Below are 144,179 nucleotides of genomic sequence, written 5' to 3' on the forward strand. Positions count from 1 at the left end.
ACCCAACTTGAGAAAATTACTAACGTATATTGTGAAAACATGAAACCCCACTTGAAAATGAATTATTTAACAAAAAGTTTCACTTGGAAATTCACTACCCAACTTGAAAAAATTTCTAACGTATATTGTGAAAATATGAAATTTTACTTGAGAATTGAATGTTTAACAAAAAGCGCCACTTGAGAATTCACTAACTAGACTTGAAAAAATTTCTAATGTATATTGTGAAAAAATAAAACCCCAATTGAGAATCAATTGTTTAATAAAAAGTGACTTGTACAAATTGATGTTTTTTATTAAACAATTGATTCTCAAGTGGAGTTTCATGTTTTCACAATATACGTTAGAAATTTTTTCAAGTCGAGTTAGTGAAATCTCGAATAGCGTTTTTTGTTAAACAATTGATTTCCAAGTGGGGTTTCATGTTTTCACAATATACATTACAAATTTTCTCAAGTTGGGTTAATGAATGCCTAAGTAGCAATAGTGAATTCCACCTCACAAACTATATTTTTTTATCACAATTAAGGACCATGGTTCTTAACTGAAATTTCAAAATTTTATGGTCTGTAATTGAGATTAATATTCTTAGAAGGTCCTTAATTGTCATTCTCCCTATTTAAAATGATTGATATGCCAAAATGACCAAGTTGATATATGTATTAGGTTTTATCCACCCCTTATGTAGTTGTGAATTGGGGTTTTAATGGTCATTTTGAGTGTGAATGCTTAATTATGTGTTATGATTAAATTGTCATGTTTGTGTGGTCCATTTGTGGTGATCAAAGTGTCTCTGGGACTAACGGCAATTGACATTATGAGTTGGACACCTTTGTGTGTATTTTGAGGTGAAAATGAACCATTTTGGGTACGGTGTCCCATCTTTTAATGGATGATTGTTTAAGTGTGAGTGCCATTAGCTAGAGGCTCAAAGAGTTTCGTGTGGACACTTGAATTGCTTAAATCAGACGTCGAATGGTGAAACAGTGCACTCCAAAAGTTTGGAGGGTTGTCATGACAGCAATCTACTGTCATGACAGTAAGTGATCGCCTTGGCGCAAGCGGCCTTCAAGGGACTTGTCTCTCTATGCCATCTGCCGTGGCGGACGAGCCAGAATTTTTGCAAAAAGGCTTGTTTTAGCTTGTTTTGAAGTGATTTGATTTCCATGCTTCCATACTTGTTCTTAATTAATTTTTAATTATGGTTTGAGCTCAAACAATATTTTAAAAAGGGTTTTCTTGGGATTTCAATGTTTTAAACTAATTATTTTTTAAACCATTGAGTTGTGATAACTTCCTTATGGGATTTAATTTAATCCTAGTTATCATAATGGCGTGTATGGTTGTTGTCCTAGTAATGTCGAGGCGGACATTACATCAAATACTGATGTAACTTTGCCAAAGGTAAAGAGCACCTTAATGGTGATTTTTTGTGCTATTTAATTTCATATAAAACTCTTCTTGTTGTAATAAGAACCTAAAGATGTTGAGAAATTTTTCTTGTCTGGCAATACTACATCAGGTTTACAAGAATATGACAAAGGCTATTAACATTAAAATGTCATTGGGTGTTGTGGGTGTGAAAATTCAATATATCTTTCCAATTGACAAAAAAGACCTCAAGGAGTTTCTAACTTTAAAGGGGTTAGACATCTCATTTGTCAAATCAAGAACCTTGTAACTTTTCTATTTACTTTTCTCCATTTTTCTTAGTTTTCTTTCATAGCACTAATGTTTTGATCACATTTCAATGATAGACACCTTTGTAATGTTTGCTGTGAAATTGGAAAAAAAAATGAAAAGGATTTCTATGCCAGAAAGTTTTGTACGGGAAGAATAACGCAATACATTGGAGGATGACATACATGATAAATCAAATAGCAAATATGAAGTTGCCATGTTATCATATGGTATTTATTTGGTTTTGTAATTTTATGTTAAATTCTTTCAATTAACATCTTATAGTATTATTTTGATTGATTTATTATTTAGATTTTTTATAATTTGGATCCCTATAATGACAAGGATATATCATATATGTTTATTAAAAAGAGCACTTTTTAATGTGCAAGGTTGCCAAATTGTTAGTTGAACATATATGTATATTGACTAGATTACATACAACAGAAAAATATTATGCTAGTTACAATTTGTTGACCAAATAGCTAGATTGATTAATTTAGATACAATGGACAAATATTATGCTAGTTGTGTATATGTCTAATTTAATTTTTTGTATAGTAATTGATTATGCTTTTTGGTTGGCTATTTTTTCCTACTGGATATTTTGTATAGTTTATAGGTTTAAATTATGGATGCACAAGAAAACAAATTGCATATAAAAAATATGGACTTTCCACGTCCATTCCAGACACAACCGATGTGGAAAGTACACATTTGTGAAAATAATAAGACAACATGGAATGTCTCGCATTCCACATTGGTTGAGTTTGTAACAAATGTGGAAAGTCCTACTTTCTATGATAGAATTTCTAGCGACTCCCTTTAAACTGACATAAAAAGTATAAAATAATCAACATAAAAATACTTCCAGTAGTAGTGGCACAATCAACTTTGGCGCCATTGTCAGGGGGAGCAATTGTTAGTCTTAAGATATGAGTTCTTAGGTTTATTTCTTTTTATCTTTCTTTGATAATTTGCATTTTGCATTTTGATTGATTTTTCATAAATATCTTGTCAAATTTCCCTATTTTTCCCTAGAAAATTCTGATTTTTGGTATCCTAAGTTTGCTAATAAATTGTGGTATACCTCTTGCTACTATTTGTGGATTAGGTTTGCCACATTCAGCAGTTTTCATTGAGTTTCCCAATTCTTTTTATTTTTTTTTTCAAATTTTCTTTGATTTTTTATTTTTTTCCAAGGTTTTTTAGTTTATTTTTTCTGATTTTCCGTTTGTTGTGCTAAGCCTTTGGATATCTTTATTAGTGTCTTTTAATACCACTTTCAAAGCTTCGATGGTTGTTTGACATAATTATATTTAGATTTTTGGTGCACTTTCTTTCTTTTCTCCAACACTTTCGTTGAAAAATTCTAGAATTCGTTTTTTAATTTTTCTTTGAGCTTCTTGAGTTTTTATTCGGTATTTGTAATTTTTTTAGTGAGTGACCAAACCTTCTTTTGAAAAATTGTTTCAACTTGATCCTAAAATTGAGAAGACATTTCATCAATGAAGATGGATTCAAGTTGTTGTTCAGCTTGTAGATAGTAGCTATTTTCTTAATTCATCTATAGATTCTTCTAATTATAAAGTCAAAATGGAAGGGGACAATCAATTAAATGTTAATGTTAAAGCAAATTCTAATAATAATCTTCCTTTTTGAACCAATAAAGAGTTAGTTTCATCTTATTTACATTTTCAAAATTGGTGCAATAATTATCTTGACATTGATGCTGAATTCAAATCTAGATTCATATACTCACTTCCAAAATTTAATGGCCTTGCAGGTGAAGATCCATACAACCATTTAAATATTTTTTCATATGATTTGCATAGCTACAATACATAATGGTGTGTTTGAGAATCAAATTAAGATAATGCTTGCCTTACAAATTTCTTTAGTGGGGTCTACTAAAAATTGGTTGCTTTGGTTACCCCTTGGATTCATTACCATAACATGGGATCAATTTAAGAAGTTGCATTTGGAAAAGTATTTTCCTATATCTTGCATGCACTCCCTCAATTAGGAAGGACATATGTGGCTGTCGACAAATATTTGGGGAGTCCCCCTATGAGTATTGGGAGCAGTTTATGATATATTCTATAACAATTATTCATTGTAAAAGATGTTATTGGAAGAGGTATCTCTATTTAAGGCCTAATGACACTTTAATTTGACATGTAATACTTAATTTACTTTACAATGTAAGTTTGTAATCCACATTAAATTTTGTTCATATTTAGTGGCAATGTTTTAGGTAATAATTTACCATCATTCAACTCAATTAATAGTATGAGCAAATCCAAATCTATTTAAATATGTGGTATTCATTATATACATATTTTTATAGGAGACAAATATAATAAAATATTGTACCCCTAATTTTGTTCATGTTTAGATTAACATTTGAATGGTTCAAATTTAATCATTTAAAAAATTCTTTTTATGTCTTTACTGTAGTTTCAAATTGTCCAGATAAACTTTCAAGTCATTTGATAATTTTGAAAATAAATAAAAAATAATAATAATAATAATAATAATAATAATAATAATAATAATAATAATTTCAAAGAGCTAGACACCTCCTCTTTTATGTCTTTTTCAAAATTTTCAAGATTCTATACCATATAAAAAAAACTAACGACAAAAGATTTTGATTTGAATGAAACGATAATAGAGATTTACATATCATAAATGATAATGATATTACATGAAAAGGAAAATAATGAATGATTATGATTTAATAAAGATTAGAAATTGATTGAGTCATTAATGGAGAGATCGCTAATTGTGTGTATATGCATGAGAGAATAGGAGGCAAAGACAAAAAAAAATAGAGAGAGAATAACAAGAAGGAGGAAAAACTGCAATGCAACTTTTTCTTCTTTTTAAATGAGACTCTATGTCCTAACTCTCATCATAAAGTGTAACATCCCAAATTTTTTAATAAGCCTGCATTTAAATTAATCAATTAAATTAAGGATAATTTAGTAATTGGAAAAATTGGTATTGGGAATTAAAAGTTGTGACAGATGCCCTTAATTTATGGGCATGTTTTAAAAAGAATGTGATCAGTTATTTTAAAAAAAGGAAGGACCAAGACAAAGAAAGAGAAGGGAAGGAATAAACAAGGGAGCATGAGAGAGTGAGAGGAGTCTAAAGAGAGGGAGAGTTCAGCGATAAAGGAGAGGAGGAAGGGAGGGAAGTTTGGGCTTAGATCATAGAGGTTTTGTAGTGTTTTGAGCTCAGTTATAAGTTAGGTAAGCTCCCTACTTCAATCTTCTTCCTCTCCTCTTATTTTTCTTCATTTTTTTAAAAGAAGGATTTCTAGATTTTGGTCCCAAGGGCCTTGTTCTTGTGAGCTTTGGTTTCCTTGTGTCCTAAGGAGATTCTTGAGTTTCTATATGGTGTTTTGTTACTTGAATGATTGGATAAAAAGAGGGTGATTTTGGACAAAAATAAACCTTTGGAGTTTGGGTTTTGCTCTTCAATGGTTCAAGCCAATTGATTTGATTATAATTATACTATTTGAAGCCATTAAGGTTTAAATTAAGCTTTGGTTATTATCATCATGGCTAATTGTGAAAGTTAGAAATGCAAAGTGTTAGTTTTTGATTGAATAAAAGCTGTATGGTTTAGAAATTGTTCTAATAGTGGCTTATAAATGGTTTTAGTGGTTAAGTGATACTATGTGAATTGTTGGTTTGATATTTAGACCATTGGGATAGATTATGTTCTTTTGATCCAAGTCGTGTAGTATGGGTCATAGCCTTCTTTATGCTATTTGCATTATAAGTGATTTGGATCATTTATATGTTGTAAGAATTGTTAGTGGAACCTACTTTGAGCCAAAGAAACAAGATAAGTCTTATTCTTATATAGGGGGAACCCTTTTAGTACTAAAGGGTTGAGGTAATAGGAAAATTTATATTTCTTATTGCTTTGTTTAGCCATTTTTGAATAAATAACACTATCTAGCATACATTACGTGTTTTAAACAATTGAATGTAATCAAATATGTTTTACGAGGGTTTATAGGGTATTACTTTAATAATAATACATTTGTATTTTTATTTGTTTAACAATGGTGTTCTTTATGGATATGATATTGTTAGCACAAATTGTGATCATAAAGAGCGAAAGTTGCCCTTAAGGAAGTGTAACTGAGTTAGGTACCTTAGATAGGCTAAGGAACCGGTTAAGGGAGAAATTATATGTCTAATACTACCTTAGAGTATTAAAGTAGTCAATACTTGGGAAAGGTAGAAAAGAGTAGGAGGCATGATCTTGGTGAGAGTTCACCAATGGGGAGATGTGGACTTGTGATATTCTATGGCACACTACAAGTACTCAATGTTTCCTTACTTATTTGTGACCTCAGTGCACTAAACGGTTCAGTGGATTAAGTATTTGACACCTCTTAGTAAAAGAGGGAATTCAACATGTGAAGTGTGAGGTTAAGTACCTAAGCCAAGGTAGCCCTCACATGAAGAGTAAGTCGAGCTGGCTCTAAGAAGGAGTTAGCTTCTATAATAACCTAGAAAATAATTATAAAGATAAAATGGCATTAAGATAAAATTTATTGTATTTTTATCATTTGTTAGAAAATATTTACAAGGTGTGTTGGTGGCCTTATGGTATTCTTCTTGGCTTTCCTTCAACTAATCGTGTGTTTGAACCCTCTTAGAACCAAAGGAGGAATTTTAATTTTTTTGCTGTAACTTATGGTAAAATTTACCATTTTGTCCCTCTAGTTGCATTAGAAAATAGAGAGCTTATGCATGTCACTTTTCCTTATTCCTTCTTCGATCTCTCTAGAACTCATCAAAAGTAAGAGAGCTCTCATCGTCTCACCACCCTTTATCATTTCCTTCATCCTTCTCCATCATCATGGCATCGCCAGCGAAAGCCTCAAATTTGCTTATGTGAGCAAAAACTTCGGCCATCATCATTGAGCTTCCTCCCTCTTTATTTGGCCACTGAGGTTCTCTAATCCTTTCGAGCAATAAGAAGATTCAGGTGCATTGCCATTTTGGTGTGGCTATGGGAATGCGTAGACATTTTCCCCTCCTTCTTAAGCTCACAGCGGCTTCTATTTTCTCTGCTCCATCACCCCTTCTCGTCCGTTCAAGCAGTTGTAGGGGTGTGTGAAAATCTTCCACTCCCTTATGTTGTGTCACCATCGTTCACTACTATAAAAGCCTCATCGAACACCCAGCTTCTTCCTTCGTGACTTATGTTGTCACTATTCTTCTCCCATGTATTGTTGTTGCTCATCTAGCTTGAAGGAGGGATCTAAAATTTTCTCCCTGTTCTGTTATATTGCTTAAAGGTGAGGATCTTAGAACTCTATGATCTCTTTTATTTTGTTGTGTGTGCTAAAATGGGGGTAATTGTGATCATTTTCCCCTTGCTCTGTTGTTATGTATGTTTGAACAAGAAAGGAGGGGTTTGAACAAGCTGAAACTTTTTAGTTATTGAGTAAGATGAAGTAATATGGCTTTGAATTTTATTTGAATTTATATTGATTCTGTTGAAAGAATGAAAGTTAAGAAGTTGGGTTAATTCAAATATAGATATTGTAGAGTTGTTAGGATGAGATTGAAGAGAAGAGCTTAGTATTAAAATTATAATATTAATGCCTACAAGATGTTCCATAAAATGTTTGTTAGGGAAAATCTTGTTTGTTATTGCACTTTAAGAAATTTTAGTAATTCTCATGAAGCATATTTGGGGCGGATATTAATTATTTGTGAGTTTAATTTGAATATTGTAAGAGATTTTGTCAATTATGGAGCTAGTATGTTATTAGATGAATTCTTGAGAATTGTGTGATTAGATAGAGAAGTGAGTATGTAAAGTATTGAAAGGATTGACGAGATTGAGGTTTGGTTTTCCTTGATCTCAAATTGGTTTTTAATGAGAAATTGATTCATTGGGAAGCATGGTAAATTTATATGCTGAAGCTTAAAAATATTTGAGCTTATGGTAGGTTTGATGGAAAAATAAGAATGTATATTTTAAATATGATTGGGGTTTTAGGGACAAATCAAATTTTGTCAAGGCTTAGTTAAGAAATCGGGTTGCTGAATGATTGATGTAGATTTGTGTGGTATAGTTATTGCTAAAGAAATTTATTTGTTATCTTGTCTAGATAATAGAGGAGTTTAAAGATAATTGAGAGGTTTATAAGGAATAAGTTATTATCTTGGGAGTTTATCACGTAAGTGGATAACGTCTCAATTAATTTATAAATTAGAAAATTTTCTTTATAAAAATATTGATTTAACAATTTTCTTTAGATAATTGAGAGGTCTATAAGGAATTAGCTCCTTTTGTTAATTAAATTGTTTTACCCCTCGGAGTCATGCCTTATACTTTTCGAATTGACAGAATACTTTAAAAAATTTTAGTAGTCTGTTATTTGATAAAGCCAAATATAAAAAATTAGTGAACAATTTATGAAATATTAATTATGAATTTTCAAATTTAAAAAGATTGATGTTTCACATGTTTCATGCGAGTTTGATACTTAGAAGAAAAATTATACTTAACAAGTAATAATTTTCTCACATGTTTGAAAGTGGATTTAAAAAGGAACTTTATACAGAACATTGGTTGCTAATAGCAGTTTCATTAGCCCTTGGCGTGCCATGGTTCACCTAGCTAGCAAGGTGCTTATAGGAGGTGCTAGCCCCATGCGATGGCCAATGCACGTGGAACGGAGGGATGATTATTCGTGAGCACTGTACTCACATTTGTTTCGTGGCTTCGGCCGCATTTGTTTAGTTACCTTCATGGATTGTGTGTCTATGTTTATTTTGTGGCTTCAGCTGCATTTGGTTACTTACCCTCGTGGACTATGTGTCTACATTTGTCTTCATGGCATGAGCCACATTTAGTTATTTACCCTCATAGACTGTGTATCCATGTTTGCTAATTGTTCTGATAAGTCCCTATGATGAAAAATTTGATAATTTGGTGATTTTACATCTCATTGGTTTTTTATTTAGTAATTTATATAGAATTATTTATTTTGTTAATTTGCTTTCTTGAAACGACGTGACACTAATATTTGATCTAATAAATTAACGATTTAAAATTCTATTTAAAGTTATATAAAGCCATTTTATTTTGAAGTTTATTAAATTTTTATGAGAATTGTTATCTCTAACTTATAGAATCATTTTAAATTTTCCTTTTATTCATGTTCAATTGTTTATTGTTGGGATGTTATTCACTGGAAATATTTTTAGTCTCAGATAGCATAGCTGATGACCTATCGCTTGTTGATCTTTGAGGGGCTCATTGTTGAATTGATGAGGAAACTTTTTGAGGATACCTTCCTTTTGATGTAAATGTTTAATTATGCACTATACTTTAAAAATCATGATTAGGTGCTCCATGTTAACTATAAATAGGATTTGATATGTCATTTATTTGTCTATTGTAGAGAAGCAAAGCTCTACATTTCTAAGTCAGATTGTACCTTGGTGTTGTAAAGATTTTGGTAAGTCCTATTTACAATTAAGGTTCTCTCAGAATTTTTTTTATGAAAAAAAAAATTTAATGATCTTTTATTTATATAAAAATATTATAAAAACTTTCCATCCTATTTTTAATTAAATGAAAATATTAGAATAAAGTTTCCTTAATTAAGGCTAAAAGGATGTATGTTTGTGCATATATCCCATACTAATCACGTTTAATTTTTAAGGCGTGATAGCTTTAATAGCTCAATGTTCACATCAAAGGGGCATAGGCAGTTTGACAGATTAAATCATGCCTTAAATTATATTTTGTTCCTATGGAGGTACAAGTAAATATAAGGTTTATTTACCAACAGAAAGTTCTAGGGGCATTCTGTTAGTCAAGAAAGGCTACATCAGCCTATATTATGCATTCATGTATTTTAAATGACTTAGTTATATGTTATGTTGAATCTATTATTTATTTATTCAACTATGGCTTTCTTTGTAATTATAAATATAGATTTCTCTATTACTAAGACTGTAATTATTTCACCCCCTTTTTTTCAATATTTTTGGGTCTTGGTGAGGGATCTAATAGTGGACGGGGAAAAAGAGCCAAGCTAGAGATTTGTATTTGTGGACTATAAAAATAGCAACCCCTTTCTTTTGAGCATGTGTATTGTAATATATTTAGATATAGGGTGCCAATAGAATGTGATTGTATATATATGTAAATATGTGTGTGGATTGTATGCTTGTGTATGGTGTTTGTTTTCTTATAGGCTTGTGGCTAGGAAACTTGATTATGGTATGTGTGTTTTTAGATATTCATATGGCAGACTAAGTTTACACTACAAGCAAATGTTTTATTTTAAGATATACATATATATGGTTTTACAAGCAGAAATGTAAAGTAATTGTATTGAGAATTATATGGTATAGGCAAACATATATCTTAGATAAGGAGAATGGCTGTGTGGGCCCCATGAGGATCTCTGAGCCAAGTGAGAATATTTAGCATGTATATTTATATGCGTATATGATGTTGGAATGGTTTCTAGCCACCCTTGTATGTTTTTTTGTGAATTTTGGAGTTAAGAGTCCATTTTAGAAAATGGCAATTGGGTGGTCAAATTTTAATATAAGAAATTTTTCTATCACTTAACTATTCTATCAAGTATTTCTAGTCTTATTTGATGTGTCCAAGTATCCCACAAGTTTGTAACCATTAGGATGTGATTTAGACAACTTTGAAAATGGTTTTTACCTAAAAGTAGCACTTTTGCATCCGGATATCCAAATCTCAATACAACCGTTGGATTTTCTTAAATTTTGGATCACAAGTCAAACTTTTTATAGGCTTCATGTCAGCCTTAGAATCACCTTGATGGATGTCAGATGGAGAAACAGTGTACTCTAAAAGTTAGTCCAGAAGTATTGTCATGATAGTAAGATAAATTTGTCATGACAGCAACAACAACTAATGTTACAACATGCATAAATTCCAAGTTGAATATTGGATTTTCTTGAAATTTGGAACATTAGTAGTACTCTTTAAAAGTGATGTGTGGACTTTAAAATCACCTTTATCGGAGGTTAGATGGTGAAATGATGTCTTATAGAAATTGGCTTAAGAGGATTGTCATGGCAGCAACTTTTTGCCCCAGTTTCACCTAGTTTTGCTTCCATACATAAATGTTGAATCTTTATACTTTTCTAAATTGTTTTACATGTGTATTATACTATGGTTGGATAGTACATTAATTGATATGGGTTGTCTTCTAAGTTGGTACTAGGAACATCTCCTTAACCCCACTTTGCTTTCTTTGTTTTTTATTTTAATTGCGATGTGCTTTTACTAATACTCAGGGAAATTGTTACATAGAGCATCCATTTAAATGTATAGGTAACAAGTTTTACCAATTAACCACAAATTGCAAGTGCAAGTGCTGTGATAAGAGGTCTTAAGTTTGAGTGCTGGAAATGAGCAATATTAAACACATGATGCTAGAGCTTTTTTGTCTTTTATGGATTAATTTAGACGTGTAAATAAACCATTCAATTAAAGTTAGGTGCACTACTATAAAAAATAGTTTTTACCATGCTAATTTATATCACTTAAAAAATTGAGATGCACAAAATATGATCAATAACATTTTTGTAAATAACTATTAAGTAAATAGAGCAATTTACATTGCCTTATAAAAAATGACATGAATAGAGAAAGCCATGTCACTCTGACATGAAAAGTTTTTTAAAAAATTATTTTTATTTTTGAGAATTCATGTCCATCTTTTTTTTAAACGATGACATTGCTTTTGTTATCCACATCACCAACAAAAATTCAAACATGGATCCTTGAAATCTAGGGCACACAAGAAGCAACTCATGTTGAAGAATCAGATTGCAACTACACTTGAGAAAACTTCTTCACCGCTTTTTCGTTATAGAACCTCTTTTCCATTGGGCATGCATACCTCTACTTTAAGATTCCTCTTCACTCCCATTCTTGGCATCATAGTCCTTCAAGTAATAACAATGAAGTGAAGCTTCCACCATCATGTTTCTTCTTCATCCTTCTTGCTCTAGGTATTATCTTCCTTTCCTTCCTACAATTTAGTTTTGGTTTTTCCTGTGAAATTTCTCTCTAGTTTCTTTCTAGACCTTAATAAATTTATATAAACTGAATGAATCTAGTAAAGAACTTGATTTGTTAGGTCTTGTACAATGGGTTGGAGGATTTCTCATTGGCATCAAGAGCCTTTTTTTTATAATATTTATGATGTTAAGCACATGATACTGGAGTTTCAAAGTTTCTTCATTCCAATGGGTTTTTTATTATAACATTATTTATGGGTTTCCAAATTTGGATTTTATTTTTATAGAAAAATTGCTTAAATCTATGAGGAAGATGAAGCATGATGCCATAGAGTTTGTAGGTTTTTTTTTCCTTCTATCTTTTAAAATTTTAGGGTATGGTATTTCATTTAAAGATATAATGAGATAGCAAAACAACTATTAGATCTGAACGGTTCAACCTTTAACATGAAACCTGTTAAGGCTTGCTCATTGAAATATATGATGTCTAAGAGGGTTCATAATTGTTTTGTTGGATATTTTTGTGTCCCTACATTTATTTCTCATTCTACTATTTTGATTTATTTCTAATGTATATGTTATGGGAATGCCTTGTTGAGGAAGTGTGCATTTAAAATTTTCTTAACCTCGTGTAGACAATTTTTTTTTCAATAAATATTAAATTCCAATATGAAATTTAACATTTGTTGGGAAAAATTATAAAAAATTTGATAACACCAAAAAGGCTTTTTCTTGTGCTAAAATAGAGAATGTTAAAGCAACATTTCAGTAGGTGGAAGAGTTATAAGTGTAATGTCCACTTGCTTGACATTACTAACTTATGCACACATACTAAACTTAGGTAAACAGAAATCCTCAAGCTTCTAAACTACCAAAACCGCCAATATTAAAAGTGTAAAAAATTATTCTTATTATAAGGTAGGGATCCCAATAATCTTTTGAAAGTTTTTACTCTCAAATATACACATTTATGTATAATGGAAGCATTTGGACTGCATAAATACTATAATTGAGAATGCAGGGGTAAAATTGTAATTTTAGGCAAAATGGGCCATATGCTGCAGTATGTGGTACAAAACCATAAATCCTCACTCTATGCCAGTTGTCGCGGCATGCGCACCATGCATCATGGTACACATATCAGTTTTTGCTGTCAAATTAGCTCAATTGATAAACTTCCAACGTGTATTGTTTCTATATACAATGTCCAATTGGAATGATTCAAGTGCTTACACAAAGATTATTTCATAATCTAACTAATAACATAGTTTTACCTCAATTTGATATTTTATTGGAAAAGTGGACACCCAAATGCCAAATGACCACTTAATGATATTTTTATCCATTCAAGAGTCCAAATCCAAACGATATGTCATTAGCTACTTTTAGGGCCTTGACCACATCCAATAAAACATTGTCTACCAATAAATTAGACCATATACATCATTAATGATATCATCACACATAATTTTGGCTAGTAAACTGCCCTTCTCACACGATAGGGCTTTTTGCACACTTATACACAAATCCATATTCACTTGGCTAGAAATTCATATAAATATTTTAAAACACACAATCATGTACTTGCACTATAATTTAGCCCTCCTAGCCTCAGTTCACATGATTTCACACACACACACACACACACACACACACATATATATTTTAAATTTAACTACAAATATGCCCTTTACAACATAGTAGGGCTACTTTTTCTCAAATTTACATAAAAACATATACACATGGCCGAATTCCACACCAACAACACATTATCACACACAGGGCTATAATACACACACTCATACAAGTATATTAAACACTATATATGCATGCATTCCTATAACAACCTATAAGCATTAATTTACAATATTACTAATTCATTAGACAAAACTTAGGGTCTCCAGAAATCTCACAACTCATGGCCCGACCCTTTTCTCTTGCTACTACTAGTCTCAAGACCTATAAAATGTTAACCACGAGGTGAGATAAGAATCTCAAAAACTAAGATAATTCAAAACTATCTATTAAAGAGAATAACCATAAACAAGTAACTATAATTGTGTCTGTTTAATTTCAAAGTATATATATAATATGGAAAAAACATAACTTTGGGTCCCTACACTTTGTTTATATTTAGCTTTAGGCCCTTATACTTTTATAGGGACCTTGAACACTAAAACAAAAGTATAGGGATCTAGAATATTTAAAAAAAGTACATGGACCCAAAGTTATGTTTTCCCTATAATATATGTAAATCTATTTTCACCAAATTATTTTCTCACATATGTGATCATCCTAATTTATCCATCCTCCTGACATCTCTGATTGAATTCATATGCGACTCTGATTATCTCCCAAGAGATTAGTCCTCACTCAACCTTTTATTGGTGAACTATCAAGCTAAGGTGTTCGATCTTACATTAGGACTATGAATTCTCCCTATTACGAGTAATTCAAGTGTCGTTGACTCCTCACCGCACCCTTAGGGGCATTAGGGAGTTGCCAGACTATTCAGATTTTTATAGTATAGTCCCCTAATAATTTGCTGCACCATGGGTCCCCTAGTGTCAGCTAATCCATATGAATTTCACATGCTTTTCTCTATTATAGGGTGAACTCCCACCCTCTCTAATGCAAGTGATGAAAATATATGCATGTCATTTTCCACCTACCCACACACACATACACACATATATCAATAGTTTACTTTTAAAACTATTGTCACAAATGAACCACCTTGAAAATAAATTCCTTTCCAATACAAAATCATGCAAGTTTACAAGTCATGATGAAGATTAAAATCACATGCACCATATACAAATTCACTTATAAACATTTGAACCAATTAACAGGCAAAATGAATTAATTGATTACCTCAACACTTATATTACTAGAAAGGTTACACATAGTACTCTTTACACAATCATCTTCCTCTTGGTTAGTTCCACACATATGCCATATTAATCCACACAATTTAACACTATATGTCAATTATTAAATTAATCATAAGTACCAATTATCGTAGTTAATTTCACTTAACAATCTTAGGTATTAAATATTCCTCTTAAGCCTTCTATCCTTTCTATTAACTTCTTTACAATACAAACACTTTATCTCCCTTTTAAACTCCATAATTTAGCTTAAATTGAGCTTAAAACCTCAAAGCTCAACTATTAGACCCTAAACCAGTCACAAAAGCTTAATTTAACTCCCAAGAATCTTTTAAATATGAAAGGTGAGAAAAAACCCCTTAAAACTCCCCAATTCAATTTCTCTATATTTCAAACCCAAAGAAATTAGTGTTGAATAGGAGCATAGGGTGATAGGAAACTTAATCGGCAAGCGATAGGTCGGAACTATCTCCCAATACTTCGAGATCGCAGGCCCTAGTAGAGCCTTGCACCTTTTCCTCTCCTCTATCATTCTTTTCTCCTTTTTCCTCTTCCTTTCATGAGCCAATTCATGCAATACTTATCCAAATTATGTGTCACGTCCTACGACACATAGTACAGTGAGAACATTCTCATTGTAGCTCACACGCATCAAGTTGAATCATGATTCTAACACTTGATCCTATTTATTCAATATTCCAGTAAGTCAAAATGTTAATTCACCATCTAAAATCCTTATAATTTAATTAATCTACTAATTTGCTAATTTACCCCTAACTAGCAATTATTTTTTTTGGATTAACAATTTAAGATGTTATATTAAGAATCTAAGAGAATATCTTGCACCACAAGGAAGTAGGTTAGTCTATGTTCTTGATTTTTCTATGAATCATAACTCCTACTACCTCCATGGATTTATAGCTCAATTCCAAGTACCAAATCTAATCCTCATATGGACTAATTTCTTTAGTTGTTCTTGTCCAGAATAACATGGCAACCCTTGATCATTTAACACTACATTTAGGCACCAACACAATAGCTCTAATTTACTTGTCACTATACTTGAGCCATGCAACACATTCCTTATAGGCAACAACCTAGCATTAGCATGAAAACATCTATTATCTAAATCCATGTTAGACTCAAAAAAGTTTTATGATGGTTGTTGATGACCTAACACAACCCTCCTCCTTTACCCAGGATTGGGATTGGTTAATAACATAGGTGGAGTTTTTTTTATAAAAATCTCAATAACCTAAAATTATTTTATAAAAAACGTGGACTTTCCACATCAATTATTGACATAACCAATGTGAAAAGTCTTACTTTCCATGAAGGAATTTTTGATGACCCATTTTAAAATGACATAAAAAGTCTAAAATAACTAATGTAAGAAGTACATCATACAGTAATGGCACCATCAATTTTGGTGCCATTGTCATGGGAGCAATGGTTAGTTTTAAGATTTGAGTTCTTAGGTGTTTTTTCATACATTCCACTTGCATTTTCATGCCTTTTTATCTTGCTTTGATCATTTACATTCTGCATTTTTATCTTAGGTATATCATTTCAGTTGATTTTTCATACATATCATGTTCTAGAAAATTGCCATGGTTTTGCCTATAAAGTTCTAATTTCTGGTATCTTAAGGTTTTCTACTCAATTGTGATATAACTCTTGGCACAAGTTCTAGGTTAGATTTGTCAAATTCAGCTGTTTACATTGAGTTTTCCATTTTGTTTCAAATTTTTTTTTCCCAGGTTTTTTTTTTTTTTATTTTCTTTTTGTTGTGCTAAGGCTTTGAATGTGTTTATTAATATGCTTTAATACCTCTTAAAAGCTTTGATGGTTGTTTGACTTAATTTAGATTTTTGGTGCATTTTTCTTTCTTTTTTCCTACACTTTGTTGAAAAATTCTAGAATTTGTTTTCCAATTTTTCTTTGAACTTCTGTAGTTTTTCTTCGGCGTTTGGTATTTGTTTAATGCATGACTGGATCCTTTTTTGAAAAATTGTTTGAACTTGATCCTAAAATTGAGAGGACATTTCACCAATAAAGACGGATTCAAGTTGGTAAGCTTGTAGGTCTAGTTATTTTGTTAATTCATCTGTTGATTCCTAATTCTAAACTCAAAATGGAAGGAGATAATCAATTGAATGTGAATGTTAAAGAAAATGCTAATAATGATTTTCCTATTTAAACTATTAAAGAGTTGGTTTCAGCTAATTTATATTTTTAAAATTGGTGCATCAATTATCCTAACATTGATACTGATGTTGAATTGAAATCTATATTTATAAACTTACTTCCTAAATTAAATGGCCTTGCAAGTGGAAATCCATACAACCATTTAAAGGCTTTTCATGTGATTTTCACTACTATAAGACCTAATGGTGTGTCTAAGGATCAGATCAAAGTGTGTGCCTTCCTATTTTCTTTAAAGGGGTTTGGTAAAAATTTATTGCTTTAGTTAACCCTTAGATTTATTACCACATGGGATTAATTTAGGAAGTTCTATTTGGAAAAGTATTTTCCTATATCTCACATGCACTTCCTCTATTAGGAAGGACATATGTGGTTGCCAACAAATATCTAGAGAGTCTCTCTATGAGTATTGGGAGCGATTTAAGACATTGTTACTAAGTTGTCCACACCACTGAATCCCACACACATTATTGATACAATGTTTTCATGAAATCTCTTGCCTCTTAAGAGAGATTTATTCAATAATGCTATTAAAGGTGCTCTTCTCCACTTGATTGTTGATGCTATGTGGGAACTAATTGAGACGAAAGCCAAGAATAAATAGCAATTTTGTTTTAGATAGCAATTAATTCAGTGTTAATGAAGTTGGCTCAGATTCCTTACTTCATGAGTCTCACCTTGAGAGTAGGATAGAAAAGCTTGCATTTGCTATGGAAAAGATGGTTATGTTCCAACTGTAAAATTCTTCATGGCTAATTCTATAGGTTCTTCTATCTCTTTTACACTACAACCTAGCTCTATAGCTCTAGTTGGACCACTTTGCTCTATTTATTTATTGGCCATCCACACTATAAATGCTTTCCCATTCTTGGAGGATAGAGTTAAGCATTGCAATGCAATATTTTCCTATAGATCTATGCAATAAGAGCAACGTAAGTACAACCCATTCTCTAACACATATACAATCCATGATGAAAATTGAAATCAAGGGTTTAATGTTGTGGATCCCAATAATCAATAGGTGAGGCAAATTATTCCTATTGAGGAACCAAAGAAAGAAAGCAATATGGAAGCAAGTTGTGGAAGGCAATGTGCAAATTCAACAATAACTTCAAAGCATTGATCAAAATAACATACAACTATAGAAAAAAAGTTCAATAAAATGAGTTGCAACATAGGCAAGAGATACAAAATCTTCATACCCAAATTGGACAATTGACCAAGACAATAAATGATATATAGACTTAAAGTTTAGGAAAGTTGCCATCTCAAGTGTTAGTCAATCCTAATGTTGAGACCCAACAATATCCTAATATTGGTAGAGTTACTTATATATCTCTCAGAATTGGAACGATAGTTACCTTTACAGATCTTGTTGACACATGTTATTCTAAGGGCAAGGAAGCTATTATTGATGATATTCCTTCCTCCTCCACTACACAAGAAAAGTTTACTTTATCAAAAACACAAGTGGCAACACAAGAAGATCAAGAAAAGATAAAGAAGATACGAAAGTAAGCAAGTCTTACACTTTGCTGATAGGGTAGCCAAGGTTGAGAGAAGGAAGAAGAAAGTTGAGATGTTTAAGGAGCTCTATGATATCTTCAAGGAAGTGGTGATCAATGTTCCATTAGTTGACCCACTTGTTGCACAAATGCCCAAGTGTATCTTGATGGGAGGAGATTTTCATTAGATTTTATTTCAAAAGGAACCCAAGATACTATTGTCAAAGCATGCATTAATTTTTACCTCTCTTTGATAATTGCACAGTGTCAAAAATATGAGATTGTCTTTGTCATCAAAATAGCGATTGTGGAAAGTTGCAAAAATTTTCACAATGGCTTTTAGACATTGTTGACAATAAATGATGGCAACCACACGATGGAATATTTGAGATTTAAATTCCTCTAGATTTATTAACATCTAACTACACTAAGCAAATGGAAGCAATTGTGATATTCACTTATCCAGATCATATGGAACATTTTAATAGCTCTAAATTTATAATGATAGATAAATTCTTGAACCCACAATAGAAACTATTGCAAGATAAATGATTTCATATGTTCTTTATTGCTTGATCACTCTACGGATTACTTTAGTTGCAACTCAGTTTGCAAGTCCATGTAGGACAGCGATTGCTTTAATCATTTTCACACAACTAAATTCTTAAGCACAATTAATAGTTTTGCTATGCCTCCTCACAAACTTAGGTTGAAGATCAGAGCACCCGTCAAGCTATTACATAATATTGACAAAGCCTCAAGTTTGTGCAACAAAACTCACTTGCACATTACTCGTCTTAGAAAAAATGTTATCAAAGCCATCACAATTAATGGGTCTATGCCTAATCAAAAAGTGTTGATCCATCAAATGGATATGAATGCATCAAAGAGTTGATGGCCCTTTGCATGCAAAGGAGATAGTTCCATGTCACTCTTTTATATGCTATGACAATCAATAAAAATCAATGATTATCACTTAGTCATGTTGGGTTTATTTCTATTCAAACTAGCCTTTACACATGGCCAATTATACACTGCACTCTCAAGAGTTAAGAATATAGAAAGATTAAAGATTCTTTTGCATCATGAAGATGACAAATCTAAGACAACAACACTAGTATTGTTTATAGAGAGATTTTCCATAATCTATGCACACGAAAGGGATGAATCATGATCTTCGTATGCACGTTTATCAGAGAAGCTACATAGGGTGAAAACGTGGGATATTTTGCATTTTAATCAATGGTCGGTTGACTTGCTTTCCTTTGTTAACTGCCACCTACCTCAATGGTTTTTTATTTTCATTTATGAGTTATAGCGCATTACTGATGTTATTGGCAGTGTTAATTTTGGAGGAGTACCATGCATATTGTATTGCTCTTCATCACAACTGTACGATGAAATTTGCAAGGATTTTGTATTCAATTGAAAGATAGCTTGCATGCTTCACATGTTAAACTTGGAAACTACTCCCTCTAGTCCTTAATATAAGTAGAAGTTTGAAAGTTTTTTTGGTCCTGAATATAAGATGATGTTAGAGTAATAATGCTGTTTTTTTTTTTCATTTTACCCCTTGTTTATTTATTGTCATTTGAATTTGTAGAATACAATTTATTATAATTATTAATTACAAAGAAGGGAAAAATTTGAAGTAAATTTTTTCTATTCATATAATTTCTTTTCACCCATGCAACACGTGAAACAAAATGCTAGTTTATTTTCTCAAAACTATACTGCATCGATTGTCAAAACATATTTTTCATGTTTAGCAACTTAATTTTATGATGTGCGCTAAACTATATAAAAAAAATTTTCCATATATCATGCAACATTTATTTCATTGTATGCAATTTTTCTTTCTTATGCTATTTGGTCTGTCGTTCACATCATCATATCAATTGCCATAACATTCTCTAGCCTCGATTATGATTCTATAACAATCATTCAATGGAAAAGATGTTATTGGAAGGGTTATCTCCAATTAAGGCCTAACGACACTCGAATTTGACATGTAATACCTGAAATTCTGGATACTCAATAAAAATGATACTTAATGTAGTTTGTAATGTAAGTTAGTAATCCACATTAAATTTTGTTCATCTTTAGCGACAATGTCTTATGTAATAATTTACCATCTTTCAACTCAATTAATAGTATGTATATTTCCGAATCTATTTAAATATGTGGTATTCATTATATACATATTTTAATAGGAGATAAAAAGAATGAAATATTGCACCCTTCAGTTCGTTCATGTTTAGATTAACATTTGAATGGTTCAAATTTAATCATTTATAAAATGCTTTTTATGTCTTTACTGTAGTTTTAAATTGTCCAGAAAATTTTTAGCCATTTGAATTTGATTATTTTTAAAATTGTCTAGATAAACTTTTAAGTCATTTAACAGGTTCCTTGCAATTTAATTTTGAAAATAAATAATAATAATAATAATAATAATTTCAAAGAGCTTGACACCTTCTCTTTTATATCATTTTCAATTTTTTCAAGATTCTATACCGTATAAAAAAAACTAATGACAAAAGATTTTGATTTAGGTGAAACATAATAGAGACGTACATACCATAAATGATAATGATATTACATGAAAAGGAAAATAATGATTGATTGTGATTCAATGAAGATTAGAATTTGATTTAGTCATTAATGGAGAGATCCCTAATTGTGCGTATATAAATGAGAGATTAGAAGAAGGCAAAGACAAAAAAAAAAAAAAAATTGGAATAACAATAGGGATGAAAAGCGTAATGCAACTTTTTCTTTCTTCTTTTTAGTGCTACTTTATGTCCTAATTCTTGTCATAGAGCATGCTTTTAAAGATATAGGCAACGAATTGCACCAACTTAACCACAGTGCTGCGATAAGAGGTCTTAAGTTCAAGTCTTGAAAATGATGGTAGAGCTTTTCTGTCCTTTACAGATTAATTTGGACGTATAAATAGTTTTTATTGCATTAATTTATGTCACTTTAAAAAAAGGTGATGTAAAAAATTTGACCAATGACATTTTTGAAAATAACTATTAAATAAATTGACCAATTTACATTGCTTTACTAAAAACAACGTGAATAGAGAAAGCCAGATCGATTTGACATGAAAATTTTTCAAAAAATTAATCTGATTTTTTAGATTTCACGTCCCTTATTTAAAAGATGACGTCACTTTTGTTATCTATGTCACCGACAAAATATCAAACTTGGATCCTTGAAATTTAGGGCACACGAGAAGGGACTCATTTTGAAGAATCAGATTGCGGCTGCACTTGCAAGAAACTTATTCACTGCTTCTTTGGTGTAGAACCTCTCTTCCTCTCGACATTGCATCCCTCTGCTTCATGATTCCCTCCTCTCCCTTTCTCGGTGTCACAGTCCTTCGAGCACTAACAATAAAGTGAAGCTTCCACCTTCATGTTTGTTCTTCATCCTTCTTGCTCTAGGTATTATCTCCTTTCCTTCCTTTAATTTATTTTCGGTTTTGCCTGTGAAATTTCTTTCTAGTTTCTTTCCGGACCTCAATAAATTTATATAGATAGAATGAGTTTGGTGAAGAACTTGATTTTCCAGGTCTTATCGAGTGGGTTGGAGGATTTCTTGTTGGTATCAAGCGATTTTTTTTTTAACAATGTTCATGATATTAAGCACATGATACTAAAGTTTCAAAGTTTCTTTATTCCAATGGGTTTTTCATTGTAACATTATTTATGGGTTTCTAGATTTGGGTTTTATTTTTATTGAGAAATTTCTTAAATCTAGGAGGAAGATGAAGCATGATACCATAGAGTTTGCAAGTTGTTTTTCCTTCTCTCTTTTAAAATTTTAGGGTATGGCGTCTGGTTTAGCGATATGATATAATAGCAAAACAACTGTTAGATCTGAACCCTTCAACCTTTAACATGAAACCCGTTAAGGTTTTGCTCATTGAAACATTTGATATCTAAGAGGGTTCATAATTGTTTTGTGTCTCTACATTTATTGCTCATTCTACTGTTTTGGTTTATTTCTAATATATATGTTATGTGAATGCCTTGCAGAGGAAGTGTGCATTTGAAATTGTCTTAATCTCGTGTGAACAATTTTTTTTCCAATAAATATTAAATTTCAATGTGAAATTTAACATTTATTTTGAAAAATTATAAAAATATTTGGTGACAGAATAAGGGCTTTTACTTGTGCTAAAATAGAGAATGTTGGAGCAATAGTTCGGAAGGTGGAAGAGTTGTGTGAATGTGAGAGCATATCTGGAGCCACAAGGAAGCAGGTTAGTCCATGTTCTTGTTATTTAATGGTGAGAGGATTTCAATGTTTACTTGTTTGGTAATGATGAATGAATTAGACTTATTCGTTCATGTTTGACTTTATTTCTTTAAGATAGGTTTATGGTGGATATATGCAACTATTTGTTTTACTAAATTATCAGTCATGCGATGCTTAGACCTTTAAAGGGCCGGGAAGGGGAAATGAAAAAATAGTAAAGTTCGATATGAAATTATGGTCCAGTTAATGAAATGTCTTTTGGTCAAGCTTCTGCAAGAATCTAAGGATGGGTGATGATTAAGGATGATGTTCTACGTCTCTTGGTAAATCTCCTTCTAACTTTGATTATCCTTCTCCTTGGAATCATTACTAGTAGGGTTAAATAATATTATTACAGATACCCTTATTTCAACTTTTAAGTCACTTGCAAATAACTTGAATTTTTAAATTTTTAATAAAAGACAACTATTAGAAGCATACTTCCCTGAGATAACATTTACAAATACCTATATTCTGTATTGTGTTTTGATTATAGGTTGTATTCATAGAATGCATTTTATTTTTTTTTTGGCTAAAGTATACATTTAGTGTTTTAACTTTATACAAGATTTTATTTTAATTCTTTAACTTTATAAATTATCTTTTTAGTCCTTTAATCTTAGCATTATTAGTTTCATCCTAATAAATTTTTACATTGAACTTTCAAATATTGATAAGACATTCTTAAATGTTGACATATTAGGTTTAAATTTTTTTCAAAATAATTAGAATTGTCATAAAAAATAATCATTTGAAACTAACGATATTAAGGTTAAAAGACTAAAAAGATATTTTATAAAATTAAGAGATCAAACTAAAACCTTATCTAATGTTAGAGGTTGTACACTAATTTTTTTTTATTACTAAAATATCTCTTTGTTGACAAATAATTTTTGAATTCACCTTCAGTAAAATCACCTTCAATTAAAAAAATGTCCTTATTTAAAAAAAATGTAAGACTTTTTTCATGACTGTTTTTGTATAAAAAGTGATGTACATTACTTTTTAAGAAAAAGTGAAGTAGAAAGCCTTATCTATGTTGTTTTTAAAAGTGAAGTAAACAAACCAACTTTCTACGACACCTAAATCTAAGTCCCCAATAGCGACGTAAAAATCCGATTAGAAATGTCATAGAAAGTCTCTTTTATTGTAGTGATATAGATCCACAATACACTAGGTGTGCTCAACCTAAAAAAAGACATGGGATAGTTAGAGTTCAATGCAAATTTTTGTTCTGTTCTGCGACTTGCCTATTTTCTCTCTCATCCTCCTCTACTTTTTTCACTTTGCTACTACATATCATAACTCTATAATATAGAATTTTAGATGAGGTTTTGTTAGAGTTTTTGGATTTACATGCCTTGTATCAAGAAAAACTCACTCTTTGCATATTGTTTTTCCCTCACGTGTATTGATCCCACAATGCCTGTGCTCAAGCATTCATCTTGCAGTGAGTCCTTACACTCTCACTAATTTTGTTTTGTATTTTGAATATAAATCTCTTGATTTTCTTGTAACAAAAAGAAATTTGTTGACATCTTTATATATCTAGAATTTGTTTAATCATAATGTTGAACAAAGCATTTCCATACATTATGTCTAGAGTTGCCAGAACTGAACCAAACTAGTCAGTTTAACTAGTTCAACTAGAAATTGACCTATGGTTTGTCCAATCAAGCCCATAACTATTGAAAAAGTAAACTGATTGAGAACTGGTGAAAATTGGTAAAACCGATAGAACCTGTTTTTCATTTTTTATAAGAATATCAATAACCTAAAATTATGTTTTTATTTGTATTATGCCATGTTTTTCTTTAGGGTTGTGTGTGTATGTGTGTGTGTGTGACGATTTTTTAGTGATTTTATCTAATAATGGAAGCTTTTGTTGGTTTGTAATGTCCACCTTGACATTACCAGAATAGCACTCCAATGCAACTCCATTATAATAGCCATGATTAATCAAATTCTTTATATAAAGTTATCACAACATAAGGGTTTTAGAAAAATATATAGTTTAAATATTGGGATCCTAAAAAAACCCTTTTTGAAAGAATATTTGAGCTCAAACCATCGCTAAAAACAAGTTAAACAAGGTAGCATAAATATAGAAATTAATTACAACTCTTAAAGGCATCAAATGGGCATTCTAGAAAATTCGAGAAAATGCCTTGCCCGCCGCGACATATGTATCACCCATTGCAGTTGATGGCACAGAGGGACTATGTCCCTCTTTGTGTAGTATGCCGTGACACACCTGCCTTATGCCGCAATGAACTCCAACTATCATGACAGCTCCTCCGGTCAACTTTCGGAGTATGCCAATTTGCCATCCAACATCTAATTTGAGCAATTCAAGTATCCACACATAGCTCTTGGATCTCTCTAGCTATTGACATTAGATTTACACCCAAGCACTCATTTATTTAAAAGTTGGACATTCGGACAAAATTTTGTCCATTTTCCATACAAATCAACCACTAGAGTGTCCAAACCCACCAACCTAATACCAATAACCTTGGAACCACTTGAATCAACTCAAATGGATCACAATCAACCTAATTAACAAATCATACAATAACAATTACATTCCACACATATATTGGCCATTGAAAATCCCAATTTCACATAAATTAGAGGGATGGCAATATCTTCATATAATAATTCTCTTGGCCATTCAAATACAAACAACACAATATCATCACTTGTATTTGTACCTCGACCTCTTATAACCATTTCATCATAGTTACAACACTCTAGGCCAAGAAACCCATTTTACACAACAAATCTCATGCAAGCGACCTCAAAACAATACATGACCCTCAGTTGGTATTGTTGGAAATTGTGCTTTAGTACCAATCATTATACTATGCGCATTATTATTTAATGAATTTCTCTTTTATTATCATATCAATTGCATGTTCAATATGATAATTGTATCTTGGACAAACTATAGTGGTTGTCCTAAATGTCCTTGGTCGGTCATCTATGAGGGATCATAGATGAAATAAAACTAGTATAACTTTCATTAATTATAGAAATACAAATCAAAGTCATAGGCAATTAAAAGAGTATAAGGTGCTGGACCGACCCACTATGAGAAAGCTGCATAGTACAAGTCATAAGCTTATCTCATGCGTAATTATATCACTAAGCCCTTTGACCTGAGATCATTGTGGATTCCTATATGATGACAACTAAACTTTGACCTAATCAAAAGTCACCTTTAACTCGGTGATCATAAAGGCTATGATTGAGTTTAGTGATATTCATGTAAAGGAATATGAGTGGTCAAGATGGAATTTGTCCCTCACATTAAGTAAGAGATATTACTGGGCCCCTTGATGAGTAAGACTGAAAAAATATATGGCCATACTACAATGAAAAGGGTATTTACATTTCTACAGTCAGTCTACTCAGAGATTGATAAAGTAACGATCAAGTAAAGGAGAATGATAATTTCATGTCTCACAATTGACCAAAATATCATGTGACAAAAGAAATGTGATACAGTTGCATGATAGGTTATACCGGATCATCAATCTCATGTGAATTGAATAGTTGCAATGTCTTGCTAGAGATCACTTATGAATTTTGGGCTAATAGTGTAATTAGCCTACTGCCAATTTCATATGAGTTTATAGGGTCGCATATAAGAACAGCTCAACTTAAGCTATAATGTCTAAGTTCATTGAATCTGAAATATGTCTAGATTCAATGAATGTAATATAGGGTGAATGAATATATATATATATATATATTTGAATATTTATTTGATAAATATATATATATATATATTTATATGAAATATAAAATTTGAGATATAATTATATATATATTTATGCATGTGTGTGTATCTGATATATCTATATCTATATATATATATGTATATGTATATGATGTATAAAATTAAATATATATGATATAATAAGTATATGTGATATATATTATATTATATTATGTTAGTTTTAAATTTAATTTTATATGATAGATTAAATATAAAATAAATTCAAATTTATAAGATAAATTTGAATTAGATATGATATCATGGATTAAATTTATGAGATATATTTAATTAAATTTTCATGAGCTTTTAAGTGAAAAACGAAAACCCTGATCATATACTAAATATAGATAAGGATGTCCTTATGAAGGAGCAGAGAGTTAGAAAAGTTCTGATAGCAAAAACATTTTGAGAACCACGAAACACCCTAAAAAAGGAAAACTAACATTCAAAGAAGATCGGACGTTGGGAGCGCTAGCACACTGTTCAAGTTAGAGAGCTATTCATGTGGATACCCATAGAGGGAGCAACTCTATGTTATTAACTCCTGAGATCTAAACTCTTAAAGAGAACGTGCACCCATTTGAAGAATTAAAAGGTAACTCTTCTATCCACCTTGACTTAAATGAGTTCTTTCGATCCATATTAGGATAAAACTTTAAAATTTTGATCTTCCGCTGCGCTTCCCTATCCAACAGGGATAATCAATACAAATTCATTACATTACAAAAAGGGAGAAGAGCTATACAAATTGAAGCTCTTCAGAACTCGATAGCCCCTTCCTTCTCTTTGCCCCTATTGAAGCTTTTACTAGTAAAATATAACCACAAGGTGAGATAAACATCTTAATAATAGAATAACTCACAGCTATCAATTAACATGCACACCTATAAACAAGTAAAGTTTATATATATGAAAACACCTTTCAACATATTCAAACATAAGCATTTCTATATCTATAAGTCATTTTCACACTCTAAGATGATCATTCTACCATCCGAGCCTTCATATCACCTCGATTAAAACCAAAGGCTCCTTTAGACTAAACACACATACACATTGGCCTGAGTACACCTTCAGTAGTAGAATCACTTGATCAAAAGTGTCCTATCCCACTTTTGAACTATGATTTACCCTATCAGACATAATTAGAGTGTTGTTATTTCGACGACAAATCACACTAATGCTAAGAAGCATAAATATCCAACACCGCACCCCACATGGGCACTAAGGAGTTAATCTCCAATACCACACCTTACTAGATACTAAAGAGATAAATGCCATATGGACTTTTACTACTCCTCCGTACGGGTGAACTCTCACCTCGTATCATGACCTTGCTTACTTTTCTCATACAAATCACATACTTGTACCAAACCATAAATTAATCATATAGATATACTTTCATAAATTCATTGTTTTAAAAGTTATTTTCCATGTACAATATCCTCCTCTTCACAATATGCAACACTTTCAAAACACATGTTTGCAAAATTATATATTTACTCACAAACAGTTAAATACTTAATCATATAGAGTGAACTATTTGGTTACCTCAACCTTTTTATCACAAAAAGGGTTACCGTAGTCAATTATTTGCTCCACAAGGTCCACTTGCATAACAACACTTGATCAATACTTAATCTACACAATTAAACAATAATTGTCAATTATCACTCAATTAAACCCTTTATCACTAGATTTTGGGTACCCTCTATAACTAAAAATCCTACCTTAACTTTATTTAACACCTAAATAATTTTATTTAGGTGCTAAATAAAGTTTCACTTAGGGTTCATTAATTTATTTAGCACCTAAACACTTGAACAAATATCAATCTTTATCCTCATTGCTCAAATAGCTCAAATTTCACTTAGGTTCATCCAAACCCTAACCAAAAATCTCAAATCACTATAAAAACCTTAAACCAAGGTCTATAAACTTGATTTAACTCTCCAAAATCTTAACTAAGCTAATGGGTTTGGTTACAACCCAAGAAAAATGAAATCAAACCCCACATTACCCAAAACCATAGAAATTTTGCATAAATGAGAAGGGGAAAGGGAGAGGAAACCTATCAATAAGTATTCCCGATACAAAATGCATCCAAAGTTCTTCTAAGATGAAGCCCTAGCACCCACGAGTTTTCTCTTTGTCACCTCTCTCTCATTTCTTTTCTTTTCCTCTTCTAAAATCAAACAAAACTCGTGTCTGATTTTTTAAAAAAATAGGCCATGCGCTGCTGCACAAGGTGCATGTGCCACAGCACATGACACAGCAAAGGCCATATGCCATTATGGCCATACTCTTGAGCCCAATTGGCTTGAACACCATCCTAGCTCATTTCCAACATTGTCCAAAAGTTCAAAAACCTTATTAATGTCCCAAAAACATCATTAATTCATAAATTACTTATTTTGACTAATTTACCTTCTTAAGCACTTGAATTTCTAGGTTTTAAATTACATGATGTTACATGGTTTGGTTAGACAATTATTGAGGCATATATACTTGATGATTTTTATTTTTTTGTAATTGATAAGAAATAGTTCTATTATATTGTTGGTGCAATTGACTATAAATTTGATATGTATGATAAGGATATAGTTAAATGTTAGCTAAAATATTTTTATTTTTCATATATGATGTTTAAATTTTATTATTTTAATTGGGACACATTTTCATTACCTGTGTAATTATATGCATGGATAAAATGACAAAATAAAAAAATGCAAAAAAGGTATTGTATTGGCAATGAGAAGAATTAAAACATTGTGAATCTCTTTAGCACAAGGCCCCTATTTTTAAATGAAGAAACTACAAATTATTCCTTAATTTTTTCTTATTGTAAAAGTTACATTAACTTTTTTGTTTTTTTCTTTTGCCCCCTAAATGAGTTCATCAATTGCTTTGAAATTTTGTCGGCTAGTCTCACACCTATTTTACAAACATAGGTTTTTAGACATGTTGACTCAATTGCATCTATTACAATGATTGTAATTATGTGTAGGTTTTATATTTATATATATATATATATTTTTCTCATCATCTTGTACTTATTAAGGTTTATTATTCTTGTTATATGTAAAATCTACATATGATGAATAATTATCCATATTGTAATTTACTTATAAATTGTCGCATGGAGCATTAACGTTGCATGACCAATAAAAAAACATTTATACATGTAAATTTATTGTGCAATGTAAATATGACTTTTAAATTTTTTAAAATAGTAGTAATGCAGTATATAATCTCAGTGAGAAGCTTACGGAGGAAGGAGGAAGAATTGGAGACATGAGGCCACAGAAGCGGCAGGTGACAACACGATGTACAACTTTTAATAAATATAGTTATAATATTAAACTCGAACCGTATTCTTAGATTATAAACTTGAGGAAAAGTTTATTTCATTTAATAAATAATTATAAAAATAATATTTATATAATTAAAATATAAAATATGACTCTAATTTTAATTAAATACAATTTAAATCACAGTAATTTAAATTAAACCAGATATCATTCCTTAATTAATTATGCTCAATATAAAAATTTCAATTTCAATAATATATATAAAGTGAATAATATTTCTGGAAGTATTATTTGTAATGTATCCTTACACCTTTGCCTTTACATTATATTATTTTCATTTTTATTATAATATTATTTCAAAGGTAAAACACAAAGAAGACGCAACAAAGGTAAAGTTATTGCTTTGTTATATAGAGTCTTCTATTTTCATGTTTCAATTGAATTAAAATATATGCACATTTCAAAAGAAGGGGGGAAAGCAGGTGGTGTGTGGCACATATGGTAATAGTTTGAGCCCTTTAAGTATCATTACAGAGTTAGATTCATGAATGTGTGTATAGTGAGCATTGCTTAGGAGATGACAACTCCTTAAACTGTGCTCAAATTTCTCAAGGAATTAGTTACTGCCAGCTATGGAAGCATCTTGGTATCCAAAAAAAGAAAAAGAAGCAAAAAAAAAAAAGGACAGATTTACTCTCTAAATTAACTATATTATAACTAGCTCTTCTCCCCTCTAATCCTGTCTACTCAATACTTAGTTACTCCTAAATAATCCAAACCTTTCTTGGAAGAGTCAGGATCGGGTAATCTGCATCCTGAGGCCTAGAACAGTAATTTGCTCAATTTGTCTCTAGCCCTCAGCATGCAGATTACCTCTTCCTTACACCAATTATAATATCAACTCAGCTGTCACACATAATAACAATAGCAACTTCAATTTGTCTCTAGCCCTCAGCATGCAAATTACCTCTTCCTTACACCAATTATAATATCAACTCAGCTATCACACATAATAACAATAGTAGCTAGCGTTATGAATCAAGAAGAATATAGAAGATGGGGAAGATAGATACTCAGAAGTTTTTTTTTTTTGGGTTTCCCAATGTAATATTCCCACAATCGGCAGTCACGAGACTAATCCTTTGAGAAATTTGAGTGCCACATTAGAGTTTGTCCTCTCTTAAGATATTCTTTCAATGTATACCTTTAGGATTCAAACTCTAGAATGATGTTTAAGGGGCCAAGACTGCTACCATATGTCTCACACCCACTTTGTGACTCTTAAGTTTATTCTAAGATATATATATATATAGAGGGATGAATTGGATGGGCCAAGTGAAGGATTGGTTTGGAGATGAAAGAATTGGGCTAAGAGAGGTTAGTGAAGAGGATTTTGAATAACATAGTGTCTATTCAAGCATATAGTGATGTGTTGTGAGAAGTGTGTATAACACCTAACCTCTCTTGTATTTAATTTCTTGTTTTAAATCTTAGACTAAATTAAGTTGCCTTATAATGGTTAGTATAAATATGCTTCCTATGTATTGTTGAGTTTAGTAGTCAATTAAAAATAATAATATCTCAATTAAGTTGAGATTGTTCTCTTTATGGCTGGTGAGTTAGTTACAAAAATCTTAATTCTGTTGTATATGTTGGAATTAATCGTGGATATACAAATACACACACACATATACACACATCTTGAGAGTGTAGTGGAGGAAGAGATCAGTGAATTAAGTTTAGTGTATGTTTAGTATATGGAAAAATGTTTTCTAATTTGGGAAAAGTGAAATATATCTAGAAAGACAATTCATTTCTTTTTTAGAAAACACTTTTTTACTTTCCAAACAAAAGCTTAGTGTATGTTTAGTATACGAAAAAAGTATTTTTTAAAAATGAAAAGAGAAATATATCTAAAAAGAACATTTTTCGTGTTTTAATTTCATAAATTATATTTTTCTCATTTACATTTTAGTATAGATATCTAGCACTTAGTTTTATATCTTTTTTTATTATTATTTTAATATCTATTACTAACTTAAGATAACCCCTAAATTGCTCCTTAAAAAGGATCTAGGGTAGGCCTATGTTATGTTAAGTCAATCTTAATTCAGTAAAGTGCCGACACAACTAAGATACCATCAATTTTGGGAGGTTCTCGTGAAAATTTCTTTTGTGCTTGAATAGGCATATTCCTGTTTAGGAAGCCGGTGATTGCAGGAGATACCTTGGTTATGGGAATGACACTTATTAAGCTGCAAAAGCGACTTGGGATAGCCAAGATGGAAGGAAGGCTTATGTTGGTGGTGAAGTTGTATGTAAGGGCGAGTTCTTGATGGCTACTGGGAGTGGGAGCGAATAAATAGAGGTACATTGCTTATTAAACATTGAGGTGATTTTGAAGCATATAACTCTTACGATTGAGTCTTCTATTTCCATGTATCATCTGATTGGTTCCTGCAGGCTACAGGCATGTAGTTCATTGGGGACCTGCGGGACCTAAGTATTATGGCTTACTACTTCATTATCAAATATGAATAAAAATGATGATCTTTTAATTACATTTAACACTCTTCCGCAGTATTAGAACAGAGCCACATTTTGTATTATCATCAAAAAGTTCTGTTAGATTTTCAAGTGTTCATTGGAATTCTATATGAAATTCCTAAGGGAATAGTTGCTTTGAAACTTAGTGAAAGAAACAAAGGGGGGGGGAAGAGTTGAGAGAAGTAAACTTAGTATTTTCTAAAGCTATTAAGCATGTACCAGCTCATGATTCTCATACTCTCTTCTTTCATTGCTCTCAAAGAAAGCAAAGTTATAATAACCCTTAATTTTAAATTAAATAAATTTCCTTCCAATTGATAATTAATTAATTTTAATTTTATGATAAATAAAGAGCAGTGATGTATTGGAATTCATATTCGATATTTATATAGAGGTCTAAAGTTTGAATTTTATTTTAGATAAATGTTAGTTTATTTTTATTTTTATTCATATGGAAGAGTATTAAAGAGATATTGCTTTTTATTATAGAAATATTATAATAACAAAAATTGAAAGGGTCTTCTTTTAAAATTTTCTCGATAAACTTTGGGTCTAGTTTTGTAAATTTCTCCATGAGTTTATTATTTGAATTTCTTTGTACCTTCTTAGTCGGTGCAGCAGGCAGAAGAGAAAGGGAGAGCTCATGATTTTTTTTATTTTCCTCTCTTTTTTTCGATCGTGTTCTAGGACTAGAGAAGTCTGGAAAACTCTACCATTTCTTCCGTCTTCTCCTTCTCCCCTGCCATCTCCAACTGCTTGAGGTATGTGAGTGAGTGAGAGAGTTCCGACCATCGTTGCATGGGCTTCGAGTTACCGTCTCTCCTCCTTCTCTTTCTTCAATCTTGTTTTGAGCTACAGAGAGGGCTAGAGATCAAAACTCTAGACTTGTCCATCGTGTGCTCTTCGACTATGCTTGTCTTTACTATCCTACCCTTGCCGCCGGCGAAGTGGGAGCTTGTCACTCCCGTGCGATGCCAGGCCCTCAGCCGTGCTCTCTTTGTTTTCATCTTCCTCGGTCACTGCTGTCTTCTCCGTTCTTGTTCGCGTCTTGCTATGAACGTCTGTGTGCCGCTGGATTCTTCTTCGTCCTCTTTCATCTGTACGTTGCTAGTGTTTGTGTGAAGCGGGAGATCTCTTACTGCTGAAGGCCGTCGGATTCTTCCACATCTTCCTCTGTTCATGCTGTCTCTGTTATGGTGGAGGAGTGAGAGCACGAGGAGAGAGAGAGCACCTGGTTTTTGCTTCACCATTTCCTCTTCATTTCTGACTTGCTTTACTGATTCTTATTGTCAGTGTGCGTCCTGGGTCTTCACCATAGATTCTCCGTCTACGCCGTCAACTTGAAGTGCTGAGCTGCATGATTTCTATTCTCCTTTACTTTCCTGTTTGCTGGTCGTGCGAGCTCGTGTTGTGCGTGTGTTCTCAGCCTTCAATTTCTTTTTTTCTTCTCAGCATGGGTGTCAAGTATGTGTGTGTGGTAAGTTCAGCTTCTCTTATTCTTTATTGTTATTGGTTGTTCAAACTTCAATCTTAAACTTCATTGATTGTCGGTCATTCTCCCCTGTTTTTAGTGTCACTGCCGTGCTCATGAGGCTGGACAATATTTTGAGTCTGCCCTTTTAAATTCTCATGTGCTCCATAGATGGGTGAATACCACTTGTCTTCTTTTCCTCGGCTAGTCTGTACATGGATATTGGAGTGGATAAAATTTATTCTTTTCCATTTGCTCTGTGGCTGTGCATGAGCAAGGATAGGAATAGTGTTGAAGTACGTTTGAATTGAGGATTAGGAAGCTTATTTTGAATGGCAATCATGCTTTAAGCAACTTGTTATTATAAGGGAGAAATATTGATTATTGTGGTAAATTATATGTGATGGTTGTACTATAATTAATAAAAATTATATACACACACACTTGATTAAAATTTAGTATAAGAATTGAAAGGCAGATTAAAATCTAATCAAAGTGTCAAATAGAAAGGTAGACTTAGAAAGGTAGACATGTAAAGTATTAAAAGGATTAAAGAAACTGAGATTGGGTTGATTAAGTTATAATGATTTAGAGTTCGATTGGTTATAGTATTACCAATATTGGAAGATAATTTATTTGGCTAGAGTAAGGCCATTAAATTTGTCACACCCCAAAAATAGAGGGTGACCGGCACGGGTGTGAACCACTTCCACATTTCCGTAAGCCTCAAAATGAATATTTATTCCATTTTTCAAAAGAAAAGAATAAAATTTAATCAAATCACGTGAGAATTAAAATAACTCCTTTAAACTCATTATCATAAGAAAGTATCAACGTTTTTTTAGAAATTTCGGCAGAACCTCCCCTGTAACTAGGATCTCTCGAAAATTGTACAATAAAATTTTTTTTTACAGATAACAGTATAAATCAGGAGCGTAGCTCCTTCCAATAGCAACCAATATACAGATCAAAAATAAGATTTATCAACAACTTATGTGGAGCATCTATTCTTTCTTTCAAATCAAAAAGACATAAAAATTCTATATTTACATTAAAAGCAACAATACCAATCAAAATGTCCACCCACTATAGCTAGTTGCCCTTTTTGAGGTCAATGGTGAGATCGGCGTCAGCTAACAAATCTGAGGCCAAATAATTTTTCCAGTGAATTGCATTCTCATGGTGAAATTCTTAAAATTTAAATTGACAATCTTTAATAATGGTGTCAGATAATTAAAAGTAATTCCACCAAAATTTATAAGCATGTAAGTCATAACCATGTTTATAAAATAAGAGTAAATTGAAGACAATTTATGTTATCATACTTAAGAAAATAATCTGCTTACGTATAACTCAAAGTGGTACAAATTGCTAGCCAAAATCATGTAAATTTCAAAAATACATATTAATCAACATTTAAGATCTTGAGAACTCAACAGAACAAGTTACAAATATAGACACATAGTCCAAGAGGGTAAATAACCAAACGCGGCTTATGCCACAAAAACAAACATGGACACACCAGTCCACGAGGGTAAGTAACTAAATGTAGCCAAAGCTACGAAACAAATGTGGACACACAGGCCACGAGGGTAAGTAACTAAATATAGCCAAAGCTACGAAACAAACGTGGACACACAGCCCACGAGGGTAACCAAATGCGACTCAGGCCATAGAATCAAACGCGGGTACAACGCCCACGAATATCAAACGTGAGAGCAAAGCTCATGAAACAAATTAACTAGTGATTAACCACAGCACGCTATGGGTTAATGGAACTGTCGTTAGCAGCAGTGTTCTGTTTCGAGTTCTCTTAAAATCACGCTTCAAACATGCAAGAAAAACAATTATCATTGAAATAAATTATCATTCTTGCTATCAAACTCGCATGAACTATTTCAAATCTTAATATTTGTCAACATCATAAACTTGCATTAATTAAGTATTCAATAAATTTTGAAGTTTAACAACCATACATAAATGATTTCATCCATCTTGAAAATATATTTTCAAAAATCAATAAATGCACATGTCATAACTCATTTGTCCTTCATTGATGTTTCATAATTTTCAAAATTAATATAATTCATAAGAATAAAATATTTCAAGAAAAAGACTATTAAAAATAAAAATAAATTAAATGGAATGCTATTCACTTACTCGTCAGAACTTCAAATTCTCAAGGATATCCTTTCTTTTAATTCTAATTAGGGTCCCGTTCTTCCTCACCCCCTATCAAGATAAAATAATTTCATAGATTCCCAATCTTTAGTACAATTCCAAATTAACCATCCTTATCTAAAATTTAAAGCTAAATTTATGATTTAAAATTAGTCCAAGTATTATTACTAATTCAATCACTTTCCTTAGTTATACAACTGTAATATCCATTAATTTAAAACACTCCTTTCTATGTATGCACATGTAATCACAAGGGAGGATGAATTTCTAAAATTTCAACCCCCAACCCACATTTATCATGTATTGTTACTTAGTTCAGATGGATTTCTTGCTTAAATTTTTGTCTTCTCCTCTCTACGTAACAATATAGGCGACAGAGAAAAAAATCTAAAGTTGTCATGACTACACATAACCGAGCAGTAACAGCAACACACACACTATCTTCTGCGTTTTCACGTACACACACAGCACTTATATTCTCACACACAGCAACAGAAGCCTACGTTCACAACCCAACAAAATTAATGATACAAGGATTGAAACTCCTCACCTCAACTTGACTGATCCAGACAGCAACGGACAGCAAAGGAGGGAGAAGAAGGTCCTTAAATGCTGAACAGAGGAGAAAACTGATGGTGCCGCACGTTATGGAATGAGAAAAACGAAGCTTGCAGCAGAACAGGGGAGCAGAAAAAACTGGACTCTACTCGCAAGGAAACACAGCAAATGAATCAACAACAACAGTCCAGACTCATTACAGCACTGTCACAGCTCCAGCAACTCGGTTCCTCATCCAGCTACCGCTTGAAGGTAACGATACAGATAGAACCAGAGCAGAAAATGAAGAAAAAAAAAAATAGAGACAAGAAGCACGGACAGATCAACCCAGTGCAGCTCAAGCTCTACTCTGGCCGGCGACCATGAGAATACGAAGGAGAAGATTAGTCAGTGACAATGCGACTTAGCTAACCTGAACCGCGGCAAACAAACAAAGAAAATAAGAGGAGATTCTTTTAACGCCGAACAGGGGAGATACGAAGGTGAACCTCTTGGAAATTCAAGAGCTGTGACAACCTCCGCTCTTATCAACTACCACTGAAAATAAGAAGACAGATAGAGACACAGAAGGACGAAGAGATAAGTTACACCAGAGTTCCAGACTTTTCTACCACCCTCTCACACTCTGTAAACTGACTCAGATAAGAGAGAGAAGAAAGAAAATATATATGATGGAGCAAGGGTATTCTGGTAATTTTAGAGGAGCTAAGCAAAATAAAAATTTCATTTCTTACACCGGGGATTCAAACTTGGGACCTTCAAATATTCTAGCATGCATGCTTCCACTCTACCAACATTTCTCTTTATTAAACATGTTCCCAAATTAATATAACTACTATTAAACACCAACTTTTAAATATATACTTATTATTATTATTATTATTATTATTATTATGGGCTATTGCAAAATTGTTCATCACCTTGAATAGAGTGCTTAGAGGAAGGGAGACATGGATGAAGTCAAAATAAATAAATTTTGGTTCTTGGGCATACTAAAGGTAAGTGGATAGCGTCCCAACTGATTTTTTTTCAATCAAAATTTCATTTACTAAAATATTATGTTTTTTTTCTAGAAATCATTTTAATAGAATTAATGCAATTATTGGATATTTATTGATTAACATTACTTTATTTTGAGAAATTAGCTTTACCAAATTTGAAATATTATTTGATCAATTAAATTAAGTTTGGACTTTGATTATGAGATTTTTATTTAATCAAATATTGGAATACAAAGAATGATTCATGCAAATTTGACTTTAAAAATTTTTTAATTATTCAATAAATACAAACATGAGTATTAGATATAAAATTTTATTCTGGCAAGCTTTAATGCTTAAAAGTATTCATGCGAGTTTGATTTTGAGAATGAGAACTGTATCTTGAAAGTGATGATTTTCTTACATGTTTAAAAATGATTTTAAAACGGAACTTTATACATAACACTAGTTGCTAATGGCAGTTCCGTAGCCCTTGACGGGCCATGGTACACTCAGCTAGCAGGGTGTTTATAAGAGGTGCTAGCCCCGTGTGATGGCCAATGCATGTGAAACAAAGGGATGGTTATTCGTGAGCATTATACTCATATTTGTTTCGTGTCTTCAAGTCACGTTTGATTAGCATTACCCTCGTAGACTGTGTGTCCGTGTTTGTTTCGTGGCTTCGAAACATTTGGTTACTTATCCTCGTGGATTGAGTGTCCACGTTTGTTTTCATGGCATAAGCTGCATTTGATTTGTTATCCTCGTGGATTGTATATCCACGTTTGTTAATTGTTCTGATAAGTCCCTATAATTATGAATCTAACTATTTGATGATTCCATTGATGTTATTCGGTAATTTATTTATAAATATTTATTTTATTTATGTGCTTCTTGGAATCAAGTCCTATTAACATTTGCCATGATAGTTCAATGATTTAAGACTTAATTTTACAATTTTATACAGCTATTCTATTTTAAAATTTATTAAATTATTTATTGTTGGGACGTTATTCACTGAAAATTATTATTTTGATCTCAGATATGTTAGCTGATATTGTGCCTTCTGCTAGTCCTTGAGGGGCTGTAATATTTAGTTGAGATGTAAAGCTGTAATCAAACTTCTTTAAAAATAAATTTCTTATGTCAAGTGCTCCACATAAACTATAATTAGGGCCCTCATCCTGATTATTTATATTTTATTATTTGTTGATTGAAAGAGAGTTCTTTGCTACTACTATTGTTTTGTAAAATATTTGTAAATTTGTTTTGGAGATTTTATTTTAAGGGGAGACCCTATTGAAATTTTTACAAAAATATTAAATCTTTCGTTCATATGGGTTGTATTGAAGATGATTTAACTTATTATAAAAGGTCTTCATGATTTATAAATTAGAGTTTTCTTGAGCAAAGACTTTTGGGATATGGGTATTATTCCTATTTTCTGTGCTAAACATGTCCTATTTTTGGGGTGTGACAAAAGTGATATACTATCTATGGCTCTTTAATTTCTTTTATTCATCCTTAGAAGTATGGTATGGTGGCTTTCTTTTTCCTCAGTATAAGTATAAGCTGAAATTTAGATGATTATTGAAACATTGGATGAACTCTTTTTGAGTGATCTATTTTGGTTTCAATGCCCCACTACATTAACCATGATGTTTCTTCCTAATTGTTTGTATATTGTGGATTGTTTACAACTTCACAAAATAACTTACGGTGGACCTATTGTAAATAGCTCCAGAAGAAGATGATTCTGTTACTGCTCAGTCTTTTTAACTGTTCTTACGCTAAACAAGCAGCATGTCTAGAAAGTGTGGGGATGATCCATGCTTTTCTTTTCTTTTTGTGTTAACAAATATCAAAGAATTACATTGAAGTCCCATACAAAAAAATTAATTACTAAAAGTTCATTGACAACTGAACTAAGATCCATTGACAACCAAACTAAAGTCATTGATAATTGATTGTGTAGTCAATTATTTTAGTTTAGTTGTCAATAGATTTTGTAGTAATTAATTTTTTTTTATGAAATCAGGATGTAATGCTCCCTAACAAATAAACGGTGCATTGATACCACCAGCTGTTTATACTTTGTATTTGTGCAATTTGAATTCTCTCCTGTTAGCATACAGGAAGAATGCCATCATGTCATGTGTCGATCTCTCTGTAATAGGATGGCCAGAGGATAAATTTTGGTACTTGTGGATGTCATTCATTAAGAAAAGATATATGTTAAAATCCTTACGGTGTTGAATAGGAAAATTGAAATTATGAGTGGGGCAGGTGTTGAATTTTGATGAGCTACTTTTGGACTTAGGACAGCCAACCAGATTCTTGGATGCAAATATTTTGCACTAAATTTACAATGTACCTTTATAATAAATATGCATAATATGATCACCTAACTGCTACTTTGGCCTGATGGAATTGATGGGACGTGAGACATGCATGCAGCTTTGAAGGTGGGATTTATCTTTGTGCATTTGACCTCAAAGTTTTTGGACAACCAAAGATGATATCAGTCTCATAAGGTGTGTTTAATGTGTTTAGCCACTTACTTATACCTTATTCTGAAGCAAAGTTACAAGAGTGCACAATTTTCGTGTTTCGGCATTACTATAACTGTGTACACCGTAGGAATTTTTTAGGTAACATGTAGGAATTTCTTGCTTACATATGTGGTTCTTCATTCTTTATTTACAACTACAATTTGAAGGCTTTTGTTATCAGTCATATTACGGATACGTGCGATAGGTAAGGACTTTGTTCCCATTGGAGGACTAGCAGGTTGTGTTTGCTGTGTTTAGTGTGGCCCTTGATATGATCGATGCCCCTATTTGGTCCTTACATCCCGGCGCCTTGGAGCTGCATCAGCTGGCATATTCATTCTGTTGTAGCTCCATTGGATCCATAAGTAGTAGTGTGGTGAGTCTGCTAAACTTTTGTTAAATTGGGATAGTTTATTAGATGTGACTCATACGTTACTTGCAAGCTAATCTGCATTATTGTTGCTTGTATAATTTTGTGAACATATCTTAAATGTTACCATCACTATATAGGCATCGTATATAATTTTCCAAAGCATGATTATTGATGCAAAAGTGCCTATATGATTGTTGATGTGGGAGTGTCTATGCGCATTTATACAATTATTATGGATGCAATATCTCCTTTTTCGCTCTAGAATGATTTCTTTTCCTTTTATTCCCTACCAGGCCGGATTGATTAGTGACCTAACTTACGAAGGTTGGAATTTGACAAGCTTCAGAGTTTGTTAGAGAGCTAAATATATTTTGCATCTAACATTCAGTTATTTTAGTTTGATAGCTGAAAATCATAACCGATGTTTTGATCACCATTGTCACACTAAATTTTCCATTGAAGCAACTTTTAAGTGAATCAATGGTTTTCTTTGAGATAACACTATTCCATCCGGTTAAATATGAAATTAAATTTCAAATATCCTAAACTGGGAAATCATCTGCATAACAAATTTCGTCTTCAAATTCTAATTGAGGCTATAAGCTAATAGACAAAGAATGGTTTGAAATCTAGAATGAAAATAAATATATCGGATACTTGAATTTTTCCATTGGAGGAATAATCAAGCCTCTAGATGTCAAGGGAATAGAGGTGGAAGAATAAATGCTTTCCTTTCTTTCTTCCTTTTTTTTTTTCCTCTTTGTTCTTTTTTTTTTCTGAGAACTACTTTACTTTAGCTTCTAAAAACTTAATTAATGCCTTATTGAATTAAGCTTCTTTACTTTGGCATCTGAACGTTTTGCACTGTACCTACAGATACTTACCATGAGGCTGCTTGAAATTTAGTTGCTGGTGCTAATCTTGAACAGACTACTCGACAAATTATGGACATGGGTGGTGGCAACTGGGACAGAGGGGTAGTTAGTTGTGCTTTTTGGGCAGCTTTTCATAACCCAGAGCGTGCTGTAGATTACTTGTATTCTGTGTGTCTAATTTGTTCTCTGTTTCTTCTATGTTCTCATTTTTTTTAGTGTCTTATGGATTTAAACAACTTTCATCTGCAGGGAACTCCTGAAGCAACAGAAGCTGCTGAACCAATTGCTCAGTTTCCAATTAGTCAGACAACTGAAGCGAGTGGGGCTACTGTCAGAGCTGCTTCTGCTGTAATGACCCTCAATTTTATATTAAAAAATTTTTTCTCAATAAATATATTATTTAAATAGATTTTATAATAAGTAGAATTGGTAGTTTAGAAGAACATATGATGAAAATTTTTCTAAAGATCTAAAGATTAAATTTTTCTAAGTTTAGTTTTAAAATTGTAGAAAAATCTTGTGTCCTTTCTTGTAAATTTTTTGTGCCCCTTATTGTGATTTTTTTGGTGCTCTTTTTGTAATTTTTTCCATTGCATCTTTTGGTCTAAATCAATTTTTTTTACGCGAAAAAAAATAGAGCATCTCGATTTTTCCTCTCACCGCCATTATACACCTCCTTAGATCCTCATATAGTCAGTTCATCTCTCTGAACCTTACACACATTCTTTGCTCGCTGTCAACGGTGAATTCGCGTTGCTACTGTTGCTTATCTGCTGTCGTTCTTGTCGCTCTTGTTTTCCCGCCACAGTGAAGCCAAGCTGCTGCTTCTCTTTCCCTATCATCGGCTGTTCATTCATTATGTGCTCTCAACGATTTGTTCATCTCCGTCGTGTGGAGTAGCTGACAATCTCTTCCCCATTTCTGCTCTGTTTATCGCGGATGAAGATGTGTGTTTGCATGCTCAGTTCTATTTTTTTTTTCTCTTCTTCCTTAGCTGTTAAAAAGTTCGTGTGCACGTGTGTATGGTAGATCGATGATGTTGTTTGCTGGTTGGATTTTGGTCTCCTTCCTTCTCGTGCGTGTTGAAACCTGAAGCTCTCCTTTGTTCCTTCTTTACTGCCATTCTTGCTTCTATTCAGGTTGGCTTCCGTGTGTATGTACGTGTGTGTGTTTAGCTTCACCTATTATTGTTTCTCAAATGCTGAGTGTCTTGCATATGTATATGTAAGCTCAAATCCTTTGCTTTTTTGGCCACGACAGCTGGTCTTCTTCCTTATCATCCGAGCTGCAAAACAGAGCATTTCGTTTTTGTCTTTTCCTTTTCAGCGTTGAATACATGATGGTTCTAAGCTGTCATCACTGCACCTAAGGTTAAGGCAAATCATTAATCCTCTCTTCTCCCTCTTCGAGTGCAACAACAGCCATGAAACAATCCCTTCCTTTCCCCAATTGCTTGATGTGGTCCTGTTCCTTCTTCTTAGTGTTTTACCTTCAGCTAGGATTGAAGTATTGCTTTCGGTTGGGGGCTGGAAATCTTTCAATTATGTTGAGTTGAAATATAATTAAGAATAAAATAAAAATAAATTGAAGATGAGAAGTTGTTGAAATTTTTTGGTTATTTATTTCATAATTTTGTCAATAATAAATGCATGCCTTCAAGGTAATTGTAAAAAAGTATGAGAGAAGAATTTGGTGAATTATAGTTTGTTAGTCTTTTATATTATAGGTTAAAGGAGTAAATGTAAGTTTTAGTTTAAGTTATTAATTGAAAATTTTTAAAACTACTAAAGTAAGGAAAAATGATTATATAGGATGCTTGTTTATTTCTTTTTTAGTTTAGAGGAAGTTTAAGAATGACTGGTATATTTATAGTGAATTATGATTGACTAGGGTCATAAGGGAGTACGGGGGTAAATTGAGAGTTGTCAAATAATTTGACTAACTCAAGTATACTTGAAATGTAATTGGTTATAGTGTTTTTAGTATCAGTTAGATTGAATGTTGATACCCATTAAGTGCTTGTAAGATTATTTGATGAATGATTGTAGAATTTTGACTCATTTGTCAGGACATTAAAGGCTTCATTAGAATAGAGATCAAAAGTTAAGAGAAGCAAGTTTTAGAATCCTTGAGAAACATTCAGGTAAGTGGATAACGTCCTAACTGATTTTTTTTCAATTAAAATTTTCTTTACTAAAATATTACATTTTTTTTCTGGAAATCATTTTAATAGCATTAATGTGATTATTGGATATTTGTTGATTAACATTACTTTATTTTGAGAAATTAGCTTCACCAAATTTGAAATGTTATTTGATCAATTAAATCAAGTTTGGACTTTCATTATGAGATTTTTATTTTATCAAATATTTGATTGATACAGAGAATGATTCTTATGAGTTCGACTTCGAAAATTTTTTGATTATTCGATAAATGCAAGCATGAGCATTGGATATGAAATTTTATTCTGGCAAGTTTTAATGCTTAAAAGTATTCATGCAAGTTTGATTTTGAGAATGAGAACAGTATCTTGAAAGTGATGATTTTCTTGCATGTTTGAAAATGGTTTTAAAAAAGAGACTTTATACGGAACACTGGTTGCTAACGGTAGTTTTGTTAGCCCTTAGTGCACCATGGTACACCTAGCTAGCAAGGTGTTCATAAGATATGCTAGCTCCATGCGATGGCCAACATACTTGGAACGGAGGGATGGTTATTTGTGAGCTTAGTACTCACGTTTGTTTCGTGGCTCCAAGTCGCGTTTGGTTAGCATGACCCTCGTGAATTATGTGTTCACGTTTGTTTTGTGGCTTCAGCTGTGTTTGGTTACTTACCCTCATAGACTGTGTGTCCACGTTTGTATTTGTGGCAATAAGCCGCGTTCGGTTATTTATCCTCGTGAATTGTGTGTCCACGTTTGTTTATTGTTCTAATAAGTCCCTAAAAAAATTTTTGTGAATTTGATTATTTGGTGATTTTATATTCCATTGATTTTATCTAGTAAATTATTTACAACCATTTATTTCATTTATTTGCTCTCTGAAAATCAAGTGATAAAAATATTTATTATGATAGTTCAATGGTTTAAGATTTTTTTTAAATTTTATCAAATCATTTTATTTTAAAGTTTATTAAATTTTTATGAAAATTGTTGTCTATTTGACTTACATAATTATTTCAAACTTTCCTTTTTAATCATGTTTAATTTTTTATTGTGGGGATATTATTCTCTAAAAAATATTTTTGGTCTCAAATACCTTAGCTGAAGCTGATCCTTATACTGATCTTGAGAACTTTTAAGCATGATGAGTGGAGAGTTGATGGAAGTCTCTCCTTTTGATGTAATGATAATTTATGTGTAATTCACTCTGGAAAATATGGCCAGGTGCTCCACGACTAAAGTTAGGGTTTCTATTTAACACACACACACACACACACACACACATGTATGTTGCTTGTTGGCTGGGAGGAGTTGAGTTCCCAATTGATATAAGAATTTTGTGAAAATTTTGTATTGTAGAATTTTTGAGAGCTTGTGCTTACCGGGGATGTTTTGTTAAAATTTCTACAAAATGTTAAAGCTTTGTTATAATGATTAGTATCAAGATAAATCTGATTATATTTTAGAAATGAAATTAATTTACATTTTGAGGCTTACGAGAATGTGTGGCACGGTTCATACACCATGCCAGTCACCCTCTATTTTTGGGACGTGGCACCTGTAGCACCTAACTCATCTCCCTTAAACGTGTTTTCTCAGGTTAACCTATAAATTTAGAATAGATAATAAAAAACATTGTACCTGGTTGTTTGTTTGTGCTCCATTTTGACCTAAACAAGAAAGATTATGGCAATTTACAGGTTGACTCTCATGATAGTATCAATCTTGGAATTGCATCATGTACAAAAATTAAATATTGATATCCTATTCATGAAATCACATTTTATTAGACTCTATACAGTGGAATTCATTGAGACATGCCAACATCAAAACATTATAAGTTGCTACTTTATTAGTTACCTCTAAAATGGATGATATAATAGTAAATTTTTTTTTTTGGGTGAGTGGGTTTTGAAGATGGCCATGTTTTGGTACAGCAAGTGAAAATTGTTATGGAAAATATACCAGTCTAAATGTACTAAATACCTCCTATATGTGGTGCTTGCATGTCATGATAGTATCAATCTTGGAATTGCATCATGTACAAAAATTAAATATTGATATCCTATTCATGAAATCACATTTTATTAGACTCTATACAGTGGAATTCATTGAGACATGCCAACATCAAAACATTGTAAGTTGCTACTTTATTAGTTACCTCTAAAATGGATGATATAATAGTAAATTTTTTTTTTTTGGGTGAGTGGGTTTTGAAGATGGCCATGTTTTGGTACAGTAAGTGAAAATTGTTATGGAAAATATACCAGTCTAAATGTACTAAATACCTCCTATATGTGGTGCTTGCATGTTGTTGAGTGTTTTCTGTAAGTCTAAAATTAGCATGCATTATGACCATTGACTAAAGCCCCTTTTTTAAAAAAATAAATAGATAAACAAAAATTTCTCATCCTTTTACCTTATATCGATACCATTTTGGTATCAACTTTGTTAGATCCTCTATTTTTAGGTCCTTTGTGAATGAAAATTTGAGAACTTTACTGAGTACGGCAGATAATGTGCTGCCATAGCATTCCTGGACATATTAGTGTTTTCAAAGGCTTACAAGCTATACACGCTGTCAAATATGATTGGCGAGCGATTGTGTCATTCGTTTGTTTGAATAAACATTTAGGTCCCTTTTGTTGGAGTTCATTTGTGTGTGAAAAGAAATCTTACATTGCTCAAACTTGAGAAAGCCTTAGTGTGTATACCAAGATGAAAATTTGAGCAAGTAAATCACTAAGAAGAGAAGTGGACTTGTGCACATAATAATGGGCCAATATATTTGAGATGCTGCTTTTTCCCCTATGCATGAGTTAGATGCGGTGTCGGGCACTTTATTCACCATTAATTACCTTTAATATTAAAATTCAAAATCAGTTTCTATAAATTGTCATTGAGTAGTATTTAATCTTTTAATGGTCATTAAGCTGTCTTATTTGCCAATCTTTTAATGGCCATTAAGCTGTCTTTATTTGCCTTTCAGCCACCCATGTTTTTTTGACCCTATATAAGCATGTGCCCAAGGTTGTCTACAGATACACATCGCTCAAGAGTCTTGAGCTTCGAGCTCTTCTCTTCTTCATCTTGAGTTCTTCCTATCCTAATTTATGTATACTATTCTGTCATTATGTTCATTTTACTAGAGGGTTTGCTTAATCTTAAGGAGCTCTGAAAATTGTGTCAAAATTGCTCTTAAGGACAGTGTCCTTAGGCAAGACTCGAAATAGATTTTCTATAGGATTGCAACAATCTTAAAAGCAATTTCCAATTGATCATAAATGAGATAAGTTCTAGTTTTTTTTTTTAATATTTGTTGATTAGATCACAATATGATTTGTGACAAAAGACTTCAAATGAAGTGGCTATTGAATTTTACAGATGCATGGTTACCCAATTTGAGTTTATGCATGATTTCTTTCTGAATGAAGAAGTGAAGAGACCATCATTACTACAAAAATAGGCTTTGGTGGTGTTTGAAATTTCAATTTGGTGGCATTTAATAAACACTACAAAATTCAATGTTATAATAATATTTGGTGATATTTCATTAATTAATGAATCGTCACAAGACTGATGTGAGAACAAGGGCATTTTGTTTTCCAAACACCACCTCTGTGATTTTTATTTTTTTTTAGATTAGAGAGGTGGCGTTTCTTCCTTGAACAAACGCCAACTCTCTTATACTTAGATAAACAGAGGTGGTATTTTTTTTTTAGACAAACGCCACCTCTCTCATGCTAAGATAAACAAAGGTGATGTTTATTTCTTAAACAAATGCCACCTTTATGAATTTTTTTCAAAATAAAAAGTGAAATAGGTGGCTTTTTAAGTCTGAAAATGCCACCTATTTGGTATAATTTTTTTTAATTCCTAACACATTGGTGGATTTTTTTTAAAGGCTAAGAACTCCAAATATTTTAAAAAGCAATTGAGTTTAAATTTAAAAAATATAATTCAAATAGGTGGCATTTCTAGTAGGTAGAAACACCACCTATTGGACTAGAGAGGTGGTGTTTCTTCAAGGTAGAAATGCCACCTCTTTGGTTATTTTTTTAAATAACTTAGGTGTCATTTCTTCCTCAAATAAATGCCACCTAATGTTATTTTTTTGAAATAAATTTTCTTAAATTCTTTAAACCTAAATTTTACATCAATACGGAAGATCGAATAATATAAATCAATCAATCCAACAGTTTACATACAATCTAGTTATATAAGAAAAAGAAACATAACTTTGTGATATAACAAAGAAGGACTACAACTACATTAATATAGCTAAGTTCTCCAAGTAGATTGAAAACATGTAATGAAAATTTTTAAAAGTTTCTAATCTAATAAAACTATTTAACAATTACCTATGTCTGGCATCCTAAATTCAAAACAAAACATAACCATTATTTAATTTGATCATAAATTTTCTCATCACTATATTCAAGAACTTTGCGTCCTCATAGTACTACAAAATATATTAAAAAATAATGTCATAAATAACTAAAATAATCAAACCCAAATAAAATTAAATTGAGTTAAATGTTCATACCTCATATGGGACAAAAGTTTGACCATGAGTAATCACCTCTTTCATGAATTTCATACTATAGTAACCACAATCATTGCTATTTGGTTGGAAAGGACATTAAAAATTTTACCAAAATATAATGAAAATTTAAATGAAATAAATTTATTTTCAATAATTTAATAATTCATTGAAGTATAATTTATACCATGATTTTTGTCCATTGATAACTTTTAGAGAATTATTTATTTATGAAAAGGGGAGCTCTTTGTGACCATGAAAACTAGTCAATGCCCTAACAAAATAGAGAAAAATTAATCAATATTAATTGATGCATATATATATATATATATATATGTAAAATAATTCTTATAAGTATAAATACTTACTTATTGAATAACATCAACATATTAGGTTAATTCATTGGCTTACCTCCAGGTCGAGGATCTAAATAATAAATTAAAGGCAAAGAAATAATCACAAGATTGATAACAATTAAAATTCAATGTTTCCTAAAAAATTTAAACTTTAATTATGTCTTAATAAAATTGAGGTATCATACACAACAGAAAAAAAAAATAATCAATAAACTCCTTACCCTGCATTGTAAGGTATTAAAAATAACATGTTTTTCACCTTCCACCTTTCTGTGAATATTTCTTTTACAAGATTTACTTGTTTAGATGGACCCAATGTCGACCTAAGACTAATATCATGAGGACTAATAAATGTAAATCTATTCATTTTCTCCATATCTTTCAAAAAAGAAATGTAAAATAGAAAAAAATTGTATTAAAACCAATCATAATAAATGATAAAAATAATCAATATCAAAGGATATTATAAAATAAATACCTTATTCAATATTGATAGCAGAAACACTCGCCCATTTTCGATTAAGTATTTCTATTAAGATATTCCCAACTATCTTTACAATAGATTTCTTCTTCAACTTTTATTTTAATTGTTTGGCCATTAGCAGTAAGCTTTGGCAAAAGAAACCGAAGAGCTTCACAACAATTATTAGTCCTTTTTTATTTTTTAAACTCCATGACATATACTTTTTTGCTTATGCATGGTATTTGATTCCTTGGAGATATTACCATGTGATTCAATTAATTTCTTATTCTTTGATTTTGATTGTGTAACATTTGCCCTGAGTGTTAACAAAAACACACCACAACCAAAAAATCTAAATGTGGTTAATGAGTTGATCCTAAAATTAACTTAGAAAACAAACTATTTAAATTGCCAAAATAATCTATACAATAGCAAAAAAATATTTAAAACCTCTTAGAAAAGTTTGAAGGATTACTATATAGTGTACGGAAGAAAATTAGGCAATAGAGGCAATTAGTTGCTGTCATGATAGCCCTTATAGGAAAACTTCTAGGAGGTACCGATTCACCATATGGCCTTAGATTGAAGTTATTTCAAAGCTCATATGTAAATTTTAATGAGTATTAGTAGTGTTCCAAATTTCACAAAGACTAATGGGCGGATTAAAATTTGGACACGTTACAAGTTTGGCATTTTTGTTGTCATAATAGCACATTTGGACTGACCTCCAATCAGTGTGATTCTAGAGTCCACATATCACATTCAAAAAGTACAAGTATACCAAATTTCAAAAAGATCCAACAGTCAGATCAAAATTTGTGCGCATCCCAACGTCAATAATTGTTGCTGTCATGATATCATTATATTGCTGTCATGACAACGTCTTCGAACCAACTTTCAAAAAGCACCGTTTCTTTGTTTGACGTTTGATTGAGGTGATTCTAAAACCCATACAAGATTATAAAAAATTTTACCTGTAACCCAAATTTCAAGAAAATCCAATACTTGGATTGAAATTCAGACACCTAGATGCAAAAATACAGTTTTTTAGTAAAAACCATTTTTAAAATTGTCCAAATCTCATCCTAAGGGTCACAAACTTGTATAATCACTTTGGAAACATCAAATAGGACTAAAAGTACCTTATAGAACATTTAAATGATGCAAAAACCTCTTATATCAAAATTTGACCACTCAGGTGCCATTTCCCATAATGGACCCTAAGCCCTTAAAATTCATAAATCACACAAGAGTGGCCAAGAACTAATTCAAACACCATATACTCATAAATACATATGCTAAATATTTTCACTTGGCTCAAGGATCCCCGTGGGGTCCATACACCCACTATCTCTGTCCAAGGTGTATGTTTAGTCATAGCACACCATTCGCAATGCAACCACTTTGCATTTGCTTGTAAAATCACATATATTCATATACATATCAAAATAAACATTTTCGTGTAGTGAAAACTTATTCTACTAAATGAATCTATTAAAATCACACACCATAACCAAGTTTCCTAGCCACAAGTCTACAAGCAGATAAAAAATTCATACACAAGCACACAGTCTACACATATTCACATATATGTATGATCACATCCTACTAGCACCTTAACCTAAGTACATTACACTGTATTTGCTCGAAAGAAAGGGGTTGCAATTATTTACAAATCACAAGCAAACCCTTAGCTTTGCTCCTTTTCCCCTCCACCACTGGATCCTTCGCCTAGACCTGTAAATATTGCAAAGAAAGGGGTGAGACAACCACAGTCTTAATAATAGAGAAATCATATTCCTTATTACAAGAAAAGCCATAGTCAAGTAAATAAATAATAGATTCAAAATAACATATAATTAACTAATTAAAATGCTTGAATGTATGAGATAGGCCGATATGGCCTTTCCTAACCAACAAAATGTCCCCTGGCACTCTTTGCTTTATAGGTAATTCTTATACCCACTCTACCTTTACAGACACAAAATATAAACTAAGGCATGATCTGATCCATTGAGCCACTTATGCCCCTTCAATATGAATTATGAGCAGTCAAAGCTAACTATCTCTTAAAGCCAGGTCAACTTACTCTCCTTGTGAGGGCTACCTTGGCCTAAGCACTTAACCTCACACTTCATATGTCAGATTTTCTTCCCTACTGAGAGATGTTAAATACTCAATCTATTAAATATTTTAGTATACTAAGCCCACAATACAAAGGCAACACTAAGTATTGACAATTAGCCCTAGAATATCACAATACCATACCTCCCCATTGGTGAGCTTTCACCCAGATCATACCTCCTACCCTTTTTTACCTTTCTTGAGTATTGACTAATTCAACACTCTAAGGTAGTATAATAATTATAATTCATCCCTTAAGCAGTTCCTTAGCCTATCTAAGGTACAAAACTTAGTTGCACTCCCTAAGTGTAACTCCTCTTTTTTATGACCACAATGCATGCTAATAATCGTATTTCCATAAATAACATCATTATTAAATAGATAGTAAATATAGATGCATTATTATTAAAGTGATACCCCATAAACCCTTCTAAAACAATTTTATTTGCTTTCAATTGATTCAAACATGTAATGTATGCTAGATAATATTATCTATTCAAAAATAGCTATGCAAAGCAATAAGAAATATAAATTTCCCTATTACATCAACCCTTTTGTACCAAAAGTATTCCCCTTCTACAAAAATATGACTTGCTTTATCCCTTAACTTCCAAACAATTTCCACCAACAATTTCTACAACATATAAGTGATCCACATCACTTCTCATGGCAAATAGCATAAAAGAAGACTATAACTCATACCAAACAACTTGGGTCAATAAGCTATACTCTATCCTAATGATCCATATATTAAACCAACCATTCACATAATACCAATTATTAGCCACAATTAGGCCAATTTCCAAACCATAATTTTAGTCAACCTAAAACCTTCACTTAGTATTTTCACAATTAGCTCTTATAATGAAAACCAAAGCTCAATTTAAATCTCGTTGGCTTCAAATAGCATGATTATAAGCTAATCAATAGGTTTAAATCATTGAAGATAAAAACTCAATCCCTCGGGGTTTGATTTTTTGCCTTAAAATTTCCTTTTTCATCTAATTGCCCGCTCAAAATTTTAGAGGACCATATACAAACTTAAAACAACCACCCTAGGACCCAAGAAAACTAAAACTTACAAGAACAAATCCTTTGGGATCAAAATTTAAATTTACCTCTTCTAAAAACTCAAGAAAACTAAGAGGGAAGGAAGAAGATTGAAGTAAGAAGTTTACCTATCATGTAGCCGAGCTCGCAATAGTCACAAAATCTCTCAAATTCAAGCTTTAGCTCCCTCTCTTCCTCCTCTCTCTCTCTCTCTCTCTCTCGATCTTGTTTGTTTCATTTGTTTCTATTTTCAATATTTGTGTGTTGTTATATCTGAAAATTGATCCTAAAAATATTGAAAAAAAATTACAAGGACGGGCCTAACATTTTTTATTATAGCATAAAAGCTTAGGTCAACTTTGATAATTTTTCCCATAGTTAAGAATAAAATAAAATCAAAATTTGCTTAGTGAAATTCAAATCCTAAACCTTTATCAAATTATTCTAAATTTTAATTTAATTATATTTATTTATTTTTATATTATTTTTTATTAAATTTGAGTCTTAAAATTTCAAGATGTTACAAATTGAGTCTGTAAAAATAAAAAAAATTTAAGTTATCTAATTATAATTACATGTAGAAAATTATAAGGAAGTTTGAATTATATAATAACCTTGTCAAATGACTCAATGAGATATAGAAGCCATGTAACAAAAGTCCTTTCTGCATCTTTGACTAATACAATATTTTCATTGAGAGGTATTGGTAACTTGCATCATCATTAGTGCAAATGTCTATAGAAACTCATAATGTGCCAGAATGTAATGGAATTTTATGTAAAATGCCTTCAATGAAATTGTAAATAGTACCCACAGCAATTGCATTTTTAAAGGAAATTTTTATATACAATTTGCATTTTGATTCCCCTTAGGAACAAAGAAAATTTTAACATTTATATTATAAAAATAATAATATAATTAAGGTAGTCTAGAAAATTACTACCAAAAGGAGAGATGGGTGGTTTGACATGAAAGTACAACTATCCCTCAAACTAGGGCTTTCAATTACTAGAATTCTCACTAGGCCCTATCGCATCATATCATTCATTTGCTCAAATAATTTTTTATTTTGTTCTTGTAATTGACGATATTATTCTTCATAATGCTATTTGTGCATATTTTGTTCCAGCATATGTTATTGAAATGCATTCATTCCTCCTTCAACTTAGCAATTACACTCTTGTTTGAGCATCTTCGGCCCCTAAAATAAGTGGTTTAGATAACATCAAAACCAACCCCTCTAACATGACCTGGGACTTCTAGAACATTTAATGCTCTATTGAGGATATCTTCACAGCCAAATTGTTGTGCTTCTTCTAATCTTTCTTGTGACAAATTTTGCTATTATATAAATATTAGATTTAGTCTGCCAAATAACATATTAGATTTAAACATGAATTGAATACAAATACTTACACAAGTCTACCAAACTTGCCTCACATTTTTATCTTCAATTTCACCTTTTGAATTTAGTCGTCCTTCAACCCAAACCTCATGTCTTGTAAGTTGTTCACAATTTAAATTATCTTTTTTTATCTACATATGAAAATAATTAACTGAATTCATAAATAACTCAAACATATATAATAATTATTGAATATAAGGTATGTACTTTCTCTTGTTCAATGAATGCGTATCCTTTCTGTCCCCTTCTGAAGCGATATTTTTGGCTTTCCACTAATTGACAGTATCGCTTGCTTTTTAGCTATTAAAATGCAAATTGAATTCATGTTAATTTTATATAAGTAAAACTATATTTAATTGGCCAAATCTAGTATTAATTACCTCAAATTCTTCTATTGTGTGAACCAAAATAAATTCATCCCAATCTTCTTGAGATATATTCCCATCATAAAGTTCCGATCAATGATATTTTGATTATTATCTATTAAATACCACTTGTAAATATCTGCATGAAATTTCCTAAGAAGAACCCCAGCTTCTTTGAGGACATATGTTCTATAAGTCTCATCAAGTTCAAAGCAAGACTGAACTGAAGAATGAAAATAATTTAGATCACTAAATGTGTAGGAAAAAATAATCAAAAAAGATAAAATATTAATGACTTCTTTTTTTTCACCTCAACTTGTTCCCATATGAATCTCTTGTATTCATTCAAAAATTTTCTTCAATTAGTAAATGCAATAGGCACATGGTCTTGAGCTACAGTTCCAATATAACTAACTAATTTTTCTCGATTAGGTTTTATTGGTTGACCCTTGATATTCCAACTAACTTGTAGCTTTATTCCCATGCTTCTATTTCTGATCAACTTGGCCATCATAGTTCTACCACGATGAACATCTCAAAACATTTTCTCCTTTGCTGCTTGAGGATCATCATCATTTGAACTGGTGTGAGGCTCATCATCGCTATAAGAACTCATTGTCTTTCAAGTTAAAACCAACACATCAACACATGTATAATAAGAAAAACAGAGTAAATTAATTTGGAAGAAGTAAAAATGGAAAATAAAATTACTTTTTCATTTTTCTTCGTTTGATTTAGACTTAACAGGTCAACCTATATCCCATCTCTATGATTATCTCTCATATACAAGTGCTCCTCTTCAATTAAATCATTATCAAAAGATTGTGTTGTCCTGTAGAAAGGATCATCTTCAATATTCATATCTTCATTACCATGAGCTTCATCATCATCGTCATGTTTTTTATTTGATAAAAATACAATAGACCAATTCCTTTTCACAAGATTAGGAATGAAAAACACTTGTTGAGCTTGTGAAGCAAAAATAAAAAGTTTATCTCTATATCCAACCTTAGAGAGATCCGCTTGAATAAATCCAAAATCATCAATTCAAAATCCACTATAATTGTTAACCCACTACATCTAAAGACTGGCACCCTAAACATAAAGTAATCTAACTCCTATATAAGTCTAATGACACTAAAAGTATGACATTTCTGCATAGACAGGGTTGGTGTCTTTTGAACTAGATACATGTAGACCACTAACAATAAGCGTTACTTTGACATTCTGTATTGTGCTTTGATCATCTTGCTCTTTAATATAGAAAGTGTAACCATTGATTATGTAACTAGTGTATGATAAAACTTGTAAACTCAGTCCCTTGGCTAGCCATCTTAATTTTTTAGAAACATTATCAGGATTTTTCTCTGACTCCTCAAGAATGCAGCTTCAAAATCACTTTACAAATCGTTGATTGTGTTCTTTTATTAAAAAAAATTATCATTTCTAACATCAAACATATCTCTGAGAATATCCTTATGTTCTCCCACAAATTCCTTAACTTCTTTAGTGTTGTGCAGAATATATAGGTGAGCTTGTTCACATTCAGCTGCTGAGATGCTAATAACTTTATTTTCAATTATTCTATTCCCTAATCTTCGTCCATCATGATGAGACTTTGGAATCCCTATAGCTTCAATGTTGGATAGATAATCTGTACACAATTCAACTACTTTTTCGACTATGTACCACTTAGCAATACACCCCTCAAGTCGATATCTATTTTTTTACGTAGCCTTTTAATATTTTTATGCAATGCTCAATTGAGTACATCCATCTTAAATATGCTAGGCCACACATTTAAACTTCTTTGACTAAGTGAACAATCAAATGAACCATGATATCAAAGAATAAAGGTAGGAAATACATTTCAAGTTCACATAGGGTCAAACAATTTTCCTTTGTAAGGCTGACAAATTTACAGGGTCAATCACTTTATTTGCAAATCATCTTGAAGAATAAGCATATATTAGTGATGGTGCCTTGCACTTTTTTTGGCAAAATAGATCTAATACCAATTGGTAAGAAATTTTAGATGAGCACATGAGAATCGTGAGATTTAACCCCTATAACTTCAAGTCTTTTATTAATACAAGATTCTTTACATTTGAAGAGTATCTCTCTGGCACTTTAACATTATGGAGTAATTTAAGAAAATATTTTTTCTCTTTGTTCAATAAGGTGTAAGCTGCTAGTGGTTGATAGGTGCAATTTCCTTTCTCCACTAGAGCCAACTCCTCTCTTATTCCCTAGAAACCAAATTCAACCTTGACTTGACACTATCCTTGCTTTTTCTTGGTAATTGGAGCAATGTTCCAATCACATTGTCACAAATATTTTTTTTCAATATGCATCACATCAAGAAAATGTCTTATATGTAAGGATTTTCAATATGGTAGATCAAAAAAGATTGATTTTTTCTTCCACCCACTTGTTGCAACATTTCTCACAAAGGGTTTACCAAAATGATTATCAAGATCTTTCACCTTGTCAAACACATTCATACCTGTCATCAGCTTAGGTGGTTTCTCTTCTCCAGATTCACCATTGAAAGCTTTTCTCCACTTTTTCCAATAATGTGTCAAAGGTTAGAATCTATGATGTCCCATATAAATGTTTTTTGCAATGATCGAACTGAATTGAAAGAGTGTCCTCTTCATATATAGGACGCGCACCATGTCCTTTTATACTATATCCTGACAAATTACCATAAGCAAGGAAATCATTAATTGTGCCAAATAACAAGGCTTTTAAATTAAAACTTTCTTTTCTATGCCCATCATAAACCTCCACGCCAATGTCCCACATTAATTTCAAATCATCTATTAAAGGGGTCAAATATACATCTATATCATTTCCTGATTGTTTAGGCCTAGAAATCAACATAGACAACATCATAAATTTACATTTCATCAATAACCATATAGGTAGGTTATAAATTATTAATATTACCGGCCAAGTACTGTGAGTAATGCTATGAACATTGTATGGGTCAATTCCATCAGTTGACAAATGCAAGACGAAGATTCCTTTCTTCCTCCCGAAAATTAGGGTACTCAAAATTAATTTTATTCCACTAAGGGGAATTTGTAGGATGCCTAAGCTTTCCGTCTTTAATCCTTTCATACTCACGCCATGTCAATAGGTTGGTGATTTCTACATTTTCATACATGCATCTAAATCTTGGTATGATAGGAAAATACCATAGCACCTTTGTAGGACTTGATTTCTTTCCATATTGTGATGCTTCACATTTAAGGCACTTATCTAGCGAAGTATACTCATTACGAAATAAGATGCAATCACTAGGACATGCATGTAAAGACATACGAGTTTGGACATGCACGAGTTGGAAGAGCACCACAAGAGCTAGAAGAGTACCCCATGAGCTAGAAGAGGACTATGAGCTAGAAGAGCTTAAGGCAATGTGAAGGAGTTGTGAGTTTGGCAAGCTAGAGCAATGAAGATAGACGCAGTGAAGAACTTGCAAGTATAGTAAAAATTAAAGTTGCTGCCTAGTCAATTTAAAAAAAAAACAATAAAAGATAGAGGTGGCGATTTTTCAAAACCAATAGCCACCTCTGTCAATGCCCCAATTCAATATTTCCAACGCACTGACACATAGACAAGGTAAATAATGAATTAAAAATAAAATTTTAAATTCTATAATAAAATTATGTATTAAAATATAAACTAATAAAAAATATAACAAAATTCACATTTAAATATTTGTAGTTAGTAAATAATGTATATTATTACTAATAACAATTAGATATATTAATTACTATTTTTAGGCATATATTACTAAATACTATATATATTCCTATAGTTAAGATATCATTTTTTTAGGTAGACAGGTTGCATTTTTAGGTCAAATAAATGCCACCTCTCTCCATCAAAATAAAAAAATTATATCTATTATTTATTAATAATTAATAAATATAAATTCATAATTAGTTAACAAAAAGAGAGGTGGCATTTTAAAAGCCAACAAACACCACCTCTCTCCTTAAATTTAAAAAAATATTATAAATATTTTTTGTTAAATATATAATAATAGATATATGTATATTATAACAATATTAAAAACAAATGAATTATTAAATAAGGTTTGGTACGAAAAATAAAAATTAATTAATAAATAATGCTATTTAACTATAAATTATCTTAATCACTAATTATCATATATAATATTCTATAACCAAATATGTACAAAAAAATAAAAATAATTAAAACTAATATGATAAAATAAATATTTTAATATAGTTAACAGTAAGTAATGTAAATTATTTCTATAGGTAATTATATATATTACATTATAATAATTATTAAACAAAATAATAAATACTTCTAAAAGTAATAAATAAATAAGTAATAAATATTTATATAGTTAATATCCAATATATAATTTGTTTAATACTTTGGGGGGAGGTGGCGTTTTATTTTTCTTACAAATGCAACCTCTCTCATTAAAATAAATAAATAATATAACAATTTAATTTCTAAAATATAGTTAAGTATTCAAATTTCTAAAGCTAATTTATTCTAAATTAATCAAATGAGCATCTCAATTTGTATTAGTAAAGAATGTACATTAGTAATCATAACTATTATGTTTTTTATTTAATAATAATTTTTAAATAAATTATTAGATATGGCGACAAATAATAATTTACAAAATATAAAATATGTATTTAATTATCATTTAATATATCATTTTTTTAATACTTGTCGGAGAGAAGTGGCATTTTTAGGTCCAATAAAAGACATCTCTCCCTGTCAAAAATAATAATAATATATATTATTTATTAATAATTAATAAATAAAAATTAATAATTAGTTAATAAAAAAGAGAGGTTGTGTTTTAAAATCCAACAAATGCCACCTCTCTCCTTAAATTAAATAAAATATTATAAATATTTCAGTCAAATATACAATAATAAATATATGTATATTATAAGAATATTAAAAATAAATGAATTACTAAATAAATTTTGGAACGAAAAGTAAAAATTAATTAATAAATAAATACTACTTAACCATAAATTATCTTAATCATTAATTATCATATATAATATTCTATAACCAAATTTGTACAGAAAATAAAAATAATTAAAACTAATATAACAATATAAATATTTTAATATATTTATTAGTAAGTAATGTAGATTAGTGCTATTAATAATTTTATATATATATATATATATTATAATAATTATTAAACAAAATAACAAATAATACTTCTAAAATTAATAAATAAATAAATAAGTAATAAGTATTTATATAATTAATATCCAATATGTAATTTTTTTAATGCTTGAGGGAGAGTGGTGGCATTTGGTTGCCCTACAAACGCTAACCTCTCTCATTAAAATAAATAAAATAATATACCTATTTAATTTTTAAAATAAAGTTAAGTATTCAAATTTTCAAAGATAATTTATTCTAAGTAATCAAATGAGTATCTCAACTTGTATTAGTTAAGAATGTATATTAGTAATCATTAGTATTATATTTCTTATTTAATAATAATTGTTAAATAAATAATTAGATATGGCTACAAATAATAATTTATAAATATAAAATAGTTATTTGATTATTATTTAATATATTATTTTTTTTAATATTTGAAGGAGAGAGGTGGTATTTTACTTTTCTAAAAACGCCACCTCTCATTAAAAATAAACAAAATAGTATATGTAATTTAATTCAAAAATAAATTAAGTATTCAAATTTTTGAAGTTAATTTATTCTAAAGTAATTAAATGAGTATCTAAATTTGTATTAGCTAATAATGTATATTAGTAGTGATAATTATTTTTTATTTTATTAAATAGTAATTATTAAAATAATAATTTACAAATATAAAATAATTATTTAGCTATTATTTAATATATTATTTTTTTAATATTTTTAGGAGAGAGGTGGCGTTTTTCTTTCCTACAAATGCCACCTCTCTCTTTAAAACTAAGTAAAATATTGTGTGTGTATTTAATATTAAGAGAAAATCATAACCTAATAAATAAAAAAATATGTGGTGTTTTTAAATACTGAAAACGCCACCTCTATATTTTATTTATTAAAAAATAATATACTTATATATATTATTTAAATATTAGAAGTTGTTAATTTCTTAAATAATTTTTGTTATTAAATTACTAAAATTAATTCATTATAATGTAGATCAATATTTGAATTTGTATTAGTTAAAATATATGTAGATTAATATTCATAATTATTATATATTTTATTTATTAATTTAAAAAAATTATGCTTAAAAATAATAATTTAAAAATATAAAACATTTATATAATCAATGTCTACTATATTTATTTTTAATAATTAATTATAAAGGTGGCATTTTAAGAGTGAATAAACGCCACCTCTCTCATTAACAAAATATTATATATATATTTATATATATATATATATATATATTATTAATAATTAATTATCAAAAAATTATAATTTGATAAAACATAGAGGTGGCGTTTCTTAAACGTCACCATTTTAACCTAGGGAAATATATATGTTATTTAAATAATAAAATAATTTAAAAATAAAATAAAATTATATTTTAATAATTATTATATATATTATTTAATAATTATTATTAAAAAGTAATAAATTACTTAAGATGAAGAACTAATATATATTGATTAATAATTTATAACTTTTAAGAGATGTGGTGTTTTAAGTTTGTAGAAACGCCACCTCTTTTTTGAGTTATTAACTTTTTTATGAATCAAAGAGGTGGCATTTCTAGATAAAGAAAATGCCACCTATATTATTTTAAATTATTATTAAAATGTACATATTGATTGTTTATATTAATTACATAATTATAATAAAATAATTATATAATATTACAAAGAAAAATTATTATTTTACAACAAAGTAGAGAAGTGGCATTTAAATATTAAAATGCCACTTAATTGTTGATCAACATGAATCTATAACATTTCATTTAAGAAACACCACCTCTATGAATTTACTATAATTATAAAAAAAATTGTAAGCTATGCATTTAATAAACAAATGCCACCTTTCTTCTTTAGATTTGAAATTAATAATATTTTATTTTTTATTATTATAAAATGTATGCTATTAAATATTATTTCTATAGTAGTGCACGCATATTTTGGCATAAATGTTTTACATAATTGGTTTTGAACATAATTTGTTTTGAAAATTGTAAAGTGGATAATAGAAAATACTTTTGGTACTCTTTTTTTTTTGAGTATTTCATATATGCATGGCATGAAAATGTTTTATATACATAGAGCGACTGATCCAGAAAAATTAATCAATGGGGGCATAAGTTATACTTAAAATAAATATTAATATTTTTATAAAATAAATAATTTTGAATATCTATTAAATTTTATTAATGGTATAAGTTACTAAAATAAAATATTAAAAAATGCATAAAACATAACATTATAATAACATAAAATACTCTCTTTATATGAATATTTTTTTATATCTATTAGAATCTTGATTTTAGTTTTCATTAAATAAAACGACATACCTCTTTGTATGATAGAGATTTTTTTTTATATAAAATTTTTCATGGGCAATTTTTTTCTAAAATTTTTCTTTTCCATTTTAAAACGATTGCTGTTTAAGTTTATAAAATACACATATATATAATTTTAGATAATGGGATAAGTAAACTTTTATAAAAGCATGAGTGAATTTTTTTTGAAGTGTGGGGGGCAATTGAAATTTTTTAAGGGGGGCAACTAAAATTATTTAGGGTTATTTTAAGTAATATCTTCTTGGGCTGGCGGGGCAAATTGCCCCTCTAAGGTAAACATAGATACGTCCCTGTTAAATACACACACACATACATGTGCTTGCTTTTGCTTGCTTAAAAGTAACTGGCGTTTGAAATGTCACTTTCTGTTTGATACATGTATTTTCTTTTACAACTATTTGTTATTAAAACTGCAGAAAATGAACGGTGGTGTTTCATGTTATTTTACGAATAAAAAAATAATATGCGAATCCATGTATGAGTGTGTGTATGTACTTTTTTCCTTAATCAAATCAAATGAGTTGTCTTAAAAGCATGTATAGCCAGTCACTGGAATCTGGTCCTGAGAAGTTGGTGGTCAGGAAGCCTACACCATCAATCTATTACAACTTTAGCTTGAGAGGTGCTCATGGGGAGCTATCAACAATTATATCTTGTGGATGTAATTGGTGATCAAGGTGTATTAAACCTGGTGAATTTGGACTCAGTGGAGGCATGTGTTGAGGCAGCGAGTTTTGATGATATTTATGAACAAAATTGTGTTGGGGTGCATGTGAGTACAATAGAAAATGCTCGAATGAACAAAGGTGAATATGATGAACACCACCAATGCAAATTAGCTCCAAAATCTGAACTCACTTAAGACCTCGACAGCAATACATTTGAGTGTAACAAGCAAACATGAATGTTGTCCTAATGATCTTTGGAAGAATGATTTACTACTGTGGAAGGCAACGTTCCTAAGGTAAATTTTCTGACTCAATCATCACGGGTATGTACGTTGACATGTGGTTAGGAAGTTTGAGAAATAACTGATTATTTAATTAGAATCAAGGTATCTTCAATGCGCAGTTACGAATGAAGGTCTTTATTGTGCATTTTTTGGAGTTTAAAAGCTGCAAGTTTGATATTAATTTTATATTATTATCTTTAAAGTACTAATAATGAGCGGACTAGTGATTGGCGAGTTTGTTAGTTCATAATAATTTATTTATATTAGAATATTTAGCCATGCTTAATTTAGAATGTTGAATGCATAACTTCACTACATTGTGAGCTTTAATTGCTTGTTTATTATTGCTTGATTTGCATCTGTTATATTTGAAAAAAAAAAATTCATCTGTCATACGTGTGGTTCTTTATTTTCTTTGTTCATTGGTAAGAGCTGTGATTGGCTATATTAACGGTTATTTGTGGACTGCTTTTTATGAGGCATAACAAGCATTCAATTTTTATAAATATTGAGGGAGGAACACATTTTTAGAAACTATATGTGAAAAAAAAATGTTGCGTTTGGTTTCTTTAAGGAGTTTAAAGATCAATCATGTGCCAGCAATGTTGTATGTTTTTTATATGATAAATATTCGGTTGAGAAATAAATAAATAAATGCCTTTATCTATATAGAAGCAGCAGCTATTGATTTTTTTTTTTGGGTAAATAGTGTGACGAGTTGTGAACATGGAAGACAAAAAGCCTTGGCTTGTTTCCCATTCACGGCCCATGAAAATAAAATAATTATATTGTATAGAACATGATTTTTTGGGTTTTATAGTTGGTATCACTATTGGAGAAATGATAAATTGAGTTTAAAGTGTCCTGCATGCACTGAAGAGGTTTTATTACTGGCGTTAGTGTTACAAAGAAATAATTAATGATTATTGTGTTCAATATTGTTGATTGCCAAAAGAGAAGAAAGTTATGTTTAGAAGTGGTACCTTTCTTTCATATCTTTGCACGGCGAGTGTAACGTATCATGATAACATAAATGAGAAGTCATATATTTATATATGGTAATTATGCCTTTGTCATAAGTTTTAAAGTGTGGATTATGTGCTTGCAGAATTTAAAATTTTGTGACATTGTAATTAATATCCAAAATGTGGGCTTGTATGCATATGTCATATGTTTAAAATTATGAGAAATTCTAATTTAATTAGAATGGAAGGAGATTATATGATGAGATTTTAATTTAATTAGAACTATCATAAAGCATGAACATATATTTTCAAGTGATTGAAATACTTTAATATGTGGGCGTCTAGCAAAAATATTTTTCTTCATTCTAGAAAATTAATTATAAATGCCAAGATGATTCTGTGGTAGTTTAGAGATAACAATTTAAGTGGAGGCTTTGTGAATTTTAGGTGGCTTGAAACAAGCATATAACAATATAATCATGTATCTAGAATAGATAAATGTATTTTAAAATTAGTACATAACCTATTTATCTCGGCATAAATATTCATGATTGTGAATAATGATTTCTTTAATTTATGTGTCATGGTCCTATGATATAAATGAATTTTTTAATTATGGTATTGTGAATAGTGATTCCTTATTATACAAAATACGTGGATATTATTAATTGAATTGTATACTCATGTGAGAAGATCCACTAGGGATTATCTACCTTTAAGCGGTGATAAAAACAAATATAATATTAAGACCATAATGGAGATAGAGTTTATTACTTTGAGAGATGCTATAAATGTTTGTATCATGTATAATAAATTTTCATTGTATTAAAATAATATTATGATGTTAACCAAATTTTATATTCAAACGAGAAAAAATTCATCAGTAATTAGTCAAATAAAATATTATGAGAGTCAGAGCTTAATACTCTAGAGTTGATTAACAATTAGGCTAGGAAGTTGAAAAACTTCTTAGTGAATATTATATCGAGAGTAAAACTGACATAGACCATGTTGATGATTTGTGATAGCCAATTACCAATAACTATGGCTAAAAATAAGACCTTTAATGGTATGTGTAAATGCATTCAATTGAGGCATAATATTATAAAGTACTCCCTCTATTAAAAAATATAAAATATTTTTTGAGAAGTTAGATGTTAAAAAATGTAAGGCATGTTTAGTTTTTCGAGGTATAATCATTACTTTTTTTTCAAAAGTACCCCTATTAATAAATGATTTTATATTTATTATAAGATGTTTAATAGGGATAAATATGAAAAGATAGGGTTAATTTGAAAATAGGTAACTACTTTATTAGAGGGCGAGATTCGGTTAAAAATACCTTACATTATTTTAATGGAGGGAGTAGTTACTAAAAATGTGATTATCTCAATCAAATATGTGAAATCATATGTAAGTCTGGCAAATCCATTAATTAAGCCCCCACAGAAGAAACAGATTACAAAAACATCGAGAGGAATGTGACTTAAGCCAATTTGAAACTAAAAGTGATGGTAACCCAACTTTTGTGATTGATAATCCCATGAAGAAGGTTTATATAGGTAAAAACAAGTCATTTATTAGTTTTGCTAAAACAAAAAATATTTTATCCCCTTCTTATAATGTATGAGAAAGTGCTAGGATGCATTGTCAGTGAGGCTAAGCAAAGCTCTTATGCTATATTTGGATGCATAGGAATTTGGATTTAGATTTAAATTTGATCCAAATCAATTGTTTGGTTGATTACAAATGTATGGACTCAAATCTAAGTCCAACTTCTACCTTAATCTCTTTATAATTTAAATCCTATCTTAATCTCTTTATAATTTGATTAGCCTATCGGTGGTGCCAAAAAAAAACCAAATTGCCAGTAGTGACTAGGACCGGACTACCACTACCACTAACTAGGACTGGACTACTAACTTCCACCAAAATTAGACCGCCAGTGCCAACTAGGACTGGAGTGTAAGTGACAATTATGACCACAAAGCCAACTTCCATCGGGACAAGACCACTGGCGCCAGTCAAGACAAGACCGCCACCGCTGACTAGGACCAGAGTGCAGGCAACAATTAGGACTACGCTGCCAACTTTCACTAAGATCAAACCATCAACACCAACCAATCTTTTGTCTTAAACTTGGTCAGCACCAATGATCTTGTAATTAGGGTCGGGCTTATTCAAATCAAGCTTAAAGTATCCTAACTTTTAAAAAAAGCTCATATAGTCAATCACGGTCCTAACTTCTTTCTAGTGGGTTTAGGAGGCCTAGCCTAAATTATCATCTCTATACACATGTAGAGTAGTAATTCTTGCAGCCGAGCTTATTTAAGTCAAACTCAATTCAAGTCAGGCTTTTAAAAAAGCTGATATAATCAAATTCAACCTTAACTTTTTTTAGGCAGGTGACTTCTTAGGTTTGGCTCGAATTACCGACTCTAAGTACTAGTGGTTCGATTTCAGTAGGAGTCAAATGTCTAATCCTTGTCTTTGCCTGCACTCTAGTCCTGATTGGTACTATCAGTCTTGTCTCAATTGTGTCGATGGTCAGGCCCCAATTGGTGCCAACAGTCTACTAATTGAAATTAGCCATCCAGACCACCAATTTTGACTAGGACAGGGCTGCCAATATTGTTCAATTTAAAATTTGGATTTTTACCTAAGATCCAAATAAAGGATTTTAATATTATAATCTAAAATTTTTTATATTATGCAAATAAAGAATTTAGAACCTATAAATTTCAAATGTTAGATTTCAAATATGAGATTTCAAATCCAAATCTCTAACCCAAATTTACCCATCCAAACACAACCTTAATGATTTCATATTCCTTACAGAAGGTGTATTTATTATAGATACATTTGATGAAATCACCTAGACGAATGTAGAGTGGGGCCGCTCTTATGAGGTTGTAGTGAAATCTCTAAAGCATTTGTTGGTGTACTAGACGTGCATGATCGTCAAAGTGCAAAATTGTTGTTAACAATGGAAATTGTAGGGGTATAATCTGATTGATAAGGCTTCTAGTATATGCCCAAGAGTTGTTAGTTCGTGGAAGCAAGCCTCATTGACTTCTCTATATACTAAGCAATATTGGTCAAGATATAGTTCACCAAAAGTCACTAGATTCAAAATTGTTATACTCATGGTTGTAAATTAGATGTTCATGTTCCTTTTGACACATGTGGGTGATTATTGGAGTTTTTTTGTGTTTGTGTATCAAAAGAAATCTTACATTGCTCAAACTTGAGAAAGCTTTAGTGTTTATACTAAAATGAAAATTTGAGCAAGTAGATGGCTGAGAAGAGAAGTAGACTCGTGCATATAATAATGGACCAATATAGTTGAGATCTGGCTTTTTCCCCTTATGTGAGTTAGATGCGGTGCCAGTCATTTTATTCACCATTAATTACCTTTAATATTAAAATTCAAAAACAGTTTCTATAAATGTGCTCAAGGTTGTTTGTAGATACACATTGCTCAAGAGTCTTCGAGCTCTTCTCTTTTGCATCATAAGTTCTTCCTATCTTGAATTATTTCTATTGTTCTATCACTCTATTCATTTTATAAGAGAGTTTCACTTAATCTTGGGTCGCTCCGACAATTGTGTTGAAATTACTCTTAAAAACAGTATCTTTTTCAGCACGATTCAGAATAATTTTTTTACAAGATATGCCTACACCTTTTAGCTTAGTTACTGTTTATAATTGTTCTTGTATATGCTTCATGGCAATGTAGTAATTAAACTTCCAAACATCATGGTCCCTCTCTTGTATCTTGAATTGCCTACCATGTCAGTAGAAACATCAGATAATGCATAGGGAGTCTTATGATTATATATTTTTCCTTGTTTTTGTTTGTCATGTTTTCTGATGGAAATAGTGAAAGGATTGAATGGTGGTTATAAGAGGTGATGGTTATCTGCAACGTGATTCATGATAAGGAAACTATTTGAAGAGAAAGTACCATTCATGATGCTTATTCAGAGGATCCTTACAATTGTTGAAATCTGAGCTTGATTTGCCAAATTGGAAGCTCAGTTTTTTCTTTGGGTGGGGTTTATGAAAAAGAATCTGACATTTTTCTTCGGTTGAATTATTTATATGTGACCAATAGCAATGAGATTTAATGTATTGGCTCATGAATTGCAATCAAGTCAAAGAAAATATTCATTACTGTAATAGCATGTTATTATAAATGATAGTTGTCTAATTATCAATACTCTTAATTAAGTTATAAATGTATAACATTTGGAACTTGAGAGTATTTTATAAATTTTATGGAACCTCTTAATAAATTTTTTTATGTGAGACTTAGATGTAATTTTTTCTCATTTTTTTCAATTTGATTTTTGATTCTATTTGGGTTGTCTGCTCTTTTGTCATTATCATTATGCCTTGTATTACGATTCATTTCTGAAAATATTTATTTGAAATAAAGTATGCTAATATTTTTCTCCGTTTTGTATTTTGATGGTATCTTTTCCTATTTTCTTGCAGTGGCGTTCACTACAAGTTTCAGAAAACACAAGATTATTGCATCCTTATATAATGTTTGTAAATAATATTATGAATTAACATTATGACGCCGGTAAAAAAAAAAAAAATTGCATCATGATACTATTACCCACTTAAGATTTCTAATTTGCGAAAGAAATTATGCTATTTTTCTCGTTCATTATTTGATTAATTCACTTATTATTTTTATAATCAAGAATTATGATTATAAGTGTTGGTAAAATGCAATCTCAACAATAATGAATATAACATAAAAATAAAATAAAATAAAAATTTTGGTGTTAAATGATCAAAATAAAAATAAAATAATCCATCACAATATAATTTGGTAGAACCTAATTCCACAATAGATTTTCCAAATCAAAATTATTCCCACATACTCCCTCCAAACCACAATATAAATCATAATTAATTAATTCATGATTTATAAATAATGTTACTTAAAACTTTAACTTTTTAAAAATATTCACATCTTTTTATTCATATTCTTAATAAATACCCTATACAAAAGCCTTGATAATAATAATTAAAATTTCAATATATGATTTTTTTCCTAAAAAAAGTAATAAATAGAGTAGGAACATAGTTGAAAAAATAAAAGTTATTCAATTTTATATTTTGAATTAGGTAAAGTTTCTAAAAAATGCATCATACTGTATACCAAGGGGATCAGAAAAATGTATTGCTGATTCGATATGCTCACATTTTTCAGATAAACAGTGAAAAAATAGAGATGAACGTGAAATGGCCCAGATGAGATGATCTGAGAACCATGCAAAGTATTGTTTATAGGCATCGAGATACATCCACTTGTACAGTCAGTTACAACTAACACAAATAGAACATTTGCTATAACCGTACCTATAACTTAATGACAGTACACGTGGACTATGAATTAACTCTCACAAACAAAAGTTCAGAAAAAGGAGAAGAAAAAAAATATATGATTGCTGAGATAAATTCCTGATTAATGGTGTGTATATTTTGAAAACAGGATGATCCATGTTTTCATGCCGTAAATATAAATCCAACATGCTAGCAATATAAATTAATGTTGACTATGCTATCATTCTCTATCAATACTTCCTCTACAGCCCCTACTCAAAATCTCTCAACCTGTGTTTGAGCCAGCAACTTGAACCAAACATGATGGGTTAGCCTGAAAAATTTTAGGATTGAGTTTGAGTTCAGAAAGTTTTCTCTACACTGGATTTATTCTATTATTGGAACTGCCTAAATAAGCTCAAAAAAAATCCAAAGTCAAACCCAAACTTGCATGGGACTACCCAAATTTGTTTTCATTATTAATAAAATTAAGATTAACTCTCACTTAAGACTCACAAACACCCAGTCTGCATATTTCAGTCCTAAATGAAATTTTAATATTCTAATAACTGTTTGTTTCGAATACCTTTTTAAAATATTAAGTAAAAATAAAAACAAGGTTATTGCAAATGCTTTATGTTTGGTCTCACTTTGATAAGGATAGGGGAAAAAAGATGCTATATTATGTTGATTGAAAAACTTTAATTTTCTATAATAAAAATTGAAATTTGTTAAAAAATAAAATAATATTCAACTGGGCAAACCCAAAAGCCTAAAGTATATGAGCTTTATATGTTTATGTATTTTACAGCCTGGCCCAAATATGCCCGCCCCATCTGAAGTGCTGACTCTAAACTGCATGCCCGCAGGCGCGGTAGAACCAGTGTTCAATATTTTCTGCTCCAAATCGGGGGCAGAAAATCATTCTCCATAGATTATTAGTAGACGCCTTCATCTGCAATAAGTGAAAAGGAGTTAAGCATGATAATATTTAGAAGCTGACGACATTGAAAAACGCCAAAGCTAAATATTCAAATAGAAGATGATCAAAGTGAATTAAAAAAAAAAAAAATGGCACTTGCAATTAACCATTAAAGTGATGTTCAAGCGGACAATACCTTCCCCGTCATCCACATCATTGTAATCATCTTCATCATCGTCAAAATATTCATTCTGCAAGAGCAAGGTATTAGTTCGAGTGTAACATTTTGTTTTCTAATTTAAGCTTTCCAACACAAAATCATAAACATAGATATTGCAATTTTACAATTTATATTGCAAAACAGTGACATAAAGAAAGAGGATTGCTGAATTAGTGACTTGACTCATCAATCTTCAACAATAAACCTCAAACTACAGGAAGTTATTAAGCCTCTTATATGTCATATTAGGAAAATTGCAAAGCACATGGTGTAAGCACTCATATAATTGTTCAAAAGTCAAAACTTCAAGTTTATACTGCCATGTGATTTAATGGAAAAGGAAAAAGAGGGCGCCCCATGGTTATTATAAGAGAATGAGGGATTTGTTATAACTGCTGAGGAATGGAATTTGCAACAAAAAAACAGACTAATTTTGAATGAGTCAATAAGATAATAATATGAAAGAAAATTATGACATCAAAGTCGAGGCCATTTCAGAACCTGATTGTAGTCATCATCACTAAGTTCTTCCTCGCCCTCCTCATTTTCTGCATTTTCATCATCTTCTTCGTTTTCCCCTTCTTTCTTTTCCTTTTCACCTTTATCTTCCTGGCCCTGCAGAAAAAAGAATCATTGACAAAGGATTTGGGAACCACTGCACGAGTGAAGTAGCCCTATACTGTTTCATATCGGTAAATGCAAATATCATCTTATATTGGATCAGAGCCGCTATTTCATACAATATTGGTCAAGGGCACAGGACTACGTTTACATTTGACAGGGAGGGAACCATCCGCCTTCATTTATCAAACCAAAATTATATTAGAAGAGTTGTGGTGTGTTTAAATTAATGGAAATTTGAATTTGGACCAAATCCCTCATTTAGATAAAAAAAAAAAAAGAAATTATGGATTAAGATTTCATTCAAATACAAATCCTTTGAAATTCTCTCTACACTCTAGTCATTTGAAATTCAAGCAATTTCAAATCTCTTATTCTCTTCACATTTTCACTATTAATGTCTTTTTAATTCTCATCTCTTCACATTTTTCGTTGATTTGAAAATAAAAGTAAACTCCGCCTACGTTTATAGCTGGTCCCAAGCCCAAGTAAAGAAAAAGAGTTATGTTAGCCCATCAACAGCCAACGTAAAATTTTGTTAAATCTATCATGAATATGGACAATAGATGTTATAATGCTAATGTTAGGTCACTGCCTATAAGTAACACGTTGCATGGCTCGAGCACAATGATAAGTTAGAGCCGCTGCATCGGCACTCGAATGTAGTATTAAATGAGCAAGGGCTACCGCATCATTCTGGACATGCACAGCTAAAGAAATTAGTCCATAAGAGCAAAATTAAATTTGGTATTTGGAATGTTGGGACATTGAATTGCAAATCTGTAGAAGTTGTAGGGGTTATGATTTAAAGAAAAATCAATATCCTATACTTGCAAAAAACAAAACGGCGTGGAGAAGAAGTTAAGGGTATTCAAGGTTTCAAACTTTGGTATACAGAAAAAGTAAACACACGCAATGGAGTAGGCATCATTATTGATAAGGAGTGGAAGAAGAACCTTATAGAAGTTAACAGAATTAAAGACAGAATTATTTCCTTAAAAATGATAGTTAAATGTCAGATTGTTAATATTGTTAGTACCTATATGCATCAAGTCGGGACAGAAGCCAGTTTTAAGGAATTATCTTGGGAAGACTTGGAAGGGTTGATTCAATACATACCACAGTGAAAAGATTTTTATTAGAGAAAACTTTAATAGGCATGTCAGGAGGGAGGCTGGTCAATATGCGAGGGTGCATAGTGGTTTTAGTTTTGGAGAGCTAAACAATAAAGGACAAACTCTTCTTGATTTCTCATTGGCATATAATTTTAAAATTACCAACACTTGTTTCAAGAAGAAAGATGAGCATCTCATGACTTACAAAAGTGGAGCCTTAAGGTCATAGATTGATTTTCTTTTAATTAGAAATATGGATAAAAGACTCTGTAAAAATTGCAAGGTAATTCATGGAGATGCTGTACACAACATAAGGTCCTTGTGCTTAATGTGTGTATTATAAGTGAAATTCAAAAACGTCAACAAGTAATAATACTAAGGATTAGGTAGTGGCAATTAAAAGGTAAGAAGCAAAATATTTTCAAAAAGAATCTTTTGGATAAAGAAATTTGGAAATCTCAAAAAGTGCTAACATCTTGTGAGAGGATATGACTAAAAAGATAAGGAAGATTGTAAAAGTAGTTTTGAGAGAATCAAAAAGTTTTGGTCCGAGAAATAAAGAGTCTTGGTGGTAAAATAATAGTATACAGGACAAAATCAAATATAAGAAGAACTGCTTTAAAGCCATTGTGTAACAATGAGAAAAATTAGGAAAGGTACCGTATGACAAAAAAGAAAACTAAGAGAGTTATGAGTGAAACTCGTTTTAAAGCTTTGACAAAGTTTACAAGAGCCTTAAGACAAAAGAAGGAGAACGAAACATTTATAAGATTGCTAAGAGTAGGGAAAAAATCAAGAAATTTAGAACAGGTAAGATGTATAAAGGATGAAGAGGGAAGAATTTTAGTTACAGATGATGAAATTAAAAATAGATGGGAGACTTACATTTTCAACTTTTCAATGATGGAGAAGGTTAGTAACTGGTGAAGGAAAACAAAATTTGTCCTTCTATCGAATAATACGTGATAAGGAAGTAAAAAAAACTCTTAAGAAAATGGCAAATAATAGAGCCAACGAACCTAATTGTATATCTATTTAAGTGTGAAAATGTTTAGGTAAAAAATGGGTGAGATGGTTAACTAAGTTATTTAATGTGATTTTATGGTTCAAGAAAATGCCTGACGACTGGAGGAGAAGTACATTAATTCCTATTTATAAAAATAAAAGGGATATTCATAATTATACTAACTATAAAGGGATTAAACTCATGAGCCACAATGAAATCATGAAAAAAAGTAATTAAACATAAGTTGAGATTGAAAACAAGTAATTCTGAGAATTAGTTTGGTTTTATACCAGATAGATCGAATACAGAAATGATTTATCTACTAAGAGGATTAATGAAAAAATATCATTGCAAAGATAAAGATTTACATATATTTTTTATTGACTTGGAAAACACTTATGACCGTATACTAAGAAGTGCTTTGAAAAGCCTTGAAAAAGAAGGAAGTACGGATTGCTTATATTAAAATTATACAAGATATGTATGAGAGGATTAAAAACTAGTATAAGAACATCTAGTAGTCAAACAAAAGACTTTCTATAAAGATTGAACTACATCAAGAATCATTTTTGAGTCCTTATCTATTTAATTTGGTCCTAAATGTTTTAATGGGACATATTTAAGGGAAAATTCTCAAATGTTTGATCTTCACAGATGATATAGTTCTTATAGCAGATACAAGAGAAGATACTAATTCTGAACTTAAGTTATGAATGAGGACATTGGAGTTGAAAGGTTTCCGTCTGAGTAAGAGTAAGACAGAATATTCATATTGTAAATTTGGTAAGAGATTAATCGACAGTAATTTGGAAGTGAAATTAGGAGATCAAATTATACCTCAAGTGTAATGGTTTTGATATTTGGGAGCTATTATTCAAAATGATGGCGAAATCAGTGAGGATATTTCACATAGGGTTCAAGTTGGGTGATTTAATTGGAAAAAAGCTAAATGAGTTATTTGTGACCGTAAGGTGCTTAATAAACTTAAAGGAAAGTTTTATCGTACTGTTATCAGATCGGCTATGTTATATAATAGTGAATGCCGGGCTCTAACGGGACAACAAGAGTATAAAGTTGAAGTAATAAAAATGAGAATGTTATGATGGATGTGCACACACGCAAAGACAAAATTCAAAATGAGCACGTAAACGGAAAAGTGAGGGTAACACCTATTGAGAAAAAAAGGTAGAAAATCATTTGAGATGGTTTGAACATAGACCACGGGAAGCACCAGTGAAAAAAGTGGAACATATAACTTTAGGCCCTGTTAAGAGAGGTAGAGGAAGGCTTAACAAAACACTCTTGGAAGTTGTTGAATACGATTTTTTAATTAATAATATTTTTAAAAGCTTGGTAAATGATATAGCATAATAGCGTCTTGCAATCCATGCAGCCAACCTCACTTAGTGAGATAAAAACTTGTCGTTGTTGTTGTAAAAAATAAAAGGAAACTCATCACTCCTGATCTTTCATTTTCATTTTGAATGTAAAACTCATTTTTTTTCTTCATTTGAAATTTTTTGAACTACACAACCAAAGGATTTTAAATACATGAATTCTAAATGTGAGATTTAAAACAAGATTCTAAATCTAAAATTTAAATCCAAATCCATAAATCTAAATGCTATTTAAAAGTATTTAAAAAAAAAACCTACAAAACCACCTCCCAGCAGTATAGACTTAACTGGTACCAAATTAAATAAGGAATCCATTGGACAAGAACTGTGACAACTGACCACTGTACTGTTACCATGGAAAAATGTTGGCATGATAATTTAAGCTGAGGTACTTTACCTGGGCCTTTTTCTCAAGCTGTTCAAAGAAATCTAGTGCCTTCAAATCTGTCACATAAGCATCTTAAATAAGTCCCATGCAACATCACAAATCTATATGTCTATAATATAATTCTATCGTAAGTTAAGAAGGATATGCCTAAAAACCAAAGTTCACACTTAATGCAAGTCCGGCACAACGTGACAAAATCTAATAATTGGAATCCAATTTTGGCAGCAGGTGAAGCTCTGCAACATTTATGTATCTCATTACATTTTTCATGGAAAATTTGCCATTAAAATATACTGTTTATTTATCAAAATAACTCAATGATATATATATGATAGAACCAGTAATAGAAGTTTCAACATGATTTTTTTAAGAGGGAGAGATCTATTTGCACTATGAAGATGAACTTCTGCGCCAACGTTAAAATGAATACGTGGCTCCAATTAGCAAACAACTGACAACTTTTAACAAATAAATACAAACAAAAGGCATGTGAAATCATCAAACCTGACTCTGGGTTCCACCGGAAATTTTTCCGCTTTGACATACGTCTTGCTGCACCTAAAAATACCATATGGAGATTTGGTGAATCTTCATGAAAATGAACCTAAAAGATTAGAAGTGTAATATATTTGTGGAATTCAAAACATGACTATTGTATGTATTCCATCATACATACCCTGAGTCAACTCCTTAGGGAAATCTTTGAACTCTAAAACTTGTGAAAGAGAATCGCGAGTAAACACAGTCTTTTGCCTGTCTGAAAATCTTTCCACATCTAGCCTTTGCCTCTCTGACATTTGGACAGATATCAAAATAATGTAAATGAAGCTTAACACAATAAAAGCTAGTATACAGTTGTCAAAGGGAAACTATCATATAATTGGAGCCAAGTATGGAGCAAATATGCAATAGAAAATATGTAATTTTTTAAAAAACTCTATGTCTGGTCTGTCTGGATGCACCTCAAACCAGATTATATATCAAGACCCCTTTAATCCCATCTGATGTGATATGTGGCACTAATTCTGATATGTAAATATTAGGAAATATAAGAATTAGTTAAGTATAGGGGCATAAGAGGTATAATCGTTAATTAGATACTCTATTACTGTATTAGTCCTTAATGGGTCAGCCTATAAATACCCCTATGTCCAGATATGTAGTTGTTGATTTCATTGATGAGAAAGCATACTTTTCAGAAAAGTCTCCTCTATTCTCTTTCCCTCATCTACCTATCTCTCGTATTCTCTCTCTGTCTCTCTTTATCCTAACAGTGGTATCCAGAGCCATTATTTCCTCCCTTCTATGCCCATCACCTGCTCCCAATCAAGGATGACTGATCAAACAGATACAAGACTCACTATTGTTAAAAATCATATCAAAGCTCTTACTACCCAAATCGCAGAACTTGTTCGCACTGTAGAAAAGTCTCGCAATAATCATGAAACAGATTCTAATGATGCAAAAGGACACCATCGATGAATTGGAGGAGGACGCCAACGACAAAGACAAGAAAGGGAATACCAACCTCCTACTAGATTTACCAAGATAGAATTTCCAAGATTTCAGAGAGGGAATGTTCTTGGATGGCTCATGAAGTGCGATCAGTATTTCCAAATTGATAACACCCCAAATGCATGGAAGGTGATGATGCCAATACTCATCTTGATGAGAAGGCCTTTCAATGGCATCAAACCTTCATGCGTACGAGAAGGAGATGTGTGACCAGATGGGCAGAATACTCAAAAGCAATAAAGAACCAATTCATACCCACCTATGAAGCACCCATGGCAGAACTTATGTGACTGCGACAGACAAAGAGTTTAGGAGATTCTAATGATTCCTTCAATGAAATTGTGTGTAAGCTTGACCTAACTAAGGAATATTTGGTGCATACTTATTTGGAGGGTTTACAAGAAGAATATGCTAGGCTCGTTAGGTTACTTAAGCCCACAACTATTCAAGATGCAAGAAGCTTAGCCTGACTTCAAGAAATACACCTTCGGATATCACACGAAGCAAACATGTGGCCAAGAAAGGTGTCATACACATCACAAGGCAATGCCGTGTCATCTTCGGCAAATTTGCGTCCTACAAATACCTGGGCAGCACCAAAATAGAGCTTCTCACATTATGGGCCTCGCCAAAACACAATTAAAACAGCACAACCAACATTAGAATCATCAATCGCACAAAGCACAGCCACTAACATAGCAAAAGATTCATCTTTTTCTTCTCACCAATTTATTTATGGGATTAAAATCATCACAAAATTAACACCAAAGGAGGTGGAACACACAGCACAAACCGCTATTTTTACTGCCATAAAAAATTTTCTAGGGATCCTAATTGCCCTCAGAGATGCAAGATGCAATTGCAATTAATAGAGTTTGATGAAAATCTTGAGGAAGATGAGCTACGACGCGAGGAGACAGACCTTGATGAACAAGAAAATCCTACTGAATGCCATGAAATTTCAATTCATGCCATTGAGGGTAAAGTTAGCTTGAATTCTATGAGACTTCAAGGGTAAGTGGGAAGGAGACCCATCCAAATTGTCATAGATAATGGAAGCGGCCACGATTTTCTTGATTATGACTTAGCAAAGAAGCTGGGTTGGAGTGAAGAAGATGGATGGGCTGATGCAGTGGTTGCAGGGGCTGGAAAACTAAAAATATATGGAGTTTGGAAGGCATTTAAATGGAAAATGCAATGAGAGGACTTTTGCAGAGACTTCCGGATAATGAAAATATGCAATTACGATATTGTGTTGGGCTGGGAATGGCTTAAAAGCCTTCATTATGCTTTTTAGGATTATATTTCTACTACCATGCATTTCTGGAATTATGGAAAAATGTGTGTTTTGCAGGCACAACCTCCATCAAAATGGCAAATGGTTGATTCCAACAAGTTATAAATTAAGAATGTAGATGGGTGCCAATTATTTCTACTCCAATTGGCAGAAAGTAGTCAATCTCAGTCTCAAATCCTTGCTGTGCAACCAACAACAACACTTCCAGAGGCTGTTGGTGACCTTTAAAAGTCTTTTTGACGAACCCAAAGGTCTGCCTCCTTTTAGGAAGGGTCATAATCACCCTATTCTTTTACAAGAAAGGACAGATCCTATTAATCTCAAGCCTTATCGTTATTATTCTATTTAAAAGGATCTTATTGAGAAAATGGTGGGAGAGTTGCTAGCTGTAGGTGTGATACAAGAGAGTAGCTCCCTTTTTGCTGCACCTATTGTATTGCTGAAAAAGAAGGATGGCTCATGGCACACGGGTATCGACTAGCATGAGCTTAATAAGAAGACAATCAAAAATAGATATCCTATTCCACTTTGTGGAAGAATTATTTGATGAATTGATGGAAGCTAGGTAGTTCACCAAGCTGGATTTGAGAGCCAGATACTATCAAATCTGAATGGAGCCTCAAGACACTCAAAACAGCCTTCCGGTCTTGCTCGGGCCATTATGAGTGCTTGGTTATGCCATTTGGCTTAACCAATACCCCAACAACATTTTAGGGAGCCTATTCTTAGACCTTATTTGTGCCACTTTGTTCTTGTTTTTTTCAATGATATTTTAGTTTATAGCCCAGATTTGAATCTGCATGTTCAGCATCGAAGACTAGTGTTTGAAATTTTGCAGAAAAATCACTATTTTATCAAGAGGAGCAAGTGTACATTTGCCAACAATAAAGTGGAATGCTTAGGTCACATCATTAGCAATGGAGAGGTGGCTACTGACCCTCAAAAAATTCAAGCAGTGGTGAATTGGCCTACACCGACTACTATTAAACAATTGAGCTTGCAATTTATGAGAAAGAATTATTGGCAGTTGTACTAGCTATCGAGCATTGGCACCAATACCTTGAACGAAGGAAGTTTATTATCAAAACAGATCAGCAAAGTCTTTGATTTTTGCTGAGTTAGAAATTGAAGACCCCTTTTCAGATGTATTGGGTTACAAAGTTAATGGAGTATGATTATGAGATTCATTACAAAAAGGGGGATGATAACACTACTGCAGATGCTCTTTCTCAACTCTCACAACCTCAGTTGCTTCAATGACTTTAGATACGTCATCTTCGGAATTATTACACAAGCTTGAGGAGAGTTGGGAGTTGGATCCAGATCTCAAGGCCCTTATTTCTGAATTACAAAGACAAGATGGCAGTATTAAAGCCTACTCTTGGGATGGCAAATTTCTTAGAAGAAATGGAAAGCTGGTGGTCAGTGAAAGTCCAGCTTTGAGGCAATTTATTCTAGAATGGTTACATGCCAGTGCTCAAGGGAGACACTCTAGAATAAAAGCCATATATCAGAAAATCAAAGGGTTATTTTGGTGGGAGAAAATGCTGCAAGATGTGCTGAAGCAGGATTTTGTCAAAAATTGTGACACTTGTGCCCGCTGTAAATATGAAAGTGTAGCAAGTCCAGGACTGTTACAGCCACTACCAATTCTGAGTAAGGCGTGGAAGAGTGTTATAATGGATTTTATTGAAGGGCTCCCCAAATCGAGTGGGAAAGACATCATTCGGATTGTAGTGGATAGAATGAGCAAGTATGCCCATTTTATGGCTCTGTCTCGCCCATTTTATGGCTCTATCTCGCCCATTTTTAGTTTCTACATTAGCTCAAGCATTCTTAGATAATATATATAGATTGCATGGCGCCTCGGTTGAGGTGATAAGTGATAGGGACCTGGTGTTTATTAGTAATTTTTGGAAGGAGTTCCTCCAGGTGATTAGAGTGGAGAAGAAGCTTACTTCTTCCTACCATCCTCAAACTAATGGTCAATCCAAGGTGCTCAATTGATGCTTGGAAACTCATTTACGTTGTATGTGTTGGGAAAATCCTAAAGAATGGAGTAGATGGTTACCACTTGCTGAATGGTGGTATAATACTAGTTTTCATACTTCTATCAAAGCTACTCCCTATGAATTACTTTATGGGCAGAAACCTTCTCTATATATTCCTTATTTGCCTACAACAGCAATTGTTGAAGTTGTGGATAGGAGTTTTGAAGCAAGGGAACACATGATTGGAGTCTTAAAACATCATTTGCACAGGGCAACGAATTTAATGAAGCAAAGGCCTGATTTGAAAAGATCTGATCGAGAGTTTGAAGAAGGTCAATGGCTGTTTTTGAAGTTATAGCCTTATAGACAAATATCTATTGCCTCTAGAAGCACTCAAAAGCTAGCACCAAGGTATTGTGGGCCTTATAAAGTGCTCAAGAGAATTGGGAAGGTTGCCTACAGACTGGAATAACCTCCTAGTTCTAGAATCCATTCCACTTTTCATGTTTTTCTCCTCAGGTTATGCCCTGACCAGTCAGTGAAGCAGAGACATCCGCCTGATGAATGGCCAGAAATTCCAGAATTGTTATTTCCTGAGAAGATACTGAACAAACAAGTGGGAAGAAAGAATGGAAGGATTATTACTTAAGTGTTAGTTCAGTGGAAAGGCTTGTCAGATGAGGAAGCTACATGGCTGTCTCAGTTTAAATTTCAGAAGCAGTTTCCAGATTTTTCTCTTGTTGATCCTTGAGGGCAAGGATGTTGGGGAGGGGAGTATTGATATATAAATATTAGGAAATATAGAATTAGTTGAGTATAGGGGTATTAGAGGTATAATTGTTAATTAGGTACTCTGTTACTGTATTAGTCCTTAATGGGTCAGCCTATAAATGCCCCTAAGTCCAGATATGTAGTTGTTGTTGATTTCATTTATAAGAAAGCGTACTATTCAGAAAAGTCTCCTCTATTCTCTTTCTCTTGTCTACCTATCTCTCTTCTTCTCTCTTCGTCTCTGTCTATCTTAACAAATTCACTTCCTTAGAGTAAAAGAATTTATCTAATACAGACACCAGAGAGCCTACACGCTAGGTCCAAAGCATCTATCCTCACTTCTCGCTCTCCAGCTGTAAGACCATACTATTTACTTGGGTTTACTGCTTCTATATTCATGAAATGAAGCATCAGCTCACTCAAGAGGAATTCTACATCTGTCCCATATGTTTAAGACATTAAAATTCATTCCAAGAATTTGACACGAGAATAGTTTGCATAAACATAGTTTGAAAAGCAAAATGCCATGGTAATGGTGCAACAAGAATGCAAAGGTCATGCAAGAGTACTCTGAAAGACATCTACAACTTGAAATCGTGTGCTTTAGTTACCCACCACCTCTCACTCCAATTATGGTACATTGTCAAATATTTTGGAATTGACACCGATTTTACATATTTAATTGACTTCCTCTGATACATAAATCATATGAGAAGAATTTTAACGCTTACTCTTGGAGTTAGTGTCCTCTAGAAAATAAGGAGAGGCTTTCCAGTAATTCTTCAACTTGTTATTCCAGTTAAGCAACCTTTTCATACTGGCATCAATATCATCAATTTTAGCACCAGGCAAGACAACATCCTGTAGTTTCAAGAGGACAGTGATGAACAACCATGCAAGTTATTAATAGTAACTATTGATCGCAGTAAAAATAAGTATTCCTACAAATTTTTAACAGAATTACTGAGATATCGGATCCACAATAAAACACAGACTGGCAGAAAAGACTAGAGTTCATTGTTTTAATTTTTGGTTTTTTTATCTACTTCCGTTGTTTTAATTTCTGTTTGCATCTACTTCCATTGGAACAACTCGTTAGGAATAAACTGAGTTCATTCTAATTATCCACATTTCATCAACAAGTCAAAAAGGTTTTTATATTCATTACATAAATTATTCAGCCACCCAACCAGAAGCACACATCGTCAAATAACTGAACACAATTGCTTTCTTTGGCTACAATATCCATCCCTCCCCAGCCAGACTGCCCCAGCTATGGTTAACTGCCATCGGCACTAATAAGTTTGTTTAGTCAAGGACACACCAAAATCTAGATTTAACAAAGTCCAACATATTTATTAAGTTCAATTTCTGCACAAAATCCTAGGCCTCTGATAATGAAAGAAAAAATGAATAGTCAATGTTTCAAAGATAGATCAAATTACCTCAGGAAAAAGCACAAATGCTTCTGGTTTGGCAAATGAATGGCCGCCCCAACCTCCATAACCCCCTCCTCGCCCTCCTCCTCGTCCTCCTCCCCTATATGCCATTTCTATACAAATGTATTTCCAAACTACTCATATATCGTGTGTATCTATAGATGAAAAACAAGGTACACCCTGTCCAAAAATGGATATGCATGTATTTATGATAGAGCATCAATTGGTTAATCACATGTTACAAAATATTTACAACAATGGTTTAATTTCTCCTTAAAAATACTTGTATTAAGGTAAAGAAGAACAATATATAAAGAAACAAATAAATAAGTGTCAACTAGCACATATTATGAGACTGGAAATATAGAATCACAAGTTGTTCTACAAGTAGCATATGACTTGTTGAGGAATTAATACAAATAGGTAGTCTACATATCAGGATTCTTAAAGAACTTAGCCTATACCTCTTGAAAGTTACAAAAATAAAAAGGACAGAAATCATATTATATTTGCTATGCACGGAAGATGATTTAAAATTTTAAATGGTGAGTTAAAAAGAGACACAGGAAAACCATCGTCAAATATTTTTCAGGAGAATTACATTCAAGTTTCACTCAACATAATTAATTACTCCCAGGTCCATTGACAACTGAACTTAGATCCTAATGTCCATTGACTTTATTATTTTGAAGAATGTCTTACATGTTCCCGATATACAATGTAACTTGTTATCAATTACAAGCATCACTCACAATTCATTTTGCCTTGCCACTTTTGACAAATCTCGTTGTATTTTTCAGGATTTAACCTCGGGGAGGATGATTGGCAATGCTAAGGAACACAATAGGCTCTACTATTTGGAAAGCAAATCTACCATTAAAGGCTGTTCTGTTGATCCTATTTCCAATTCTTTTTTTTTCTATTATGTCTCAAGAAGACATTATGTTATGGCATTCTCATTAAGGTCATCCTAGTTTTGATTATATGAAAGTTTTGTTTCCCAACTCTATGAATAAAATGAAATTTCATTGTGATACTTGCCAATTTGCCAAACAAACTTGCCATCCTTTTCCAACTCTCATAGTCCCTTCACACCTTTTTCCCTCATACATAGTGATGTGTGGGGCCCTTCATAGATTGAAGCTCACACTAAGGCTAGATGGTTTGTTTCTTTTATTGATGACCATACTCGTCTCAAATGGATTTTTCTCATGAAAGATAAATCTAAGGTTTGCACTATTTTCAAAAAAATTTATACTTTTGTTCAAACTCAATTTTAAACCTCTATTAAAGTTCTTCATAGTGACAATGGAACTGAATATCTCAATTCTGCTCTCCACACTTTCCTAACTGAAAATGGAATTCACTACCAAACTTTCTATATACATTCACCTCAACAAAATGGGGTAGCCGAGAGGAAAAATAGACACCTACTTGAAGTCACCAGAGCCCTCTTACTTGATAATAATGTTCCACACAATTTTGGGAAGATGCAGTCTTTACGGCTGCGTATCTCATTAATTGCATGCCTTCAAGGGTGCTCAACTTTCAAACCCCTCTTGACTTATTTTTAAAATCCTATCCTCACTCTCATTTACTTAACTCCCTCTCGAAAAAGGATTTTGGGTGCACTGCCATTGTTTTTCATGATGCTGGTAACAAACTCGAATCTCAATTCATCAAATGCATCCTTTTAGGATACTCTTCCACCAAAAAGGGATATAAGTGTTATTCTCCTAACACTCGAAAATTCTATGTCACTACGAATGTCACATTTGTTGAATTTCTTTCCCAAAATACCCATTCAGGGGGAGAGTGATGGTGAATGGCTAATTTGTGCCACTAATAATGGTCATTCAAATAATAAACAAACTGAAAGTCCTAGTATGAGACCTCATATGTCACAAGACCCTTTGTCCACTATACCTATTCTAAATCTTAAGCCTGAACCTATTCTAATTCCTGAGCCTAAACCTAAGCATATTCCAAACCTTGAACCTGAGCCCAATAATCCTAAGCCTGAACCTAAGCCCAATCCTGAGCTTGAACCTAAGCCCAATTTTGAGCCATACTTGGATGAATCAGGGACAGATCAGTCTGAACAGCACACCAACAGTGAAAATCCCATTGTTGTACCAAGGCAAAGTCATGATTCTCAAACTGAGGGTAATCCTGAAGATCTTCAGTGGCCTATTGCTCTTAGAAAAGGCAAGAGAAGTTGTACTAGACAACCCATCAGCAAGTATGTCTCTTATGATAAACTCAATTCTCAATTTAAGATCTTTGTTACTGGTGTTGATAGTGAGAATATACCTAAGAGTTTTGAGGAAGCCATAGTTGATCCTAAGTGAAAGGCGACTATTGATGAAGTGTTGAATGCTCTAAATAAAAATAAGACATGGGAAATTGTGAAGTTACCTTAGGGAAAGTCAGTTGTTGGGAGTAAATGGGTTCTTACAAAGAAGTATAATTCCGATGGTACTCTCAATAAATACAAGGCACGGTTAGTTGCTAAAAGCTTTACCCAAACCTATGGCATTGATTATCAAGAGACCTTTGCACCAGTGGCAAAATTCAATACCATAAACATTCTACTTTCTCTTGCTGCTAATTTAGACTGGCCATTATTTTAATTAGATGTCAAGAATGCCTTCTTAAATGGGGACTTGAAAGGGGAAGTGTACATGGAGATTCCATTAAGATTGAGAAGTCCAAATAATGCAAGTAAAGTATGTAGATCGCACAAGTCACTTTATGGCTTAGAGCAATCACCCAGGGCTTGGTTTTAGAGGTTTACCCGTGTGCTGTAAAGGGATTTGGCTATGTTCAATGTCAAGCTGTTCATACACTATTTGTCAGACAATCTAGTCAGAAAACAACTATCCTAATCGTGTATGTGGATGATATCATACTGAGAGGAAATGATGTTGAAGAAATCTTGAAACTAAAGCAACGTCTGGATGAAGAATTTGAGATTAAAGACCTTGGAAATCTAAGATATTTTTTGGGTCTGGAAGTTGCTCACTCACCACAAGGCATTAATGTATCACAGAGAAAATACACCTTGGATTTGCTTAAGGAAATTGGAATGTTGGGAGCAAGACCTGCAGATACCCCAATGGAACTAAATTGTAATCTAGAAGTGAAACCTGATGGGAAGACAGTGAATAAAGAAAGGTATCAAAGATTGATGGCAAAACTCATATACTTATCTCACAAAAGGCCCAACATATCCTTTACAGTAGGAGTTGTGAGCCAGTTTGCAAGTAGTCCTCAGAAGGAGCATATAGAGGTGGTATATAGGATTCTTAGATATCTAAAAACCATACTTGGAAAGGGTTTATTCTTCTCAAAAGGGAATAAGAGTGTAGAAATATATGCAGATGGCAATAAGAGAACTCCAGGATCAAAAAATGTAATAGATGTAGAAATTTACACCAATGCAGACTGGGCAGGAGCTATCTATGATAGGCGTTCCACCACTAGATATTGCACATTTGTTTGGGGTAACCTAGTAACTTGGAGAAGCAAGAAGCAACCAGATTGTTTCTAGAAGCTCGGCAGAAGCTGAATATAGAGCATTGACTCTTGGAATTTGTGAACATATGTGGGTTGTACAACTACTGAAGGAACTTGGTATAGAAATGAAGGTTCCTATAAAAATGTGGAGTGATAGTATGGTAGCTCTCAAGATTGAAAGACATTTCATCAAAGAGAAAATTGAAGCAAAAATCATAGATCTGGCATATTCCCTCGAGAAGCCAAGTTGCAAATATGATGACCAAGCCTCTTGTTAGAGCCAAGTTTGCAGAAATTGTAAGCCTAGGAATGATCAATGTCCATTCGCTAGCTTAAGGGGGAGTGTGGAAAGTGGGATGACGGGTTGTAGGCCCATTAGATAACTTAACCATAGATTTTATTTTATTTTATTCTTGTTATCTTTTCAGCTAATTAGTAGGGATTAGATTTTATTTTATTTTTCTGATATGATATGATATGATATTATCATATCTGCTTTGTACTCTATAAGTATGGGATTCATCTCTGGATAAAATTGAATTCACCACAAATGTAAACAATTTCACACAATACCACCACATGAATTAACATTCAAACATGCTAGGAGCTACGAGGTGGCTATCTTTATGCTAAACAGCAAATCAACAACTTGGAAACAACATAATTGAACTAAAGAAATGCAAGAAAATGAATATCTAACCAAATCTAAATAGCATAATTCTTCACCAAGCGTTTAATGAAGCTTGGATAAAATAACCAACACCTATGTGTCAATAAGGATATTAAATAATACTTAATGCTATATAATTCTTTTCTTCAACATTTCATTAGGATTCCCTATGGAATGCAAGAGAATGAAAATATGCATGCCTGGCGATTAAAAACAACAGAACAACCTATTGCCATCTGAACCCATAGAGTTCATTAGCACTCTTCCATACTTCTGCTGCTCTACTCTAATAAATCTAATAGCACATGTTTAATTACCATTCGATTTAAAATAAAATCAAGGTTTTTTTTTTCCATAACATTACAGAAACTAAATAACAAACTTTAAATAATGAGACTAACATCAGAATCAAGTGAAATTTGAGGAGTACAAGAGTAGTTCAACCGAATTAATAATTAACAGCCTTGAAAGCTTTAAATTTGGGTTCGAGCTACGACAAATGACTATCAACATGGTATCCAGTGTTTCTTCACTAAACTCTATGAAGCACTTTTAGATTTCCAGCGACTCAAACGTTAATATTCAAACAAGAAAACTAATTCAACCATATTTAGGAAAAATAGCATGGAACGCACAAGATATTATTGACGATCATAAACCTTAAAAATCAAATAAATAACTTCTTTCACGATTATATAACGTTATCATCATATTTATCCAACTCAACTCTGTAACAAAAATCAATTTAAATCTTAAAAAGAACATCTAAATCAATTTCCTTCCTACATGACCAAAGTACGCATCATTACTTAATTAGAGCGAGCTTCCAAGTTTTCATTTTAAGTTTGATTAAATATTAATCTCTTATTTGCACGCACAGCAGCTGATTTTCCAGCATCTAAACTAATCTCAAAACCCATACAAACTGATGCAAGGGAGAGAGCATAAAGTTTGAACTCACCAAGAAGCAATGAAGGAAATGGACTTAAGGATTTAAAGTTTTCTCATCACACACAAAACAGCATTGAAGCCAAACAGAAACGAAGAAGATGAAGGGGAACCAGCGAAGAAAACAGGGGACGAGGAAGAAGAGCCTACCAATCCCTACAGAACCTTCAACAGCAGCGAACCTAGCTCCTCACTACCTCACTCACGAGCAACAGGAAGAGGAGGAACACAGGAAGGTGGAGGTTCAAAACAGATTCAGTCGAGCACCCCCTCATCCCTTGCTTGCAAACAGAGGCACAAAAACGAGGAGAAGGTCCGACGGCACCGTCACCTACAACAGCGGCAGCCGGGAAAAATCAATCACCCTCCCTCTCACTCACACCGGCGACGGAAGAGATGAAGAATCGCAGAGTAGGGTTTCAATTTTTTTGTTTTTTTAACACCTCTTTCTCCCTGTGCGACCACGGGAATGAAAATTGGAGGAGGGAGAGTAAAATCTAATCTGAATGTTATTTCCTTCAAGGGCATTCCAGTAATTTTATAACAGTAAAACAAAATAAAATAAGGAAATTCACTCTAAAGTCTCATGAAAATACTTAAAATATGTTGAGATCCCATGAATTTAAAAAATCTCTGGCAGATCTCAAAGGATTTAAGGGTAAATAAGTTTGAAAATAAAATTACCCATTTACCTTGTACTTGAAATACTTGAAAATCACTCTGTTTTCCACTAACCATGAAAGCTGAAACCCACAGTGAATGGTTCTGTATTCCTCATTCTAGCATCTCCCAAAGTTCATCACTAACCACCGTTCTCGCAGTCGCATTCCGTTGGAGAAAACTATAATGTCGTATGTCGGAGAGTCCAAGACTTGAAGGAGCAAACAAAGAAAGTAGCGCGCTCTTGCTTCACTAACTCAAATATGCCCTAACTGCCATCATCGGACTGTCTCTACAGTAGTCTAGCTTAGCAAACGAATTTCTAGATCCCAAAGAAAATATACTCTTAACTTGCTTAAGGATACTGGTATAATTGTTTGTAAACATAAAGAAGAAAGGGGATAAGCTATATAATGACTGAAGTTCTGTGAACAGTTTTTCAAATTACTACTAAAGTTTTCATTTTTGCTTTAGTTTTCATCTTTGGAGACTTATAAATAATCAAGTATATTTCTTGGTTGTTACAAAAGTAAAGCTGTGCATGAAATTTTTGTAAGCAAGTATAATCATGGTTTTTTTTTATCAAGATGTTGGTGCGTTGATAACAAAATTCTCAATCCTGCTTAAAAATCTATAATTTTAAATATTTACAAATTTCTCCATTGACGACAATTGCTTTCTCTATTGACAACAACCATATACTCTATTGACAAAAACCATTTATTCCATAAACGATAACTAATTACTCCAATGACTACAACCATAAACTCCATGAAAATAATAGTATGTTCCATTGACTGGTGAACCATCATGACTAATAAACCATTTTCCTCTATGACTCATATTTTCTTCTTCCTTATGGATATTAATAAATAATGTTAGCACAAAAATCTTTGAGTTGAAATTTAGTATTAATGACTAATATGCAAAAATTTCTTTTTAACATATCTAATTGAACTTTTCTTTTTCTTTTTTCAGATAAAGGAAGATGGAAGAGAAAGTAAAGACAACAATGAAGAAATATACTGTTCCATTCCATAAGCGCTACTCTCCTAATCAATTTAGTGAAGTAGCAAAGCATGTGAAGGGAAATGAGAAATTATGAAAAAAGGTAGAGAAGTTAGGATTCAATAGACTACTTGATATGTCTTGTAAAAAGATTTTTGACATAACTTTAGGATATAATTTTATTGATAATCATGTCCTTTTGTATAATTAGTCCATTTCGTGTAATTAACTTAGATAATGCTGTTATGAATACTGATTACAAGTTTGTAAATATGGCACACATTGAATGTTGACAAGTGGTTATCACTTTGTTGACAAGTGATTGTAAGTATATTAACAAGCTATTAATTTGTCATTGACAAGTGCTGAGGCACTAAGTGCTATTATTCTCTTTAAAAATTAACCAGTTAAAAGAATCTATTGACTACTTGCCATTGGAAATTGACAAGTTGTTATAACTATATTAACAAGGCTGTAATTTGCCATTAACAAGTTTTGAGGCACCATGTGCTATTATTCTCTTTAAAAATCAACAAGTTAAAAGAATTTGTTAACTACTTACCATTGGAAATTAACAAGTGATTATAATTATATTGATAAGGCAGTAATTCACCATGGACAAGTGCTGAGGCACTAGGTACTATTATTCCCTTTAAAAATCAAAAAGGTGTAAGAACCTATTAATTACTTGCTGTTAGTAATTGACAAGTGATTATAACTATATTGATAAGGTATTAATTTGCCATTAACAAGTATTGAAGCATTAGATGTTGTTATTCCCTTTAAAAAATTAAAAAAGATGCAAGAACCTATTGACTACTTGCCGTTGGCAATTGACGAGTGGTTATAGCTATATTGACAAGCTAGTAATTAGCCATTGACAAGTGTTGAGGCACTAGGGGCTATTATTCCCTTCAAAAATCAACCAGGGACAAGAACCTGTTGAGTACTTGCCATTGGTCATAGACTACAAGGTATCACTTCATTTACATGCTATACATTTACTATTGACAAGTGCTAGTACATTGGGTACAATAAATAAAAAAGTAAACAAAAAATAAATTCAAGATACATCAACAAAAAGATACACTTGTCTCTAATATTTTCTAGCATGGACTAGGATTCTTACAAGTCTTAAAGGTATGACCAGTTTTACGACATTTTCCATAATAATAAACCCTTTTTTTTTGGAATTAAGATTCCCTTCTTTTACTCTTTGATCTACCTGGAGGCCTTCTAGTCATTGGTGCCCCCTAAATGGAAAATACATAATATATATTTTCCAGAAAAACTTGCCATCTTACAGGTCAACTTGCACCACACACAGTGAATTGACAACTACACACAGTGTATTGACAACACATTCATCCACTATTGACAAGATGCATTGTTGTTTCATAGTAAAGATTTTTCAACAAAACAAGATTGCATTAGATGCTTGGGAATAATATAAAAAATGTCCCATATGAAAAAAACATAATATAATACATGTTCTCCAATAGCACTTGCATTCTTACAAGTCAGCTTGCACAATACAGTGTATCTACAACTATTTATAGTATATTGACAATACAAGAAAACATTATTGACAACTGTAGAGTTATTCATATCAGATATTTTTCAACGCATCAATGTTGCACTAAATTATTCCATATATTAGCTATGCAAACCAAATGATCGTAGATATGCCCGACAAGCATGATCCTATCTTTAAATAATATTGAAATCATTAACGCACAAGAATCATTTACCCGGCCAATGATGAATATCCTACTGTTAATCGGTAATTTACCCAATCGTTTAAGACCAACAATCGTTTACCTAAAAAAATTACCCTTGTAAATAAATTAATTGGGATAGCATTGAACTTACCCTTGTATATAAGGTGCCAAAAATAATGTCCTCGTAGTAGGGTTCTATGCCTTGAAGTACTTTGCTAATGTTTGAGCTTAGCTATACCGCACCTCAGTAGTGATGTTGTGATAAGTAGAGACATCATGAGAATAGACAGACAAACTTTGATGCACAATCATCAGGGATGATAAAATTTTCATATAGGAACCTAAATGAAAAAAAATAAACAAATTATTATATTATATTAAGTTTAAAATAGAGTAAAAAGTCATATAAATAATATGTACCTCATATAAAAATGAACCACGTTTTGGCTTATCGAAATGTGCTTGAGGACCTTATTGACCATTTCAACACTAATCATATCATGTTATTCACTACTGTACATGCTTTGGTTAAAGTTGATAAGCACTATAGACTCAGCAAACAATTTTGCATATGCCTCAAGTACACTTTGGTAGGTTTTTGGCAATCGATTCGCCATGGCTATCTCAACCTTAGATAATTGGCTCGATCATCTAGTGATACCTTTTCCCTTAGGCTACACACCAATTATATAATTAGAGATCAATATAGGTAACATTTGCATAAATAGGTAACTAGCATACCTGTTCTCGATTTTATGCTTCATCTTTTACACTAAAGCAAACTCTAGGCCATGTAATAAAGTTGCCACCTACTTCTCCAATAATGAATGCTTTTAAGGTGGGAATGGGCAACGAGTAGTTGGCATCAATAGATTCAAGAATCAATCCTTACAAATAGTCTGTAGGCATTAGCACATTGTGTGTGGTATTTTTCCCAGGGATATTAAACACATGGCCTCTTGCCACTTTGGGTCTACTAAGGCTATTTGCCATGAAAAAGCAATCATGCTCACCCTAAATAAAAATAAGTATAAGTTAATGAAATAATGGTGAACTAAAGTTGAGGAATAAAAATAATATATACCTCAAGAATTTGACTAAATGGCTAGGCCACAATGCAACTATTTATCTTGCTGGGGTAGATGTGCTTAAAGGGTGACTTCCTAGTATCATTAGCCTTAAGCAGTGCCTCAATCATTTCTTGTTGTGCTTCTACTTATTGTTTTAGAGCATTAAACTCAGCTGAAGAAAGCGTATCTTTTGGAGTCTTCTTTTTGCCCACTATTTGTTTCCTTGAGACCCCTATGCCAATACCCCTAACATGACCTAGGTGATCATGATTCCCCAATGCCTTTTCTAAGACATCTTCATCCTAGGGAAGCTCATCTTTTAAAACTTCTCTTGAGATGACAATCTATTCATCATAATTTGAAAAACATAAGTTATTAAAATAGCAATTATAAACATGTTATCTAAAGTTGAGAATGATAGTACTTAGCAAGTTCTTGAATATGTTCACCCACATAGTTGCCATCTTTGTCAGTCCGGCCTAATATAAAGAGTCTGGTCCATGATATAGAGCTCTCTGTTGTGCCCTTCTTCATTGATCTATGCATTAAAATACATTGGTGACATCACACATTGCATATCAATTAATAAATTCAACACATACCACTTGTTGCTTGATCTTTGAATACCCTAAGCGCGCCTTTTTAGGAAGGGAAAGAGATTTTTTGCCCTTAACTCTTTATTCTTTTGGCTCAGTTCCTATAAAAACATAAAAAGTACCATGAGTCTAGTGATCAATTCATATAAAATTATTACATAAAATATCATGATCCTTACCAAGAATAATTTGTCATGGCACCTGGCAACAAAAGCATCCCAATGCTCTTGTTTGATAATGGATCTTATCAACTCATAAACTGTAGGTCTAATATGACCATCAGCATGAGTTATGTATTGATCTTACAAAATATCAGAAGGCTTATGGTATTGGTAGCTTATCGTTGGAATCGAAAGTTAGCCTAGCTACTTATCATTAGAATTAAGAAGTAGCCATTATTCCATTATTTATTGAGGGACTATCCTATAGTTTGTTAAGGGACTTGAACCTCACTATCTTTACTTGTTTGTCGAGAAGACTAGCTTAAGGTTTATGACAACCCAAGGATTTCAAGATTAGGGAAAGCCATGGTGTGAGAATAAGAGTAGTGACCGTGGTCAGGTTGATCCTCATAATTAGTAAGCTCAGGTAGTCCATTCACATAGATAGAGCCCCATTTGATTTATAGCCTATAGTTTTAATAGGAAGTTATACGGAGGATATAAGGTTGGCCTAATCATGCATATTATCTAACGTGTCATATAGTTGTTAAGTTTGTAGCAAGTCATGATATTTGAGTTGGCCATTGTCACATGGTTGTTATTATTATGGCAATGAGCATTGCATATTTGATTTGGCCATTATCACATGACTATTAGTATTATGGCAATGTGTAGTAATTTAAATTGTGAAAGGAGGAAATTATGATGTTTTATATGAAATGACAGGAGATGCTTGTGAAATTGTATAGTATGTGATTGATTGCCTCATATATGAATTGTTTTAAAAATGTCAATTGATATAAAATTGCATAGGATAGAGGAACCTTGGTTACTGAGTAGTTGTACTCACCCTTTTCTCTTAACATTTTACAGTCTCTGGCTTGAAACAAGAAAAGGTAAAAGCACCTAAGGCATAGGACCATGTGTCCCTATAGTAGGCCTCCCTTTAGTTTATTTGTGTGTAATGTAATATTGATGTTTCCAACTAGGATTTCATGTTTTAAGTTCATGCATTCATTTGCATCAAATACTTGTTAAGACGATATTTATATTCTGTGCCCTTGATATCATGTAATGTGAAATGATGATGTTAATAGGGCAAAATTATTGGTGCAAGTAAGGCATGAGAGATGGGTATGAATGTGAATGCATGAAAAGGAGTTTAGTATGACATATATGCTATGCTAGATCTCCCCCTTTAGTTTTGATATTAAAAAAGCTGAGGAGCAAAATTTTGATAACAAGGAGTATATGTGTATGTGGTGTATTGTGTAGGTAGTCCTAAGTCTATTATATATGGTCTGGATGTTAGGAATGGCTTTTGGCACATGTGTGGGGTTTTAAACACCCTTGATTTTGTGAAAAGTGAGAAAAATTGTGAAAAAGCATTTCGGTGTCCCACTCCCTTATATAATTTAATATGGAAGTAAAACTCATTCCATTAGCTCGATTATAGAAAAAGCTTTCCATAAGCATCTAGATCACATCATTCAGACTTTGGATGAAAAAATGGGACATGTCAAAAGTTGCCCCGGATTACTATCAAATGATAGCAGAATTACTGCTTGATGCACGCAACATATCACTGCTCATGATGCCTATATATGGCATGTTGCACAGAGTGACAAGCCACGGTGCATGGTTGTCTTCAACAATTTGAGATTTTTTAACTGTTTTCAACTCCTTTCACTCTTTTGAGATATCCCATACTTCTGTAATATGATTTTACTCTAATTAAAGGTTTAATAATTAAGTTTAACTTATTTTTAAATTATAAAAACTTGGGATCCCGTTATCTAAAATTACAACTTGGTAATCTCTTTATGGATTAATTCCTTAATTACTATGGATTATAGTTTTAATTATGTTTAGTAAGAAAGGATGTTTCATTACACTAGGATGACTATTAGGCCAATGGGGCTCGAGAAAAGGCCCAAAATAATAGAGTGGGCTTTTGCATCATCTGTCATAGCAAATGCTGTCAGGTTGCCCCTACTAATCCAAACTTAAACATAAAATCTAATAGTAATTAAGGGACTAACCCGAATAGATTACCAACTTATAAGAAAGATCATAAATTTTATAAAAGGTTAAAAGGAATTGAAATGGGATCCTAAGTTTTACAAGTTTAAAACCACATAATTATAACTTTTGTAAACTAAAATTAAAGTGAAACACCTACAGAAACATGAGATATCAATTTATTTCAAAACGTTTGGATTAAAGTTGAAAAAACAACATTTCAATTAAAAGAAAGGCGATTGAGTAAATTAATGTAGTAGTTGCCATGTGGATGTTTAGAGAGCACAAATGAGCCTATCATATTACGATTGTTTGAAGTAGAGCTGAGGCCTAAAGAGAGGAACATGAAGAGTTAATTCTGCATTATATGGCATGGCACATTAGTGGTTGTCACAATGCATGGTTCAAAAAAACATAAAGGATGCTATCTATACCACATACTGCGACACATATGTGGCATACACTGCAACACATGGGCCTTATAACGTGAAGCTAAACTCTTTATACCACATGTTGTAGGGCCTATGTCATACGATGTGGTGCATGGCCAAATATCATACTTAAGAGCTCTCATTCTAGTATGAGAAACATATAGAAAAAAAGGAGAAAATAGAAGAGAGGGTGACAAGAGACATTTTTCTCTGCCAATGAAAGATGATTTTCAAACTTATAAGGCTATGGATTTGAAGCCATTGACTTAAATAGAGTTAATGGGAGTTGTTTAAATTATTTAAACTAAACATTTATTGTTTTATGCACTTTGGTGGTTAGAGAACCATTAATGGCAAAAAATAAGTAATAAATATGGGTGGTTAGAGATGTTCATCTCCTGGATTGTTGCAACTATTATAAATCCCTATGTGAAAATATGATAGCATCTCTATGGATGGTATTGCCACATACACAGTTGAATCACGATGCCATTTGGATAATAGTAGATAGGTTGACCAAGTTTGCTCACTTTTTGGCTGTTAGAGTAGATTATTCCCTAGAAAAATTTGCATAAGTGTATATCCAAGAGATAGTAATATTACATAGGATGCTAAAGGAAATTGTGTCAGATCAAAATCCAAGGTTCACATTGAATTTCTAGAAAGAATTGCACTAGGCTATAAGTATAAAGCTAAAGTTTAGTACAATTTATCACCCTAAATCAATAGACAGACTAAGAAAACTATCCAGACTCTCGAGGATATGCTCCAAGCATGTGTCATAGAACTAAGTAAAAGTTGAGAAAACTACCTGCCACTTATAGAGTATGCTTACAACAACAATTTTCATGCAAGCATTCAAATGACTCCTTATAAAGTATTGTAATAGGGGATGTAAAAGCAGAATCATGTTAGTTAAGAATATAATCCTGAAAACATAAAACAACTACAAGAACACAAGGATAGAAACAAAAATATGGAACAATAAAGAAGAAGAAGAAAATGAAATTCACAAGGATAGGGATAACGATCAAGGAGAATATCCTCTAGAACACCTATCTCTAGTAATCTTAACCTATGAAGACACCATAAGAGTTGATCAAGTTGTTGATCACATTTGTATTCACCACAGAATACCACCACAATCACTAAGGCTTACTAGAGTTATAAACTCTCATGATAAGAACAATTCTTATTATTCAAATTTAACTTTTTTTATACAATGAAGAATTGCACGCTTATATATAGACTTACCTAAGACTCAAAAACCCTAATTTAGAAATCCCAGTTTGGATAAAAACATTAATAAAGTAATAAAATTTATTCACATAATTTAGAGATTGTATCTCCTAAAATCATGGGATTATATTATTATATAAAATCTTAATATAGAAATAGGAAACAAAACTTAAGTAATATTAAACTAATATCTAAATTATTAAGCTAATCAATTTGGACTAATCAAGGAATATGTCATTATTCATATAATCATTCATGTGATCCTTTTATGTTTTTAGGTCATTGGTTGATTGTTGGCCTCTTGGCTTTATTTCACCACTTTTGTATTGTAGGCCTACTGGCATTATTGGGCTTGTTGGACATGTGAGAACCATACTCTATAATTCCCTCCCTCTTCAAAAAGATTCATCCTCAAATCTACACCTACATTAATAAGAAAGAAATAAGGAACTTTAAAAATAAAATCATCACAATGTATAATATGTAAAGGAATCTTGTAAAGTTATGAATCTTTAATCCTTTCAGTCAAATTAGGATTTTTTAATTTAGGAATATTTTTTAGCATGCCTTGAATCAAAAATCTTTTCTTTCTCACATATACCAAAAAAAAAAAAAGAGACAAATTTAACCCATAAGTACTTACAACAAATCCAATAGCAGCAACAAAATCTAGATAATATGAAAGCTTCTTAACTATGACATTTACATAAATATAATTCCTATCAATAAAAAAAAATCATGTAAAATTGAAAAGTTAATGTGTGGAGTTTTAAACTTTTTAAAGTTGACGAATCATGAGGAATAACAAGTCTATGCTATCAAAATATTTCTCAACACTACTTGAAGAAGGTAAATGCTTTATGATTCTTGAGGACAAGAATTTAACTGATGGCTTCATAGGGAACGATTCTCTAATGACTTGAAACATACTAAAGACACAAGGTAAGGAATGATTAAGATGGTTAGTAATCAAACAAAGATCCATACAATCACTCTTAACTTTACTTTTCTCATAATTCTTTTAATCATTCTTTTCTCTCTTTTCTTTTTGCACACTCAACTCACCATTCTCATTTTTATTCTCAATATTTTCAATCTCATTTTGTTCTTCTTTTTCAATATTTTCTTTTCATCTCTCATGATCTTTTTCTTTTTCTTGATCTTTTTCTCTCACTCTGTATGCTTCCAAAATTCTAACTTGATTCTCATAAACTTGCATAGGCTTAAGAGGTTTAAATAAAATAGTTTTCCTATTGAATGCAATAGAATAACAATTTTTATGCTATCATGCTTGACTCTTCTTGAATGTTTCCATGGATAGCTTAATAAGATATGAAAGGGTTGTATAGGGGAAATTGTGAATGCCCCAAGAGGGGGTAAGTTGGGCTAATTGAAAATTTAAATGAATTGTAGTAATAATACATGAGATGAAGGAACGAAATCACTAATCACGAGAGTTAGATGAGCATAGCTTGACACAAGTGAATTATCCTGGTTTGACTCCTTCCATTTGAGTCTACATCCAGTCCCTAGGAACCTTATGAAATTTCTAACTATATTACTAAGATCAATTCAGGCTCTTAGTTGCCTTAATACATTAATAGACTTCTCAATAAGTCTGAAACTCTCCCCCTTATAAAGGTGATGAGAAATCTCCTTAAGCCCCCCGAGCTTAATTTCCTCTATTTTGATGATGTAAAATAGGGATAAACAAAATAAGTTCAAGAATAAACTATTACTGCTTTTAAACTCTATCCAAGAGTAGATATATAATCAATGAAACTTTCTAACAATAAATAATACATAGAAGGTAGGTAAATTTAATGCTTAAATAAATACAGAATGTTCTTATTAGTTCACGTTATTTCCACTTCTGTCTTCAAGTATCATAAATGAGTTTATTTATAGTTGAAAATCATAAATGATCCGTTAGACTCATAAATGTTTCCGTTGGAGGTTACATGTGATCTATTTCCTTCTTGCTTCATGTTTCCTTGGATATTCAAGCTTCTTTGAGGTTCTCTAATAGATGAGGCAATGGAACAGTACTTTACAGTAACGACCTCCTATTTTGTACAGTAACAGCTAAAAACATTAACTACTTTTGACAAAGGTGGTTGAAGCTTATACGTTTTGGTATAACAGAAAGCAAGTTCGGTGACATAATCAAAGATAAGTAAACCTAATAACTTCAAGGAAATAATTGTGTTTAAATATCATTTGGTAAAGATATAAAGTGAATAAAATTGATTTTAAATGAAAAGAAGGATTGAAAGATGAGTTCTGGTGACCTTTGGAATTGATATGAAAAACAGAGCATAAAAATTCATAGTAGTACCGGTGTTACAGTGTCATAGCACCGATGTTATAGTGATGATCAGACTCTGAAAGGAGGTCATAGCATAGGTGTTGTTTTGATAGTATTGGTGTAATCCAATAGATAAAAGATGAAGATTTTTAATAATTTTAAGTGAATAAGGATATTTTTGAAAAGATTACTTTGCACCAGTGTTAAAAAGAAATAACACCAAAGTAACATAATTAATCAAACCTCTTTGTAGGAGAAAAGAAAGGACAGTATCAGTGTTGAAGTGTTAGCACAAGTGTTACAAAAACTTGTACAAAACTTAGTACAGGTGCTAACAAAGTAACATAAGCATTGTCTCAATTCAAATAAAGATAAGGAAAGAATAAGTCTGATATTAAATAGATAGTACCAGTATAAGGAAAAAGGTTCGAATAAGAGAGAATTAATTGTATAAGTATAAAGGGATAACACTAGTGTTAGAATGAGTAGGACTGGTGTTATATGAAACACGAATCAATAGAATAATGAAGATAACTGAGGTAGCACTAATGTTGAAGCTTTCAGTACTAGTGCTAACAACACTTAGAAACACTCTAGAACAAGATAGCTTCAAGAAAAGATTATAGTTAAATTAAATACTTAACTAATAAGATAGCATACCTTCTGTTATATATAAACTTACATTTAGTTAGATTTGATTAACATTATGCCAATTAACTTAGTTTTAAGTTAAGAAAACTTGAAATGTACAAAACTTATCTTTATTTTGTAATTATCAAGACTAGGGTTCAACATTTCTCTCCCTTTTTGATGATGACAAAACTTAGATGCAAAATGTTAGTTCTTGGAGAGACTTTAGTCTCTACTTCTTAAAAGAGATAAACACAGATCAAAATAGAAGAAATGCACATTATATACACACACACATATATATTCAAAAGATGTTACAAAAAAATCAGAGAATATTTAATAGATAAACCAACAAACAAACAAACAAACACACTCAGTTTACTTCTTAAAGATAGTACCAAAGAAATCCATTAACTTATGGAATTTCTTGATAGTGAGAAATGAAAGTTTAGGTGTTTTAAAAGGTTGAGAGGATTGAGGTTCAAAGGTTTTTAGATAAGGGTTATCAAAACTAGGGTTCAACGTAATTATCAAAACTAGGGTTCAACATTTCTCTCCCTTTTTGATGATGACAAAACTTAGATGCAAAATGTTAGTTCTTGGAGAGACTTTAGTCTCTACTTCTTAAAAGAGATAAACACAGATCAAAATAGAAGAAATGCACATTATATATATATATATACATATATATTCAAAAGATGTTACAAAAAAATTAGAGAATATTTAATAGACAAACTAATAAACAAACAAACAAACAAACACTCTCAATTTACTTCTTAAAGATAGTACCAAAGAAATCTATTAACTTATGGAATTTCTTGGTAGTGAGAAATGAAAGTTTAGGTGTTTTAAAAGGTTGAGAGGATTGAGGTTCAAAGGTTTTTAGATAAGGGTTAAGGCTTAGAAGTCTCTAAATCCTTTGTTGAGTCTAAGCAAGGCACTTCTTGTTCTTCTCACAACAGGTTAACCCTTATGCTTATCACTTCCTGAATCTTCAACCTCATACTTGTCTAACCTACTATCTTGAACCTTATTGTGAACCTTGTTGTCTGCCTTTTTTCCAGACTTTGCATCCCTGCTGTCTACCTTTTTTCTAGACTTTACATCCTTACTCTTCTCCCCTTTTTATCATCAGTAAAGGGCTTGGATAGATCAACAGAAATAAAAAGATTAGAGGAATATATGTAGGAAGAAGAGGTACCACTTTTAATCTAAACTGGTCTGTTCTTGAACCTTGGTGGAGGCTTGAATATTGCACTAGATTCTAAAATGGTAGTGAGAGGCATAAGAGACAATACAAAATTAGGATTTCTCTTGATTAAGTCTTCAAAGGCCTCTATGTAGTTGATCCCAGAAAAGAAGGAAGTAAAAGGTGGAGGTGATTGTGTAGACTCTAATTCTTCCTCATCATAAAAAATCTCAATATATTCTCTAGTAATCTTTGCTATAACTAGTGCAAGCTTATTGCTATCTAATGCATGTGACATAACTCCTTTTAAACTATCTTCAAACATAGCTTTTAGTTTAAAATTAGTAGAGAAAATAGGTTTGACCCTCAAATTTCCAATCTTGGAGGGTATCTGTAGGTTACTGTCAATTTTCTCCTTAGTTCCCTTCTTTGAAGTAGAGGTGCTGAATGTGTGTACTAACATAAAATCTTCAACAAACTTTACTTTAGCATTCTCATGTATAGAGACACCAAAAAGGGTACCCATCCTAAAGGGTGAGTAATGCTTGGATGAGTCCCTTAGTCCAGTTAGTTTACCTCCCAAACTCAAAACTTGAGCTCTTAACAAGCCAATTTATTCCTTGAATTCTTCTCTGATCTCTTCAGAGGCTTTCTTTAATTTCTAATTCAAGTCCTATCCAACCTCTTGACAGCATCTGAATCAAAATATACTCCTCTTTATGGTAATGGGATAAATGAGTCATTCTGAGTAGGTTGAGACTCTTGTCTAACTTAAGTACTGGGAGCTGCAACTGAATAAGCTTCATTTTAAGCACTAACACTTCCTTCTTTCTCTTTAATAATCTCCGTTTTCTTCAAAGTCACAGAGTTGATCTCCTTATGTCCCAAAACCTCATTTTCTTCTAAATACATAATCTTTTGATCTTCCAACATCTTGGAAATCACATTTCCATAGATGAGATACTTCCCATCTCTCTTTCTACTCAAATAGACTAAGTTCTTGATCTTCTCAAAAATGGTAGAAGCAACATCCAACTTGAATCCTTTGATGAGGCAGTCAGAAGCCTCAAATTTTCAAAGATAAAGTTGTTTATCCTAAATCTTTTGCAGGTAATTAACCTTGATAGAATGTGATAGTTTACTCTGAGAAATGTTGGCATAGATTTTGGCTTCTCCACTGGACTAGAGCTTTCCTCCCAGGTTGGCACCAGTGTTGTGAACATGACTGGCTTTTCATAGGACAAGTGTGATATCCTTGTCAACCTTTCATTGGTTAGAAAGTTTAGAAGAGTGTTTAGATAGTCTTCTGTAATATCAAAAGACTTTCCTTGCATTGTTGCTCTAAGTACTTTACCATTATGTAGAACTTGCAGAGAATTGTAAAAAGCTCTTACAAGTACTTCTGGACTTATAGCTATGTTGAGCTCCAACAGAGTCTTATAGGGCTTCATCATTTTAGTGACACCATACCCCTTCTCTTTGAGCTCTGTCAGGTTTACAATCCAAGATTTATTGACTTTTTTTCTAGCCATTTTCAAGGCTAGACTTGGAATTTTCCTAGTGCGAAAGGAGACAAAGTAGAAACTAGCAAAATCATCGCTCTCGTTTAATACTTGAGAGTGTATGTTGCTTACACTCTAAAATAGCTAAGTTAACACTAGTGAGCTAAACTAACTAAGAGTTGATTGATTTTAGCTAATTAAACTAAGTGGACAAATTTAATTAAAAAACCTAATTAACTAGTGAAATGGAAATGGGAATGTTTTAATCATTTCTAAAGTGGAGTCCTAAGAGTTGTGGGATGCTAGATTCATTGTCTACTCTTTCTAATTAGGCTTAAGTTAATTTCTACTCTCTCGATCAAATTAAACCCTTTACACAATTTCATATAAGTATGCCTTCCTAACCAATTCAATTAACCAAGTCCTTACACAATTTTGTACATGTCCCTAATCAATTCCTTAGTTAAGTGCAAAGTGATTAAAATTCTCCTTAGGTTCCTTTTATGTGCAATTCGGCCTATGGTAAGTTTAATGCATAACTTTACACACAAAATATTTTATCAAACACCAACTAAACATATTTATGCATAGCCAATGCAAGTCACATTCAACACACATAAAACATATATTTATATGAATTACAATGTATTGGAGAAAATTTTCAGCAACTAGACAAAGGGGAATCAAGTGGAAAAACATTAAACTAATAAGTTAAATACCAATTTTGGTCAATAAAAACAAGATATAACAATGCTCCTAATTTTAAGAACAAGATTACATCAACTTAGGTTTAATGGAGAGTAGCCATATATAATTCAAATCAAACTATATGAGCTTTAATGTTCCACTTTTGAACCATAATTCTAGTTTCTCATCACATGAATCCCAACTATTATCCTCAAATCATACATGACCTATTTAACTCCTAACAGACCCATTTGAACCCTTATCATGAGTAAAGAGTTTAAATTTATACACTTTGCTCTTCATACTTTGTTTTTGCCCTAAATGTTGATATTTCAAAATTATGAATTTCTCACTCACACTTCTTTTATAATAATTTCATCAAATAAACCTTATTGACACTCATGTAAAGCCAGCAAGACATTCTTTACCTTCAATCAATGGTAAAAGATTCAAATACTTGATCTATCAAAAACATCACACTTTGCTACCTTAATACCCAGGCATATAAGAATGCTTAAAATTAAAACCAAACAATGCATGAATCTTTTCTTATGATTTAGATATTTCTCATATAATCTAAGCCAGCAAAATTAACCTAAGATTCAAACTATTCAGTTTAAGGACAAGACTTTGCATGATATGCCTATCAATACTAATAGCAACCACATATAATCTTATTATATTATCTTTCCTAAAGTGTAATGAGTGCATAAAAACATTTGCCGAGGACAAACCCACTACTCTTATTGCTAGTTATATTAAGTGAGACTAAGTTCAGGGTTGGTAATAACCCTAAAGAAATTCTTGCACCCTATGACCTCGCACCTCTTTTCTTCTTGGAGAAATGTTATTTTGTTTCTTATTTAATACGCACTAACTACTACAAAACAAGAGGTAAGTTGATTGATTTATAGAGCTATTCTTTCATATGTAAATTAAGATAACTCTTACACAAACCTTTTGCTTTTTCCCTTGGTAAAGAGTAAGTGATTTATTATTATTAAAGCTCTTCAATAACTCTTCATAAATATACTATATTCAAAACATGTACAATTTATTATCCTACACTTATAGCTCTCATAACACCTTTAATTCAAGGTAATTAACCTCATTAGGCATAATGAGTTCTTTCTTCCGTTCAACCTAATAAATAACCTTCAACTACTAACATAAAGTCATGAGAGTTTCTAAGCTCCAATTCTTAGCATATATTAATTATAATCAAAGATTACAACTCAACTTCCTTTCATTCCTCTTATAACAACTAGAGTGTATATATATATCTATGTATATATATATATACATATATATATATGTATATATATCTATGTATATATATCTATGTATATATATCTATATATATATGTATATAGATATATATACATAGATATATATACATAGATATATATACATATATATATATCTATATATATCTATATATATATCTATATATACATATATATATATGTATATATATATATGTCTATATATCTATGTATATATATCTATATATATATACATATATATATATATATATATATCTTAAATAATAATACCATTAAAAGCTCCTCCCTTTCTTCTTTTCCTTTGGTTGGATGTCCACCTTATTCTTTCCCTTATCCTAATAAAGCTATAAGAGCAAATAAAAAGAATAGAGATCGATCCGCATGCCAATACACTAACACACGACAACAACATTCTAAGACCCTATATAAGGCTTTCAATAATGTCTCAATTATGATTATGCTTGGGTTTATAATGATAATTGAAACCCCATTGAAGAGTCTTGCTCCACATAACTATAGGAAACTAAAGCTTTGACACCAATTTGTCACACCCCAAAAACAGAGGGTGACTGGCACGGGTGCGAATTACATTGCGCATTTCTGTAATCCTTAAGATAAAAATTTCTTTTTTTATTTTTAAATAAAATAATCAGGTTATATAAAATTTCTAACACTTTTAATATTAATTATCATACCAAAACCTCAATGTTTTTGTAAACATTTTTGGCAGAACCTCTCCTATAAATATGATCTCCTAAAAATTTTACAACACAAAATTTTCAAACAAATATTATAACAACTTGGAGCTTAACTCCTTTCAGGCAACAGACAAAGTATTTAGCAAAATAAAGATCTTAACTATAATCTATGTGGAGCATCTATAACATTATTTATAAAAGTACAACATACAAATTAAAGTTTTACATAAAAGATGGAGATGGAAATAGAGATGAACCAAAATAGCATCTCAACTTTAACTCAGTAATAAAGTCCCTTGAATGATCAGATGGAGGTACAGGTTATTTGAGACAAAAATATTTTTCAGTGAATAACGTTTCAATAATAAATAATTGAACATGAATAAAGAAAAAGGTTGAAACAATTATGCAATTTAAAGAGGCAATGATTTTCATAAAAATTTAATAAACTTCAGAAATAAAAGAATTCTATAAAATTTTAAATAAAATTTTAAACTATTAAAATTTCATATCAAATATTATTATCACTTGATAGTAAGGAAGCAAATAATAAAATAAATAATTTACTAATTAAAACCAATGGAATGTAAAATCATTAAAAATCAAATTCATATTATAGGGACTTACCAGAATAATTAACAAACATGGACATAGTCTACGAGGATATATAACCAAACACGGCTTATGCCATAAAACAAATGTGGACACACAGTCCACGAGGGTAAGTAACTAAACGTAGCTTGAGCTATGAAATAAATGTGGACACACAATCCACGAGGGTAATGCTAACCAAACGTGGCTCAAAGCTATGAAATCAAATACAGATATGAAACCCACGAATAACAAACGTGAGTGTGATACTCATGAAAGTCGAACTAGCTAGTCATGACCATGGCGCACCAAGGGCTAACGAAATTGCCGTTAGCAACCAGTGTTCTGTAATAAGTCCTTTTTAAATTCAATTTCAAACATGCAAGAAATCCATCGACAATAAATAAAGTTTTCATTTTTAAAATCAAACTCGTATGAATCATTCTCTATATCAATCTAACATTCGATAGAATGAAATCTCATAATCAAAATCCAAACTTATAGTTATTAATCAATTACAATTTCAAAACTGATAAAGGTAGTTTCACAAATAAAGAAGTTTAATAAACAAACTATTTACTGAATACATCATTGTTATTAAAACAATTTGCATAAAAATGTATTATTTTAGTAAAGGAAATTTTTATTAAAAATTTAGTTGGGATGCTATTCACTTATCTGACACGTTCTCAAAATAAATATCTGTTCCTTCTAAACACCTCTCATTTTCCATTTAGCTACTCCATTACCTAAACAAGAAGAACAACAACTCTCTTTAATAATAGCTCTACTTCATATATTTCCATCAACCTAAAATTTTCTCTATAACTTATTAAAGTTCTTCCATTTGTCCTTAACCACCAGTCATATTTAAAAATTATATTCTTCTCATTTCTTTTTCTAACTTGCAATGACACCCTTAACTCACACACTCCTTAATCCTGTGGTAACCAATAAGTAATTTATCATTATCAATAATAAGTACACTTTATTCAAAGCATTACAATTTCTTATCTTAATCTAATAAGTATTCAAACATCAACCCAACTCCTTAAAGTGTTTGAGGTGACTATTCAATAACTCAATTGATAGATCCCCATTCCAAGTTCGTACAAAAACATAAAATAAAACAAAATAAAAAATTAACATTAATTTTACATACGAAGAAAGAAACCTTAAATTTTATCAATAATGTGTGTATTTAATATTTAAGTAATATTTGTACCTTCTTGAGTTTCTAACATGGAGATTGAACAACCTAAATCCAAATTTTAATCCTCAATACAATGAGAAAACTTGATTTCCCCGTTCCAAACCAAGTTCCTCTTATACATTTCAGCAAACACTATGGGCATCAATTTCCAAACCAGTCCATCAAACTTCTTAGTCTTTAAATCTCTTGTCCAAATATTTTCAATCATAATACTTAAATTTATAATGCTTCTTAATAAGACAATTCCCCAAACAAATAAGTTAAACTATAGAAAACTAAATCGATCTAAACTTAACTTTTCTTTTTGCAGCAACCAAAGTAATCAAAGAGAAATTATCCTTTTAAAAGATATCTTGGAACTTAAATTTAAGCTCATTTGATATTCCAATCTACCCTACACCTCACAAACAGCCCCTAAAATAGAGATAGAGGATCAATCAATTTTTAAACGTGTATACACCTCACCGACAACCACTAAAAGAGAGAAGGAAGATCAATCAATTATATATGTGTGTATAGATATATATATATATATACTACTATAAGCTCCACAATACACGCATAAAGCATCAATGATAATAAAATCACAGCATCTAACACATACAATATATATATATATATACTGCTATAAGCTCTAACATTCATGCATAAAGTAATAAATTATCATAAAATCATAGCATAAGCATCTAACACATACCTAATAAATCAGGGAAGAAGAACTGAGAAATTAATATCTTCCTAAGTCAAAAATACTTACGATTTACTCTCTAACAGTGATGTTAAACCAAGAAAAAGTTATGGAAGCTGAACAAATACATACTCTATAGATCTTGTGCGAGAGCCAAAACAGGGGAGGAAGAATGACAGCAGGATAGAAGAACTTCTATGGCAACTAGCATTAGTAATGCGAGGTAGAGAAAATGATGGAGAATTTTGACACTCCCTCACAGTAAAGGAGGGGGAGGAATGTTTTGTTCACAGTCGCCGGCGATGACAAGAGGGAGAAATTTTGATTTTTTACAGCAACCGGAGAGGGAAGAAATGAGGAACTATAGTGAACACTCTCAAGCTTGCTAGCAAACTAAATGGAATCAGGAAGAGGACAAAGAGATCTAATGAGGAAGGACAAGTACTCTATCATCTGGTCTCAAATGTTCAAAACAATGAAGAAGAGAATGCTGAAAAATGAACCCAAATCCTACGTTAAAGTATCTGCCCTTTCCTTTTTTTATTTTTGATTTTTTTATAGGAAAAATTGTAATTGCCAAAAGCTGAAGCAAAATAACAAATTTTTCACTCTTGATCTTTAGAAGGTTCCAACGCAATACCAATTAAATAAATGATTACATAGTCTCCACTAGACCAGCTCTTCTTCTTGCCAAATTTGTTCCCAAAAATAATAAAAATATTCTTAAAATATATTATTATATATTTTAAATTTTACTTAAAAATTATGGGTTATTACATCTAGGGTGAATAAGCCCAACTCTAGTGATAAGAAAATGGGTGAAAATTAAGCTAAGGTAACTTTATTACTTACCATGGTAAAATGGATGAAAATTAAGATGAAAATGGTCTAAAAATTGAATTAAATAAAGCTAAAGGTAATGAAAAATTAAGAGACAAAATGAGTGGATTCAAAGTGTGATACAACGTGTGCAAGATCATGCAAGACTTGTACTTTCACCCCAAAACTCAAGTGTTTTGCCTCTTGACTCATCTATTATTCCAATCCAATGGTCCTCATGTGCCAAATCCAAGGTATGTAACCTTACACAAATAAATATGACACATAAGATCAAAGTTCAAAGCATATGAATAATAATTGCATTTCCAATTAAAATTAATTTTCAAATATATGGCATAATGTAATTAAATAATAAAAGCTAATTATGACATCATAAAAGAGCCTTTTAGGAATTCTAAATAGCCTAAAAATTGTAAGCCCACACATGCACAAAAATAACCTAGCCTAAGTGTAAGAAAACAAGTCAACCCAAAACTTTGACTTTCCAAAATTGTCAACTTGTGAAATTAATTACTCTCAATCTAAAAAGATTTTGAGAAATCTAATTAGACTATTGTTCTTCTGGACTAAAAATACATCTTGACTAATTTTCTCAAACATTTTTTCAAAAGTCCAATTTCATGATCAAAATGCCCTTAACGCACAGAATCTTACACTTAGGTGATTTCTCACAATTAATGCAATAAGTATGTAATTTGGGTAAATATAATATGATTTTTGGTCAATAATAATAAGGAAAAGTGTGTAATAAATGTGCATTATCAATGCCTGAGTGATAAGTGCTTTCCCTTTCCTCTTCCTTTGTTCTTTAAGATTTCTAGAGTGAGGTTGAATAGGCAATGTACTCTCATGTGTCCTCTCAAGGAGACAAATTCATGCTCAGAGGGTTGAGGAACTTTAGTTTTCTTTATTGGTCTTTGACCATTTTGAGTAGTTCTTGGCTTCTTAGGAGTGGGCTGTGATGGTGCAGTACTAGTGGTTTCCATAGGTTCTTTATTGAGAGTCTTTATCTTCATTCTTTTCTTTCTTTTTCTGACTTTCGCAACTTGTTCTACTTTATTCATAACCTCATTGTAGCTGCTAAAGCTTGGATTTCCTCGTCTAGATCCTTCTTGCTTGACCATAATGTCTTTTGCTTGGAAAAAGTTAGATACAAAGAGTCCTCGAGCTTTTAGAGCCTCTTTAGTCATTTTTGTTCATGCAGGCTTCATCGAGGATTTGGTTAGTGTATTTCAAAGATTTAGATGGAGAAAATGGAGTAATTTGGATAGAAGAATGATTAGGTTTAAAGGAAAATAGATATGAGAGTAGTAGAGTGAAGAAGGAGTTTATGCGAAAGGGAGAGTATCGCCAATAGTTTTAAGGCAAAAGAGTGAACTGAGTGAGAATGCACACCCAAGCATATATATAGACAGATATAGCACCGGTGTTGTATGCCATAGCACCGGTGTTAAACTCAAAAAAATAGAAGTTTAATAGTTACCTCATTTAAAATTGTAAATCAATTTGATCTTATCTAGGCTAAGTCATTTTGAGGTATCAGGCTCATCTCTTGGCAATGTTGATAACTTTGTAGTGGCTTTCATTAAGTTTCATAGCATCAGTGTTAAACAATATAGCACCAATGTTATTATCGAAGTTAGCTATCTGCAATTTCTCAGAAGAACCATTAGTATTGGTGTTGAATTTCTAACACCAGTGTTATCGATTTTTATAACACCAATAGAGAATTTATTTAAATAGAGACAGTTTGTTAGGATTTAACAAACCCAACTCTCTTCTTATGAATATGAACTGCTTTGCTTCTAGAGGTTTTATGAAGATATCAATAAGTTGAAGTTTAGTAGGCATGAATTCCACTGTGAGATCTTTCTTTTAAACATGATCTTTAATGTAGTGATGATGAATGTCAATATGCTTAGTTTAAGAATGATGAACTAGAGTTTTAGTCAAGCATATTGTATTGGTATTGTCACACTTGATTGGAATATTCTTGAGCTTGATTTCGAAGTCTTCAAGTTACTACTTTATCCATAAGATTTGAGAACAACACAATCTAGCTGATTTAATTGATGATAAAGAGATAGTATTTTGTTTCTTGCTTGCCCAAGAAACAAGTGAACCATAAAAAAGTGGCATATTCTACTTGTGCTTTTTCTCTCTATCTTGCAACCACCAAAGTTAGCATTAGAAAATCTAATTAAGAACTCACTATCTCCTTTAAGATACTAGAGACCTAGTGAATCAATATCTTTTAAATATCAAAAAATCCTTTTCACTACTATCAGATGGGATTCTTTTGGTACTGATTGAAACCTTGCATAGAGACCAACATTGAAGGATATATCTGGATGATTTTCTGTAAGAATAGAAGAGATCTAATCATCCCTCTATATAATTTGCAATTATATTATGTTTTAGCAGTATCTTCATCCACTTTGATGGTTGAGCTCATTAGAGTATTAATTCCATTAGCTTGATTCATCCTAAATTTTTTAAGCATCTCTTTAAGATATTTAGTTTGACACATAAATATACCATCCTCCCTTTTCTTAATTTATAGTCTCAGAAAGAATATTAGTTCTCCCATCATAGACATTTTAAATTCTCTCAGCATTAACTCAAAAAATTCCTTACACAAAGTTTCATCAGTTGCACTAAATATAATATTATATATATAAATTTTAACAATTAACGATTGATCCTTTTTCCTTTTTATAAAAAGAGTAGTATTAACTTTACCTTGATTGAATCCTTTTTCTAAGAGAAAAGAACTCAATCGATCATACCAGGCTCTTAGTGCTTACTTAAATCCATAAAAAGCTTTCTTCATTTTGAAGACAATATCAGACTTCTGAGGATCTTCAAAACCAAGTAGTTGTTCAACATACTTCTTCAAGGATGTAGCCATTGAGAAATTCACTTTTTACATCCATCTAGTATAGCTTGATATCTTTCACAAATGCATAGGCTAGAAGTAAGTGAATTACTTCTGATCTAGCAACTAGAGCAAAAGTTTCTTCATAGTTTATACCTTCTTCATAATTATATCCCTTTGCCACTAGTCGTGCTTTGTTCCTAGCAATGATGCCTCCTTCATCAAGTTTGTTCTTGAAGACCCACTTAGTTTCAATTACTAGATGATTTTTGGGTCTTGGTACTAAGTCCCATACTTGGCTTCTTTCAAAATGATTAATCTTTTCTTACATTGCATCTATCTAATATGAGTCAAATAAGGCTTCTTCAACTATTTTTGGCTTTATTTCTGAAATGAAGGCTGAATGACTAGCAATGTTTTGGAATTTACTTCCAGTCCGGACAGGTTCATTGACATTTCCAATGACTTGATCTAGAGGATAATTTTTGTTACTTATCCAAGCGGCTGGTTGATGAATTTCTTTAATTTTATTATCTTTAGGTGAAGTCTCAAATTTCTCTCCTGGATCTTTTGTTAAATTGTTCTTCTTTAGTTGAACATCACACAACTTTTTAGTGACATCATCAATATCAGGGGTCTTCTTATTTTCTATAGGAAATTCATCAAATATAAAATGTATTAATTCTTCTATGGTCTTGGATCTAAGGTTGAATACACGAAAAGCTTTACTCCTACTTTAGTATCTAAGAAAAATTTCCATGTCTAATTTAGGATTAAATTTTCCTAGATTCTCCTTATTGGTGTGGATGAACACCTTGTTACCAAACACAAGAAATGAGATATGTTTGGCTTTCTTTTCTTGTAGAGTTCATATGGTGTCTTGTCAAGCTTAAGCCTTAGGTAAGCTCTATTGATGATGTAACAGGCAGTGTTCATGATATTAGCCTAGAATATTTGTGACATGCCATTGTCACTAAGCATAGCTCTGGCCATTTCTGTGAGTACCTTATTCTTCCTTTCTATTACTCTATTTTGTTGAGAGGTTCTTGGTGCAGAGAAGTTATGATTGATTCTATTTTCATCATAGAAGTTCACAAAGTCACTATTTTCAAATTCTCCTTTATGATCAGACCTGATTGACACTATAGAAATACCTTTCTCATTTTAGACCTTTTTGGCAAATATACTAAAGGCATACAAAGTTTCATCTTTAGACTTAAGAAAGTAAGTCTAGGTAAATCTAGAGTAAACATCAATAATAACTAAAGTGTAGAAATTTTCACTGAAACTTTTTATTCTCACAGGACCTACCAAATCCATATGCAAGAGTTGAAGAGGTTTTTCAAATAAAATAAAATATTTTGACTTAAAAGATGTTTTAGTTTGTTTTCTAAATTGATAAGATTGGCAAAATTTTTCTTTATCAAAACTTAAGGGTGGTAAACTAATAACTAAATCATTTTGCAAAGGTTTTTCAATCTATCTTTTATTCACATGAGCCAAACTTCTGTGCCACAAATAGCTTTCCTCAAATTTAGAAAACAAGTTTGAGAAAGAGGTTCACAATCTAAATTAATAGTATAACAGTTACCATCTTTGTCAGTATGAAGAAGTATCTTCCCATCTGTTACAGCTTTGACTTATGCTTATTAGATTTTGAAAGAGACCTTTGACATATAGTACACCTTTAATGTTTACTTTATTTCCTCTTCCTATTTTGCCAATCCCAGCAATGTGACCTTTTTGATCACCTTTAAAAGTAACATGACCGCCATCTCTCTCATGTAGTTCTATGAATTAATTTAAATCTTTGGTGATGTGCCTAGAGCATCCATTGTCTACATACCATTTCTTTTTCTTAGAGACAGTAAGGTATACCTATAAATGAAGATTATTTCATTTTAGGTACCTATTTCTTGATGGGTCCTTTCTTATTAGTTGGTTTCCTAAAAATATTGCTATTTTTAGGAACTTATTTCAAGGAGCTTCTAATGTCATTCTTCCTATGTAGGCAAGACTTGACATGATGCCCTTTCTTGTTATAATATGAACAGGTAATAAACAGACTGGAAGAATGCACAAAAGATTTAAAGTAACTATGATAGTATTTAGCTACCTTTTTAGGCTTTTTTTAAAAGTGTCAATGATAGGATTATATCTAATTCCCGATCAGAGATGCACCTTTGTGAACCAATCAAAATATTTAGCATCTCAATACCCCGAGTGAATTTTGCTAAATCATTTTTCATGATGTTATTTTGATATTGTAATGAAATGCAGTTTGCACACAAATCAAAATCATTTTAAGAAACATTCTTCTTTTCAGAGGAAGTTTTTAACTTATCTTCTAACATGAAAATTTTCTTTTTAGCATGCAGAAGTTGTTTATACTATTCTGTAAATAGATAGAACAATTCTTTATATTCATCTTGTAGAAGATCAAAATTTACCTCATCTGATTGTGATTCAGTTAGATCTATTTCTTGTGCTATTGGGTATAGGTTTATTATTTCCTCCTCCTCCTCTTCATCATCCAAAGAGCTATCCCTTCATGCAGCAAAAGCCTTTTTCTTTGACTTTTCCTTTTTTTTCTCCTTTTCTTGTTTCTTTTACTACTGAGGACAATCCCATTTGACATGTCTTTATTTCTTGAATTCATAACATATCAGTGGCTCATTTTTATCTTTCTTATTACTTAAAGATCCTTTTTTAAAGTTCTTCTTTACTCAGTAGAATCTTTTGAATTATCTAACCATTATGCCAAATTCTTTATCTTCATTAGACTCTACTTCTAATTTATCTTTGTTGACATTTAGAGCAATGCCTTTCTTCTGTTTGCCCATATCTTCCTTGGATTGAAGCGACGTAGATTCATGTTCTTCAAGGCTTCCGAAGAGTGCAACTACCATGCTCATTGGTACTCCTTGTGCCTTAATAATGTGAGTGATTTTGGGTTGCCATTCTATTGGAAGACTCTTGAGAATTTCTTTGACTTGTTTAGCTTGAGTGTAAGTTTTGCCCAAATTTGTTAGATAGTTGATAATATGAGTAAAATATACTTGCATATCTTTGATTGCTTCTCCTTCTTTCATCTTGAATGTCTCATATTCATGAATAAGACTACTCTTCTTATTTTCATTAACACCATTAGTTCTTCTATGAGCTTGTCTCAATGCATCCCACATTTCTTTCATAGTAGTGCAGTGAGTGGCACAATAATATTTCGTTCTATTGAGAGCATAAGCAATTGTAAGTTTTGCATTAGTGTTAAGATTCAATCTTTTTTTGTCTTCATCATCCCTTTCTTCTCTTGTTTTTTGTCTCATCAAGCCATTATCTCCAAGGGTCATAAGAATATATAGACCTTTGGTAATGATGTCCAACATATCAACATCTTGAGTTTTAAGACACATCATCATTCTACTTTCCTAGAAGGGATAGTCTTCTTTCCTAAATGTAGGAGGTCTTATTATTGACATACCTTCTCCTAAGTAGTCATCTATAAAGTTAGCCATTAGTAGGATCTTTTACTCAGATAGTTAAGTCAAGAATGAGCAACCTTGCCCTAATACCAATTGTAAATGCCCTAAGAGGGGGTGAATTGGGCTAATTGAAAATTTAAATGAATCACAATAATGATAAGTGAGATAAAGGAATGAAATCACCGATCACGAGAGATTAGATGAGTAGAGCTTGACACAAGTGATTTATCCTGGTTCAACTCCTTCTACTTAAGTCTACATCTAGTCTCTAGGAACCTCCTGAGATTTCCAACTATATTACTAAGGTTAATCTAGGCTCTTGGTTGCCTTAGAACATCAACAGACTTTTCAATAAGTCTGAAACTCTTTCCTTTACAAAGGTAATGATAAATCTCCTTAACCTCCCCAATCTTAAGTTCCTCTATTTTGAAGATGTAAAACAAGGATAAATCGAGTAAGTTCAAGAATGAACTACTACTTCTTTTAAACTCTCTCTAAGAGTATATATATAATCATTGATGCTCTCTAATAATAAATGATACATAGAAGGTAGGTAAATTTAATGCTTAAATAAACATAGAATGTTCTTGTTAGTTCACATTGTTCCTACTTCTATCTTCAAGTTTCATAAATAAGTCTTTTTATAGTTGAGGATCATAAATGATCCATTAGACTCGTAAATGTTTCTGTTAGATGTTGCTTGTGATTTGTTTCCTTCTTGCTTCATGTTTCTTTGGATATCCAAGCTTCTATGAGCTTCTCCGGTGGATGAGGAAATAGAATAGTGCTTTACAATAGAGACTTTCTCTTTTATATAGGAACGGCTAAAAGAAAGATTGAAAGATGAGTTATGGTGACCTTTGACATTGATACAAAAAACATAACATAAAAATTCATATTAGTAATGGTGTTATAGTGTCCTAGCACTAGTGGTACAGTGATGAGCAGACTTTACATAAAAGACAAAGATTTTTGATAATTTTGAGTTAATAAGAATATTTTTGAAAAGATTACTCAGCACCAGTGTTAGAAGGAAGTAATATCAAAGTAACATAATCAATCAAACCTCTTCATAGGAGAAAAGAAAGGATAGTACTGGTGTTGAAGTGTTAGCACAGTTGTTACAAAAAGTTGTACAAAACTCAGTATAGGTGCTAATTAAGTAACACAAGTATTGTCTTAATTTAAATAAAGATAAAGAAAGAATAAGACTAATGTTAAATAGATATTACTAGTGCAAGGAAAAAGGTTCGAATAAGAGAGAATCAATTGCATAGGTTTAAAGGGATAACACTAGTGTTATAATGAGTAGGACCGGTGTTATATGAAACACGAATCAATAGAACAATGAAGATAACTGAGGTAGCATCGGTGTTAAAGCTTCCAGTATCGGTGCTAACAACACTTAGAAACACTTTAGAACAAGACAGCTTCAAGCACAAAGATTATAATTAAGTTAAATATTTAACTAACAAAATAGCATACCTTCTGTTATGTATAAACTTACACTTAATTAGATTTGATTAACGTTAAACCAATTAACTTAGGTTTAAGTTAAGAAAACCTAGAATGCATAAAACTTCTCTTTATTTGTAATCATCAAAACTAGGGTTTAATAACAATATCACACAGAACTTCGTCTTCATAAATACCTAATTTCTAAGAAACTAAAACTTGATTTGACATTATGTAAAGTCCTAATTCAATTTGGACTTTACTATTCCCAATCACACAATCAACAAACCAAAAGCACAATAATATTAGAGTAAGAGCTCTTTTATTTATTTTCAAATTACAGGATCCTAACTTCTTAAAACATATATTCAAATAAGAGGGTTGGCGAAAGCACAAACATAGTCAAACAACTCAAAAAGACACAACTTCTTAACCTTGAGAAAAGGCTATGTGCCATGGCATATACCACATGCCGTAACGAGCTTTGCTTTTGTCTATATCATGCACCACAGTGGGCACATCGTGCACTACGGTGTATATGATAGGAATTTTTACTATCATATGATAGCTTGGAAGACGAACTTGATATTGTGTAATGTCCCAACTCAATTCGAACTTTACCATTTCTAATCACACGATTAACAAACCAAAAACATAATAATATCAGAGTAATAACCCTTTTATTTGTTTTCAAATTATGGGATTCTGACTTTTTAAAACATATATTCAAATAAGAGGGCTAGCAGAAGCATAAACACAATCAAACAACTTAAAAAGACACAACTTCTCAACCTTAAAAAAGGGCCATGCGCCGCGACATATACCACATGTATCGTGGCATGTGGTGCAGAAGAATAAGCTCTATTTCTGTCTACATCATATACCGCAGTGGGCACATCGTGCATCGCGGCACATATGACAGTAATGTTTGTTGTCATATGATAACTCAAAAGATGAACTTCTACCACTCGCCATTTCCATATCTGATGTCTAATTAGAGTAATTTAAGCGCCCATATAAAGCTTACAACATATACTAGCTAATGGAATAAGTTTGAACTTGATCTGATGGTCTAATTTAAAATTAAACACCTGGCTATAAAAAGCTAGTTTTCTTATAAAAACTTACACCTTAAGTGCTCAATTCTCATTCCTTATCCCATTAGACCACTTCGGGTCCTGAACTGAGTCCAAAAAAAATCACATACACTTGATTGACATCTCATACTCCAAATATTACATCAATTGCCCATTTTGGCCTCTCAAGGCAATATTACACAATTGTGAAATTATATGAGGAATACACATATACAACACATATTCACATATATATAACTAGATTTGTTCCACTTTCAATCCTCTGACATTCACATATAGGGCTCTACCTTACCATATGATCAATAATCACATCATGCTAAACTCTTTTAAATAGGGCTCCGCTTCACCATTTGTGTCAAGTTCTCATATAATAACATAATTCACAATTAATACATAATCATCACATCAATTCAAATTCAACACATATACACAAGTAGAATAAGTTACACAATATTATATACTTGCTTGTTTAGTATTTAGGCCTATCCACGTACCCTCTTGGGCATCTTCAACAAAATGCAATATAATATATATATATATATATATACAAGTAAGATTCATGTTCAAAAGTAACGGAGTGAGATATATGTCTCAATAACTTGGAGGTAACTCCAATTATCAGCTAGTAAGAAAAATCATAAACAAGTGATAAAGTAGCATGTGTATTAGTAAAAGCAATATCATATGCGTATATAAGAATTCATTCTCATCAATCTTATTATGCTCATGCAATATATTCCTGGTTCCACCTAGTAGAGGAATCTCTATAATCGGACCAGGACCTCCAGTCACAAGGAACAAGGCCCACTATACCACTACTTAAACCAGGTAATCCTCTTTGCATATGTGTGGTCTCCTAGGTCTGTCATGGTAAAGTTAAACTTTATGCTCTAAATCATCAGGACTTCTAGCCTTATATAGAGTAGGACCACGACCCCTTACCCTAATCTAGGGTAACCTCATGGATCATTTCATATCTTAGGTCCATCGTGGCGGAGTCAAGTTCTACACTTTAGATCATTAAGATTCTTCTCTTAGGTCCATTCTGTTGGAGTCAAGCTTTACAGTTTGGATCATCAAGACTTCCTATACCTCTTCCCAGTAGGGCCGTATCCCCCACCATAATCCAGGATATACTCGCAGACGCGATACATGTCAATGCACATCCCCTTTAAATTCATTTCAATCAATACTTACTCACTCGCATGCATAGTCTTTCACAATAATGCTATTATATCAGTTCGTAATACAATGCACATAGTTATATAAAAATACTTGTAAACAATTTCACAAACAAACAAGTAAAAAGGTTACTCCAGTTACCTTAAATCTTGCTACTAAGGGTTACCAATCACTTTAAGCTCTTAGGGGTATAGATTCTTATGAGCAATATTACAGGTGTTCAATCTATACAACACAATACCCCTTAGTTAATTCTCAACGTTTCACATAAGTATTGATTTGGCTCAATTGAATCCCTTAACACACAAAATAGTTCAATTAAACCTTTTTGAATTTACTTATCCATTATTTATAGTCATTAGCCTTATAGACTACTCAAACAACTATAACAATCTCCTAACACATTATTTAACCAAAATCATGCATTTAATCTAACTTTTAGGCTATCTCGAGCCTAAATTCTCAAAGCTTAACCATTCAACTCCATACTAGTCATTAAACCTTAGTTGTATATTCGATAGCCTGTTTTAACCCTTTCTTTTATATTATAACACCTTAGAACTTCATGATTCAATTTCTTAACCAATGAAATTCAACAAAAATGGGGTAGAATTGAAGCTTAGGATAGTGCGATATTTACCCAATAAGTTACTAATCAAAGCCAAGTCTAAAGTTCCAAATATGACTTTCCCTAACAAAGCTAAACTTCTCCATCCCTCTAGATGCATTTTTCACTCTTCCCTTTCTAATTTCATAAGCTTCAGCTTTAAGTGATCCTTACATAAAGCACTGTGGCGCACGTAGCTTCCATTGTGGTGCATGGCACAGTGAATCCAATCTCACTTATGCTCGTGCGTTATGCCTCAAATTGTCATTCTACCCTTTAATCCTATCAATACAACATCTAAACAATACAAAATATCAACTCAACACCCAAACCACAATCAATCTACTAATTACTAATTTATCTCTAATTAGAAATTAGTTTCTATGATTGAAATTAAAGATGTTACATACTATAAACTTACCACCATCCTCACAAAACAATTTATAAGGTTGGGGATGATTAAAGGTAGGCAAGTATAATTTCACAACCATCAATATTCCAACTTTCATAACCATAAATGATCATATGACAAACTTTCTCCTTAATGAAGCAACAAGTGTATAACTTATCAACATCATTATTGAATGATTTAACAGTCAATTTGTTCATGTCAAAACCCAACAAAAATGCATAGAATAAGAGAATAAGAAAGAGAACCTCACTACACACCTCACGTGTTTACTTTCAAATAAAATAATTAATTACTTGTGTTTCACATAATTTGGCTTTTTTTTCAATAATGTAAAACTCTCTTGCCCTTTACCACTTTCCAAGTTTGTAATTAAAATTCAATGATGAATCAAATGAAAATCAAAGAACTCAAACAAGTGAGTGAAAATATTTTAAATTAAAATATATTAGAAAACAAGCACAAATTTTTAAAGAGGATTTTTTTTGAAGTTTCCTTGAAAGAAAGAAAAATTTTCAAATAAAATTAAGCTTAAAAGAAAATGAAAAAGGGCGTTAAAAGCAACAAAATAAGGAAAGAAAAATCAAATGAGTTAAATATTCAAAAGGCAAAAATAGGAAAGTAAAGAGATTACTCAAAAGTCAAGAAAAGAGTACCTTGCAAGGAAAGTCAAAGGTAAAATTAGGAAAGCAAAAGAAAAATAGGAAAGCAAGTAGGGATGGAAAAGTCTTACCACCCAAATTTAATAAAATAAGAAATTTTATAACTTGTAATGGAAGCTCTCAAAATTAGAAAACCTTTCCACTAATCTTGCAATTCTCAAACTTACAACTTGATTTATCTCTCTCTCTCTCTCTCTCTCTCTCTCTCTGAAATTTTGGATTTTTTTTATCTTTTTTTAGCACAACTAACCTCTTTTTTTGCATGAATTTTTAAGTATTTTTTCTTTTTCTTTTTCTTTTTTCTTTGTTTTGACAAGAAAGGGGAAAATGTCACAAACACAAAATGAGAAGAAGTAGGTGGAAGATGTAGACATGGTAACAAAAGATGAAACTAAAGCAAAGAACAATGGATAAGGAAAAAGAGAGATGAATTGAAACCCATGAACTATTGAACTTTGATTTTGATAATTATAAGATAAAGAGAAGATTGTGTTTTACAGGCTAATTTAATCAAGATTAAATAAGGGTAAGGTAATTGGGTAAGCATTTTAAATTAATCTGACTTAAGTGGCTTAGCACCAGTATCTTAAATCTTGCACTCAATCAAATTTTGATCCTCATATCTCAAAAATTCTTATTCTTTGTGAAATCCTTTCTAAGTTAAGTATTTAACTTAACTATATGCCTTTTCCATCTTTCAATATCCTTTTAGAAGTTTTCCAAGCTAAGTCTGCTGTCAAAATTCACTTTCTGAACTTTAAAATCTGCTTAAGTGCATTTAACAGTGGTACTGTACAATTAGCACCGGTGCTATCCCTATTTTAGCACCAGTACTACTTTCTAGCACTTGTATTACTGGTGTTTCTCTTCTCTATTAACTTAGTCTCATTTACTCTTTACAATTCTTTTGCACTTGAACTTAGTATCAACACTAATACTATTTCTACCTTGTTTAAAAATTCCAGATATTCTATTTACAAGCTTCAATAATTAGCACCTGTGCTATTTGATAGCATCGGTACTATTTTCCAGCTTTAACATTCAAGGAATTCATTTGAATTACTTTAACACCTGTGTTATCAACCTTCCTTGAGAAAATCATTTTAGTCTCTTAAAATGAAAAAGATCATTGTCATTTATGAAGAGCTTTATTCTAGTACTAATAGAGCAACACCTATGCTATATTCATTGTGTCTTCATTAACATTTATCATAGCACCAGTACTAATCCAAATAGCATAGATTCTAAGTTGAATTTTCATGCTTTGTTTTGTGGTCTCAATCTTTAACTCTTCAAAACTCATTTCTTTACTATTCTTTTTACCTACAATCAATTGTATTCATTCTATGGCCTTTCCAAAATCCTTATAAACACAATTATTGCTTGGATCAAACAAAACACTTTGTGATTCATTCTTGAAATATAACACTTGTGCTAAAATGCTATACCAGTATAAACCTCCACCTTCTTCTGCTAGAGTATTTAATATTATAGCCATTACCTTGCATAAAGAGAAAACACCTTCCATAAAGCACTGTTTCATTACTTCAATCATTGAAGAAACTCAAAGAAGCTTGTATACTCAGAAAAACTCAGAGAAAAAAGAATCTGAGTGTAACTAACTTCTAATAGAAAGATTTATAAGTCTAATGGATCATTTATGATTCTCAACTATACATAGCTTATTTACAAAAATGAAGATAGAGAACAAAACAGCCAATGAGAATGAAATTCTATCATTATTGTGCATTTAATTTTTACTAACTTCTAGTGAAACATTTATTGTCTGTGACTTCATAGATTACATATATACTCTTAGAGAGAGTTTATAATAGTGGTAGTTCATTCTTGAACTCACTCTATTTATCCCTACTATTCATTATCTAAATAGAGGAACTTAAGCTTGGGGAGCTTAAGGGGATTTCTTATTACCTTTGTAAGGAAGAGAGTTTTAGACTTAGTCAGAAGATTGTTAATGTACTAAGGTAACCAAGAGCCTAGTTTAATCTTAGTGATATAGTTGATAATCTCAAGAGATTCTTGGGGATTGAAAGTAGACTCAAGTGGTAATAGTCAAACTAGGATAAACCATCTGTGCAAGCTCTTCTTCTTCATCTCTGTGCTTGGTGATATCATTCCTATACTTCTCTTATTTTTTTTTCAAAATTTTACCTTAAATTTTGTTTAGCCTAATTCATCCCTTCTTGGGTCATTTACACAAACTAGCAAGTCAGGCTCTGATGCCAACTGATAGAGGATACAGAAGCAGAATCATGCTAGTAAGAAATAAAATCTTGAAAACACAAAATAACCACAAGAATATAAGAAAGAAACAAAAAATGGAAGAATAAAGATGAAGAAAAGTATGAAATTCACAAGGATAGGGATAACAATCAAGGAGAATATCCTTTAGAGCACTTACCTCCAGTAATTTTAATCTTCAAAAACACCACAAGAGAATCAAGCTCTTGATCACATCTGTATTCACCATAGGATATCACCAATTACTAAGGCTCACTAGAGTTATAAACTCTCACAACAAGAACAATTCTTATTATTCAAATTCAACTTTTTTTTATACAATGAAGAAGGGTACCCCTATATATAAGCATACTTAAGACTCAAAAAACCCTAATTTAGAAATCCTAGTTTGGATTAAAATATTAATAAAGTAATAAAATTTAATCACATAATTTAGGGATTGTATCACCTGAAATCATGGAATTATATTATTAGACAAAATCCTAATCTAGAAATAGGAAACAAAACATAAGTAAAATATTAAAATCATATCTAAATTATTAAGCTAATCCATTTGGACCAATCAAGGGATATGTCATTATTCATGCAATCATCCATGTGATCTTTTTATGTTTTTGGGCTATTGGTTGATTATTGGCCTCTTGGCCTTGTTACACTACTTTTACTCTATCGTATTCATTGTCACATCACATGTGTTTGCATACATTAAGGCCAATGCATGGTTTAAGTGTAGGGGAGGAGAGAAAAAAGAGTTGTTTTTCTTTTGATTGATGTTGGTTTTGAAAAAAATTCTACTTGTTTTATTTTGTTTAGAGTTGCTTTAATGACCGAGTTTTTAATTTGGAACTTTGATTCTTGATATGCCATTGCCGTACACTTGAATAGTTAAGAAGTGAACATTCTTTTACCTTTAGAGTGGCACTTTACCCTTGTCGGAAGAAGCCTCAACATCTCTTGTGTGTGATTAGTTCTCTTTAGTCATTTATTCCTCTACAACTTGTTGTACTTCTTATTTGAGGCCACATTTTTGCACTTGTTTGATGGAAAATAATAGATAGCATTCATGAAAATAGCCAAGGACCAAATGGCCAACGTTTACATGATATATCTTTTACTATCCACTTTGAACCTTTGAAAAATTCTTTAAAAATGCTTTGACACTTCATTTTCTAAGGAATGCATGTTATATCTTTATGCTTTTAAATTTTTTACATGTCTTAGTTCAAGAGGGTGAACTTCTATCATCATTCCATTATTACTATCATTTATTTTCCCATGGTACTACTTCTCATTACTCTAGGATAAAGGTTCCATAAAAGAAGGCTAGAGCAGCTTGAAAAAAAATGAGAGAATGTGAAAAAGAAGAAAAGAAAAAAAAAGAGAAGAAGGAAAAAAACATTTTATGTGTGTAGAAAAGGAAAAGAAAGAAGGAATAAAGTTTCCTAGCCCATAAGACCCTTTATTGCTATCTTCTATCTTAATACCTATCTTCAGTTCCATTCCCATAAAGTTATTCACTCAATTTAACTTTTCAATGCATTGCATTTTAGGAGGATAATGCTTTCATTGAGGCATCATTTCAATGCCTAATCCTTACTTCTCACATGCATTTCTAAGCTATCCTTCCATACACCACATTTCAACATAATAAAGACCTTTTAATTCTTAATTTCATATGCTATTTTAGTGGTGGAGATGTAGAATGTATACAAGCCTATGGCAGGGTAATGTAAAGAGAACTTGTGTGAAATGTATACCTTTAAACACCGAGTGACTAGAGTGCAAACACCATCCTTTATAAGGCCTATAAAATCCTAAAAAAATTAACATAAGGTTAATTGGATAATTAGGGATATATTAGACAATTAAAAGTGAACTTGGATTAAAAAGTTATGTACTAATGGCTAATGGGTCCATTGGATCCTAATTATAGCTTAAAATTGACCCTTCGTGGTGTTGGGCCATATCCAAGTCTAATTAGGTGGATAGTATTCAAAATCTAAAATTTTGATCTTTATCTGCAACCAAAGGTTTAGTGGTTACATCCAATCAATTTTTAAGCCTTCATATTCGCATTTCAACTTAAAAAAATTAGAGTTTTGAGGGGGAGTTTGAAGGTGAATGAAGATGGCTTTACTAGGGTTTGTTGTGGGCATCCAATTGAGTGTATTTGGAGCTTTGAATCACTTAGGTAAGTACCTATAACCTCTTCCTTTCCTCTCTGGTGCATTTTTATCACTATTTTGGGTAGTTCCTTGGGAATCTAAAAATGGGTTATGACTTTACCTAAAATTCTAATTTCAATAGGATTAATGGTGTTTATCTAAGTTTCTAACCTTTGGGTTATGATGCTATTAATGTTTTTGAATTTCAAAGTAGGGTTTGGAGTAAACCCTAGAGCTACTTGGTTGAGTTAAGGAGGTTATGAATTATTATTGGTGTTGATTAAACTAATGAGAGTTTAAGTGAACTAATGAAACTTAAAAATGGATTTGGTTCTGGATAGATGACCACAATAGGATTTTAGGGTTTAGGATTTGATTAGAGTTAGTTAAGGATAATTAGTCATTAATGACTATTGATGTGTTTAATTATAAATTGACCATTGTTGATGGTATTAAGCTTATTGGAGGCTCCGTTTGATATTCATAGGTACTCTTGATTAGTAAACCAATATTAAGGTAACCAAACATCTTAATGAAAAAAATTACATTTAAGTCCTACAGAAGAGAATTTATTACCAAGAGGTCCTATGAAATTCACAAAATACTCTTAAGTCCTAAATCCTGCGTATTTACAAGTTGATTAAGGGAATTAACGACTGGGTAACAACCATTTTTAACTTGCTATTACAAGTTGTTGTTTTCCTTAACAAGTTATAAATATTGTAAATGGCCGTTGCCCAGTTGTTAATGTCTTTAGTCAAATTGTAAATGCATAGGATTTAGGTCTTAAGGGTATTTTATGAATTTCATGGGACCTCTTGATAATAAATTTCCTTATATGAGACTTAAATATAATCTTTCCAATTTTAATTATTGTATATCATAATGTCTGTAACTATAATTTATACTAAGTTATCATTAGCCTGAGATAGGTAATATGGTCTTGTAGTTGATATGTTGACTTTGAGTTAATGTTACATGGAACACATGCCTAATAGTGATAAATATGTAATATGGTTGTGTGATAACATGCAAGTTTTGTCAATTATGAATCTGTTAAGTTATTGAGATATGCATGGGTATTGGCATATATTGATGAAATTGTATGAACATAATAGGTGATAGGAATTGTCGCTTATCCTCAAAATTAAACTAAAGCCAACCTTAATGCAATATAAGGCCAACCCTAGATCATCTCCCAAGGAATGATTTTAAGTTTAATTTAAAAGTTATCTAGTAAAAGAAATCACCTAAAGTTTGAAGTTGATTAACTAATTGCTAACCTAATTATATAGTGAATTAAGCTAGAAAACTAATCCTAATTTTGAAAGAAGTGGCTTCTCAATTTAAGTAGGAACCCTAGGGTGTTGCTAATGGAAGAATCCTAGCCTCTAATTAATTATGGCAACTCACTCAACTTCTCTTTCTTGGTTGAAAAATGCATTTACTTAAGACAACTATCTCAAGCAACCTAGCCATACTAATTCAATTTTTTAAGTTCTATTACAAGCCCGTTAGGTAACCTTACTAGCTTAGCTCAAGAATTAACCAAGTTTTTAGTTAAAATTCATTCGCGATTGCCACTAGTAAAAGCTGTACCTAAGCTCAAAACTATGAAAACTCAAGCAACTCATCAAGTATTCACCACACAATTACAAGCTAGGCTAATACAAGATATTCACCTATTAAAATCACATATTACCATGCAAATTCATAGATTGGATGAAATTCCAACAGCACATAGGTCATGAAATTCAACTCAAAAATCTTTTTTCAATATTACAAACTATAAACAACCATGTAATTAAAGTCAAATTGAACCACAATCAACAATAGTCATAGTATGCTAATGGAATTGAAACAAGATAAAGAAATAGTTGGGCTTAGCCAAATGAAGATTTCAAAACTCCTCTTCCATCAACTCTCCCCTAGGATTCCATGGAGACTCTAGCTAGAAAACATCAAGAGCACTTTGCTTCCTCCATGAACACAATTAGGCTGTGGCACATGCTTCATGCTTCTTAATGGATTGAGCTTCAAATCTCCTTCTAGTTGCTTGGGGTTAGTTTGGCCTTGAGAGAGGAGAAGAATGGTGAAAGAATTGAGTGGATTTGATGGTGAAAAGAGGGAGAAATGGTAGCTGGACGTGTTGTATTGTAGAGAGAAGGAGGAGAAAATGAAGAACACTAAGAACAAGAGAGAGAAAATGTGGAAGATGAATGAGATGAGTGTTGGATCTAATTTGGGGCTAAATAGACGTGATCCCCCTTATTTCCCATCAGCTGAAGGCTTAATTAAAAAATAAGAAAAGAAATTAAAAAGAAAATGGGAGCCTTGTCACACTTGTAAGGTGGCATCCTCCCATTAGTTTGTAGATAATTCCAATGTGTGTGTAATTTCTCATGTGTCATCCACATCATTTAAGCTGATTTAATATCCCAAAAATAGCATAAATCAAGTGCAAATGCTCAGCCATTAACCTCAAGGAGTGTTGACTTCAATTGCCCAATTGATGCATAAGTCACATGCCACCTATGTCACATAAATCACATAATTCAATTAAATGGCATGTGATATAATAAAATCTAATTAATGTCCAGAATTAAATTCATAATTATAAGGGAGAATTTATTAAATTAACCATGTTTCAGGCTGCACAAAATTATATAAAAATTTTCACACAAAGGCAAACCGAAAACTAGGTCAAACTAAGACACTTAAGAAATTGTTGACTTTTTTATTTAATTACTCCTAAACTAAAATGAATTTTAAAAATATAATTGCACCACTCATCAATTGGACATAAAATTTAATTTGTAAATTTTTGTTGTACATTTTCCCAAAATTTCATTTTTTGGACCAAAATGCCCTTAGTACATTGAACCTAGAAACTTAGGCAAAATTTCAAATCTAATGCAATGTGTGCACTTGAAGGTGATAAATCATTAATAAAAGGGTCAATTGACATATAAAAGTGGGTAACAAATTTGTTCTATCAATAGGTAGAAGTTTACCCTAGAATAGTAGAAGATTAGAATATTAAATCCACATATAGTGTGGCCTCCACTGAGTTTGCGCATAATAGTTGACATATTTCATTACTATATGTGCTCAGTATTGTCAACAACCTATAGGTGTGGCATGAGTCGAGCATGATGTTTAGTATCACTAATCCTAAACTGGACGGTATGAGTTAGGCACTTATGACCCCTTAAAATTCAAGTAAGGAGCCTTTAGCCTGGTGAACCCTCACAATTAGAGAGCGAGGCTAATCTAGTCTCATAGATTAGACCTATATGAGTTATTAGCCCATGAGTTTAGTAAGAAGATATGAGGAAGGATGATAATGCGGCATTCTATCTTGTGTTATAATGTGATTAATGTGTGGTTGAGTTGTGTGATATAAATTGCTTATTCATTTACATGGGCCACACTTTAATATCTCTTAATTAAGTTTCTTAATTGCTGGGATTGTTTAATCTCACTCCTATTTGTTAATATCATTCCAGGAGATGATAAGGCTAAGGGAAAGAGGGAGGCATCGAATTTGAAGAACTAGAGCTTACCTTATAAAGTCTCTAGTTAATTTATGTGCAATTGACATTATTTTTCCAACACTAGGATGTGTGATAGTTTGTTTCAAAATTTGGCATTGTTGCTAGGGAGGCTTAGCCTATTTCTTGGGAGATAATTCTTGGTATTTAAATTATTTCCTTTACATTTTTATTCTTATTTTAAGTTATGTTATTTTTGTGTTATTGTGTCAACAAGTTTTAAAAAAAGAAAAGAAAAAAAGTTTGCATTTTAGATTGCCCAAAGAAGAGCTAGACATCAAGTGAGTAAATTTCAGCACTGTCTTTAATTCTAGCATCCCTAACTTAATTGCATTCACTAGGAATGACTCAGGAGGAGTTTTTACTTGAGACTTGATTTATTGGACAAATAAACTTATTAGCTTTAATTCAACACAATTTTTATCAATTTTAGATGTGAGAACTACTCTGTGTAAGCCAACAAGCTCTAGGAAGCCTTTTCAAAGGATTCTTGAACCTTGAGGTATATTTAAGCAAGCATATCTCTCATCTAGATGTCTAAATTGCCTGATTCTTCTCCATTATTCCTTATTGTCTTGTCTCTATTTCTTATGTTGGTTATTTTCATTAATTATGCCATTAACTTATTTAACAGCATTAGAAGCTTATAGGGTCATCTAGAGGAAATTTTAATTCTCCAAAGCTATTGATTAACTTGTGTGATTTTTTAGGAATGATTGAGAAATATTTTTTGCTATAATTTCTATAGTCTCATCCTCTATATCTTTTTTACATCACATAAATGTTTTAGAGGATTTGGATATGGGATTTTCTTAGGCATAGCTTACAATCTCACTGACTTTAGAAAGCTAGCTATACAATTTTTAGAAACTTGGACAATATTTCAAATGAGCATTTCTAACTCTGTACTCATTTAATTGTGTGATTTTTGTTTGTGTGGTTATTTGTCTCTGTTGAAAAAATTGAATAAATTTTTCCTTTGCTTAGGTTTTTTTGGTTAGTTTAATTTTTGTTTCTTAAGTCTAGAGCCATTGTTAATTGCATTTTCTTCTGTTTGAGTCTTGTTTGTTTTGTTTGTCTTATAGTCTTGCATGATCACATTGGTTTATGACCTGTGCAAACCATAAATCAATTGTTGAAGTCGACCACAACGTTGAAAGAACCCTTTAGAAACTCAAGGGGTCACAACTTCAAGTTGACAATCATCTAGCAGTCAATTCATCACTGGATAGGGTAGAACCAACTCAAGGAAATGGCCAAAACAACAAGCAAGGCTGAGAAGGTGATCAAAGGAATGTAGGACATAACTTACATGAAGATGCACATATTAATAAGGATTTTGTAGGAATACATAGTCCACAAGATGAAAGATCTATTGGACAACTGACTTTCCCTAATTGGAATGATAATCCCTATGGATTATATTTAGCTCCTACTGTGAGCTTGTTTGAATTAAAACCTTCATTGATGAATGCTTTATCAAAGTTCTATAGGTTACTAGGTGAGGACTACTATAGATTTTTATATAATCTATTTCTTGTGTGTGATACAATGAAACCTACTAATGTAAATGTTGATAATATGCAAGCTAAAGCCTTTGCCTTTGTTTTTGAAGGCCTAGCCAAATAATGATACTTTAATTATTGTAACATCCTAAAAATTTTAAGACTCGAATTTATTTAAAAAAAATAAAATAAAATATCTATAATTAAATTAAAATTTAGAATAATTTGATAGAGGTCTAGAGTTTGAATTTTTCTTAGCAAAAGTTTGGTTTTATTTGATTTTTAACTATGGAAAAAATTACCAAAGTTGACCCAGGCTCCCTTTATTGTAATTTTCTCCAAAGTATAATATCAGCAATTTAAGAAGGAAAAAGAATGCGGAAACTGAATTGGAAAGGAAAAAAAAAACAAAACGCACGAGAGAGAGGAAGAGGAAGAGGAAGAAGAGAGAAGGAAGAGAGGGAGTTAGGCTTGGATTTAGGAGGCTTTGTGACTGTTGCGAGCTCAGCTACACAATAGGTAAACTCCCTACTTCAATCCTCTTCCCTTCCTCTTGATTTTCTTCAATTTTTAGAAGAGAGAATTTCTAAATTTTGATCCCAAAGGCTTTATTCTTGTAAGCTTTTGTTTCTTTGGAACTTAGGGAGGATGTTTAGAGTTTCTATATGGTGTTTTAATGTTTTGAGTGGATAATTGGATGAAAAAAGGTGTTTTGGCACAAATCAAACCCTAAAAGGTTGGGTTTTACTCTTCAATAATTTAAGTCTATTGATTTAGTTATAATTTTACCATTTGAGCCCAGTAAGATTTAAATTAAGGTTTGGTTTTCATTATAAAGGCTAATGGTGAAAGTTAGTGACACTAAGTGAAGGTTTTTAATTGATTAAAAATTATATAAATTAAAAATTAGCTTAGTGATGGATAATAAATGGTTTTGGTGGTTAAGTGATACTATGTGAATGGTTGGTTTAATATATGGACTATTAGAATGGATTATGACTCATTGACCCAAGTTGTGTGGTATGAGTTATAGTTTTCATTAATGCTATTTATCATAATAAGTGATGTGGATCACTTATATGTTGTAGGGATTGTTGGTGGAATTTGTTCGAAAGTTAAGGAACAAGCTGAGTCCTATTTTATACAACAGGAAACCTTTTGGTATCAAAGAGTTGAGGTAACAGGGAAATTTATATTTCTTATTACTTTGTTGTAGCTATTTTTGAATAAATATTACTAGCTATCATGCATTACATGTTCTAAAAGATTAAATGTGCTTTATAAGGGGTTGTGGGATACTACTTTGATTATAGTGCAAATATGTTTTCTAATTGTTTAACAGCAATGTTTTTATGGAAACAAGATTTGTTTACATGTATTTTAATCATAAGGAATAGAAGTTGCACTTAAGGAAGTGTAACTAAGTAAGGTACCTTAGATAGGCTAAGGAACCGTTTAAGGGAGATTTATAAATGTTATACTACCTTAGAGTATTGAAGTGGTCAATACTCAGGAAAGGTAGACACGAATAAAAGGCATGATCTTGGTGGGAGTTCACCAATGAGAAGGTGTGAACTTTTGATATTCTATGGTACACTGCCAGTACTCAGTGTTGCCTTACGTATTGTGGGCTCAGTACACTAAAGTGGTTAGTGTATTGAGTATTCGGCACCTCTCAGTGGGGGAGGGAATCCGACATATGAAGTGTGAGGTTGAGTGCCTAGGCCAAGGTAGCTCTCACATGGAGAGTAAGTTGGGCTGGCTCTGGGAGGGAGTTAGCTTTGACTGCTCAGGATTCACGTTGAAGGGGCATAGGCTGTTCGATGGATTAGATCATGCCTTAGATTATGTTTTGTGCCTGTGGAGGTACAAATAGGTATAAGGTTTACCTATGAGTTAAAGAGTGCCAGGGGGCATTCTGTTGGTCATGAAAGGCCATACTGGCCTTGGTCATGTATTCATGCATTTTAAATGGCTAAATTATATTATGTTAAATTTATTATTTTTTATTTGATTATAGCTTGCTTTGTAATAATCAACATAGATTGCTCTATTACTGAAGCTGTGGTTGTCTCACCCCTTTCTTTTCAATATTTTCAGGTCCAGGCGAAGGAACCAGTGGAGGACGGGAAACGGAGCAGAGCTAGGGGTTGTTTGTGAATTGTAAAGAACTGCAACCCCTCTCTTTTAAGCAAATCTATTGTAATGTATTTAGGATTAGGGTGCTAGTAGGATATGATTATGTATATGTGTGTGGGCATGTGTGGATTATATGGCTTTTGTATGAATTTTTGTTTGCTTGTAGACTTGTGGCTAGGAAACTTGACTATGGTGTGTGGTTTTGATGGATTTATTTAGTAGACCAAGTTTTCACTACAGGCAAATATTTATTTTGGTATATATGTGATTCCACAAGCAAATGCAAAGTGGTTACATTGCAAATGGTGTGCTATGGGCAAACATATACCTTGGATAGAGAGAGTGGGTGCGTAGGCCCTACAAAGATCTCTAAGCCAATTGAAAATGTTTAGCGTGTGTATTCATATGTATATATGATATTTGAAATAGTTTTTGCCCACTCTTATGTGATTTGTGCATTTTGAGGGTTTAGGGTCTATTTTAGGAAATGGCACCCGGGTAGTCAAATTTGGTATAAATGGTTTTTCTATCAATTAAATGTTCTATTAGGTATTTTAGTCCTATTTGACGTATCCAAAGTGTTTCCACAAGTTTGTGACCATTAGGATGAGATTTGGACAATTTTGAAAATGATTTTTACCAAAAAACTATACTTTTGCATCCGGGTGTCCAAATCTTAATCCGACCATTGGATTTCTCTAAAATTTGGATCACAAGTAAAACCTTTTATAAGCTTCGTGTGGGCTTTGGAATCATATCGATCGGATATCGGATGGAGAAACGGAGCACTCTAAAATTTGGTCCGGATGAGCTATCATGACAGCAATAATTGATAATGTTGCAACATGTACGAAATTTAATCCATCTGTTAGATCTTTCCAAAATTTGGTATGCTAATAATAATATTTAAAAGTGATATGTGGGCTTTGGAAGTGCTCTAATTGAAGGTTGGATGATGAAATAGTGCACCCCAGAAGTTAGTCTAGAGGTGCTGTCATGACAGCAAAAATAACTAATCTGTTATCATGTCTAATTTTTAATCCAACCGTTAGATCTTTTTGAAATTTGGTACACTTATAGTACCCTTTGAATGTGATGTGTGAGCTTTAAAATCACTTTGATTGAAGGTTAAATGACGGAACGGTACCTCCCAAAAGTTGGCCCGAGAGGGCTGTCATAACAGCAATTTAATGCTGTCATGACCGCATCTTTTTATTCTACTTTCGTCTAGCTTGCTTCCGTACGCTATAGGTAGAACCTATAATTTTTTTAGATTTTACGTGATTTATTTCTTAAGTTGGTTAGAAAATCAACTCCTTAACCACACTTAGTTTATTTGAATTATGTGATTTTTGGATAACACTCGAGGCAAGTGTTACAATTACCCTTCTCATATAAAGAGTTTCAATATAGGATGACCTGAGGAAGTTGTTCTTGGAAAAGTTATTTCCCTCTTCTGAAGTAACAAATTTGAGAAAATAGATTAATGGGATTGAAAAAGGTTTTGATGAGTCTTTTTATGGATAATGGATAAGGTTCTAAGGGTTACTTGCTAACTGCTTGCATTATCAAATTCTAGTGAGAACCTTGTACAATATTTTATGAAGGACTTACTGAAAAGGATAAGGTAAATATAAATTCTATTAATAGGGGACATACTAATTGACTTGACACCTATTAAGGCTTGGAAAATAATAGAGAAAATGGTTATCAATGGCGCTAAATATAGCATAAGAGAAAGGAAGGTCAATTCAGTTTCAAGTACATTGGAGGACAATCAATTAGAGCTTTTGGCTGTGGAGATTAGTAAGATGTTAGCTTCTTAATTAAGTCAAGTTCATAATATAAGATATGTAAGTGCTCTTTCTTAAGCTTTAGTTCCCTACTCATGCACATTTTATGATTCTTCCATGCATATTAAGTCAAATTATCCTATTAAATTTGAGAAACTTCAAGTTAATGTATTGTTTATTGGGAGAGGGAATAAATGAAATTTTGGAAACATTATAACTCTTCTTAGAGGAATCACCCTAATCTCTCTTATGCTAACTTAAGTGGACCATTGCAAGAGAGAAAACCAAGAGGAGGCTTTCTAAATGCCCAAGGCTATGAGCTTCAACCTAATTTCTTCTAAAGTAGTTCTTCTTAAGGCTACAACCCAAATGGTAACAATCTTGTACCCTTTTCTTCTTCTTATGATAATAAGATAATTTAGCCTAAGACATCCATGGGTTTAATAGAATCCCACAAATGCTTGGCTTTACCAACAAGTTGCATCGTAGCTAAGATAAACCTCTACTTATATATACATCTTACCACAATAAATAGTTCCTCTATCTAATCTAACTACTCCTTAAGTTTCCCATCAAGTATACTACCATCATATGTGGTTGAATTGGAGTGAGAGAATTCCTTCCAAGGTCCAAATATGTCATCCTCTTGATTATTAGTAGCCAGTCCATGAGCTCCCACAGCACTATAAGCACCCCGCCCAGCATCTAGGTCAACATGCTAATCTAGAACAGCATGACTTTTGAGATTTTGTTTTATATCCACCATCACTTCAAGTAGCCTAACCATGACTACACCTGTCCCCTGTGGTGGTGGTAGTGGAGGTAGAGGAGGTGGAGTTAGTAGTCATTCCTTATTCCTCGGTCTACCCCTTCCCCTTAAAGCCATATTACAATTGAAAGGTATATGGCCACATGGGTACGGACATTTCTCCCCTCTTAAAGGAACAAGCTAGAGAAAGAAAAAAAATGTCAGTTCTGGTTAGTGGCATAAGGGAAAGGGCATAAGAGTAATGTATTTAAGGTATCAACTAGGAAAGAGGAATTGAAAAACCTAAAACTAAAACCAAATGTAACATTTGCCCCAAGTATTAACAAAAACACACCAAAACTAAATAAACTAAGTATGGTTAAGGAGTTGATTCTAAAACCAAGTTATAAAAATCTAAAGGATTAATATGTATCACACGTAAGTAAATTGGGCAAACAGGGGCAACTAGTCACTGTCATGACAACATTAATTTATTGTCATGATAGCCCTTAAGAAAACTTTTGGGAGGCACCATTTCATTGTTTGGCCTTTGATCAAAGTGATTTTAAAACTCACACATCTCTTTTAATGAGTACTAGTAGTGTTTTAAATTTTAAAAAGATCTAATGATCGGATTAAATTTAGACACATTACAAGTTTGGATGTTTTTGTTGCCATGACAGCTTTACTATCATGACAGTACCTCCAGACCAACCTTTGGAGTGCACTATTTCATCATCTAACCTTTGATTGGAGTGATTCTAGATTTCATACATCACTTTCAAAGAATACTACTAGTGTACTAAATTTTAGAAAGATCTAATGGTTGAATTAAAATTTGTGCGCGTCCAAATCTCAGTAACTGTTGATGTCATAACAGCACAGCACCTCTGGACCAACTTTTAGAGTGCACCGTTTCTCGTTTGACATTTGATCAAGGTGAATCCAAAGCTCACATGAAGATTATAAATTTTTTTTACTTGTGACCTAAATTTCAAGAAAATCCAACGATTGGATTGAAATTTGGATACCCGAATGTAAAAGTACAACTTTTTGATAAAAACCATTTTCAAAATTATTCAAATCTCATCCTAAGGGTTGTAAACTTGTGAGACCACTTTAGACATGTCAAATAGAACTAGGAGTACTCAATAGAACATTTAAATGATAGAAAAATCCCTTATATCAAAATTTAACCACTCAAGTGCCATTTCCCAAAATGGACCCTAAGCCTCTAAAATGTACAAATCACACAAGAGTCATCAAAAACCAATCCAAACACCATATACGCATATGAATAGATATGCTAAACATTTTCACTTAGCTCAGAGATTCCTGTAGGGCCACACACCCACTCTCTCTATCCTAGGCGTATGTTTGCCCATAGTACACTATTCACAATGCAACCACTTTACATTTTCTTGTAGAATCATCTACATTCACATAAATACCAAAGTAAACATTTTCTTGTAGTGAAAACTGGTCTACTAAATGAATCCATTAAAACCACACACCATAACCAAATTTTTGAGCCATAAGTCTACAAGCAAACAAAAATTTATACACAAGGACATAATCCACACATATTCACATATATGTATAGTCACATCCTACTGGAACCCTAACCTAATACATTACAATGTACTTGTTCAAAAGAAAGGGATTGCATTTCTTTACAAATCCCAAGTGAACCTCTGGCTTGGCTCTTTTCCCCCTCCACCATTAGATCCTTCACTTGGACCTGTAAATATTATAAAGAAAGGAGTGAGACAACCACAATCTCGATAATAGAAAAATTTACATTTATTATTACAAAGTAAGCCATAGTTAAAAAATGAGAAAGAAGGATGTTTTAGTCATTTGGATGACTTAAGGGGAAATGACTATAGTTAATGGGTTGAGTGGATCTAAAAGGTGTAAATGAAAATGTTTTATGTGTTAAGAACTTGGCTTAGCCAAATTAGTACCTTGTGTGAAATGTTGAAAATTGATTAAGGGATGTTCATTGTGTAGATTGAGCATTTGAGACTTGCTCGTGAAAGTTAAACTGACTTGAAAAGTTTAGCATGAATGATAACCCTGGTAATAAGGGTAAAAGGTTAACTGGAGTAATCATTTTATCTATTATTTTGTAAAATAATTTACAAGTATTTTATATAAACTGTATGCATTGTGTTTTAAAAACTGATAAAGTAGTAGTCTTGCGAAAGAACTATGCATGTATGTGTGTGAGTAATGCTTACGAGGTATGTGAAGAAGCATGTGCATTTGCATCTACATCTGCGAGTGCACCTAGACCAAGATAGGGGGTTGTGGTCCTACTTTGTCTAAGGCTAGGAAGTCTTGAAAGGTCTTAAGTGTTGATGATGATCTGCTAAAGAAGACCCAGGAGTATATGCATTCATAAGTATACCCTATACTATGATAGGGGGTCGTGGCCTTACTTTGTATAAGGCTAGAGAGTCCTGATAATCCAAGCATTGAGCTTGCTCTTGCTAGTGGGAACTCAAAAGACCACCCATATTTGTGATACTTAGTTTGAGGAAGTAGTTTAGTAGGCCCTATTTCGTATAAGGTTGGAAGTCTTGGTCCGAGCATGGAGCTTGCACTGTTAGTAGGAATAGTGAGTGCATGAGCATAGTAGATGATTAAGCATGTCATTGTGTATATCTATTTATATTGTTCTTTATTGAAATTGACACTACTTTATCTCTTGTATTTTATTTTGATCACCTAATCGATAATTAGGGTTTATCCAAGTTATTAGGGACATATGTTTCACTCCGTTACCTTTGTACACAGGTGAAAAGAGTATAGAAGGCTGGGAATGAAGCAAGAAAAGATTACCTTCATTTGGTAGTAGTATAACTACCTATATACATAATGAATGTATATTGGTATTTGAAGAATTTTGGTTGCCAACTAGGATGCATATGAGTATGTATATGTATGTGTTGGTGTTTTGTGTTGTGATGACTTGCTTGTATATTTGATATTGCATCTCACCAAGTGTATCACAATGGTAAATATGTGGGTAGGCTTAGATGCTATCCAAACAAGTGTATGTTATGTGTATGACTTATTTGATTAGTAATGAATATAAATTATTGTGTGATATGGTGACAAATGGCGAGGCTTGACCCCATTAGTATGAGTCAAGTAGGTTATGATTTCCAACCATATGGTGAGGCTTAGTCACATATGTGGAAGTCAGATGGTTGAAAGTGGAATAAGTGTGTTTTCATTTGTGTAGTCATGTGAACTACCTCATATAAGACCATAGGTTTTGTAATATGGCATTGAGAAGTCAAATTGTGAATATAATATGATGTGTATTTGGTCCTTTTAGACTTGGTTTAAGGCCCAAAATGGTTTAATGAGACAAGGTGTGAGAATTGAACACCTATGGTGCTAAGTTTTGGAAAGAAAAGTAGCTTTTTTGCACTTGAGTATCTAGTTTAAGATCAGACTGTTAGATCATGTCCAATCTTATCTTATTAGATAGATTATGTTATGAGTTTTTATGTGGGCACTTGAATCATTACAATTGGATATCAGATGTGAAAATGACGGGCAATGGAAATTCATTTTAGAAATCTATCATGATAGCAGAATCTAATACATGTGCCACATGGCCTATTTTTAGAAAATTTATTTATTTATTTTTCTTTTAAAGCAGGTATGAGTCTAACGTTTTGTTAGCCCTTTTTATTGAACATATTTTTTACGAAGTCAGGATCCTGCATTTTAAAAACAAATTAAGAGTTATATCTTTATTATTGTACTGTATTGCAATATAAGATGTAGATGTATAAGTAAAGCTCAAGATGAAAACCGAGAATTTACACATTGAATCTAAGAGGATAAAATAAAGATCCAATTTAAACTAAGTCTTCTCTTGTTCTTTAAGTTCTTAAGGTTTTGTCACTTAAGGTGTAATCATTGATCTGTATAAGTAACAAACCCGTTTCCTTTTAGTTTTGTAATAATCAAAATATATGATTCAATAAATTGTTGTAGAGTTGACTGAATTTTCCATGTTATCCAAAATTAGAACAATATATATATATAATGATTATTTCTAAATAACTGTTATATATACCTCAAATATGTAATGGTTAAAAGCCATTAAATAATTGCCTATGGACTATATAGTGTCAAAATATATAGTGGTTAAAAACTATTATATATTGTCAATAATAACTGCCATATATAGGATATTTTTGTAGTAGTTAATCTCTTAATTCCAACTCTTCCAATGTCTAAATTCTATAACAACTAAGCTCCCAAGTTAACTTCAAGTATGAAGAATGCATTCCAAGTCAAGCTAGCAATACATATGTACATAGTCCAAACATTTTTAGCGGAAAAAAATGTTGCGTTTTGCTGTTAGCAATAAAAGTCAAAAATAAAATCATGACTGTGATGACACTTTTGGCTAGTTTTCCACAGTTCTCCCAATTAATCGCGTGACTAGTCATCATTGTCTTTGACTTGTTCATCTTAAAAACCTTCCAAAACCATAATCAAAGGTCCCTATATGCTTTCAACCAAGCCTTAAGCTAAAATAGAATAAATTTAGCCCACAATATTTAAAGTCAAGTATGCAAATCCAAAATAAGATACACATTTTTTTAATTTGGGTAATCAAAATATAAATAATTGTGCCAATATATATATATATATATATTAGAGTATAAGGAAAATGCGTTAAAATAATATAAATTTTTAGATGTTAACAATGGGTTTGACTGAGTCGTCTAAGGCATTTCCAACACTTGACCACGTGAGAATTAACTCATTCTTTGGTTAACAATAAGCTCTATAAATGCATTTAAGAAATTTTCTCAGTTAAATCCAAGACTCTAAAACTTGTAACTTGTCTCTAGGATGGTTTCTACCAGTTCATGCAAATGTTAGCTCTCAACATTGATTTTTGTCATTGATTTTAAGAGAATATAATTGAAAAGAATAAAACTATAACACTAAGTCTTCTCTTAAATCTTCTCTCCTCCAAGGTTTTGTTATAATTAGATTTAATAATCTTCGAAAACAAACAACCTTCTCTTAATTAATTTTGTTACCATGCATCGAAACATAATGTATTCAACACATTCAAATAAAGGCAAGGTGCTAATTTATTATTAAAATTTATGCCTCTGTTCTGGATGCATCACATGTAAGGAATCTTAACTAACTAAAAAAAATTGCCAGGCATATGACAAGGACCACAATAGCTATCTAAAATTTTGGAAATAATTAATTATGACACAAATATATAATTGCCCTATAGACTTAGAGTGCATTATTATTATTGTTAATTATGTTGGCCAAGACAACTAACAACTTTTTTCAGTCCATGTCTGTGCAGTGCATGCATATTAATAATTAAACTCCGTGCTGCCACCTATTTGGATGCTTTACTAATCAAAATTATATTCAAGCTACTTATAATATAGTTGACCAAGTTGTATTGCAATGTTGATATTCATGGGTTTGTTAAATGACACAAACTTATCTATGCTTTCCCATTGAGATGTTTTTTAAATCATCCATATCTCACACGGTGCATTTAGCTTTCTCTTTCAAGGTTATAATATCAAGTTTCTCATGTTACATCATTTAACCAAGACAATCAATCCATGTGGACCAAGCTCTTTCCTTTCTTTTGTTTTTTTTAATATATTAGTTGGTAGAATGAATATTTTAATAATCATAAGAGATTGAGCACGTTTACCTATACTGCTTCGAAAGCTTACAAATTGCAATAAATCTTTACAAATTTGAAGGTCATGTCTCATTGATTTATATATATGTATATATATATATATATATATACGTTTACCTATACTGCTTCGAAAGCTTACAAATTGCAATAAATCTTTACAAATTTGAAGGTCATGTCTCATGTGATTTATATATATGTGTATATATATATATATATATATTCTACTGACTTCTTCATCATACACTTCCTCCTGCCTTATTTAGAAAGTGTATAAGGCATCTTTCTCGTACTTTAAGAAAACTTATTATGTTTTTTTTAACTTTTATCACAATTTTTAATTATACCCTTATTAAAATGGAGAGGAGAAAATGATAGATTATCTAGTTATACGCACAATGTTTTTCTCAAGTAAGGGTAAAATTGAAATATTATTCTAACTTTTTATTAAACATTTTATAATAAGCATCACGTTTTGTTTTTTTTTTTCTATTTACAAAACCTTTTAAATAAGATGGGAGGAAGCAATCTCATAACTAGATAGGTTCTTCTAATATATTCCCGATGCATGAACTAGTTAGTTCCTTATTTACATCTTAGACGCTATGATTATATACACTATGGTTATAGGATTCTTCTAATATATTCACGAGGCATGAACTAGCTAGTTCCTTATTTATATCTTAGGCGCCATGATTTTGATATTAAAAAAACTGCATTCAATGTATGAATTCCAATTGTAATAAATTCTCATATTTACAATCGCACAATCATCAAAGTATGACCATTAATTTCATTCAAATTGAATTAATATATCACTACAAGATTAAGCGTACATTCAAACTTAGACAAGTTAGTTCTAGGCAAGTTAGAATACTTGCTTTCATTGGGACTATTAGACACGCATGCATTCTATATAGGATAAGTGTATATTGGAGGATAGAGAAAATAAGACTTCTGGACACTAAAACAAGCCAGTATTAGTTGCAACACAAGCCTATACTAGGTCTACTATGTCCTATAATGCATTACTAGAGGCTGAAATATGCGTGTATCTTACCCAAGACAAGCGTGTATTAGACAATGAATACCAAATGCATTGTAGGTGTTTGACACTAAAGTTCTACAACTTGTGAGCCTATGATATGTTCAAATATGAATGATCCTTACTATGTATATTATGAAAAGCTTTCAAATTATTTTCACATTAAATATAAGAGAGGATAAAATAAAGATCCTATTTAAAATAAGTCTTCTCTTGTTCTCCATGTTCTTCAGGTTTTGTTATTTAAGATGTAATCATTAATTTGCACAAGTAACAAATCCCTTTCTCTTAGTTTTATAATTATCAAAATATATAGTTCAACAAATCATTGTATAGTTGATTGAATGGTTTATTGAACATAAAACTAGAACAATATATATATGGCAGTAACTGTTGTATAGACCTCAGCTATAAAGCCATATAGTTGCTTCTGCATTATATAGTGCTAAAATATATACCTATTAAAAACCATTATGTATTGGCAAAAATAGCTGATATTGTTCTATGGACCTCAGCTATATAGCTATATAATTGCTTATGCATTATATAATGCCAAAATATGTACCTGTTAAAAACCATTATGTATTGGCAAAAATAGTTGACATATATAGGCTATTTTGTTGTAGTGAAATTCTTGATCACAATTCTTCCAATGCCTAAATCCTAGCACAACTAAGCCCCCAAGGTGGCTCCAAGTATGGAGTATGAATTCCAAGTCAAGCTAGCAGCAAATATATGTACACAACCCAGCCAAAACATTTTTAGGAAAATAAAATGTTGCATTTTGCTGTCAGCATTATTTAAAGTCGAAAATAAAATCGTGAATATGGTGATGACTTTGGCTAGTTTTGCACAATTCTCCCAATTAATAGTATGACTAACCATTTTTGCATTTAATTTGCTCATCCTAAAAACTTTCCAAAAGCATTATCAAAGGTTCATAAATGCTTCCAACGAAACCTTAAGCTATAATAGAATCAACTTGGCCAAAAAATATCAAAGTAAATTCAAGTGTGCAAGTCCAAAGCAAGATGTACATTTTCCTAATTTGAATAATCAAAATATAAACTATTGTGACACTATATATAAATATATATGTTAGAATAAAAAAATGCACTAAAATGACATGAGTTTTTAGAGGTTACAATGAGTTTGACCGAGTCTAAGGCATTTCTAACACTTGATCACGTGAGAATTAACTCATTCTTCGGTGAATGGACATTAAGCTCTATGAATGCATTCTAAGAAATTTTCTCAGTTAAATCCAAGACTCCAAAGCTTGTAATTCGTCTCTAAGATGGTTTCTACCAAGTTCATGCAAATGCAAGCTCTCAACATTGATTTCTATCATTGATTCTAAGAGAAAATAATTAAAAAGAATAAAACTACAACACTAAGTCCTCTCTTAAATCTTCTCCCCTCGAAGGTTTTGTCATAATCAGATTTAATAATCTGCGACAACAAACAACCTTCTCTTAAGTTTTTTTACCATCAAAACATAATGTATTCAACACATTCACATAAAGGCAAGGCGCTAATTTATTATTGAAATTCATGCCTCTATTCTGGATGCATCACATGTAAGGAATCTGGATGCATCACATGAAAGAAATATCAATTAACTAAAAATACTGCCAGGCATATTGACAACGACCACAATAGCTATCTAAAATTTTGCAAATAATTAATTATAACACCAATAGATAACTGCCTTATAGACCTAGAGTACATTATTATTATTACTATTATTATTATTATATTGACCAAGACAACTGACAACTTTTTTAATCCATGTGCATGCAGTGCATGGATATTAATAATTAAACTCTGCGCTGCCACCTATTTGGATGCTTAACTTTGTGCTTTAATATTGAAGCTACTTATAGTATAGTTGACCGAGTTGTATTGCAATGTCGATATTCAAGGGTTTGTTAAATGACATGAAAGCTACTAGAGAAGAGAGATAAACTAGAGAAGAATTGAAAATTGTTGTATCAATTACTATTGTGATGAGTGCAATATATACAAGGAGGAAGAGATGTTGGAAATTGTGCCCTAGGGCCAATCATTATACTATGCACATTGTTATTTAATGAATTTCTCTTTTGTTATCATATCAATTGCATGTTCAATATGATAAATATATTCTTGGACAAACTATAATGATTGTCCTAAATGTCCTTGGTCGGTCATCTTTAAGGGATCATAGATGAAATAAGACTAGTATGACTTTGATTAATTATAGAAATATAAATTAAAGTCATAAGTACTTAAAAGAGTACAAGATGCTGGACCAACCTGTAACTATATCACTAAGTCCTTTGACCTAAGATCATCATGGATTCTTACATGATAACCACTGAACTTTTACCTAGTCAAAAGTCACCTTTGATCGGGTGCTCATAAAGGCTATTATTAAGTTTATTGATATTCATGCAGAGGAATATCAGTGGTCAAGATGGAATTTGTCCCTCACATTAAGTGAGCGATATTACTGGGCCCCTCAATGAGTTAAGATTGAAAAAATGTATGGCTATACTACAATGGAAAGGATTTTTTCCATTGTTATTGTCAGTCTACTCAGAGATCGAGAAAGTAACAGTCAGGTAAAGAAGAATAACAATTTCATATCTCATATTTGACTGAAATATCACGTAACAAAAGGAATGTGATATGGTTGCATGTTAAGTTACATTAGATCATTGATTTCCATGTGAATTAGGCAGTTGCAATATCTTGCTAGAGGGCACTTGTGACTTATGGGCTAATAGTGTAATTAGCCTACTGTCAATTTCATATGGGCCTACAGGGTCGCACATAAGAATAGCCTAACTCGAGTTATAATGTTTAAGTTCATTGAATCTGGAATATGTCTAGATTTAATGAATATAATATAGGGTGAATAAATTATATATATATATATATAAATATTTATTTGATAAATATTTTATATATATTTATATGAAATATAAAATTCAAAATATAAATTTATATATATATATATTTGTTCAATATATATGTATATATATATTCATATATATATATATAATATAATATGTATATGTGATATATTATATTATAATGTTAGTTTTAAATTTAATTTTATATGATAGATTAAATTTAATAACTAAATGATATGAGAGAATATTATGTCAGTTTTATAATTTGAATTTATAAGATAAATTTGAATTAAATGTGATATCATGGATTAGATTTATGAGATAAATTTAATTATATTTTCGTAGGCCTTTTAAGGGAAAGACGAAAACCCTTATTTATATACTATATATAGATAGGGATGTCCTTTATGAAGTATGAGAGAGTTAGAAAAGTTTTAACGGCAAAAATACTTTGAGAGCCATAAAATACGCCATAGAAAAGAAAAATAACATTCAAAGAAGAACGGACGTTGGGAGCGCTAGCACGTTGTTCGAGTTAGAGAGCTGTTTGTGTGGATACCGGTAGAGGGAGTAGATCTACGTTGTCAGCTCTTGAGATCCAAACTCTTGAAGAGAACATGCTTTGAATTTAAAGAATTAAAATGTAACTCTTCTATACATTTTGACTTAAACGAGTTCGTTCAGTCCATATCAAGATAGAGACTTTAAAATTTTAATATTTCACTGCGCCTTCCTATCCAACAGTGATAACCTAATAAAGACTATTTTCAATAATATCTTATAAAATAATATCTCTCAAATAATGGCAAATAATAAATAGTAATATATCTTTAGAATATTCTAGATAACATGACACAAACTTGTTTATGCTTTCCCATTGAGATGTTTTATTAAATCATGCATGTCTCACATGCTATGTTTAGTTTTTCTCTTTCTAGGTTATAATATCAAGTTTCTTATGTCACATTATTTAACCGAGACAATCAATCCACATGACCAATCTCTTCATATATATAAATATATATTGGTAGGTTTAATGAATATTTTAATAATCATAAGAGATTGAGCAGGCTTACCTATACTGCTTCGAAAGCTTTCAAATTGCAAGAAATCTTTACAAATTTGAAGGTCATGTGTCATGTGATTAATATATATATATATATATATATATGTATATATGTATAGATTCTTCATCATGCACATCCTCCTATGTTATTTAGAACGTGTATAAGGCATCTTTCTCGTACTTTAAGAAAACGTATTATGTTATTTTTTGTTAATTTTTATCCCAACTTTTTAATTATACCTTTATTAAAAATGGGGAGGAAAATTATTGGTTATCTAGTTATCTGTACAATATTTTTTTAAGTAAGGGTAAAATTAAAAGATTATTCTAACTTTTTATTAAACACTTTCTAATAGGGATCACTTTTTTTTTTTCTGTTTACAAAATACCAAATAAACAAGATGGGAGGAAGCAACCTCATCACTAGATAGGATTCTTCTAATATATTCGCCAGCCATGATTTTGACTAGCTACTTCCTTATTTATGTCTTAGACGCTAGGATTTGATTTAAAAACAACGGCATTCAATGTTATATAAAACTAAATGAATTCCAATTGTAATAAATATCTCATATTTACATCGCATAA

The 144,179-nt window shown here is 31.8% G+C and overlaps 2 protein-coding genes across 3 annotated transcripts; one reads left to right on the forward strand and one right to left on the reverse strand.

The window, feature by feature from the left end:
* The first annotated feature begins 36,679 nt into the window (after positions 1-36,679).
* On the forward strand, positions 36,680-69,492 carry LOC129289969 (uncharacterized). Its single transcript, XM_054926707.1, has 5 exons — positions 36,680-36,763; positions 40,282-40,419; positions 41,346-41,459; positions 41,541-41,639; positions 69,370-69,492. Exons 1-5 carry the CDS (start codon positions 36,680-36,682, stop codon positions 69,490-69,492), a joined length of 558 nt encoding a protein of 185 aa, XP_054782682.1.
* On the reverse strand, positions 69,220-86,856 carry LOC129291065 (uncharacterized). 2 transcript variants are annotated; one of them, XM_054928185.1, is made up of 9 exons: positions 86,528-86,856; positions 81,247-81,353; positions 80,533-80,662; positions 74,904-75,017; positions 74,732-74,785; positions 74,237-74,283; positions 70,202-70,315; positions 69,677-69,731; positions 69,220-69,513 (listed from the first exon to the last, which is right to left on the reverse strand). In XM_054928185.1, exons 2-9 carry the CDS (start codon positions 81,349-81,351, stop codon positions 69,497-69,499), a joined length of 636 nt encoding a protein of 211 aa, XP_054784160.1. In that variant the 5' UTR covers positions 81,352-81,353; positions 86,528-86,856; the 3' UTR covers positions 69,220-69,496. The 2 variants fall into 2 exon arrangements, with proteins under 2 accessions (XP_054784160.1, XP_054784159.1); XM_054928184.1 differs by having other exon boundaries at positions 81,247-81,420.
* Between the last annotated feature and the right edge of the window lie 57,323 nt (positions 86,857-144,179).

This window comes from Prosopis cineraria, unplaced genomic scaffold (assembly GCF_029017545.1).
Source record: "Prosopis cineraria cultivar Desert tree isolate PC_DT_omini unplaced genomic scaffold, ASM2901754v1 PC13, whole genome shotgun sequence".
In the NCBI taxonomy this organism is placed as follows: domain Eukaryota; kingdom Viridiplantae; phylum Streptophyta; class Magnoliopsida; order Fabales; family Fabaceae; genus Prosopis; species Prosopis cineraria.

What these genes read in the sequence shown, in the direction of transcription:
- LOC129289969 (XM_054926707.1), top strand. Translation starts at nt 36,680, where the DNA reads ATGAATCAACAACAACAGTCCAGACTCATTACAGCACTGTCACAGCTC. An exon ending in CATCCAGCTACCGCTTGAAG is followed by an intron (nt 36,764 to 40,281) that starts GTAACGATACAG and finishes GAGGACTAGCAG; the next exon opens with GTTGTGTTTGCTGTGTTTAG. An exon ending in CTGTCAGAGCTGCTTCTGCT is followed by an intron (nt 41,640 to 69,369) that starts GTAATGACCCTC and finishes TGTATTTTACAG; the next exon opens with CCTGGCCCAAATATGCCCGC.
- LOC129291065 (XM_054928185.1), bottom strand. Translation starts at nt 81,351, where the DNA reads ATGGCATATAGGGGAGGAGGACGAGGAGGAGGGCGAGGAGGGGGTTAT. An exon ending in AGAGGACACTAACTCCAAGA is followed by an intron (nt 75,018 to 80,532) that starts GTAAGCGTTAAA and finishes TCCAAATGTCAG; the next exon opens with AGAGGCAAAGGCTAGATGTG. An exon ending in AGCTTGAGAAAAAGGCCCAG is followed by an intron (nt 70,316 to 74,236) that starts GTAAAGTACCTC and finishes TTTTTTCTGCAG; the next exon opens with GGCCAGGAAGATAAAGGTGA.